Source organism: Centroberyx gerrardi, chromosome 7 (genome assembly GCF_048128805.1).
Source record: "Centroberyx gerrardi isolate f3 chromosome 7, fCenGer3.hap1.cur.20231027, whole genome shotgun sequence".
Taxonomy (NCBI): domain Eukaryota; kingdom Metazoa; phylum Chordata; class Actinopteri; order Beryciformes; family Berycidae; genus Centroberyx; species Centroberyx gerrardi.
Window position 1 is genome coordinate 7,764,679 of NC_136003.1, and position 140,552 is coordinate 7,905,230.

A 140,552-nucleotide genomic window follows, 5' to 3' on the forward strand; every position below is an offset into this window, starting at 1 on the left:
ACTGGAGTAATGGCAGGAGCTTCAGTTGCGAGGGTCAGAGGAACCAGAGGAGCTTCAGTAGAGAGGCTCGGAGGAACCAGAGGAGCTTCAGTTGGGAGGCTCAGAGGAACCAGAGGAGCTTCAGTTGGGAGGCTCAGAGGAACTAGAGGAGCTTCAGTAGGGAGGCTCAGAGGAACCAGAGGAGCTTCAGTAGGGAGGCTTAGAGGAACCAGAGGAGTTTCAGTTGGGAGGCTTAGGGGAACCAGAGGAGAGAGTATGGAGGCTCAGAGGAACCAGAGGAGCTTCAGTAGGGAGGCTCAGAGGAACCAGAGGAGCCTCAGTAGGGAGGCTCAGAGGAACCAGAGGAGCTTCAGTGGGGAGGCTCAGCGGAACCAGAGGAGCCTCAGTAGGGAGGCTCAGAGGAACCAGAGGAGCTTCAGTGGGGAGGCTCAGCGGAACCAGAGGAGGTTCAGTAGAGAGGCTCAGAGGAACCAGAGGAGTTTCATTTTGGAGGCTCAGAGGAACCAGAGGAGCTTCAGTAGGGATGCTCAGAGGATCACAGGACCTTCAGTAGGGAGGGTCAGAGGAACCACAGGAGCTTCAGTAGGGAGGCTCAGAGGAACCAGAGGAGCTTCAGTGGGGAGGATCAGAGGAACCAGAGGAGTTTCATTTTGGAGGCTCAGAGGAACCAGAGGAGCTTCAGTAGGGAGCGTCAGAGGAACCAGAGGAGCTTCAGTAGGGAGGCTCAGAGGAACCAGAGGATCTTCAGTTGGGAGGCTCAGAGGAACCAGAGGAGCTTCAGTAGGGAGGCTCAGAGGAACCACAGGAGCTTCAGTAGGGAGCGTCAGAGGAACCAGAGGAGCTTCAGTAGGGAGGCTCAGAGGAACCAGAGGACCTTCAGTAGGGAGGCTCAGGGGAACCAGAGGAGCTTCAGTAGGGAGGCTCAGAGGAACCAGAGGAGCTTCAGTAGGGAGGGTCAGAGGAACCACAGGACCTTCAGTAGGGAGGCTTGTGTCCTCTTCTAGGCTCAAATCTCCATCAAGGGGGGTGGAGTTCATGGCTCCATTCTCTACAGCTGGCTGAGTGGAATCATCTAGTTCCACCTGAAGCGGGAGAGAAACCGTTTTTTTACTCCACAGTATCTTATGCTGCTACTCCATCATACTTGTGCGCAGGTCTTCTTACCTCTGTGTGTTTCTGTGGCTCGAATATCACACAGATTTCCCCCACTGTGACGTCAACGATCCTGGTCAGCAGCTCAGTCTCAAAGCGGTTCAGCTCCTCCACCAGGAGGTCTGGTGTGAACTTCTCTCTCACTTTCTCCTGGATAGAAAAGACCTTCTCGTCACGGATGGAGCGGGAGAAGGCAGCCTGACGGTCCATGGAGGTCAAAGAGGCGGAGAGCTTGTCCTGAACGGCCTTGGTGAGTCCGACAGCCAGGTCGCTGAGCCCCAGTGAGGGCATGACACACAAGAGGCTCGCCGGATGAATCCAGAAGCCCTGCAGCACTTTGGGCACAACCAGCATTGCCACTTCCTCTGGGCCGAGGAGGCTGGAGCCGGGCCGCTGCTGCTGCTTCTCCATCAGGCTCCTGATGGCTTTGTCAGCCAGACGGATGATCTGAGGGTCTCTGTCGATGAGAGGCGCTCAAAATGAGTTCAAATACACATTTTCTTTAATCTATCTCATTACTATTGGCTGCTGCAAAGATCAAATTTCCCCACTGGAATCAGGTTCAAGTTTCATCTTATCTTATAAATGTGATTTACTGAAAACAAGGACTGTTGGCTTCAGGTGAGTTGAGCACCATTCGGGCTTCAAACTCAGTGTCTCTCATTTTCATGCTGATGTTCACCTCCCACACCTGAAACAAGAAATAGGATACACCATTAATATTTGACATATTTACAGGATCAATCTAGTGTTATGTGATCATTTACCTCAAACTCTCTGTCTTTTCATAATCATGGTCTTACCAACGTGAGGAGAGGCTGGACACTCTCATCAAAACCCTCCAGTTCAAACCTCCACAATCTTCAAATAGAAAGAAAACTGAAAAATCTTAACTGTTGCTCCTCATTAGAAACAGACTTAACATGAGCAGAGTTGATGATAGGTTCAGCAGTGGACTGTCTGTATATGTCTCAGTAAGTCTCACTGCCACCTGAGAGATTTCTTGCCCCGCTCCACCAGCCAGTCAGTCAAGTCCTCAGCTGTCAGCTTAGATGGGAGATGGTTTTGTCGCTGAAGCCTCAGCAACTGCACCTTTAGTTTTGTCTACAACAGAATGGACAACATCAAATGTCCTCATGTATAAGCATAAGAGACACTTTACCAGAACTTATCAGGTGTTTTGTTTTGTGTGGTCCTGAAACAAAAGTGGTTCTTATTTGTGACAGGTAATATTTCCTCTCCCAGCAGAGCTGTACAGTGTCTCTGTATATCGACAAATAGAACAATGCCTTCGAAGGAAATTAAACAATGTCACTCAAAAGCCTCTTATGCTACATTTCAATTACAGCTCAAAATCTTTACCATTTAACTGCAATAAATGCTCACATACCTTGATGGGTCTATAGATGACCCTTTCTCCTTCCATCCAGTCCATGGATATTTTGTTACTGGATGACAAATCAACAGTGGAGAAACAACAATCAAAGGTACAACCAAACTCACAACTACAGAACAGAGGTAAAAGTACTCAAACACAGTTGATACTGGCGGCTGAAATGAACTGAGGGTGTTCACTGTGTGTTTCTGTGGGAGATGGAATGGACTTATTGTTGAGTCACTGGGAGTAGAATTCAGCTCTTAATGACAGATTCTGTTTTGGTTCAGCTGTTAAGGCAGAGATGACCAGGAAAAATAAATGTCTGGTCAAATATGATGATCAATTATTAAAGATTAATTTGATTGATTAATAAAGCAGTTTCCTTAACGCACACTTAATCTCTTAATCACACAGGAAAATCTTTTTGCAAGGCAACACTTGAATAGATGTTACTCCTGTGTTTTCACTTGGTTAGTTGGTATTGGGAGTGTTGCCCATTGCCCAAAAAACCTCCAGGTGTATCAAGACCTTTATGACTGTGATACGCACACTGTGTAACATTTTGGTCAACACTGCAGGGTAACATACCCCAAGTAGATGGCTAAACACTCTCTCATTGTCTACATGGCAGCTTCTAATGCTATGGTATATTAGTCTCGCTTTAATTCCTGTTGACCGACACGTTGCCTTGTTCACAACCTTTAGGGCCAAGAGCCCTTTTATAATTTATTAACTATTTACACTGTATAGTAAAAATAAACTAGGACTGCAAGCAGTCATGGACGGGGCCGGCCAGATATAGCGAAAGTAACAACAAAGAACGCATGTTTATTCTGCAGCACCCATGATAAGATCTGTCCATCCATACAAAGGCAGATTTCAAAGTAAATATTCAGTTTTCAAGATAAAATTCTGAGACTTTGTGTACTTTATCTAGACAAAATAAAGATGTCTGTAATTTATTTTTACAAGGGTTGAATGCTCCATGAGTGAAAAACCGATGTTTAGAGATGCTCTATTTTCCATTGACTGCAATAGCTGACAGGAGGCCCCCCCCCCCATGTGAGTTTGATGCTAGTTTTAGCATCAAACTAACTTCTGTTTCAGAACAATGTCGCCTGCACAATCTTAAACGTGAGAGAGACAGAGTTGGTGGTGAATTGGCGGGGGCTGGGGGGGGGGGGGACGTTGATGACAATGAAAATATCTTTGTTCTAAGTGTCCTCGCGTGTCTCAGTGTTTGTGTAACGGAAGGAAGATCAGCTGGGCTAGCAGCCTATTTCTGGTCACACAGTGTCAGATATAAGTGTTTTCTACTGCATGCACACACACACACACACACACACACACACATTGGAGAGTTTCCAACTTCGAAGGCAAAAGAAAAAGCTAAACACTGTATTTCCTACGATACAAATGAATCAGTGTATCTGCTGTCTATGAATAGAACAGTATCTCTCATGAACAAACAAACACACACACACACACACACACACACGCACACACACAGCTGGTTCACACAGCTGGTTCAGGTGGCAAAGTGGGGATAATTTTTTTAATTTTTTTTATTAAAAATTATAAACGGGGAGGGAAACATTCCAGACTGTATGTTGGGTTGTGTTTTGGGAACATCTAATATTGCAGTATCAGTATAATATATTGTGAAATACATTATGTTTCCACCCAACTGTCAAGCCAAGTGTATGCAAACTTTTGAAGGCAAATTAATAGACGCTGGACAACTTTTCCCCCCAAAAAGGACGACCTGCACCAAACCCGAGACTTAAAGGATGCTTTCACACCAGCCTTGTTTAGTCCGTTTGAATCAAACTCGGGAGTGTTTAACCCCTTGGTTCGGATTGTTTGGTGAGGTGTGAACACCCTAATTGAACCCTGGTATGGACCAAAGAGCTGCTCTCTGGTCCGCCTCGAAGAGCTGGTCTCAGGCCGCTTCCAAGTGGACTCTGGGGCAGCTCATGTCTGGTGAGAACACCATTCGAATTGCAGAGGTGGGAAGTAACAAAGTACAAATACTTCGTTACTGTACTTAAGTAGATTTTTCAGGTATCTGTACTTTACTTAAGTATTTATTTTTCTGACGACTTTTTACTTTTACTCTCTACATTTTAACACAAATATCTGTACTTTCTACTTCTTACATTTTCAAAACAGGCTCGTTACTTTCGTTTTAATGCATTTGAGGTGAATTATCGATTATTTTTATTTTGCATCATTGCGCGCATGAAGACTGATTTCAAACTAAATGGATCGGACAAAAGACGACCCCTTGGTGTGCATATCATGTACAAACGTAAATAGACGAATGCGACGTAAAAGACACATCGAAACGAAATAGCTAGGCAGAGACGTTAAGGGAGAAAGGGCTAAAGGCGTCATGTCCATGACTGGGAGAAGAAGTAATGCTAATACCATCAGCGACATCGACATGACTGAAAGTCAAGTCATTACCGATGAAGACGATTCAACTGAGCAGCAAGAAGACATTCCCCACCTATGGCCTTATTTGAAGGAGATGTTCGAGGTTGTGGGCTCGAAAAACGATTCATGGCGAATGCGGTGTGTATTGCGCCAACCCAAGAACCACGAACTTCTGGCCTTCAAGAATTCTTACACACACAGAAAGAACACTTTTTTTTTTGTGCTTTTACTATAATCATTTTTGTGTGATTTGTTTAGGCCTATGTAGAGGCGAAGTCACCCATCTACAATGTAGGCGACAGCAAATAGAGCTTGTTTTTTCTATCTACTTTGTTTTTGTTCTTGTTCATGCTGAATACATTCAGAATGGCAGTAATAGAAGTTGAAATAAAGTTCCTATTCCCTTATATTATTATTATATGATATTTATATTATATTAATATGACGTGAGGTTCCGTTAGCTTTGCACAAAAACAGCCGATTTAAAAATTACTTTTTACTTTTTACTGTGAGTACTTTTCAGAGCCTGTACTTTTTTACTTTTACTTGAGTAAAAAGTTGAATCAGTACTTCTACTTTTATCAAAGTATTTTTTTACACAAGTATCTGTACTTCTACTTAAGTACAGAATGTGTGTACTTTTGCCACCTCTGTCGAATTGGTTAAAAACAACATCTTCACATCCTGTTGAATGGTGAAACTTTTTTTACATGTTACCTCACTGGTCCCGGTATGGAGAATGCAAACAAGTGGTGGTAGGATCTCATCAGAGCCAGCCTTCTTCTCTGATAAGATCATCTGATTGCAGACCGTCTTCCTCGAAATGCCTGTATTATCAAATGATTTAATAATCGCATTCTTGACATTCATATGCCTGCTGATCTGCCTCCAAATCAAGACCAACATGGACAAAACCTGATACTGCTCCATGATGTCAGATACAGTACAGGCAGAAATGATTAAATTACCTGCCAACTGTCTGACCAATAATCAAACGGCTTTGTTTACAAGTTCTGGATCGTTTCATTTTTGCCTTTGTGAAACCAATTGAAAAATGAAACAATTTTTCACTCTCTAATTATATCTGAACCAAGGAAGCAGACTATTAGAAGCACGCCACTGTAAGTAGTGGCTCACTTAAAAATAGCTGCCATTCATTTTTATCGTTGTCTGTAATTCTATTATTATTAATCCAGAAAATCTTGATATTGTGTTGATGGCAAATACACAAGTACATGATCAGATATACTTGGATGCACACACACACACACACACACACACACACATGCACACACACACACACACGCACATACCTGTCTGTGAGAACATCTTATCTTGATCATTAAATGTTGTATTTAGACAGCAAATAAAGGTTAGATGAATCAAACTGCATGTGCGTCTGTATGTGTGTTTGTGCATGTGTCTAAGTGTGTGTGTGTGAGAGTGTGTGCATGCATCAGCTAAGAGCGAAAGTGCTGATAAACCAGGGGGAGTGTGTAAATTGCAGATCTCTGTAATGGCGGCCTTCTTATCAGTGTAGCACTTGTTGCAGTGGTCATTTCCTTGTTGACTTATGGGGTTGGGGAGGCTCTACCGTGTGTGTGTGTGTGTGTGTGTGTGTGTGTGTGTGTGTGTGTGTATGTGTGTGAGAAACAAACACAAAGTGGTCTAATATGGCAGGGCTCTTGACCTAAATCTTAAGCCCCTTTCACACTGGACAAAAAACCCACTAACACCCACTAACATCTGGCTTTTGTCTTCAGTGTGAAAGGGTACAATCGGCATTCATTCCCAGGTCAAATGACTCTGCAGTAGTAACGGGTATTTATCGGCTCCAGCTCCGATCGGCAGTGATGGAAACATGACACCCGGGTGGACACGTTAATTTTCACCCCTTTTCCGGCGCGATGCTATGACGCGCGTTGAAGTTCCGGACGTTGGCGCGTAAATAGCCAGGCAGGAACATTATTTATTAGGGGATTAAGCCCTCACTACCATCGTAATATCACTGCTGCATGGAACGCTGCATAATTCCAACCAGGGAAGAGGGATTGTCGTAAATATCCGACCGCGAGGTCTGACAGCCAGCTTCCTCCGTTGCACCCGGGAAGGTCCGATGACGTCATTCTGCATAATAATTAGACATGTGCTTCTGTTTGTTTGAGAAACGATGGAAGATTTAGATTTAGATTCAACCAGAGGAAAGAGGGTGTGAAACATTAGGAGGCAGGGCCGACTGATTGCAGGCCATGAATCTTTCTAACTGCAGGAAGAGTGTGTATTTTCGGAGCAATGGGCATTTGTCTTTAGGATAACGGGCTGTCGGACAAATGGGCTTTCGGTCCAATGGGACATTTTTCGTACTATTGGGGTTTCGGAATAATGGGCCGTCAGAACAATGGCATGGCACCGTTCAGTCGGCGTTGAGTTTGAAAGAGAGACTGAAGTAAAAGATATAAAAAAGTAACCACCGTAACATTGTCACTGGCCTCCATGCTGCTTTCTACTGTTTGCTAACCCTGTTTTCCGGCGCGTTCGTGACGTCGAACGTGACACACCAGAAAAAAAACAGAAAGGCAAACTCGTCTACTGGCAATGGGAAAGGAGTCAATCATCTATTTTTAGCCGGGTTTACCCGCGTTTAAAAAACCCACATATACGCGCTAATTTTGGTGTAAAAAGGGTATTAGAGTCACTCCACCTTCTCTCACTTTCTCTCTCTCTCTCTCTCTCTCTCTCTCTCTCTCTGTCTCTCTCGGCCAGGTGTGCTTAAGCAAATGAATGAAAATCTGAGGATGCAAATGCGATGGAAAGTAGTGTGTGTGTGTGTGTGGATAGTAGAGACCTTTAATTTACCAGACTGGTTTGGCTACACACACTCGGTCTCTGGGCTTCACCGGAGGGGTGTGTGTGTGCGCGCGCGTGCTTTATTCTACAGCTACCTCTTCTTCTCTCTCTCTTCTCTTTCTCTCTGCCGTAAACAACAAAGTGTTTACGGCAACTTGTTTGGTTCAATAAGGGGTTAAGTATAAGTTTTGTCTTTTTTTCTCTCTACTCTTTCTACTCTTTCCATCTCTCTGAATCTTGGAAAGGAAAGGAAGGGAGGAGGGAGGAGAGAGGAGGGAAGAAGGGAGGAGAGAGGTGTGAAAAACAATTTAACCGCCAGCATTGTTCTGCAATCACATCTCTCTGGCTCTGTCACTATCTCTCTCTCTCTCTCTCTCTCTCTGATTTTCTGTCGCTCTATCACTCTTTCATGGTTTTTCTTCCCCACTAATTCCCTCTATCTTTCTCTCTCTCATATCTATGTGTAGTTTCCCTCCCCCCCCCCATGTCAGTTCAATCTACCTTCCACTGGTTGCCTGCAGTTAAATCTGCTCTCCTGTGTGGACACGGACACACACACACACACACACACGCACACACACACACACACACACACACACTCATGCACACACACATGCTGTGAGAAACAGGAACCGGGGAGGTGTGTAGGGGGGGAATGCTTCCTGTCTGGTTCTGGATCTGTGTGTGTGTGTGTTTTTCCCTGTGTGTGTGTGTGTGTGTGTGTGTGCGCGCATCTGGCATGCTTCCAGAGAGGTGAAGTGCTGGGGAAGGAGAGACGGCGGGATTTCGGGGGTTTTAATGGACACACAGTAGGCACCGCTGCAGATGAAAGAGCCCAGCAGCAGACGACATCAGCATGCTCCCATTACTGCTGCTATGGAGTTTCATAAACCCAAAAATCTGTGTTTGAAAATATAGTTTTAGACGTTGCAAGCATCTGGAGCCGCAGTCTGAAGAGCGATAAAGGTGCACATACTACATGCAAATAGATTTTTTCATGACTGAAACTTATTCATCCACTTTTACATGCAAGAGTGGCCACTTCAGAGCCATAAAGATTCACTTTATTTGTATATGTGGAGCACTTCAGTTAAAGTGGCTTGAATGGGTTTATGTTGTTGTATGTTTTCTTGTTTGTGTATATGCAACTTGTTTGTGTACTTGTACTTTTTGGAGTATTTTTTAAAGTCAGTACTTTTACTTTTACTTAAATATGTTTTTGCTGAAGTATTGTACATTTTAAATCACTTCCATTACAGAGAACAGATTTTGTGTTTCTCCATCAGCAACAGAAACTGGACAAACGTAAATTGTGAAGCGATTCACAGTGAGAAGAGAAATCTGGCTTTACTTTGTTTGTGCACTTTATTTTGAAATTTTCTGTTTTTCCAATTAAAAGAATCTAGTTTGAACTCTTTTAGAATCGCATGGGAAAGATCACATCTCTTTTCCAAAAAAGGAACTTTTACTCTAAGTTCATTTTAAATGACCTACTTTTTACTTTCACTTCAGTAGATTTTTACACCAGTACTTTCACTTCTACTTAAGTAAAATATCAGCAAAGTAACAATACTTCTACTTGAGTAGGACATTACTCTTTCCACCACTGTGCATATGTGTGTGTGTGTGTGTGTGTGTGTGTGTGTGTGTGTGTGTGAGTGTGTTGGGCCCCCTCTCCACACTCACTATGCAGTAGTCTTTGCCTCTGGGCCTTATACTCCAGAACTGAGAAAACAAGGCATGTTTCAAATATTGTGTTTCACACGGTGGGCTTGGTTTGTCCTATCTTGCATCTAAAACTGAGACTGTTCATGGCAACTGGTAAGTGAAAACAAGCCCGCTTCACCTAATTTGCCTCATTTTGAAAACATTTTCACATATCTCTAGCATCGCAAGGCAACATCCTGACTGCAACTTTGATGTTTTTCCCCCTTTTTTTTTTGCTTGTATTGGAACTTTACATGGTATTTTATGTCCGGACAAAGTTTCCTCACCCTGGGACCCATGAAAGTCATACAAAGTATAAATTCCCAAAAAATGTATGGTCGGTAAAGTTGTTTTTTTATGGGTTTTTTTAGGTTGCAGGGAATAATCATAGGCAAAAGAAACAGAATTTTGGGTGGTATTCCCCTCCCATTCACCTTGTTTGAAACGGAGAGAGACAAAGAGAGCAAGAAGAATATATGCTGAGTATTTGATATTTAGATATATGTTGATGAAGGATTATAGAGGCAAAGGAAGAGGCAAACTGACAAAAAACAGAGAGAGATTTTTTTTAACTTTTGTCTCTATTCAGCGTCCAAGGAATCTCTTAAAAGAGGCGACAGTGGAGATACATAGAATTCCATGAGGCAGCAGTGATGTGTTTCTGCCCCAGGTGGGATATACTGTACTAAAGAGGGTCATTAGGAGGGTTATTGGGTGGAGATATGTACTCCTTTTTGTTTCCATCTATAGGTTTATAACAATAGGAGGTAACTGATATGTGCAGTGTGTCTAAAGTGACGTACAGTGTCCTGTGTGTGTGTGTGTGTGTGTGTGTGTGTGTGTTTTTGCAGTGTCTGCCTGTGTGGTGGACATCTGACACTTGGCAAAAGAGGTTAAACCTGTTCCCATCATCCCTGTGTGTGTGTGTGTGTGTGTTTGTGTGTGTGAGTGTGTTTTGTTAATGGTGGTGGTGGGGGGTCGGAGCTGAGGATGATGGGATTGCTTTGTTGTTTAAACAGACATTTGTTGAGGACAGTGTGTGTGTGTGTGTGTGTGTGTGTGTGTGTGAGCTGTTATCTGGGGTGACGTGGTGTTGAAATGAACAACAGCCGTGCAGCAGGCTGACACAGAGGGGACTGACAAAATAAAAGACACGCCAACAACTGTTATGCATCAACATCAAGGGGGGAAATACACCGATATTCACTTTTAGGTCTCTAGTCTGCAAAAGTAGGCTGACTATGTTTACATGGACAGCAATAATTCGATATTAACCCAATTAAGACAACAGTCTGAATAAGAAATTGCCATATAAACAGCATTTTCTGAGTACCTTAACCCAAATAAGGTCATAGTGGGAGTGAACAGAATCGCATTAAGACATGTGCAGTATTCTGATTTTAGTCTCACTATTGAAGGACATTTGAAACTGTAAACACCTTAATCCAACTATGACTCTATCGGAGGATTAGTGGCTTTTTGTGACACCTACCCTCCAGCGAACCTTTTTTACGGAGGAAAAAGATGGCTGACAGCAGAAAGAAGAAGTCCCAACGTTTTCGGGGTGAGGCTGAAACTGTCAGCATGCTCAGGATTTTGAGGGAAATGGATATCATGACGTTTTCAATAAAGCCTTAAACTGTCCGTGTCTCCACTGATTCTCCTTTGTCCTTTTGTTAACCGGACTTTGCTCTGCAGCTTGTAAACAGGAATATGAATGAATAGTTCTATAAGCAACACATGGAAAGAAAGACAGACAGAGAGAGAGAGAGAGAGAGAGAGAGAGAGAGAGAGAATCTGCCCAATGCATACCTAACTGCATAATTAAGTCATACAATGTTGCATAGTCAGCACATACGGATTCCACCCATTCCGGCCCTGCCTGCATTAAGTAAGAGTTTGTGTGTGCAACCCCATGCATATGTGCTAATTCTTGAGAGTGTACATGCATGAGTGTGTGTGTGTGTGTACAAACAAAAGCCGTTTTAAAAACTATTTGCGGTCTAACGGGAATTTTTGCCCATGGTAACGACACTAGCAGTGCGTCCAGGGGCATTTTTAAAGAATCATAATAGCTTTCCTTTGAGTATATATGCTGCAAGAACACACTTACATGCCATACTCTTGGTGCATTCATATTTGAGAAAGTCATCCAATATGGGAGATCAACAGTTAATGAATCAGATGTCAAGATAATGTAATAAAATGGTCACAAAACTTGAAAATAAGCAAAAAAACAGAACTTCTCTCTCATTTTCTATTTGTTTTCCTAGCATTTGTGTCTTAAATTATCATTCTTATCGGATCTTATATTCTTATCTTCACTTTGAATGTGAAGATTTTACCATTTGATGTCAGTTTGTCTACGTCAACCTCATTGACTCCCATTCATTCCGGCGGTCTCATGCGGACAGCACCTTCTGCAGAAAACGCAAACAATTATGGGCCGCGTAACAGGCGCAGACAATGCCCCTATCAATTTAACGACCTCGTGCCCGCGTCCTAACCGCTTCCTTGTGACCTCACAAAAGAATCCCACCACTGTCCCCCCGTCCCCACGGCAACCTCGGAAACACCGGGCCGCTGCCGCCGCGTGTCACCGTGGCAACGCGCAGCCGGCATTGTGAGGTCATCATGGAAAGTTTTGTCCCGTATAAAACCGATCACAGTCAATTTTTGCAGTGTTGATTTTTCAGTTATCAATTATTGACAAGTTGACGTGTTGAGTGGAGAGTTGCTTGTCTACTCATAGAGCTGATATGGCTCTGAGGCAACACTAGCAGTTGTTACATTAACTCTGATGGGTGTGGACTTGTGTAAACACTGGCATGGTGTTCACTTTTACACTCGGAGTTGAATTAATACACATTATTTTGCTGTGACACTGGGAACAGTAAAAAATGACATTGAACCAATTCAGCTGGAATATTAATAAAAATATACTAGATATAATGATGATAGGATTGTATTGTTTGACTGTCCCAGGATAGGGGAAAAAGTGAAACCAAACACTGAATTGTATAGTCTGGCTTCGACATAACTGTGATGATTTGAGAGATTACCAAGACTACTTGAGAGGTCCCACCAAATATGCTCTCCTTCCCTCCCTCCCTCTCTCCCTCTGAGTGTGTGCCTGTGTGTCTCTATGGGTAACAATGATGGCAAAAACTGCTGTAAAAGAAATTTAGTGCAACAGCTGGGGAGGAATGAGAGAGAGAGGGAGGCGATCATAAAAGCAGAAAGTGAGGGGGAAAGGAGAGAGAGATATTTCATGAACCTATTTTTTTTAAATGGATGGATGTTGGTTCTTTATGCTATTAGCTTTGTCACCTGTTGTGAATAGATTAGAATAGGTTAGATGAAACTTTAATATAATAATCCACAACATTTTCATATAAGTAAATGTCTGTTTTGCTAGTCTCTTTCACCGATTGGTATAACGCAATATTGATTCCACCTATACCCAGTTCATGAAAGCTTTTACATTTGCTGTCCTAAACACCTGGTGTCTAGTAGGACTTTCCTGGGAAAAATCCTCTGGCGCACAGGAAATGATGCGTTTTACATTTCCAGCAACAGCAACAAGAATAACAAGAAGAATAATAAGAACTAGGTAGTTGCATGAGCAGTGATAGCCACCATGGCTGAACAGACAAAGAAAAGAGAAACTCAAACTGCATCAACAGAAAATCCAAGCCCCGCCCACACTGTTTGATTGACAGGTGATCTGTGGGAAGTGCAGTGCGGAAACACCACAGCAATGGGCGCTGAGCGTCAAAGATGGCGGCAAAATCAAGAAAACAAGGAACTCTAGGATTACCACTTTGATGAATGGGGAACTTGGGCCATTGCAGCAACAAGTAATAGAAGAATAGGATATAAAAAGGAATAGAGCAATGAAGGAATAGAGGTTATATGAACACAGGCAGCACTTGGATATATTAAGTTGAAATGAATGAATGAAAATGTGCAAATAAAGTATGGATTCCAACATTAATAGGATGTGCAAAATAGCACAAGTAGTGGCAGTAACAGTAGGAAACAGACAGTCTCATTGAGAAAGACAATGTGCAAATATAGGAAAGGTGACAAATTGTGAATTGAAAAATTATGAATTATTATATCTATATGCAATATAGCAATATATAACAATGTAGGGAATATAGGGTATACAGGATGTGCAAAAACTTGCTCCGATTCACCGGTATGTCAGTATGGCAATGGGAGAGAGAGAGAGAGAGAGAGAGAGAGAGAGAGAGAGAGAGAGGACAAGGGGTTTTCTCATTTCCTTTGTCAGTAAATCTCCCTTCCTGTTGCTGGCCCATCTCTCTCTCTCTCTCTCTCTCTCTCTCTCTCTCTTTCCATGTATTTTCCTTTTCCCCCTTTTATCCGTATCCTTCCCTCCCTCTCTCCTCTCCCCATTTCTCTTTATCCTCTCCATTCTTCCTCCCCCTCTCTCTTTTCCACTCTTCCACCCCCTTCATCCCCTTTTAATATCCTCACATCTCCTGTCCGTCTGACCTGCCTCCCCTCCCTCCTCGTCCTTTCCTGCCTCTCTCATCTCTCCTTCTTTTTGTCATTTGTTTTCTTTCTGTCTGCGTTGTAGGGGAAAAAAAAGAAAAGAAAGCAGAGATGAAAATACAGATATTATTAGCCAGTTTTTTAACTTCCCCTTTGACACCATAATACTTTTATAGACACTTTTTCCCGCCAAGCCCTAAACTCTCTCTCACACACACACACACACACACACACACACCCACACACACACAGAAAGGTACATACATACTCTCTCTCTCTCTCTCTCTCTCTCTCTCTCTCTCTCTCTCTCTCACACACACACACACACACACACACACACACCTCCCAGCATATTAAAAACCCGAAACCACACCCAGCTCCAGCCCACCCACGCGCGTTCACAGCAGCCGGAGCGCAGTGAGCGCGCATTTCCAACTAACTTTTTTTTTTGGACTACTAGTAGGATCCCAGGCTGCAGTTTTGTCACGTTTGGAAGCTACTTGCATCACTCTTTCACTCTTTTTTCCCCTCCTTTTCCCACTTTTTTTTTTACACACACAGGTCTGGGACGCCACACACAGCTTTGTGTTTCCTTCTCGGTTAAAAATCCGGTGAGTAGACTAATATTATTTACTTTGTATATCGTTTGAATCCTGCACAGAGCTTTCTATATGAACTTCATGTCACATTCAAACACTATAATATTCCTATAGAGACTTATGTGTTATGTATTTTTATCTCCTATGGTTATTCCTATAGTGATTCATGGTGTGTCTCAACCTTACTGCTGTGGTATTTAATATTCCTATAATATTCCTTAAGGATTTGTTGTGATATTTGTATAGTATCATTCAGATTTATGATGGGCTATATTATAGGATGATTGATCATACAGTAGGTTATTCTGCTGCCGTGTTTCCCCTCGTACAGCCTGTGGTTATTTTTACACAGATCATAACTTCTGCTGAGTGGCTCCAAGTTTCGGACGTTGGAAATGAAAGGGGCGTTGTCAGCCACCCGAGTGTACGTGTGTGTGCGTGTATGTGTGTGTGTGTGTGTGTGTGTGTGTGTGTGAGAGAGAGAGAGAGAGAGAGAGAGAGAGAGAGAGAGAGAGAGAGAGAGTTGCTGCGGACTGCTCTAATGAAAAATGACTATAATATTCCTATAGGCACTAATAGTGTGTCTATGGTACTCAATAATGATCTTATAGTACTTTATATGGCATCACTATGATATTCCTATGATATTCCTATAGTTCCTTATAATATGTCTGTGGTATTCAGTAGTGACCTTAGTACTTCATGGTACTTTATAGTACTTAATATAGTACTTTTTTATTTATTTTTTGGTTTTTCTCTCTTATAATATCGCTATAGTATTCCTATAGTAGAGACTTATACTTTTGCTGTTATATTTGTATAGTATAATTCTATAGTTCATTTTGTAAGGCTGTCATTGAACTGCACTTATAGGTTCAGACAGTGAGTGAAAGCTATATTGAGTTTACTATGTACTGGTGTAATACTGGGGCTGAATGTTATTGCTGCTGCCTTGCAATAGTCACAGACTAAATCTTTGCATGTTAGTTTCCTTGAAGCAGACACCAAATCTCCTGTTGCAGCCTCCTCTCACTAAGGACGCCCCCCTGTGTTTGAATATGGGATCAACTTGGTGCAGTGTCTGGTAACAGAGGATGGGGAATTGCCACCAGCTAGCCTGGTGTGGCTAGTATTTTTCAGACTGGGCTAGCCAGCCAGAGTGTGGAATGAATGGAGGCTGATGGAGAATGTTTTATCTTATTTTGGCATGAAAGCCCCCTATAGATGCTGACAGCAAACCACACACACACACACACACACACACGCACACACACACACACACACACACACATGCAGAGAGAAAATTGAGGAGAGACTCTGAAGGTCAGCACACACACCCCTCTCGTTTCATCATAACAGTTGTGAAACCAGAATAAATTTGGACCCTCCATGTTGCAACATCGTCTAGGAAACTGCTGCTGAACAGAAAAGTGCAAATTCAAGAAGAAATCCACCCAAAAAACAGAATTCACACACATTGCTCCTATGGTTTTTGTTGTCTAGATTTGTATGAGGAACTCTCCCAAAGCCAGAAAGGACACTTGCTTGCATGTAAAAGGTCAAACACATATTTTATTCCATTCACTGTTATAGTAATGGAGAGTTTCCAGAGAGTCTCTTGATGACATTACAGATATTCTTGGCTTTCTGCTTCTCTTCTCTTCTCTTCTCTTCTCTTCTCTTCTCTTCTCTTCTCTTCTCTTCTCTTCTCTTCTCCTCTGTCATTTCCAGTCTGTCCATGTGAGACAGCAATGGCATCTGTCTCCAATGAGAGAAGGAGCAGTAAGCAACAGTGTATGTTGTGTGTGAAAGGCTGTTTTGTGTGTGTGTGTGAGTGTGTATTATGTGTTTGTGATGAGTAGTGTGTGCATGTGTATCATGTTTGTTGTGTTTTGTATGTGTGTGTCTGTCTGTCTGTGTGTGTGTATGCACATTTATTGCGTGTGAATGAAGTACAGATGTGAGACACCGCAGGAAGCTGTTACTACTGTGGAGCGCGAGCACACACACACACACACACACACACACACACACACACTGACACCCCATTGACCAAAAAATTGACACCCACTCTTAAATAATTGGTGACATAAAAGTAGAAATGATTTTTGGCATATAAGCAAAACACATTGAACATCATCTTAAGACCTTTTCCTACAAGAAATGTTGTGTTTTTTCAAGAATCATTTATCTTTTTGAAATATTAAATGATGAATTTCAGGTTTCCCAAATTTCGTCAAAATGGACATATAGCATTTTGGAGCTAAAGTGAAATTAGATGTAATAGCAGCTACTCTTAAATTGAATTACCGACCATCTGGTCACCAGTTCGCTTTATTAGAGTTCAGAAGTTCTCATATTTTACTAATCTATTTTCCTCACTTTTACACACAACTCCAAACCCCTCAAACCCATTTCACCTCATGTTCTTCTCACTTCTTGCTCTTATTCCAGTCTTCCTATCTGATGGAGCTGTTCAGGAGAATCCCTGCATGGGACCTTGTCAGCTTATATATCTCCGCTGGGCTGGCTGGTGGTTTAAATGATTTCCCTTGGGTTCAGTGGTAGATTGTTGGTTCTGATTCAAATCCAGGATTATTTATGAAAAGTCCTGTAGGAGAACTGAGTTATTTTCATTTTTCAGGACATGAGAAAAAACTATACAATGGGTTTTGATGGGTTTCATCGAACATGCAAATATACTGTACATACATACAAAGGAACATGTGAACTTATAGTTAAAGCAAGTAGGCAGCTGAACGAATGCATGAAAATGTGAATTACCAGCACTTCAGTTACAAGTTCTGCACACAACACATATGCCATTTGTAGAAACTTCTATCCAAACTAGCTGACAGGTCCATCTGTTCATATGCTGTTTTAGCTTGAGTGGAACATGCAGTGGCTCCGTGGCGCAATGGATAGCGCATTGGACTTCTAGGCAGAGTGGAGAGATTCAAAGGTTGTGGGTTCGAGTCCCACCGGAGTCGAGTTTTTAGGGCGGGATTGTCCCATAGCTGAAAGGTCACAGGTTGGATCCATTCAATAGAACAGTCCCAGGCAGCAGGGATAGAGAGGTGTGTGATATCCAATAGGAAGAGGATCAGTCAGGGGGGGTTTAACAAGGCGCCGACAGATGAAAACTATCATGGAACAAGTGTGAAGTGATGGAGAGAGGTCTAGAAGATGGATGGATGGATGTGAGGATAGACAGATGCAGGGAAGGAGATGTAAGTGTGTTGAGAGATAAGTGGAAGGCTATCTCCTCTCTTTACCTCTCTGTGCGGTGTTCCCTCACTCCTCGCCGCCATGTGGGAGTCATTACTCAGCGCTGTCACCCGAGGAATGCGTGTGAAAACACACACACACACACACACACACACACACACACACACCTAAAAGCCACGGTAGCGTTCAACATGAAAGAATTCCTGTGTCCGAGGGAAGTCTTTAAACTCAGCAGGAAAAACGGCTGTGTGTGTGTGTCCATTTTTCAGGTCTCCACTGAAGGAAGTGTTTAGGCACACACACACACGCACACACACACACGTGCCATACCCCTATCCAAGAATGTAAGCTTCATCCTACAGAACAATGTCTGCAGTGTGAAGTCTCCATTCTCTCCTATAGGGCACAGCAAAACTCAACATACCTAAAATATTTCATTTGGAAGCCACAAGGCAGCCAGTCTTCTACAGCTTAATGTGAACATGTGCTGATGCCATCAGCAGTGGTGGTGGCACTGTTGGATTTACCGTAAATCTTCTAATAAATGCACCGGTGCCATCAGCAGCGGTGGTGGCACTGGAGGATTTTGGAGTTACCGTAAAACTTCTACTAATCGTACCGGTGCCATCAGCGGTGGTGGTGGCGCTGGTTGGTTTTGGAGTTACCGTAAAACTCCTAATAAAACCACCAGATCCAGCAGTGGTGGTGGCACTGGTGGATTTTGGAGTTACCGTAAAATTCCTAATAAATGCACCAGTGCCATCAGCAGAGGTTGTTGGATTTTATGTTGAAATAGACGACTTTGCCCAGATACCAATACAATATTTTACCATGTATTCATAGTCAGTATTATTAACATTTGCCATTTCCATTTAATGTACAGATCAAGTAATTGCTGGTCTGTCTGTTATAAACAGCTGAGCCCTTATTAGCTTGACAGTGCAAAGCTTGACAAAACAAAGGAGCAGCAACAATCTAAAAGGAACTGTGTGACAGTGATATAATAAGACAGTGGAAGCCCATATAAAATAGGTCATTTGCTCCAGTGAGACATAGTTATTACTTTATAATCGAATCAAGACATATCCATCATTATAAACAGTCCCACTGTTTTTTTTAGACAGGAGAGTGGACTTTTATTTGTAATTTAGAGACAAAATCGGGAAAGTCCAGGTGGGATCTGATCCTGGGTCAGTGGGTTCGGGATTTAATCACTGGACTGCCTCTGGACACCAAAACTCTTTTCTTACATAGTTGCTGCCCTGCTGCTGTACTACTGCCCCATTACTACACATAATACATCCTCATCTACACTAATGCCTGTGACTCTGCTTAATTGGGGCTGAAATCCTGCTGTGAATCGTTCCTCTGCATCAGTTTCCATGTTGGCTAATATTTCTTCTTCTCTTTCGGGTTAAGATGGTTTGACCCAGAGCATGAATTCACCAGAGGACGCTTTTTTTTTTTTTACGTACCATGGAATGCAGGGAGCTGTGTGTGTTATCTTTGAATTTTGGTAGCCAGCCAATTGGTGTTTTTGTCTGTAAGAACGGCTGCTGTGGATCCATACTGTAAAGGGATTCAGCCAGATGCTTTTTTAATTCTGAAACTGTCGGGTCATAGGTGGGGAACTCCGTGTTCACTGGGATGAGTGCTCAAACACTCGTGTGTGTGTGTGTGTGTGCTCTTTCCTAAACAAAGCTTTGTTTGGTCACTGGCGTCGCTCCAGGGAAGATCTGCCTTTTGTGTTTTCTCTAAAAATAAGCCTTCGATGGCTATTGTTGTTGTGTACACACACACACACACACACACACACACACACACACACTAGAAGCCTGGCGGATAGGGTGTAAGGTTTCTGCAGTGTTCTGATACTGTGGGTTTGGGGGATGGGGTTTGTTTTGGCAGTAACATGTTTAGAGGAGTTCTCCTGAACTTTGACTCAAACAAAAAAAGGACGTTTCCTTTTAAAATCATGTATCAGTATTTCATTGACTCAGTTCAGAGTGAATTCCAATGCGTATCCAAGAGAAAAGGTTCTGGGAAAAGAGGAAATGTCGCATTTCACTCTCAGCTGTTGGACCTAATAAGGGGCCAGAGGGCTCGACTGGAAGCTATCTTGCCTCTTCTCTTCCTCGATCCGTATTTTCCATGGAGAGAGAGAGAGAGACAGAGAGAGAGAGAAAGAGAGATGGGGAGACTGAGAGAGAGATGGAGAAAATGAGATTCAGAGGCCCAGTTAAGTCTGTGGCTTTGTGTTTTATGAAAAGGGTGAAAAAAAAGTACGACATTAAAAGTCAGCATTTTCCACCAGGCAAGGGAACTGGTCGGTGCACACGCACACGCACACACACACACACGCACACACACACACACACACACGCACACACACACACACACACACACTTGCACTGAGTCCCCCAGCCTCCTATTATAAGGCTGAGTGGAGAGGAGGAATGGCAGTGTTTCTGCCTGTTTGTCAGTCTGTGTGTCAGGCTAGGTAGCTGGAGTCTGGCAGAGACCAACACTGGATGTTGGGAAGAAAGGGAAGAAGCTGACTAGTATTAGAGTACTACACAATTGCAGCCGGTCTATACGTCTGCCTGTGTATCGGTCATCCACCCACCCCCGGTACTAAGTCATCAAAAATCCAAACCTTTGATGTCTGATGGCTTGGTCAGCTAGGAATGTGGAGTTTCATTCAAACAAATGGTGAATACATTCCCAAGACTGAATCTTGTCAGTGGTGGAAAAAGTACTCAAATCCTTACTTAAGTAAAAGCAGCAATACCATAATGGAAAAATACTTCATTAAAAGTAAAAGTCCTGCATTCAAAAATGTACTTAAGAAAAAGTAAAGTATTAGCAGTGTGTACTTAAGTATCAAAAGTAAAAGTCCTCATTCTTTCAGAGTGTTAAATTATTGAAGCATTAACTTGTAAGAAGTATTTTAATGTTGTCGGATCTAACTACTCCATATACTTCTTTGGAGTTTAAACTAACAATGCATCATGTTTTATTATGAGCTTATCGTATGTTTTGCATGTAAAACCTTATTCTGCAAAGTAACTAGTAACTCCAGCTGTCAGATAAATGCAGTGGAAGAAAAAGTACAATATTTCCCTCTGAAATGTAGTAGAAAGTCTCACAAATTGGAAATACTCAAGTAAAGTGCCAGTACCTCAAAATTGTACTTAAGGAATATCACACGAGAGGGAGTGCTGTTGTACTGTATATCAGCACGGCTGTGATTATCTGGTAAACTGTAAACTGGTAAACTGTTTCCCGACTGCAAGCTAGCTAGCTACTTTGAGGTTAGCACAGACGATTTCAGCTTACTTTCTTCCCAATCTTCCGCCTCGGCCGACTGTTCATAATTAAGGTCAAATGTATCCATATTTGTGCTGTCGCTAGGTGCGAATGAAGTTAGAGTTTTTTGTGGACGTGTACTGCTAGAAGTGCTAACCAGCTGGTTAGCTAGCCAGCTACTCAGTCAGATGACGTTGTGGTGATCCGCTTTTTATTTCTCCTCACAAGAAGCTCCAGGCAGAGCTTTCTCCACACAGAAAAACGCTATGTGTGAACGCAGCCTAATCAAGGTTACATTAGAACACCTGTGAAGCGGAGTGATACATACAGTACAGCGTCCCAGTGCTGTTATACTGTATATCAGCACTCATGGAATGCCTCTTGTCCAATCAAATTGCTCGACCGGAACTAACTGTTGTATAATTATAAGTACAGTACTTGAGTAAATGTACTTAGTTACTTTCCACCTCTGAATCTTGTCAGTTTCTTCATCCAAGACAGAGGCAACAACCAGTAGATGACTTTCGCTCGTGCTATTTTGCATCCCTAATTGAATTCAACCTGATGCTTAGAGGTGGGGATGCAAAATGGCAGTTGAACACAAAGGGAAACTGCGTCAAGGGAAAACAAAACGTACAATATTTTGCATATAGTGCCATGGCATGGAAGCATAGAGCTGCTGTCTTGGAAAAACCACACAACCTCAGTTTTGGTGATTTGAAAACTTTCCGTGGACATTTTAATGTGTTCAGTGTTGAAACCTGATAAAACCTGCATTGTATAGTTCCACAAAACATCAGCATCATTGAGAAAAATAACATCGTTTTTGCAGATACTGTAAGTTTTTTAGTAGACTGACTCCCATCTGTTGTTTACCCCACCATCATACCTACCAGTCCTACTGGTTTATCCACTATTTGCCAAGGTTGATTAGATGAGTGCAACTGTAATCCAGATTGTATTAGTTTATTAATGAGAGTGATGAATCATGAATATATGATTATCACTAACTGGGATGGTGAAGGCTATAGTTGCTTCTTTTATGATTGACACACCACAGCTGTCACCTAATGTGGGAGATACCCCTTGGTGTGTGTGTGTGTGTGCGCGCATATGTCTATTATAATAGATAAGGTGTGTGTATCTGTGAAATATCCGTGTTATGCATACCAGGCCAGCGGGGCTTATGTATATGCCATGCATGTGGTTATGATTGTGCTGTGTGTGTGTGTGTGTGTGTGTGTGTGTGTGTGTGCAGCTGTCGTCTGGTGTCAGAGGTGAGTATCAGTGATTTCACACTTCGCTATCAGCGCTGAGCGAAACTTCTGCAATGCAACACCGTTCCCAAGGTTCCCTGGGGAATACGGGGCGTCCACAATTAGGTTACTGTGCGTGTGTGTGTGTGTGTTGAGTCGGGGCGGGTGTGTGTGTGACAAAGAGAGAGCAGGGAGAGAGAGAGAGTGAATGAGACATAGAAAGAAAGAGAAAGAGAGAGAGAACATGAGAGCATTATCATTATGAAGAAGATTTCAAAACCTGCTGACAGTGTTTTGCTCTTTACTCCCAGTAAAGTAATGCATTACTCACACTTCAAAAGTATATTTATACCTTACTTACCATTACTGATCATATTACTTTTCCACTGCACCCCCAAAAATGACGATCACATCCTCTATGATCTTCAAGAATCGAGAAACTCAGATGCTTCTGTGTGAATGATGAGGGAATCCAAACTGCATTGATATTCAGTGTTCTTGTCATCTTTTTTATTGATAAAGTCAAAGTATGCTGTATACTTCCACTGGGAGAAAGTCAACTTTACTGCCATTTTTCATGCGTGAAATTCGTGTGCTTGTGTTAACTGAAAGAGGGAGATGATAAATCATGACGAAAATGAAAAAATGAATCAGATGATCATAGTTTTTTTGGGATAATTCTCCTTCTATCTGATATTTGGAGGTGGAGATAATAAAATTCATGATTTTTTTTACTGTTAACTGCAGTGTCAACACAACACACACATATGAAAACAAGTTATGGAACGGCTTGCCTGAGTATATTAGAAGGGTCTGTCACTGCAAAACATACTTTTTTTAAATCATTTTTTCCTAATTGTTCTATTCTCTCTCTCTGTTTATTGTTATTTCTTTACTTCTTTTTTATTTATTTTATGTCATTGTTTTAATCTTTTGGTGTTCAGCACGTTGTAACTTTGCTAAAAAAAGTGCTATATAAATAAAATTACTATTAAAATTATTATTACAAGCACAATGGGGCATGCATGCACTTACTGCACGCACACACACACGCGCGCGCGCACGCACACACACACACACACACACACACAGTACATATACTGTATGTATCTCTTCTATGTCAGTTACCATCAGGGTTTTATGTCTGCAGTCTGCATCGATTGGATGAAATATGTTTTCTCTCTCTCTCTGTCTCTCTCCCTCTCTCTCTCTCTCTCTTTACGTTTTAGCCCTCTGGTAGAGGTTTGTACTTTTTTTTCGTGAACACAGCGTTCTTTGGCAGGCTGGGAGGTGTGTATGTGTTTGTGTGTGTGTGTGTTTTTGTTTTTGTTTTTCTCTCCTCCTTCCTTTCCCTCCAGTGGGGTTCCCTTCTCTCTCTCTCCACCTCCGTCCCCTCCCTCGGTCCTCCCCTCCTCTTCTCTCGCCGAGACGAGGAGGCAGCTGCGGACGGAATCAGATCCAGCTGTGTGTGTGTGTGTGTGTGTGCGTGTGTGTGTGTGTGTCTGGGAGATTATTTACTTGGCTGCTCCAAAGAATGTTCCTACTGTATATAAAAGAGGTGGCTCTCCATAGATCTCCACAAATGTAAATTCAAAACGATGCATTACTGTTGCGTTACACACTAAAACGATTGTGCTACTTGTGTTCATTGGGCTAATATATTAGTATGTAGACTAAACCCACATTACCAGCAGAAGTCTAAATAACAACAGACACTAAATCTTTCTTTTAAGGTTTTTAATAAAGATAGAGCCTGCAGCATTGCATTCCGACTCTCTGGGTCGTATTTACTACTTTGTTTGCTCGTTCATGTGCGCTCTACTCGTAATCCTGATATTTCCGACGTGACTTGAAGGCATCTTTTGATAGATATTACACCAGTAAAGAGGTTAAGGAATGAAACGCAAGTAACAACCAATCTGTTAGATCAGTAACTCTGTGATTACTGAAACTTGAACAGTAATGCCTTACTTTACTCCGTCACAGAAAAAAGTAACATGACTGCAGGAATGCAGTTTTTATGAAATGTTATGATTGGCTGATTGGGTGGGATTTTACACAACTGTGAAGCTGCAACAGTCATACCTCCATCGTGCCGTTACCACCCCAAATAATAAGAGGTTTGTATCCCACATGTCCACTCCATGCAAAATGTCCTGGACACGCCACTGTATGTTCAAACACATTGTAACATCCCTATTGTATGAGTTGTATGTTGAGCTATAGGCCTGCATTATATTCTTTATGGTAATAACTTGTTTTTTGTGATATCAAATGCAGGCTTACACATAATGACCAATTTCAGCTGCACTTAAGCCATTTTCAAATTGTCTGTGTGTTTCAAATGGAAAATGCCACTTCATAGTTTAATGCAGCTTCTTTCTCAGATCACTAAGCTGGAAAGGCAGCTACTGTTTACTCTTCTATCTAAACCCCATGTATCATGAATCAAAGTGTATAGCTTACTTTTGATGTCTTCCCCCCCCTTTTCTATTCATCCCCCACCCCAGACAGGGGTTGGCCTATCCCCTGGCACACCCCACAGCCAAATGTTACACACACACACACACACACACACACACACAAAATCTGTGGGCTGCTTCCTGTCGGCGGGGAGAGGCTGTTTTTACTGTGACTCCATTTTGGCGGAGAGGGCTAATTCCTCTGCTGTCTGACTGCGTGTGTGTGTGTGTGTGTGTGTGTGTGTGTGTGTGTGTGTGTGTGTGTGTGTGTGTGTCTGCACACACGCATGCTTTTAAGCGTGTTTGTGTCTTTGCCTACTCAGCTTCTAAGTGTGCACATTGTTGAGAGTATAGGCATTCACAGTCACAGTCAGTGAAACCAGAATCGAGTGCGTCGTCTGTGTGTGTGTTTGCATGTGTGTGTGTGTGTGTGTGTGTGTGTGTATGCACACGTGCTCATGTGTGTTACCCTTCACATAGGGTGTTTAGGGTGAGTTTGAAGTGTGCAGTATGCACAGAGAACAGGGAGTAATAGTAGTATCAGAGTCGAGATATTCACTCAGCCTTTTAAATTTTGCTATAAAACACACACAAGTCTTTTGTTGCAAAGAATATTCTTGTTTACAGAATTCTGTCAGATGTGATCGTGGGTAACAGTATGAATGTGAAGCAGGATGGTGCTGACAAAGCGTCTCACATGCTGAGCAAAACCCTTTCCTGGATAAACAAAAAGTTAAAAGACAAAAAGAAGAGCGATTTCTGGCTGCGTTTGGTATTTTGCAACCATTTTCCCCCTCAAGACACTTCATGGTGGAAGATATAAACAAAGAAGAACAGAGAGAGACTCGCACACAAATGAAAAAAAGGGGGACTGTTTCAGAAGTTCATGATGTAGATAGACCCTTATGGGTTCATTTATAAAAATCTCATACAAAATGCATCCATGGGCCTTTTAAAAAGCTCTGCATGCATCATAACTTATATATATTTTTTTGCATATACAAAGGCTGACTCTCAGAGTACAGGTGGCCTCAAAGACATAAACAGTCAACTCTCTCATTCTCTCATTAAGTCTAGCCTCAGGCCTTCAATCGCTGTACAGTAAATACTACACTCCCACTTACTGTACACACACACACACACACACACACACACACACACACACACATATACAGTATACATATATATATATACAGGTATGTGTGGCATGAAGGCACACATAGACACAACACACACATCTTTAAATCCCAGTAGCGTTTTCAGTAATTTGAGGCATGAGTTTCATACTCTAAATATTTCTCAGGCTATATCATTATCCCAGCATTTTTTTCACAGTTGTTTGGACATATTTTTAGTAATTGGTTGCAGATGTAACAGATTAGTGCATGTGAACTCCACTTGAAATGCCGATACAGCATTTCCTCCCCCACCACCCACGGTTATTACACATCATTGCGGAGATAAAGTTTGCATTCCTAATAGAGAGGTTATGAAAAAACAAGACATGTCCAACCAACGCATGAAACCTTAAAATTAAAATTCTGATATTATGAAATTTGACATCAAGGGTGCACATTGGTAGCAATTGTCAAAGTCCTCCCATGCTGCATTTATCCTGCATTAGTAGCCTACTGCAGGATTTTTTAAACCATTTTGGGGCAATGGTGCAGCAGCAGTGCAGCCAAAATGTTAAAGTTTACGTGTGGTATTAAAGCATTACATCTATGTGCCGCTGCCAACAGATTCCTTTCATGTGAGAAACCTCGTTCCGCCCCTGACCATCAGCCTGCAAACCAGCCTGTCCGACGACCAGCCAGCCAGCCACACCACCGGTCATCCAGCAAGACGGTCAGCCAACAAAGCAGACTGACAGACAGCCATACAGCCAGACTGACAATCAGCCAGCCGGAGAGACAGACAGCCTGCGAGAGAGCTAACTGCCCCGACAACCAGCCAACAACCAGTCAGACTGACAGACCGACAGAAGGACAGCCATGTTGATCGTCTTAGCCTTCATCATCCTCTTCCACGTGGCTTCAGCCATCCTCCTCTTTGTTGCCACCATACACAATGTGAGTAAAACTCGTGGGACCAAGTAAGAATGAAATCTGCACATAGACAGACTCCACCCTGTAAAACTTAAGGTGGTTTTAGACTGCTGAAATGCTTTAGAACTAACTCACTTTAAAGCTCTATGTGATGACTTTTTTGTGGTAAAACATTTTGTTTCGGTAAAACGTTTGTCTTTCGAGGCTCCAATGAAACCATCAGCGTTAACATAAGAGGCTTCTAGCCAATTCTGAGCGTGGTGTTCTGGATAATATACCATAATACTACATCCTGGCCTGGGTCATAATCCTTTACAAGTGATGCGATTTACGCTACATCCGGTACTACGTTAGTAGACGCCAGAGGTGTGACCGAGTCAACTTCGCTCGAGTCCCAAGTCAGTCTCAAGTCTTGAGGCACAAGTCTCAAGTCAAGTCTCAAGTCTACATGTAGATTACTAAGTCAAGTCCAAGTCAAGTCCATGTCATTAATGTCAAGTCTCAAGTCTAAACAGCAAGTCAAGTCAGAACAAATCAAGAGTCCAGTATCAATTTAATATCTTAAAGAAAACGAAATATCTAGGACTTTTCAATGCAATATGGTTTTAATAGGATAAAAACTTGGTAAGAGCATCATGAGTTTGATTTCTATAATCATTTCAACTTCAATAAATTCAATCATTCCATACAAATTCAGAAAACAGAATTTAAATTCAGTCGTCTGCTGGAACAAATCTCATCACTTTCAATCTAAGTCATTTACACAAACACAAGATCTCAAGTCAAGACTTTAGAAACCTTTTCAAGTCATCAAAGTACAAGTCAGAGTCAAGTCCCAAGTCACCAGAACCCAAGTCAAGTCAAGTCTCAAGTCTTCTCTTCATGCTTCAAGTCAAGTCTCAAGCAATTAAAACTGTGACTTGAGTCTGACTCGAGTCCAAGTCATGTGACTCGAGTAACTAACGCTAACTACTGTGTCACGTTAGCATCGTAGCTGTATATTAGCCTGTTAGCTTTTGCGAGTATTCTACAGCGGCAGACACAGTGTTTTATCCCAAGTATCTTACAGTATTGTGAGTGTTTCTGTGTACAAACAGTTTTATCCCAAGCAACATACAGTGTCATGAGTTTTTACGTGATCAGTACGCACTTGTTTGTTGTCTGACGTCAAAAGTCAAAAAGTGCGACGGCAGTAAAATCGACAGAGTGCGGTTGCGAATTCTGACCAGAGTAGCCGCTGACGTGCCAAGTTATCACATAGAGCTTTAATTATTGAGGTAGTTTTGCCAGCTGCCTGTAGCCAACCGTCTGTCTTTCTGTCCCTGCTGTAGGCGTGGTGGGTGGTGACACCACCAGGAGGCATTGTCATCTACTCTGACCTGTGGTACTCCTGCAACGTCACCTGCTACCCTGTAGAGAGGAGCCATACTGCTGATGCAGGTATCACAGTGTCTGAGTATGTGTGTATGTCTGTGTGTGTGTGTGTGTGTGTGTGTGTGTGTGTAAGTATGCATAACGCTTCCTTCTCTCTCTCTCCCCAGCCTATCTGCAGGCGGTCCAGGCTACTATGATCCTGGCCACCATTTTGTGTTGCGTCGGCTTCTTTGTCTTCATCCTTCAGCTCTTCAGGCTGAAACAGGGAGAGAGATTTGTCTTCACCGCTATCATCCAGCTACTGTCCTGTGAGTACTACACACACACACACATACACACACACAATCTTGAGTCCTAGTCTAAGTGTTAAGCTGAAGCTATTTTTCTTCCCTTATCACAATACACCAGTAAGTCCTGGGCTAAAATTCTGTTGTCAACCCTGTCAACTTGGAGTTAACCAGGTTCCAGAGCAGGATCTGCTAGTCATGTGGCACTGCGACATCATTGGGCTAAAATCTCAGTTTAGTCCAAGGCTTCAAAAGGTCTAGAGCACAGCTGGTTGTGAGCCGTGAGAACTGCACTTATAGCTACATTAGGCAATTTCATACTTTAGCGACCCCAAGTGGCAGCATACGATAAGTGGTTGCATTTTTGAAAGTTTGAAGGACTTCATTACCCAGAAATCATGTAACATATGTCAGTAACCTGAGCATACCTTGGACCTAATTGTCTTCTTCTCAGTGCCTGGTGAGATGGTGGGATTTTGCAGCAGGTTCAGCCATGGTTGAGTCCAGTTTTCTCTGGACAGAGCGCTCGCTCCCTGCTGTTTAGGAGACATTGGTATTTTGCTTTTAAGTTTCGATTTGCTACTTTCTGTGGGTGGAGAAGATTTCCTGCCAATGATCATACCAGATACAAGAAAGCAATCTACTAATCTGTCTCTGTGTTGGCTGTTGTTGTTCTTTTACTCCACACTCCTCGTTCCTTCCTGACGTCTTTTCCCCTGTTTCTCTCTTTACCTTCGTCTTCATATCCATCTCCATCTTGCCCATGTGTAACCTCCCTCCTCCTCCTCTCTCCTCCTCCCCAGCTCTGTGCGTGATGGTGGCGGCGTCCATCTACACGGCTCAGAGGGACACCTTCCACGTGGACAGTATTAAGGCCGGCTCCTTCGGCTCCTCCTACATCCTGGCCTGGGTCAGCTTCCCCATGACTCTCGTCAGCGGCCTCATGTACCTGGTGCTCAGGAAACGCAAATAGACGGGACGGGGCTCCATGTAAACGTGCGCAGATATTCCCATATATGACTAGGCACACTTGGACACTCAAGCACGCGTACATGCATACACATAAGACACACACACGCATTCTCTCACACATGTACAATGCTGCCACCTAGTGCAAACGTAACGCAATTGCGTAACTGACGAAGCCAAATCGACCAGCCAATCCAAATCCATTATTTTTGAAGGTTGTTTTAGAGTTTAGAAACTATCCAGTAGATGAAGATGAGTGCTTACACCAAAAATCCACTAGTCTCAAATCTCAGGTTCAGAACCAGACAAAACGAAGCATTCAACACTTGCCCACCTTGCACACTCAAAACCCCGTTCACTGCAGTCCCGAACCGCCTCACCCTTCCTCTTAACCCCCTCAGCCACTACATGGGACATGAGCTCCGTTCCAACCAACTGATCTGTCTCCTCTCCTTGCCTCCATGTCCTAAATCATTGATCACAAAGGAAAGAGGTGAAGGAGGCAAGGCGGGGGGATGCGTCTTATTGGGACGCGGCCCCTGGACTTTCCGACGGGTCCATACGTTTTTTTTTGTGTGAAGCTATAGTCAAAGGAATTTATTTTGTACATATTCGCTTTGTATGTATAGTTCAGGTAAATGCCAAAAAAGCATATGTCTAAGACTGAAATACTAAAATGATTAAAAAATATACACAATCTTATGTTAACCGTAGCATACTGGAAGTGTAGTGAAGCAGTAGTGGAGATATGATATGTAGGAGTTTAACCCATTGTTTGTGTTTTTATCATGTTACTGACGCTCATGTTTCGACGGTGAAAAAGGAACCAATGCTGTGCTGTGACGTTTGGGATTTTAAAAGAAGACGTAGAACCGTGTAAACTTGAAATCAGAACGAAAAACACCTTTTTTTTCTTGTTATTATGATGATCATATTGTGTTCAAGGCCTCACTGAAAAGCGATGAAAGCTATTTATTGTTTGAAACCACTGTAGCGAAGTGCGTTTTTCTTAGAGTCCTATCGATTCTAAGGCTTTGTGTATGAAGTAGTTTTGAAGTTTTGCCGTACCTTTTCCCTTCTGTGGCCAAGCGACTGTTTCTTTGGTCCATTACTGAAACAACTCCAAAACCCTTTTGCACATGCGTTCCTGGATTTGACGGCAATGCATTTATCTTATTTCTAGAGTTATCTGCCACCAATTTGCAGAGTTACTTCTAAACTCTTGAGCTTTCTGCCTCAATTTGGAAGATCTGTTTGGGCTTCACAGCCACCTAGGACAGGGGAAACTATCAATGGTTTTTTTATGGGGGTTTTGAGGCTAAAACATTTTCTAGGTAACAAATAAGTGTAAGGAAGTCAAGTGTTCAGTTCAGCTATGCGCTTATAGCCAACAGTGTACTGGGTTGTTTTGTGATAGGAGTAGAGTCATGTTCGGCATTGGCAAGGGACCACAGAGCCGGTTAAATGATCCGCTTACCAATAAAAGATTTAGGGAAAAGAACATGGAAGTGAAGCTTTTGCTCCGCTATCTCAAGATGATACTTGAAAATGATCAAAACAACACATTGGAGGCCAAGGATGTGACCGTTGCTGAGAGATAGTCCCTCCGTTTTTGTGAAGTCGTCTTCTCAAGAGAGTTTCGCCAATTAAGAATCCTCGACTTTTTCGCATGTACACGATTTTGTCTTTCGACTTATCCCCTCGGCTTATATTGAGAACCTTAAGTAAACAGTTACAATAGGCAGGAGATATGTTGTTTATTATACATTTGTGTACAGTTTTGATGTATTTGGTTCCAATCAGACCAAAATTATATTTTTAACGCTTCACATCATTTCTGTACAAATTCTGTCGCAGAAATTAAACACTACACCAATCATTATTTGTAACGAGTTGACTTATTATTAGAGTAGACTGTTGACTTGAGTTGGAAATGTTTTGCATTATGGTTGTGATATTTTTTTCCCGTAGTGAAGGATTAGATAGTTTAGTTTATTGTAGACCTAAATAAATACCATGGGATCATACTGGCTCCTAACCATTCAAGCTAAAGCCAAACATGAATTTTTGAAGCCAAAACTGTATTTGTGGTGATTTGTTTTTTAAACTCATTTCTTGCCGTTGAAATGTTTGTAATGCTTAATGAAGTATTAATTGCATATCGATTGAGTGAGTCTCATTTTGCTTCAATGTTAAAGTGCTGAAGGTCGTCCGGAATAGGATCTATCTTTGTAAAGGAGTTATCCAAATGCTTTCTGTTAGTTTCACCGTTGGTTTTAAGTGTGTGTTCAATGTCAAATGGAAATGTTTCTGCTTGTCACAAACTCATTTGCTTCCACACTGCTAGACAGATTCAATTACAGGATGATGAACTAGAATACTATTTATTTTGATCTCACCTACATGACAGGCAGCTTCCGTTACCTGTTAGATTTTACTCTGTCTTTCCTTATTCACCTGGCCCAGCTAAAACATTGGACTGCTAGCGACATCTAGTGGAGACTACACCATCTGCAGTTTTTTTTTTTTGTTCTAGTTACAGGCTACAGAATAAGAGTTCTGTCAGGCACTCCATCAAATGATTGAACTTGTTTCTGGTTGGATGCATCTTGCTTTGATCTCAGAACCACAGATCATGTAAGTTCTAGAAGCGATTGTGGAACATCTAGCGTGGAACAATTGATTGACATTTCAGTTCTTTCCTGTTCACATGAATGGAAAGACGCCCCCGCCCACCTGTTGTTGATCTCAATAAATGTATTTTACAATAAACAATAAATATGGCTCCTTGTTTTTCATTGAGTAACACTGTTAATTCTGTACCCTTCTATAAATCAATCAATAAATAGATGCATTATACATATATAAAAGGAGGCTGTGAGGGCTTAGCAGTGAAGCACCTGCCCACATACATCTATGTCAGGGTGATGGATTCCCTCCACAGAGTCCTACTGTAACCACATCAACAATAATAACTAATAATAATAATGATAACAACAATCTTATTTTCTTTTGTATTGCGCTTTTCACTAGTCTCAAAGATATTTTACATAAAGTAGGCTATATGTAGCCTATAAGAAAATAATTAAAACATGACAAATAAGTAACACTACTTAGCCTACATGAAGATGCAAAATAAAAGAATATGTGTCATAGAGTTGATTTTAGATTCGGTATTGGTTAGAGAAAACGTTTGCTTTCACTGCTATGATTGCGTCTGCCTCAAATCTCATACGAAGACTACAAGGGCACTCGGAGAGCGCAGACCTCCGCCAAGGTTCGTGAGTCGGATCCGGATCAGCTCCAAAATTAGTGGAGTAGTTTTTAGTAATCCTGCTAACAGACAAACAAACAAACAAACGGCACCGAACACATAACCCCTTGGCGGAGGTAAAAAGACGCAAATCCAAACCAGGCAACGTCTCACGAGGTATTTTGTCCTGTTCTGCATTCCGTTCCTACAGTCATGGACAAACGTGTATGAATGTTTGATAACACGAAGAATGAATACTAGATAATTGATAATAGATAATTGTAGACGTTGAGTTTGTTGAGTTATTCGAGGTATGTATTGCAGTTGCGTTTCATTTTGTGTCTTTCAAACACCTGGGGCGGAATGGCAGCCTTCTCCTTTTGTAACTAGCTAGTACTGTTGTGCTAGTGTTGCTAACCGTTAGCTAACTAACTAGCTAGTTACTGAAGGCTACCCTGTCCGTAAATGCAGACAAATCCGACTGAACTTGTAGCGTTACACAACATGTTCACTAAGGTAGCCAACGTGTTAGTTAATGTTACAAACAATAAATTAGCTAGAGATAGTCTTGAGGAGTCTCGTTCTTAATGGTACTGTGGGAAATTTTGATTCACCTGAAGTTAAGTGAATGAATAATCAGTATGATATCCAACATGTGAATTTGTTAGTATCTGTGTTAAGCACATATTCATTTATTAAAGTTATTATTTGTTTTATCAACATAGTAGCACTGTAGGAAACTATGGTGTCCCACCTTAAGAATGTGGTCTGCTCAAAGCATGCATGTAAGGTCACGTTGATACCATTAGTTATGTTCAAAAGCATATCTGTAAGGGCAATGGATGAGGGAGTAGACACCATTAATTACGGTGAACGGTAGAAAGACCTTGTGACAGGTAAACAGTGGTGTATCGAGAAGAAGGAAAGTTTAGGGGAAAACCGGTAGGAGGTAACTTACCACTAAGACCCACAGTAGGAGGAGTGTGCAGAATAGCATAAAAAGGGATGCGTTGAGGAATTAAAGTTAGTTGCTCCATGGACCAGCTCGGTTTACATGTACTCTGTGTGATTTTGCAGTAAACCTATATCATATTGAACTCTACCGTATTTGTCTGGATTATTTGATTAATGATAGTTAAGAAGTGTGGTAGAGGACCTGAAGACATCTGGCCCAACTGAAGGTTTTTCTCCCACAGTACACACAAAATAACGTTCATTAGCTATGGACTCAGCACATTAGCTTGTTATCCTGTGTGCGTGTGTGTGTGCGTGCGTGTGTGTGTGTGTGTGTAAGAATAATGAAGAGGAGGATGTCCAACACCTCGCCTTCCAAAAGAGCCAGTGGTGAGAAGAAGATGATCTCCAAATCTGAAGTGAGAGACAGCATAACAAACTTTATGATTGTGGATTGTTTACAGACTGTGTACTTGCTTGAGTTTATGTGCATGTGAATACTATATAACCAACATTTGTGCAGTTACTGAGAGTGCAACTCTGCTGTGTGTGTCGGTATGTGTGTATCCACAGGTGCAGACACTGATCCAGCAGGAGGTTCACAGTGCAGTGAAACAGACCGAAACCAAGCTGGAGTGTTTGTTAGAAAGGGTTCAACAGATGGAGCGTGAGCTCAATTATGAAACCACCATCCACAAACTGGAGGTCTGTGTGTGTCCTTGCAATGGAATGAGTGACTGAGTCAGCAAGAAAGTGGTGTGTGCATGGGCATAGGTTGGGTTTTGATGATAATGTCACATTAGTGTTATATGCCTGCTCTTTTTAAAGCTGCACACAAACACATTCTTCATTGAATCGGTGTTCTTTCTTCAACTTTATCTTCCACTTAATGACTTCAATTATGCATTCAATATTACAGAGAGGTTACAGCACTGTAGATATGTTTGTCAAGTCAACTAGGATACTTTAACCCTAATGCATTTAACTATTCAAACCCCTACTTTTGTGTTGTTTCACACGAAGATTGAATTGAAAACTTGCCCTTCTGATATGGAAAATACATACTCATAATACACTCAGTCTTAACAAAATTTGACATGCGTAATTCTTAAGTCAAGGTCAGAATTGAGTCCTGCATGTATGTAATATAATCCATCTACCCATCCCTCCATCTTTCTCCCTCCCTCCTGTCTACATTTGACATCTGTTGGTAAATCGTTAAGCTTTTGCCATCCTTCATCTGTTTTCCATCCTTGCTTTATCCATTGTTCATGTCCTTTTCTACCTCATGTGTCTTTAACATAGACTAAATCCGCTTGAACTGTACACAGATGCACATTATCCAACCATTCACCTATTTATCCATGTTTTTATCCTCCTGCCCGTCCTCCTCTCCCTTAGAACCAAAAGAACCAAATGTGTCTGTGTGTGTGTATGTTAAGTGAATCAATAACAATAAGTACCATAAACCTTTACTAGAGGTCGACCGATAGTGGATTTTTAAAGGCCGATATAATAACGATAGTTTGGAGCAGGAAAAAGCCGATAGCCGATTAATCGGTCGATATCCCCCCGTTGGTAACAGAACATCCTGAAGTGTGATTTGGTGGATTACATCGTTGGAATATGTTCTACAATGGGCGATGCGCTGTTGTGTGGTTTATCACTGGCCAGGAAGGATTACTTCTGTTGCGCGTCCTGTTACATTGTTAAATGCCACTCTTACAAACCATTAATGTTTGTGCATGTTCCCGGGGTAAGGAGGAGGATCCTAAAGTGTGCGATTTCGTTTCATGAATGGATAGTTACGTGGCTGGATTATTTGGGAGAGAACGCCAAATTGGTAAGTAAAGTAAAAGTCGAATGGTTTCTTTTCCTCCCTGTCTGCCTGTCTTGTATCGTGAACAAGGAGCTGATAGTGTTGCGTTATATATTCGAGAGATAACTTTTGTGGGGAGAAATAAACTGAAAACGGGTCAGATATGACTTGAATGCCACTTGTCAGCCTTACTGTAAAATCAGCTGTTCCAACATTTACCCCGGGACCGCAAGGTTTAGCCCACATTTTCTAACCCTATCGCCAGAATAATGCGTTGAAGGTTTTTTCATGGAGTGGAGAATTTCTCTCTGAAAAAAATATCTCTGATGTAGTCTACATTGAAAAACGTAATTTAAAGTCTGTCGCGCATTTATGGCTGTCATGCTTTCGGCAGAGCAGCAGTTATCTTCAGTCTAATGCATTAATAATGCCATACTATAACCAACAACCTTATCATGCTCATAATTTACGAATAAAGCTGTCTTCAAGTTAACTTTCATTTAAATATAAATTATCTTAGGTACACAATGACATTACCTTGACTTCGTGTATGGAGCCTCCATGCAAAACGGTGATGTACGTCCCCGCGTGACCGGTGGAGGCTGCGCAGCCATCGGCCACTATCGGAACCAAGTTCCGCCGATAACGATAGTTTGTAAAACGTCCTATTGGCGCCGATTAATTGGCTAAACGATTAATCGGTCGACCTCTAACCTTTACAGAATCACGATAAAACCACCATAACATTAAAATCATCAATGTAAATAATCTCTCTCTCGCTCTGTCTTTCAGGCTCACATTAAGAAGGTCAAGAGGAGAGGAGATGCAGCTCTTGCCTACATCATGAAGATGGGGATCAACGGGACTCAAGACAACACACAGAAAAAGGTTGGACACGCACACACACATGCACACGTGAACAGTGTAGGGATTTGGGCATGCTCACAGTGTCAAAGCCCTCATGCGCGTGCACATACAGTTGTAGCTGCAGTTTAACAAAGTAATGATGAATACTTGATGGGCTTGATGGACTCAAATATGATCTTAAATGTTTGTCTTTCAGAGTCCGCTGCTGTCTCCTGTAGTTCCAGTCAAGTTGGAAATCTCTGGGTATGCGGAGCCAAGTTAGGCAGTGTTAGTCCTCAGAGAAAGTTGGGAAACCATTGCAGTGCACTGTACACTTGTCATTTAGAGTTGGTCAGCTTGACGCAATGTAATGTAATATTGTATTCTGCAGATCAGACACAGAGGATGAAGTCACGGAAACCATGTCACACAGTAAGGACCCTGCGAGGATGTGTGCACTCATGAGTGTTTGCATTTGTTAGTCACATGATGTATTATTAATGCAATGTGATGTTTTTTCAGTGGGCAAGAATACTATGGAAGTCAATGAAGAGCTCGTTGGAACAATGGTAAATGTATTCATTTATTCATTGTCGTTTCTCTCATTCACTCTAGCATACAGTGACGAGGGCAATTATATTTGATATGTAGTTTTTTGTCATCTTTTGAGTCACTGTCATACTTCATTATCACAACTTCCATGAAGGGCAGTGTAATATGGCAAATACTATAAAAAGGTTCAACATTCCTCCTTGTTTACACCTGTATTAGCACTTATTGAGTAGGGCTGTGCAAAAAAATCGATACAGCTGAGTATTGCAATATTTTTTTCCACGATACTGTATCGATTTTCCAGCCCCTCGTATCGATACGTTAAAAAAAAATAATTCATGTTTTAAACTGATTTAAAATGTCCTTAAATTTCCCTCAAATCCCTTTGAATTAAATGGTTTTGACTCAATTTGTCCGCTGAGTTATGAATATAATGTGATGTACGCAGGGCAGGAATTATACCACAGCCAAACGGCCAGTGCCGTTGATGCCCCGGAGTGTGGCCGTAATGCCCCTTCTAAAATTAACTATCCACACGGCCAGTTTGGCATGCCCTGTTTTCAACTGGCCGTTGTGCCCTTAAAAGAAAGTTGCGGATTTCCTCATTTAAAACTACATGCGACCCAGCAAATAAACAAACTCACGTTTCCCAGAGTCTCCGTCATCACGCTGGACATCAACAGTTGCGCGAGATTTCTCCCACTCCCGCAAATATGTGTAACGTTAACGTAAACATCAACAGCTAATTCTTAATTAAACTGAGAGGGAGAGAGAGAAGCCATCGCTAACTGCTAAGCTAAGTAACTAGCAGATCTGAAAAGCGTGTAAACAACTGTGGGATTAGCGAGAAAGTCACTAAAAGGAGAGAGCTATGAGTGCTTGAGCAGAACTAGTGTAAGTTTAAATGTACAGCGGGTAATTAGCCGCTGTAATGAAGAATATAGCAAAATTAACCGGGTTGAGAGCAGCAAAAACGCTATCAGTAGCGGTAGCTTGCATGAGGCGTTTAGGGAACATCGGTAAATTGTAGCGTCTACCGATAGTCTGCATGAGGCGTTGAGGGGACATCTGTAATTTGTAGTTACAGAAAATAACCTGGGTTACACTTACGTTATCGTGTGTTACTGGACATGCAACTAACTTTGCAGTATGAGCCATCTTACATATGTGCTGTATCACACTGCAGCACTTAATTTTTCTATTAGGATATTTATTTTGTTGAGGAAAAAGGATTTTAATAACCACTGGTTTTGGCCTTGGTGCCCTACATTTTGGCCGCAATGTCCCAATAAATTTGTATTTATCAAAGGCCAAAGTGGCTTTGCCCTAAAAATGACTTAATTCCAGGCCTTTTCAGCTCTATTTTTAAATTTTTGTTATATTTATGTAGAGTATTACAATGTATCGCAATATGTATCGTATCGCAATGTATCATGATACAATCGTATCGTGACCCATGTATCGTGATACATATCGTATCGTGAGGTCCTTGCCAATACCCAGCCTTATTATTGAGATTGGTGCTTTCCCTTTCCAGAAAGCCACGAAAAAGTCACTAAAGAAGATGCGAGCAGATAAAGAAGGTAGGATTTCATACACACCACAGAATGGTTGAATAGCTAAGTTTTGAGTATGTTTAATATCATCTGTCTGGTCTCTCTGTTTCCATTTCTGGTGACATTTTTGCCCTTGGCGGTAGGGAAAATTGACACGACAAGCTGTTATAATGCCATTAATGGAACAACATGAAGAGTCAATGCATGTTAGCGTCTACGTTGAAGTTCTTCTCTTCTTCTCCTCTTTCCTGTCCTTTCTTCTGTTGCTTGTTAATCTGCCTAATCCATGTTCAGCGTTGAAGGCTGCCATAGCAGATTTAAGCAAGGAGCCGCCGCCTCCAAGTCTTAGGCGCTGTGACTCTCCCGTCTCTCCTCCGTGCAAGGTAGGATGCTTCAGCATTTATTTGATATATTTATTGAGCTTAGAATCTTGGAAGATGCTCCATGCAGGATTTGATCATTAATATATTACTGTAAAATTGAAGACACATTCTCAAGCTGGCTAAAAATGTGCCGTGACATAGAATCCAGCTGAGTTTATAGAATATATCACAGATAGCCATTGTCAATAGTTTACATGGCTTACCTTTTTAAGCGATAGTCTTCCCATTACTCATAACGTCTCCCTTCCTTTCTTGTCTTTCTTTCCTGATCTGTCCTCTCCACCGCTTGGTTTGTTGTTTCATTCAGAGGCCATTCATGGTGATAGACCAAGAGTCAGCTGACCACCAGGAGGAGGTGGAGGAGCAGAAGGCTGACAGGGTGAAAGTGGAGCACCTCCCTGGTGACAGCAGCCCCAAACACACAGATTCAGAGAAGGTAATACACACACTCGGTGCAAGGAACCTTTGTTTGTTTATGGCCGACCGTGGCCGGTCAGTCCCGGAATTAACCAGCCACTTCCATTATTTTATCATTATTTTTAACTTGGTTTTTAGAATAGATTATGACCTCTAAATGATATTTGGCAACCGGAAAAAGTGGCATGTAGCGTAGAATGACATACCAGGGACAAACCCAATTGATGATTAATTTTGTGATTCCCCCCCTACTTTCTCTACCCCTAAGGACGGGCTCAAGTACCCTCCTCTCCCCTCCACCCCCTTCCCCTCCATCCTGAGCATGCAGGCGGCCTCCTACAACATCCCCCAGAGACTGACCCTGCAGCTGGCCCTCATCAGGAACCCCCCCGGCCTCTCCGTGTTCTGGAACGTGGAGGAGGAAGAGCCTTCGGCGCCCCCTATGGACAGCTACAGGTGAGAAACAGGGCAAGAAGGTGGCGCGGTGAATGGGGAGATCGGTTCGACGGTTCAGGCGCTTGAACCTCCGAAGTGTCCTACTGCCCTGCTGAAGTGTCCTTGAGCAAGATACTGACTCCCTACCAGCTCCGGGGATGCTGCTCTGTAGCGGAGCCTGACCTCTGTCCTCCCTGTGGGGTTGGGGCAAGTGAAAAGAGAATTTACCTACAGGGATGGATCAATAACGTATCACATTATTGTTGTTATTAAAGGCACATCCTGTTGTAGGGGCTTCATTGATGGTAACACATGAAGGTCTCTCCATGTAGGTTAAAGTTGCATCATGCAAGATTTTTTATGACAAATACAAAGATAAACATGATATGAAAATACGGTATGATAAATACACCCATCTTATCAGCCTAAATCACAAAATGGGGCTGCAACAAAGAAGAGCATCCCATCCGCTTAATTAAATTTTCAAAAACAATCGATCACAATAACATTTAATATACAGAAGAACAAACTTAGATTATGCATTTATCATAGGCTACTATAAAGCAAGGAATCTCTGTCTGTCTGTCTGTCTGTCTGTCTGTCCTTCGCATATCTCGAGAACCGTTCGTCCGATCTACTTCACACTTGGCGGGTGTATTGCTGGGGACCCAAGGACGTGCAGTGTCGGATTTGGTGCAATTTGGACACGCGACACGTTCAATATTAATAAACTTTGAATAAACAAGCGAACAGCGCTCTGTGCAGCAGTGGCGCGAACGGGCACTGCACTAGTAAGAGAGAAAAGATGAACAAACTGAGACACTGACCGTCCTAAACAGGCAAATATGAACGATGCAATTTTACAGAATTAGACAATTACAATTAAAATATGAACAAACCATTTACAAGAAATTAAATTGAACTCAATTGACCTGCTGTAGCCTAGCCTGAACTCAAACCTTCCTCCTGGTCCGCATGGACTTAAACTGGGTGCTCGCTTGAGCGTAATGAAACGCATCAAGGGAGATTGCTGCAGAGGCGGTTGTCATTAGGTTTTGCGTCTTTGCCTCGGACAGACGGCTTGTCATGGCTGTTTTAATTTTGTTCTGAAGGCTGAACCCGCGCTCTACTGCCACACTGGAGACTGGAATTGCCAGCGCCACTTCAGCCAGAGTTTTGAAGTCGGGGAACATTTCTCCCAGGGAAGTGATCAGAACTCGGCAAGACTCTCTGAACGTGGGATTTCCCGATCCTGCAAGCACTCGCTTCACCGGAAGGAAATCCCACAGCATGCGCTCCTTCTGCACCAGGGGCGCGGCTGCTGCACCCCTCTGTGACCACTACAGGTCACAGAGGGGGATCAAAGACAAGATGAGTAAAAAATAGCTAATTAATATGCACACTCGCCACCAACTGGACAGGGGGCTCTACTACAGGTGGTCTACATGTGGTTATTGACAGTGTTGCGTGTGAATTACTTAACGTTAGGGTAGATCGCCCTCAGTGTAATATGTCAAAATGACGGACGGCCTTCAGATTTTTCCAACATTGTTAAAAAAATTCCGTCAATGACGGAAAATATTCGGTTAACGCTATCCCTGGTACCCAGGTCAGTAGTCTGGTGTGAAAGGTGTAAGATGTGCAGCTTCAACAAATGTCCACCAGATGGAGGCAGCGTGCAGCCAGTTAGCGGCCTTCTTCCACCCTTTTCCCTGCAACTCCACAACGCATTTTTGTAGTTGCTCACTTGCTTTACTCTCTCCTTTCATCTCGTGTCTCCCTCTCCTTTACTCCTCTGACCCTCTTCACCCCCCCTCCACTCTCTCTCTCTCTCTCTCTCTCTCTCAAATTCAAAATGCTTTATTGGCATGAATGACAATGTCAGTGTTGCCGAAGCAAGGAGAAACATAAAACAATGTTATATGAGCAACAATACAATTTTGATTAAAATAATTACATATCCAGTGAAGAGTGTGTTTATGCAGAATTAAATAAGACACTTTACAAGCTTATGAAGTTCTTAATGATAAGAACTTATTAGACTCTCTCTCGCTCTCTCTCCCCCTCCCTCTCTCCCTCCTGCAGTATCTTCATGACGGTGGAGAAGGTTAAGGGTAGCGGCGTCTTCCCGGAGTGGAAAAGCCTCGGCGAGGTGACGGCCATCCCCCTGCCCATGTGCGTGATCATCAGCAAGTACGAGCCCGGGTACAAGGCGTGCTTCGCCGTGGTGGGTAAAGACAAGTTCGGCCGGTACGGACCCTACAGCAGAGTTGTCCCGGCCACCATACCCGACTAGTCGGGAGCAGGATTTGGGGTCCAGGGATGGAGGTGTTGCTGTTCCGCAAGAATCTTCCGCCTGTGGAGACTATTTTTCTTGCTGGGTTGTAAATCCGAGACGGGGGAAAATGTAAATGTAATGCCATACACTGAATAAGACTACATATACCTCATTCACCCAGTGGAATAATTGAATAATGAAAATAAAAGATTGGATTTGTAGATTACATTTTTAAAGAACGCGTCTTGTACCGACTACGAGATTGTCTACGACTCATACTATTGGATTTAGAAATAAATATACCTTTTTATATGATTTTCCAGTGATTACCTTCTAAGGCATGTTTTGACAGGTTTCAAAATGAGTGTATGTATATGGTGGGCGGTCACTTTAAAAGGAAGAAGACAGCAATACTTTTAATTCGCTCTCCCTGTGTTGTTTATGAGTTTACTGTGTGCACCGTGCAACTCCGACTTTGAAGATTTTCAAGTTTTTTACTTGAATCAAAGGCTTACACGGTTTTCTTATATGGATTAAGAGAGTTTTATGACCCTTGGAATCATGATAAGCCCTTTCAGAACCCATTGAATCATTTCAAAAATGCATGGCCGTCCATGTGAACATAAGACAGTTTTGTAATAATTCCTGAAAAGCTGACATTTACGAGAAGTTTGTACCCAACCTCAGCTCCATTGCTATCCTCCCTTTTGTTTAAAGCAGCAGCAGCGATGTGTCCCATTCAAGTGTCTTTATGCAAGACATTGAACAACTCTTGTGCATATGTTTTTAATATAGTTTTTTTTTTTTTAACTTTTCTTATTCTACGAGGTGTTCTTTTATTTGTACTGTTACTGTTTGCGGGACATAAAAAAATACTTTTTCTCCGTCTCATTGATTGTCAGAGCTCTTGATACAGTATAAAGCAGTTGATGTTTTGAGTTCAATTTTGTGAAAGTTTATAAACTTTATAAAATGTGAAATATGTAAAATAGACTGTTTTGATGGGTTAATAAAGTTGCCAAAAGGTTAAAGTTAATAAGTCAGTCTCTTCCAACAGTCTTTATGGACTAATATGGATAAAAACAAATCTTGGGTTAGTGCTTTTAAGCTGTGCGCTCTATATGATTTTTCTAGCTGTGAGTCTTTTGGTAAACAAATGAAAACTTCTATTCCAAAATGCCATAAGTCCACGTTAGAAAAAAAATGTGAAGTTCATTGTTGGGTGTTTCTAAAATATGAAAGTCTGTAAAGGGTAATTTTGTAAACCAAAGAGTTAAGTTACCTTTAAACCATAATTTAAATCATTTTATTCAAGTAGGTATAACTTTTTCAAATGCTAAAGATCTCATTTTGGGACAAAACAGTTCAAATATAAAGAAGTTTAAATGATGCAATAATGACTAATGTGTTGTTTTTTTTTTTTTTCATCAAACAACTTGCCTGTGAGCATGATTGCCGTCATGCATACCTCTAGCCTTGTTGTTTGCCTAATTAACATATAGATAAAGGCATTTCCGTTCCATCCTGCAGGTGTCAAGAGAGCTAAAGGATAGAGAAATCTAAAGGGCATGAGAAAGAGGGTATTATTTGTTATTCGTGACACTGTAGCCTCAGTCTCTCCGGTGTTATAACAGGCGAGCAGCTAACAGAGAGGCCTGAGGCGAACGGTCCACGCTGTTTAGACCTGCACCCAACCATTGCCCCCCTGGAGAAATAGAGGGATGGAATTATAAATGGGGAGAGCGAGAAGGAAAGAGGGAGAGATTGAGAGGGATGGAGGAGGAATATTTATTTTTAGATTCATCCTTCATTGAAATACTTGCCAATTAAGAACAAATGAGATTTCTGTTAGTATCAGTGTCACTTTTTCAAATGTTTGAATCGCGTGTTGGAACCAAACTCTTCAAATGCCTATTTGCAATGATGCTACAATAAAAGAGGGTATATAACAAAATACCTAGCATTAGTGGCATGTTAGGTGCATAGCAGTCATCAAAGCAAAGGAGGACCTTGCACAAGTTGCGTTCATGACTACCAGGATGAGACCAAATACCAAAAAAAAAAAACACTGAAGAAATACAGGCAAAAGTCAGGTTTCTATGGATGGGGAAAAAGAAATATACTATGACTCCATCTCACTGGAAGTGCGAGAGGAAAGAAAAACAGAGGAAGACAAAGATGGAGAGAGGGAGGGAAAGGATGGATGGGAGATAGTTTTATAGCTTTTATAGTCTGTAATTGGCTGCCTTTGAGAAGGGCTTGTCGCGGGTGCTTGACATTTGTGACTTTGCGGGAGAAATAGGCGCGGCGTGGAATGAAAGCAGAGCAGCCTAATTGAGTTGTCGAATGGTTTCATTAAATGCGGAGGAAAGCGAAACGCCTCAGGCCTATTTTCCACCCACACACACACACGCGCACGCACACACTTTCTACTGATGCTGCTGTTTCTGCACTTAAACTGAGGCGAGAAGAATATCAGCCAAATTGCTCCAGTATTGTGCGTGTGCTGACTTGCGTATGCGGCATGTTTGTGTGGCTCTGGCTGTAAGGTTGGATAGGAGGAGGTTTGTAGATACACACAGAGGTGGGCAGTATTTCTGTTACTTGTATTTGAAATATGTATTTCAATTACTGAGTATTGAGTATTTTGTAATTGGTATTTGACAGGGCTGAAAAAATTCAAATGTAATTTGTAACAAGATACTTTAGAGTAATTTTGTATTTTCAAAATACTCAAAATACTTTCTCCATGATTCATAAAACAAAAAAAAATTCATGTAAATACATCTTAAAATGAAGAACAATACACTTAGACACACTCACACACAGTGATTTTGTAAGCCCACACTAACAGTATTTCCGTAATTAAGTTCATCTTCTGTGAAGTTCGCCTTTATTGGAAGCAGACTTATATTAGAGACAGGCCTTTATTTCTAATTCCCTCTGTTTGATAAGTATATTTGCTCATATTTTAGTATGAAGCCTCCTTGTTTTCTGATCTGCTTCTGTTGGGGTACGTTAGGTAGACGTTTTTTTGTTACTGCAATGCATTACAATAATTACGGTAATCGATGACGGCATGCTCCAGAGACTTCCGCCGGCCGAGCCATCTTGTGGCACTTGTACATTACTACAAACTACAGTTACAAACAGGCAGCAGGAGTTTACCGGTATCCACCGTTGTTTGCATGTAAGCTGAAGCTAACTGAAGCTAAAGTGGAATCTATACAATTATATCATATCGCCGTTTATTTCGATGCATATGCGCGAGCTCAGTCCACCTGACAGCCCTCTGTTCTGTCGGCGGAGAGAGAGACACAGACAAGCATGGAGGTTCCGGCCAGTGCCGATAGCTGGGCGTCGATTTGTTCCCGGTGATCCGGCTGAGATTTCAGCGGGTGCCCGGGGCTTGGATCGGGAGGATCAATGCGGGCCGTGGGCGCGGTGGAGAGGACAGCGGCGGAGAGAGGAGACGGACACAGTCCAGCCATATACTAGGTTTTGACCTAGTCTTGTTTCCTTTGTTTTTTCCCCCGGCCTGTATTTGAGGCCGGCCTTTATTTGTTCGTGTCGACGACGGCCCCGGCCATTATCGGCTTTTAATTGACTACAGGCCACTATTAGAGGATTTACGGTATGCATAAACAGTAGCATTCTACTTCCTGTTCTTCCTTCCTGTATGGTTCAAACTCTCACCAGAGCCTTGTGTACATTATAAAAATCTTAATGTTCTGCCATTTTGTACAAATTCTGAATGCCCAATGTTACAAATGTATTTTCCTGTATTTTGAAAATACAAAATACATGTATTTTATCTTGATACATTTATTGAGGGGTATTTTGTATTTTGTAACAAGATACATTTTGATGTATCTTTGCCCATCTCTGGATACACATAGGCTACTGAGAAGCAGGGCTAAGCAGGAAAAACCCCAGCAGCAGTGTACACACTCATCTTCTCCAAGTACATACCTGTCCAAACCATTATTTGTACATTGTCTGAACCAAATCTTAGCAACAATCTTTACATTTTCGATGTTAGCCATGTTGACTCAATAAGCTACATTTTCTGACCACTAGAGGGTGACAGAAACTGCAACACATTTGTAAATAACACACAGCAAAGCCACTGCACTACAGAGGCCTACCAAGGACAAACATTGCAAAGCACCGTGCATAAAGGCTAATAGCTAATCTAAACGTACCTACGGAGAAGTCTCACCAGTTACCAGTCTCACTTTGACAGAACTTTCTCCTGCTGAAGGTTACGTGTCCCACAATGACAAGTGAAGTAGCAAGTTTACTACTTAAGTTTACGCGCTCGCTTCATCGATTCCACCATTATGAGAACATTTTCAGGAATGGGAGGGGGTGATTGCCGTTTTTAAACAGCGAGGGAGGAGCCAAGCTAGTTTTTAAAAAAATGAAAAGCTACTGAATGTACTGGGAGGAGCTTCGTTCAGGAGCAGAATTTGACAAAAAGCTTTAGAAAAGAGGTGATAACAGCAACACAGCTGCTGCTGTGTGGATATTGGTTTATATCATTATGTCTCAATGAAGTCTCCATCTGGTTATAAGGTCTGATATCGCTTATTGCAGGTTAAAGAACTTTATAATGCAAAGAGGCATTAAGAGAGCGACTGGAAGCTATACCTAGCATATCAGCTGTACCCCAAAAGTACCCAGTATCCAGTGCAAGTCTCATTAATGAAATAGCTCTTTCCAGTTCAACTCAGTTCAGACTTTGGTATCACTTTTACATCAATATTGCGTTAGTTGTGTCTTGACTGTTTCCTGGAGGCCCAGCACAAAGCGCTAGATCAACCCTCACATGTATTATCTAGCCTACCTGTGATACAACAGTATAGGATACCAGATATAAGGCTGATGGTGAGGGAACTCCTCTAGCTTCTCACTACCTTCTCCCTAATGTCTTCCCCCACTACCTCCCCAACCCCACCTTCAGTGGCCTGTGTAAAGCATACAGCTTGATCTTGAACTCAAGAACTATTCTCAACTTCTCCGAGTCTGTATCAGATAAGGCAGCCTCAGTATGGTTGCTGTGTGCAGGTCTGGAGGGAATCACTGTCTCTGAATTCCCTGACCTGGAGAATCGCTCTCCCTTTAAATACCTTCTCCTTCCTCCAATAACTGGATTGCAACGCTCTTAATTACAGAGACAAGATTCGATTACAACATCGCTGGCATCATGTGTTTGATTACAATGGCAAAATGGTGCTGTCTGACTTTGTATCAAAATTGAGTTATTTGCATATTCATGATTGTTGATTGTTGATTGTTACTTTATGCTATGGTTTTGAAAAAGAACTTTTTGGGGTTAAATGTTTAAAAAGATAGATAAGTACACAGTTTTGCCAGCTGGTATATCAAATCTTTGATGCTCAATATCTTAGAACTGCACTCCCAGATAGAACCTTATAATTCCACAGAACCCGATATGTATATTGCTTGTGTTGCTGACAGTTGTGTTGCTGACAGTTGTTTGCAAAAGACACTTAAGAATGCACCACAGTTACCAAATTCCACATTACCCAAGCTGTTGGGAAAGTCCCTTATATTTCAGATGCACACACTTCAGCTAGGGTGGCCTTGGGATCATTCTCTTGCTACTTAACTTCACCTGTGCAGTGCTCTTGGAGTTGTTCCTCATTTCCTGCTCCAGATGTTTCCTGTTGTGCTTTGGGTCACGGAGTGTAGGCGTTTCTCCACTCCTCTCCTACCAGGAAGTAACTTGGAGGAGACATGGGGAGGAATTGGAGTGGAGGAGAGGAGGGAGCGTGGGAAAGTGGAGGCCATTTGGGACAGTTTATTTGTTACTCCATCATCAAAAATGGACATCTGCTAGTGATGAAGTGGCCCTATCAGAACTGACGTAGCCTGAGCCCACTATACGCCTCATAGCCAATCAACGTTTTATGGACACCCTTTGCATTGCTTGGCCTGTGCTGCCGATGTTCTTTTTATAATTAACATGGGCTACAGTATACAGGTAAATGCAGTCTTGAAACACATTCATGGACAAACCTTTTTCCTAGATTGGTGTATACGTTTTCTTGATGGGCCCAATTCCAACAAATCTGACTCTTGCAGCATTGCTTGTGTGAGATATTGGAATTAAAATATGCCCATCCTACATATCAAAATCCTGTATGCTCTTATGTTTTGTCTTAAGTTTTGTCAGTGATGTTATATTCTGGGCGTGGTCACAGGAAGACTTCCTGGGCAGGACACACCTGAGCATCCTCCACCTAGATCCTCCAGGATTGACTTCTCCTATCTCCTCCACTATTGGGACAGCAAGCAATGTGTAGCACAAACATACATTTCCGGGTCATGGAAGAACGGAGGAGTGATTTTTAGAGCTTTGGGATGCACCCCTAACAGTGAAGCTACACCAGAGGGAGTGTGTTGTGTTTGCCATCAGAATTGACCAGTACCACCACAGTCTTGGAGCAGTCCTGGAGCAGTTGGGGTGCCTTGCTCAGAGCGTTATTCACCTTTCATACCCGCATTTTCTCAGCCAGTTGTATGGAACCAGGCTGCTTTCTCATCTTTGACAGAGAGGCCAAACATTGCACTGCGAACCATTTGTCTGCCCAACATCTCACCTATACTGTGTCTGCCTGATAACTAAGTCAAGTCAAGTCAAGTCAAAATTTATTTGTATAGCACATTTAAAACAACCACAGTTGACCAAAGTGCTGAACAGGCTTAAAATACCAAAATAAATAATATAAAAGTAAATAACACATAAGAATAAAAGAAAACAATAAACATAAGTAAGTAAGTAACTTTATTTATATAGCACCTTTCTAGAGCAGAAACGTCACAAAGTGCTTCACAGAGGAAATAAAACACAATAAAAACAGACATAAAACACAGTAAAAACAGACAAAAAAACACAATAAAAACAAAAGTAAATGAAAAAGTCTAAACAAATGGGTCTTGAGCTGCTTTTTAAAGGTGTCCACAGTGTCCACAGATCTTAAGTCCAGAGGGAGAGAGTTCCAAAGTTTAGGAGCCACAACCTCAAAAGCTCCTCCTCTAGCTCTCCTTTAGTTTTTAGCCTAGATCGAGGAACAATCAGCAAACCCTGATCAGAGGACCTTAGAGACCTGCTGGTGACATAGGGCTGTAGCAGATCTCTGATGTAGGCAGGTGCCTGACTATGCAGAGCTCTATAGGTGATCACAAGGACTTTCAATTGGATTCTGAATTTGATGGGGAGCCAGTGAAGAGCAATCAGAAACGGTGTCACATGAGACCTTTTGGAGGACCTGGTCAAGAGTTTAGCAGCAGCATTTTGGACCACTTGTAAACGATCCAGGGATGTTTTGCTGAGGCAGGTGAAAAGGGAGTTACAATAATCTAGATGGGACGATATAAAAGCATGAATTAACATTTCCATCTCTGTCTGAGACACAATGGGCCTGAGCTTTGCAATGTTTCTCAGCTGGAAAAAACAAGAGCGAATCAGACACTTGACATGGTCATGGTCATGACATGGTCCAGAGTCAGAGCCTGGTCCATAGTGACACCTAGATTTCTTATGGAGGGTTTAACCGACAAGGTAAGAGACCCAAGACCATCCCTTATCTTAGGGACAATACTAGGAGGGGCAGCAATAAGGATTTCTGTTTTGTCTGCATTTAGCTGTAAGAAATTATCTGCCATCCAGTTTTTTATAGCGTTTAGGCAGTTATTTAAAACTGACAATTTAGCTATGTTTCGAGGTTTAAATGAGACATATAATTGAATATCATCAGCATAGCAGTGATAGGAGATACCTTTAAAGTGCCTTATTATCTGTCCAAGGGGAAGCATATACAAGGCAGAATAGGACCAAGGACTGAACCTTGGGGCACACCACAGAGTTTCAGATGAGGATGCGAAGCTGCCAACAGAAACTGCGAAACTCCTATCAGAGAGGTAGGAGGAGAACCAGTGCAGGGCTGACCCAGAGATACCCACCCACTGCCCAAGTCTCTCAACCAAGATACGGTGGTCCACAGTATCAAAACCTGCACTAAGATCCAACAGCACCAACACCGAACATTCTCCTGCGTCACCATGCATCAAGATGTCATTCGAGACTCTGAGAAGAGCTGTTTCTGTTGAGTGCAACCGGCGGAAGCCAGACTGAAACTTATCAAAGATATTATGCTCATCTATTGCAGTTGTGAGCTGCTTAGCAAACACTTTTTCTAAAAAATTTGGCTACAAAAGGCAACTTAGAGATGGGCCTATAATTTTGGGGTAGAGAAGGATCAAGGTTTGATTTTTTGAGAAGTGGTTGAATAACAGCTTGTTTGAATTGAGCAGGGATACGACCAGATAACAGAGAGTTGTTGATTATGGAGAGCACAGCAGGACCAATAGAGCCAATGACATTTTTAAACAGAGATGTTGGTAAGATGTCAAGGGGGCAAGAGGAAGTTTTCATATGGTTAACCAAGTTAGTAAGATCTTGGAGTGTTATTGGAGAAAAACTCTCCAGGATTGTAGGCCGAGAGGAGCACGAGATAGGGGGGGAAGGTGAGGGGAAAATGTTCGATCTGATGTCATTAATCTTGCCCACAAAAAAATAAAGAAATTTGTTACATTCCTCACTTGAAAAAATCGGAACAGCAGGTGATGCAGGAGTAACAATATTACTAATAGTATCAAATAAAACTTTGGGATTTTGCCGATTAGAGAAATAGGTAGCTCTGGCATCCTTTACCACATTATTGAAAGACATTAAATGTTTTTTTAAATAAAGATAGTGGGCGTGCAGTCGAGTGGATTTCCATAGGCGTTCGACTCTCCTACAGTCTCTCTTTAGAGAGCGAATATTGTCATTTATCCATGGGGAGGACTTGATCAAAGGAGCCGATCTAGTTTTAATAGGGGCCACTTTATCCAGTGCTGAAAGGCAGTGTTCATTAAAAGATTGCACCAAGTAGTCAACATCACTGTGCATAACAGAGTTAAAATGGAATGTGGCAGAAAACTTTGCAGCAGAAAGGTGGTTAAGGATGCGAGAGCTAATGATACGCCGGCAGGGTAAGACATCTAGATTAAACATCAAATAAAATACAGTTGTGGTCAGTAATAAAAAGATCCTCGGAGAATAATGAATCAATATTCAAACCAAGAGTAAAAACAAGGTCCAGAGTATGCCCTCTGTTGTGTGTAGGGCCTGATACATGTTGAGTGAGATTAAAAGACTCTGTGATATTAATAAAACTAGAGGCAAAACTGTCAGAAACATCATCAACATGAATGTTAAAATCACCGACAATGATAAACCTGGATAGCTTAAGGACAGAGGACAAAAAGTCAGTAAATTCAGTTAAAAATGATCTGTTCGGGCCAGGTGGACGGTAGATTAAAATACAGTAAAAAGGATTAGTACGTCCAACTTTAATCATTTGAAGTTCAAAAGCAGAGAACGACCCAGTGCTCACCAAAACCGGCTCCTGAAAACCGCAGCAAGTCCTCCACCGCAGCCAGAAAGTCTGGGCGAGCTGATAAAAGAGTAATCATAATAATAAAAGAATTGCGGCACAATAGAAGATGAGGTCAAGGTGTCAAGCTCAACTCGAATTAAAAGCCAACGAGAAGAGGTGGGTCTTAAGCAGAGACTTAAAGGTTTCTAGGGTCTGAGCAGTTCTTATATGAATAGGTAAGCTGTTCCAGAGATTAGGGGCAGCCACCGCAAAGGCTCGGTTGCCTCTGTTTTTGTGCCTAGATCTCGGAACATCCAAGAGCATCTGGTTGGTCGACCTCAGTGCTCTAACTGGAGTATGATGATGCAAGAGTTCTATTAGATAAGGTGGCGCCAGCCCATTTAAAACCTTAAAAACAAGCAATAAAATCTTAAAATCAATCCTGAAACGGACAGGAAGCCAGTGGAGGGAGGCCAATGCTGGTGTTATGTGATCACGCTTTCTTTTTCCAGTTAGAAGACGAGCGGCTGCATTTTGTACTAACTGCAGACGACAAAGAGACGACTGATCTACACCCACATACAAAGAATTACAATAGTCTATCCGAGAGGTAATAAAAGCATGAATAACTCTCTCGAAATCCTTGGGAGAGAGATAGGCCTTTACCTTGGCTAAAAGTCTTAACTGAAAAAAGCTAGTTTTGACAACTGAACTAATCTGCTTATCAAATTTGAAGGAGCTGTCAAAAATCACACCAAGATTCTTAACAAAAGATCGATTGTAAGAAGCTAAAGGGCCAAGAGTACCAACAGAGTCATCCAATAGTTCAGGTCGTCCAAACATAACGATCTCAGTCTTATTTTCATTAATTCATTAATTTCATCCAAGTTTTGATAGTTCAGCAAAGGCTGCATTGAATCTTTACTTTTTGTTTTTATAGGCAGATAGATTTGTATATCATCAGCAAAACAATGAAAAGAAATATTATGTTTCTTAAAAATGGACCCCAAGGGCAGCATATACAATGAAAACAGGATAGGGCCCAAAATGGAGCCTTGAGGGACCCCACAAGTAAGTGGGGCCGCAGTCGAAGAATATTCGCCTAGGTGAACCGAGAAACTCCTGTCAGGTAGGACTGAAACCATTTGAGGGCAGTACCTTTGATGCCTACGCACTGTTCAAGACGTGATAAAAGGATCTTATGATCCACAGTGTCAAAGGCAGCAGTCAGATCTAAAAGCACCAGAATAGCAGAGTTCCCTGAATCAACAGTTAAGAGAAGATCATTAAAAACTCTTAAAAGAGCTGTTTCAGTACTATGGCGTGGTTTAAAACCAGACTGAAACTTTTCATAAATGCCATGGTTATCTAAAAATGTTTGCAATTGAATAAAGACTACTCTCTCCAAAACTTTAGACAGAAAAGGTAGCTTAGAAATTGTCCTGAAGTTAGAGAGAACAGAAGGGTCCAGATTTTTCTTTTTGATAAGAGGCTGCACTACAGCATGTTTAAAAGCAGCTGGAACACACCCTGAAATAAGAGAGGTATTTATCAAAACAAGAATACTTGACCCAACAGTATTAAAAACTTCTTTTAGTAGACGAGAGGGAATACTATAGGGGGCGATTTGTAGGCCGCAGATGATGAACTACCTCTGATAATAAGGAGAATGATACAGGCTCAAACTGATCGAAGACAACAGGGCACATAGGAGGAACAGAAGGGTCTAAGGCAAAGGAAGTGGGTGAAGACCTAAGAGCAGAAATCTTGTCGATAAAGAATTTAAGAAAGTTATCACATAATGTAGGTGTTGGCACAATATGGGCTGTATCACAAGGATTTATAAGAGAGTTGAAAGCATTGAAAAGAACCTGAGGCCTATGACTGTTATTGGAGACAAGGTTAGATATAAACTCTGTCTTAGCAGTTTTAACGGCTCTCTGGTATTTTGATAAGCAGTCCCGTAAAATTCCTAAGGAGACTTGGAGCTTATCCTTCATCCACTTTCTCTCAGCTCGTCTACATGCACGTCTGAGAGCGCGGGTAGTATCATTCAGCCACGGCTCTGAAAGTGGTTTAGTGCGTTTAGTCCTAAATGGAACAACAGAGTCCAAAATATCAGTGCAAGTGGAGTCAAAAAGGGTGGTAAGCTCCTCAGCACTGAGATCACAACAGCCATCCAGGGTATAAAGCATAGAGTCTTTAAAAACAATAGAGAACTGCGACATAGTTAGAGGGTTAATCGCACGCAGGCGGCATGCAGGAGCACAAGTTGTAACCCTAGAACAAGGGACTGTAGCAGTAAATAAAACAGGCAGATGATCTGATATACATTAGGGATGCACCGATCCGATACTGATATCGGATATCGGTCCGATACTGATTCAAATAGCTGGATCGGGTATCGGTGACAATGGGGCCGATCTATTGAAATCAATTCTATGTTTATGTCTACGTGCGCATACTACGTCATGCGTCAGCAGCGCGCCGGTAGACCCGGCCATTTGCCTTCGGTCCGTCCGGTGGCTCCTCCGGTCCAGCACATGGATGTATTAAACTAGGTCCAGCAGCTCCGGAGGATCCCGCCTGCCGCGCGCAGCGTCTCGCGCACTGAATTCTCGCTCATGGGGCGCGAGCCTCCCGCAGCTAGCATCCAGGCTAACAAGCTAACCTGGCGCCCAACCCTCATAACAGAGCCGGGGTCGGGGTGAGCTGACCGGGGGTCGGTGCTGATGCTCGGTAGTTAAAAACACACCTGCATGAATACTTTGTCTCGGTTATATGTTTAAACTCTCCCGGGTACCGCGCGGCCGAGCAGGCTGCCATTTAACCTGCGAGGTAAAGTAGTTTTCCACCAATTATACAATCGGCGCGTCCAGCCAGACTCCATTCATAAATCCAAGGTTTACGGGGACTCGGCTGTAGGTCAACGTTGTTTCCTGCCACAACACGATTTAAAGTGTTTTCCGTGTTCGTCAGGTACTGCTGCTCCATTCGGCCGACACATAGTCAGACTAACATACCTTGATTTTTTTTCTGAGGGCTGTTTCATAAAGCAAGATTACCAGTTAAGCCAGAGTTATTTCAGTAATTTAGGCTTATTCTGCATATTTTGAATGTTTTGTTTTTACCAAGTTACTTGTTTATACTACTTGTGTGAATTGTGATTTAATTTATCAAGTTTGTTTGCACTAGTTTGTGACTTAATTGTGATTTAATGTTTACATTTTGTTCTCATTTGATGCAGTTGTATTGTTTTATACTGGAATTTTAATTCCTGACCAATTTGTTGCTGCATTTAAAAGGTTTACACTTGAATTGTAATTCCTGTTAATTTTGAAGATGTTTTACCAAGTTGCTGGAGCACGATTATTTATTATTTTAATAACAATTGAGTACATTTATATCTATGTATTTATTTGTTACATTTTGTTTTACAAATTAGTTAGTTAGGAAAGCAATGTTAAAGTCAAGCCTGATGTTGCTTTACACATAAAAGAATGATCCCAGTCTCTTCCACACAGTGAGGCATAGCCTACAGTTTATTAATTAAACACTGGTATTGGATCGGTACTCGGTATCGGCCGATACCCAAAGCCCAGTTATCGGTATCGGTATCTGGACTGAAAAAGTCGGATCGGTGCATCCCTAATATACATGTCGCAAATTTCAGTGATACATAAACCATAAGACAGCACAAGGTCCAGTGTGTGTCCCTTTTCATGTGTCGGGCCAGTCACCGACTGAGTGAGATTAAGAGAGTCAATAAGATTCAAAAAGTCTTTGACCAGAGGTCTGGTTGTATATTGTATATATGTATATTAAAATCACCAACAATTAAAAAACGATCATATTTTAACATAACCCCCACCAAGAAGTCTGCAAAATCCTGTATAAAATCCTTATTGAACTTTGTGGACGGTACACCACCGCGCACAGCATGGGTAAAGGAAAGTTTACCTCAAATAGCTACAGCTCAAAGCTGAAGTAGGTGTCAGATGGAGTCTGCCGACAGTGGAAGGTGGATTTGAATACAGACACTAGCCCTCCACCCATGCCGGTGGTCCGAGGGGAGCTGAAAAATGCACATTCAGGAGGAAGAAGTTCAGAAAAAGGGTAAATTCACCAGCATGAAGCCAGGTTTCCGTCAGAAACATAAAATCCAACTCGCGAGAGGTGAAGAAGTCGTTAAGCAAGAAAGTCTTGTTTGCTAGCGATCTAGCATCAGGAGGCTCCGTCGGCCAGTGAGCGCCGGACAACAGGAGAATAGTAACATCCACCGCAAAAGAGACGAGGATCAGACACACAAGAGGATGTCAGGTAAGCTTTAAATCTCACCAGTACCCCTCCCCGCTTTCCCTGTCTTCTAAAACGTTTCTTACGGGGAAAGGCGTAAGGTAGGCGGCGCAGGCATGCAGGTATATCTGATATATCCAGATGTTAAGAAGTGCTTGGCGAACCTAAACGAGTAAAGCAGAGGCATCTCGACAACATACACAGAAAAACAAAGCAGCAGCAAACAATAGGCCGAGCAGACGCGACAGACGGCTCGCCGTACACACTGGCGCCACCTTGCCACACGCCACAGTCAGTATGTGTGTGTGTGTGTGTGTGTGGCTACATAATCTGTGGTGTGCTAATGAAGACTTCTGTTGTACCCCTCCTATGCAACATTAACATTACAGACAGATTTGTGTGTGTGTTTTTGTCTACTCCCCTGACGCCTCTGCTGTGGCGGCCTAATGCTCACACACACACACACACACACACACACACACACACACACACGTCTGATGCATTATCATAGCCGCTGTTAACAGCCCTGCACCTGCACCTCCACATCAGTATCACACAGACCGTTACTGTTGTCTGCTGCCTAATTTGGAATTTGTCAGGGGACTCGAGTATTTAGTTTATTAATTGGGGGGCATGTTGACATCACATCCAATTTATAACCCCAGATAATAACCCTGCTCTTATCCCAACTATCATGTACACCTTATCTTGTTTACTGTTGGGTTTTGCGGTCTGTATAAGCTCAGTTTCTGTTTTAGTATTTAAAATATCCAGCTTATTTGTGTGAACAGGGATATGCATGAGCAGGGTATGAAGAGGCTCATACAGTAAACAGCTTATACAGTATAAATGGGATATGAAGATGCATGTAAACAACTTAAATACTGACTATAACCAGTAATTTATTTGTTTATACAGATTGTGTACATGTAAATGCAGTCAATGAGCTATAGTTTTCAGAATCAGTTTTATTTACAAAGAGCAATAAATGTACTGTAATTTGCATTGCTGTGTCTGCAGACACGTCAGTAAATTAAAGTACTTTAAATAAATGTAACTTAAAGTACTTGTCACATGTCACCAGTGGCAACAGACTGTAGGTTTGTGAGATTAACACCAACCTAAAACCAGAGGCACTTTGATCCTGAGGAACTGACACCAAAACCATCCGGTTTTGGCGTCAGTTCCTCAGAATCAAAGAGCGAGGGCTTCTGTCTAGACTCACTATTTTGCACCAGCATTCAACGATCATATAGGGAGAAATCCATCGTGGAAGAAGAAGAGATACCAATTTCTCCACCGACAGCAGCCTCAATAGATCAGAATGTAGTCATGTTGCGTTTTGAGTAAGGGGTGCGAGTCACTTTTTCTCGACTGGAGAAACTCGCTCTCTTGCTTTTACTATCGCTGTCAGTCACCCTCTCCACCTGCACACATAACCCACAGCTGAATTGAACACTTTCAGGCATGTTCGTTGGGGGTTGTTGAAAGGCATTCTGGGAAATGTAGTAAATCACTGAAGTAGAAGTAGACGAGGCAGGTTGAAGGAAAGTGGATACACCAAATAAGTAAATTACAACACTTAATCGCTGCAGTGAACATGATAAATTGCTGATATATAGTTGGAAGAGTAGAGGTTGGATTTTTCCTTTAAAACTCTCCTATGCTCACAGGAGCTGAGTTGCAGTTACACATTATAGATCCATGTGTACATGTACAGTATGTGGTTTTGTACATGCTTGATAATGTATGCGCGCTTGTCTTGAGTATGTACCAGTTTTCAAAAATGTCTGTGTATCATGTGAGTGCTCGCTTATTCTCAGCATGTGTGGTTGTACGATCTTAAATTATTCACCCACCCTTACATCCGTCATCATTTTCAGTACTACCCCCTCTTTGGCATGCTTCAGAGAGGAAGGACGGAGAGAGCGTGAAGAGAGAGATGGGTGACAGTGAAAGAAGAGGAGGAACCGTGCTCGGGGATGTTGTTTGGTTAAGTGGTTCAGCGGGGCGTCCAGAGCCAACGCAGCGAGTGTTTGAGAGGTCACATGTCTCCTGTGTGTGCAGGCTATAGTTGGCCAGATGGTACTTAACCGGTATTCTTAAAGTGTCTCTCTCTACCACACACACACACACTCTAACACGGTGCACTATACATTATCCTGACAGTGTCGGTATAAATGTGGACTTCACATAGACTTTCCTATACAGGCTGACACATAAGCCACTATAAGTCACACTGGGATGTACTGTATATGATGCTGAAATGAAAAATGCGGTTTTAGCTCATTCTATCAGACCATACACCTATACGAAAAAATAAATAAATAAATAAAATTTAAAATCTCATTACTTTTACTTCCTGGAAAATGGAAAATCTTTAGTGGTAAAAATTTTGAACTGTCCCGCCCCTCCGCCATTCCCATCAAATCTTTCTCTCCCTAACTGATCTCCCATTGGTTTACACTTTTGAATGATCCCTCCCTGCGTTATGTCCCGCCCCCAACATCCTGTTTCAACAGGAAATACATCACATTAAGGAAGCAGGATGCTCTCAGAATGCGGTTTCATTTTAACTTTAACACTAATGACAGGTAGTCTATGTGCATGTGTGTCTGAATTTGTGTGCAATATATACAAATATATACATACATACAATACATATATGATGCATATACAGTATTTTTAATGAAATGACATTCTTATTTATACAGTACATATGACATAATTCAATTCCACTTGAAATAGTTCCAATAATAAACCACAGCTTGCATCAGCTATATTGAATTAATAACATTTCACTTTTTTTTTTTAAATTTAGGAATATATAGGCCATATAATAAAAACTAAAAACTTCTTATTACTAAAAGGTAAGTCTTCTTACTTGGATAATGGATAATGGATAATGCTAGTCGCCTACTATCACTCAACATAGCGTATGCTAAAATGTTAGCATGGAGCGCTGGAGTGAATGATCTACCGGGGACACATGTATGATTTTGGTGTCTCTGTTCTCATCACTTAACAGCTAAGTTGACCAACAGGCCAATCTCCCAAAAACTTGGTGTATTCCTTGTTCCCTTTCAAAATAATATACATGCATAGATGGCAGTATTTGGAAACATTTAGGTTTACAGGTTCCAAGGAAGGGCTGCTCCTCCGTACTTGTGCTGTTGGTGAGGGACAGTTTGATATTATGCTGTGTAGGAAGGAGTGGGAGAGTAACTGTAAAGGGAGTCATTAGACCCACATTGACGGTCTGTTTCCAGCATCAGCAATTGTCTGTGTGTGAGTGTGTGTGTGTCTCCTGTCGACCAACAGGACCCAGTGGAGAAGCATAGCAGAACGATGGGCCTCCCAAGACCACTTAAAACACACACACACACACACACACACACACAGGGGCCTAATTAGAGCTGACAGCGGAGGAGATAGAGGTTATGAAAAAAAAAGGGTGAGGAAGAGGAAAAAAACGGTGCAGAGAAACCAGAGAGAAAAAGCACAGGTGGAGCAGAGGGAGCAGAGAGAGTGATTAGGGAGCAAATGTGTTCTTTAAAGTTTTAAAGTGAAGTGTTGGCAGAACGGCGTCCTGTTCCCTCCATCCCTTCCCTCCTATAAGATGGATGATGTCAGACAACAGGATGAGAGATGAGGGGCAGTGAGGGGTGAGGGGGTGGCATTAAATGTGTGTACCTTCGTATCAATCGTTTTACTCATTTTTGCATTTGAGTTGACACCACAGAAAAGGAAAGAGCGATGTGCATTTTTTCACTTTTTGCTTTTAGTTAGTCAGTCCAGAAGAGAAGTAAGCACTGCAGAGGCGTGAACAGGACAGCTGTGACTTCCGGACAGGACGGAGCTCCATTTCAGAGTAAAAGCCTTACATTTACCGGTCTTAACTTTTTTGTCTGACCGGTTTGAATAAGCTATGTTATAACGTTTTTTAAGCTTCACAGCTTGCTTTCTAACATAAAGTAGCTCTAGCTATTGTTATCCTAGACAGGTAACAAGCTAGTGGTAGTTATATTAAGACCAGACATCAAGGAGCGTGCCAAGCACAACAAACTGGAATAGGTTAGACCAGAGGTTCCCAAACTGGGGGGCGCGCCCCTTAGGGGGGGAACAGAGGAACTACAGGGGGGGGGGGGGGCGCGACATAATTTTCCGCTCAAAATGCCATTACTTCCTATGGAAGGGAGCGGATTCCGCACTCACCGCCGTCTCCACGGCAGATCGCGGATTTTTCCGCCGCAGATGGTCACGCAAAGAGTTGAAAATAGTTCAACTTGAGCGGATAAGTTCCGCGCGGAATGCAACCTTACAGTCCAGTGCTTCTTTGGTTGCCTGGCAACAAACTGAGCGCAGATGTCAGGCAGAAACTGCTCTGCAATGTGAACGCAGCTGACAACGCGACCACGACAGATAAAAATGTTCCTATCATAAAAGGGGGGCCTGACAGAAAAAGTTTGGGAACCACTGGGTTAGACAATGATGGCTTTGATTCACATCATTTTTAACCAACACTGAATAAATTACATTGACGCTCCATGATCAGTGATGTCTTCGTTTGTAGGACATTGAAGATTAATTTCATTGTATTGATGGCAGGGTCTGTAAAAATTATATTTAGCCTATCTTATTTTCACTTTTCTGGAGGATGACAAGTAACTGAGTGGAAACCACAACTCAGCAAGTCAAGGTCAACAGGAGAAACCAGAACACCAAGCTGTTTAAACAGTAACATATAGGACTAGGTATATTTTGTTTTACTCTTGTTTATCTGTTACAGAATGTTATAATCTTTATTTGCAGAGATCTGCCAGTTAAAACACTGAGCCAGTAACTTGGCTTTGTGTGGTTGGACTATCATTTTGTTATTTGTAAAAAAAAAAAAAGTATTTGTTATTTATGTGGTATCCCTATCCTAAAATAGAGGGGACACCTTAAAATAATAATGCAAAATAAATCAACCATTCAACAAAAAAACGGTTGCTTTCTGGTCCGCTGAGTCTCTCTCAGCAGTTACAGCTGACTGGGCAGCAGCATTAGAAAACTTCAGCCTGTTCCTGTTAATCAGAAGTGTAAAAAGTGAATGAATGGGAATATAACTGTTTGTTGAGGCTCTATGTCAGTAAATACACATCTGAACTGAATTGATTCAGTCTGACATACTGTGGTAAGATAACTAATAATCCACTTAATAAACTGGAGGGGACACGTCCAAGTGCACATGATTATGAGCCAGTTACGTGGCTGAATTGTTTTCAGAGCACTGGAGAAATTTAAAAAAATAAAAATAAATACATGAAAAAAAACCAACTTTATTCTGATTTAACCGTGGTCTCGCAAGTAGGCTACATTTTACATTTACGTTGAAAAGCAAGCCATGAAGCTTAAAAAAACACTTAACAGCATAGCTTTAACGTTACTTATTCAAACCTATGGGCCGACAGATTTAACTGCCTCCCTCGTCTCTGTCATGCTCTGTTCAGACAGGAAGAAAGATGTTAATTACAGATTAACAACTTGGTTCAAACGGACAAACACTAAGGCTTTTACTCTGAAATGGAGCTCCGTCCTGTCTGGAAGTCACATTGGTCCTGTCCACTCCTCCGCAACACTTTACTCCTTTTCTGTATTGACAAACTAAAGCAAAAAGGAAAAATGCACATTGCTCTTTCCTTTTCTGTGGTGTCAACTCAAATGCAAAAAGCAGTAAAATCGCTTTTTTATTTATTGCACTTAAATGAGTAAAACGATTGATACGAAGGTACACGCATTGTATATGAACTTTCGTGATTCAATTCAGAATGTTTACTAACTCTGTGTCTGTAACTCTTTTTCAGAGGTCCACCTCCATCCACATGAAGGAGATGGAGGAAGAGAAGAGAAGAACGGGTCAATGAGCCTCCTTCCTACTCCGCTCCCTCTTCTTCCTCTTACCCTCAGTCCTCCTCTGCCTCTGGTACCATCAAGGAGAGGATGAGCTTGGACAGCATGCGGCTTCTGGAGGATGTTGTAAATAAAGTATGGGACAGAATTCTGTGTGGCCAGAGCATACCAGACAATGTGATGCACATTGTGATGGAGAGCCACCACCTGTCCACTTCGAACATCATCAGAGTCGCCCCAGCTTCTTCCACAGACAGCAATGACAGTGACAGGGAGGGCGGAAGGATGGACCTTACGGAGAACCTGACCGTTTATGATGTGGTCATGAAACTGGTCACTGCTCTGTTTGAGAAGGTGACTTTGTTCTACTGCTCGTCAGTCCTGTTAGGCATGGTGGCCATATACCTGGTGTTGGGCGTTGTGGAAGAATTGTGTATATATATGCTGTGCACCGCCAGACCTGTAGGTGTCACTGCAGGCTGGTTGTATGTAAGATTCTACTTCCTCTATAAGCTCCACCCCCCGAGCAAGTATAAATACTGATTGGTGTCTAGTGTTCGGTGAGAGAGATTCATTTGATTGCCACGGCAATGGTCTTCTCCCGTGCACGTAAATAAAGCATAATCAACAGCAGTCCACTGAGTGGTTCTTGAAGGGTTCCACGACAGCGTTCTGATGGACATCTCAGGTGAAAAGCAGGTGGGACCTGCCCTGGAGATGCCCTCACGAACATCAAAATATTGCAAATGCTGAAATCCGTGTCTGACCAGCTGCAGAACCAGGACGCTCTCAAGATGCTGACCGACTTGAAGCGCTACAGAAAGAAGGTTATTGCCGCCATCACGTCCGCCGTGTCCAGCCAGGTGAATGATTCCTTGCGGGGCTTGGATTCCAGTGAAAGCTACAGCATGAAGGAGATGAGGACACAAGGATGGTTTGATGAGCCTCCTTCCTCCTCCGCTTCCTCTTCTACCATCAAGGAGGTGATGAGTGTGATAAGCACGGACCTTGTGGAGGGTATTTTAAATGCGATTGACAAGAGCATCCCAGACCACAAGATACAAGACATTGCACATATAATGCATCTTGTGAAGGAGAAATACAGCCTGTCCACTCCAACCATAGTCAGAATGGCCCAAGCATGGACACAATGACTGTGACATAGTGGCCGGCCTGCGCTCAGCGGTGGACGGTACGGAGAACCTGACCGTTTACGATGCGGTCTTGAAACTGGTCACTTCTCTGATTAAGGAGGTGGACTGCCCGTCGGCCCTGTTCCACATGGTGGCCAGGCAAAAAGCAGGTGGGACCTGCCCTGGAGAAGATGGCCAAGTGCCGCCTGCAGCCCTCGGAAATCACAGCATTGCTAACGCTGAAATGCGTGTCCGACCACCTGCAGCAGCAGGACACTCTCAAGATGCTGAGGACCGACCTGAAGTGCTCCAGAAGCAAGGTTACCACCAACCTCAGGGCTGACATACGCAGACTGCTGCAGACGCTCCTCATTAACATGATGGGCTTGGATTTTGCTCTGTGTGCGGAGGTCGTTTATGCCCGTCTGAATGTTTCTCCCAGCAACAACAAAAGTGTGAAGGAGAATTTGCATAAGGGGTGGATGGAATACATTTCATTTGTTTTTTCCATTACTTTCTATACTGTTTCTATTATCGCTATTGTGGCAGAATTGATATGGATCTTTCATCCATGGAGCCATTAAGTCGCGGGCTGGTTGTCATGACTCTGCTAAACTATAGATATGATCAGTGATTAGCAAGAAGGCATTTGACTCCATACACCGGGGGAAAATGCTGAAAATCCTGAAGTCCTATGGAATCCCCCCTCGTCTCCTAGGAGCCATCGAGGCCACCTACACCAACGAGTAGTCTCCCCAGATGGTGAGACAGAGGTCTTCGAGGTGCTCCTGCAAGGTGACACTCTTGCCCCCTTTGTCTTCGTCCTTGACTATGCCCTCCGGCATGCTGTCAAGGATCATGAAGACCTGGGCTTCACCGTTCGGCGGACACCCGGTGACGTATCGGCGTCAGGACCCCCACCGAAATCTCGGCCGGATCACCGCAAACAAATCGACGCCCAGCTATCGGCACTGGCCAGAACCGTGCCCCCGGGAAACTCCGGGAAGCGTCGGCAGTAAGCCCTCGGCGCACCGAAACCTCCATGCTTGTCTGTGTCTCTCTCTCTGCCGACAGAACAGAGGGCTGTCAGGTGGACTGAGCTCGCGCATATGCATCGAAATAAACGGCGATATGATATAATTGCATAGATTCCACTTTAGCTTCAGTTAGCTTCAGCTTACATGCAAACAACGGTGGATACCGGTAAACTCCTGCTGCCTGTTATATAATGTAACTGTAGTTTGTAGTAACGTACAAGTGCCACAAGATGGCAGCATGCCGTCGTCAATTACCGTAAGTATCGGTAATGCATTGCAGTAACAAAAAAACAAATGGGCTAAAAAAGCAGATCAGAAAACAAGGAGGCTTCGTACTAAAATATGAGCAAATATACTTATCAAACAGAGGGAATTGGAAATAAAGGCCTGTCTCTAATATAAGTCTGCTTCCAATAAAGGCCTGGTACCCTCTGCAGTTGAGGTAAATAAAGGCCCGGGCAAATCACACCATAGAGAGAATACTCAGAAACCACAGCACATCTGTGCCCTCTGTAGCTAGCTAGCTTGCTGGCTCACTCACTTCTTTAGCCACCGGGCCACATGTATCGATTGTTTTTATCTTTAGCCTTTACCTATGGCGTTCAACATGTATACATTCTAAAAAGTAAGATATATTTTATATAGTTATTGCAGTTCAGATAAAATGTTTACCTTGACGGACAGTCCACTGCACTGGTTGAGGCAGGAAGCATGTGCTGGCTTGCTGGGGGGGGACTTCACAGAAGAAGAACTTGATTACGGAAATACTGTGAGTAGTGTGGGCTTACAAAATTACTGTGTGAGTGTGTCTAAGTGTATTGTTCTTCATTTTAAGATATATTTACATGAATTTTTTTATGTTTTATGAATCATGCAGAAAGCATTTTGAGTACAAATACAAAATGACTCCACTAAAGTATCTTGTTACAAATTACATTTGAATTTTTTCAGCCCTGTCAAATACCAATTACAAAATACTCAAAAGTAACTGAAATACGTATTTCAAATACAAGTAACAGAAATACTGCCCATCTCTGCTTGTCCTGAACCTGCCTGTCCCTGAGCCGGCTAGCCCACTACCTACCTGTCCTGAACCTGCCTGTGCTTAGCCGGCTAGCCCGCTATCTGCCTGTCCTGATCCTGCCTGTCCTGATCCGGCATTCCCTGAACTCCAGGAGTCTTTTACGGAACAGCTGAGGAGCTGCCGTGACGCCCAGCGGTCACCCTTTGAAGGGACTCGCCTTTTCACGGGGTACCGTGGAGTCTCCAAAAGGAGGCGTGGTCCCCATGGCTCCCGACGCCACTGGCTCTCTCAGCGGCCCAGCGCCACAGAGACTCCGCTGCCCAGCGCCACAACTGAGGTCCAGCCTGCTCCGGGGCTGCAGCAGTCTCCTGTCCCTGCTGAGCTGCAGCAATCCGCTGAGCCTGAGTTGCAGCAGTCCTCAGTTCCTGTTCTGCTGCAGTCTCCGGTGGCTGTGCTTCTGCAGCCTCCTGTTTCTCTGGCTCCACCGGCCATACCTGCCGTCGTTCTGCCAGACCCCCAACCCTCTTGTGTCCCGGCAGTGGAAGAAAGCTCCGGGGGGTTTCAGCCCCTTTCCCTGCCCGCTTGTCTGTGTAACCCATATGAAACATAGGGCTACTAAAACTCTATGTTATTTAGAGGTGTAGTTGCATGTTGTTCCCTAAGGGGGGCGCAATACACTGTCTGTGCATCTAAAGTGGTAGAGAGCGCTATGTGCGGTCTTCACGCCACTTCTGCTGGAGATCTCTTCCTGAAAACGTCTTGCAAACGTGCTGCGAACCGACTAAACAACTCTTGGTATGAAACGCCACAGAATAGTCTTAAAACTTTGATTATTTCCATATATCAACGCTAATAAGCTGTTCTTTTATCAGAATGCCAACTGTGAATGTGAGGGGGACAGCTCCTGTCAAGTTGTTAGTGTTTGAAACTCCGGTGAGTTGAAGCACACGTTTTCTTTGCTAGTCTGTTGCTAGCCACTGTGAGGAGAGAATACACCATACTCAGGGGCTAAAGTGGGATTTGGCAGGTGGGGGAACCCTGTTTCCGGGGGGACTTAATCCAACCTCTTGGATTAAGTCAAGAAACAGCAACCCTGTATAATGTTAACCAAAAATGTTAAATTATGTTATATTACTAGATTTCAGCATTGAGGTGCTTACATTCATGATTTTGCATAGGCATACTAACCTGACACAGAGCCTGACAGACACAGAGCATCCCCGTAACCATAGTAACTCACTCTCACTGCTGCCTGCGTGCGCACGGCGTGAGAGGAGAGGGAGAGACGCAGAAGAGCCGCTGACTGAGATTACTCTGAGCACCATGCATGGGAATACCGTATTTCCTCTAATATTGGCCCGGTACCAGGCCTTTATTGGAAGCAGGCTTATATTAGAGACAGGCCTTTATTTCTAATTCCCTCTGTTTGATAAGTATATTTGCTCATATTTTAGTACGAAGCCTCCTTGTTTTCTGATCTGCTTCTGTTGGGGTACGTTAGGTAGACGTTTTTTTGTTACTGCAATGCATTACGATAATTACGGTAATCGATGACGGCATGCTCCAGAGACTTCCACCGGCTGAGCCATCTTGTGGCACTTGTACGTTACTACAAACTACAGTTACAAACAGGCAGCAGGAGTTTACCGGTATCCACCGTTGTTTGCATGTAAGCTGAAGCTAACTGAAGCTAACTGAACCTGGGCACCGATGTGTTCCCGGTGATCCGGCCGAGATTTCGGCGGGGGTCCGGTGCTTGGATCGGGAGGATCAATGCGGTCCGTGGGCACGGTGGAGAGGACAGCGGCGGAGAGAAGAGACGGACACGGTCCAGCCATATACTAGGTTTTTACCTAGTCTTTTTCCTTTGTTTTTTCCCCCGGCCTGTATTTGAGGCCGGCCTTTATTTGTTCGTGTCGACGACGGCCCCGGCCATTATCGGAGACCCGGCTTTTAATTGACTACAGGTCACTATTAGAGGAAATACGGTAAATTACAATATAATAGATTTGTGTTGTGTTGTGATTTCTCGCTATTCAGATGGTCTGAATAACTCTCTGCTGCACGGTGCTGCTCTGTCTTGTCTGTCCGTGCGCTGTCAGTGTCTCTTTTCGCGCCGCGACGTTATCAGTTATGAATTTGTTTTTCACTGAGTGAGAAAATGGACTTGTGGTGTGAGAGCGTGTGAAAAATGTCAATTGCGTGAGTCTCACGGTCAATGCGTGAGAGATGGCAGCCCTGTGAACTCGCTTGACATTATTATGTATGAAACTGCCAATCAGATTTATTTACTTATTAATCGAAGGTGCCGGAACACCGTTCCGGATCGTTCCAGCCCACTTTAACCCCTGACCATACTTGCTGTTCAAGTTCAGATACTTTTCATAAAAAACCAATCGGAGTTATGAGAATGTTGTCTAATGTTTCAACGTACTTTGGTGCATATTGTATCATTGTATTAATGTTCTAAAAAGATCGCTAACGCTAATAGCTAACGCTAATCGCTAAGCTAATTGCTAGCTTTGGTTAGTGGTGTATCATTGTATTAATGTAACACTAATAGCTAGCTAACGCTAATCGTTAAGCTAAATGCTAGCTTTGGTTGGTGAAACAGCTGATAGCATGGTGAAGTATTAAAGGTGCATTGCACTTATTCTGTTGACATTAAAGCCATTCGGTTTTAGTGGGGTTAACTCACTTTAATGGTTTGTAGTACAACTACATTGTGATTGAACTGATTTTGGTTATTAAAATATACATGTTAAGTAAATTAGTAGTGATAATTCAATTCATATTCATGTTTAAAGTGAAATATATTAAAATGATGTATAAAAAGGGTTAAAAAGGGATATGTTACAGGTAAAAAGTGGTTGAAAAAGGATAAATAATTCATTTGTTAATGCTAAAATACCAATTGTTGTTGTGATACATGGTAATTCATCTCATTGTAATCGAAGTATATCCTTAGTTATTGGTTATACATTATAAGATATTCTAAATGAAGAAAAGAAGTTAATGAGGTCTCATGTTAGAAACAGAAAGAGAACAGAACAACTTACTATTCTGCACTATTTGCAGGCCCGCACGGAATCTGCGCCCATGAGAACTCTACAGAAATTCCGCGGAATTAGAATGCAAACCGCCACTACTCACTTTAATTTAATGGGCCTCATTCACGAAACGTGCGTACGGTCAGATTTGATCGTAAAACGAACAGCAGTGTGGGCCTGCGCCTTGACCAGGGTGCTGCTGGAGACGCATGGCTCATTGGTAAGTTGTTTTTCTCACTGACTAAATGGAAATTCAATTTACAGGATCTCATGGCTAACTACTTTATCTCTCACCTACCTGTAGGTGATAGAGGTTATGCCCTGAACACATGGCTAATGACACCCCTGACCAACCCCCAGACCCCTCAGGAGCGGTCATATAACTATCGCCATGCGCGCACTCGCTCCGTCATAGAGCGCACCATAGGCATGCTGAAAGACCGCTGGATGTGCTTGGACACGGCAGGTGGAAAGCTCCTGTATAAACCTGACAAAGTATGAAATAGCCTACACATTCCCGTTTAGGCAAAGACCTGAAAGCAGTATGCTATAATATTACCCAATTCATGTTTTGTGCAGTCTGAGATGAAGCTATTCATTCCCATGTCCTGCATAACATCGCTAATAAAGGCGGTGTACCTGTTCCACTTCTGCCACCTCCACTGGACATGCCGCAGGACCCGCCTATTGGCAACAGGCCTGCTGTTCAACTTCGCCAACGACTAATTGCTCATTTTTGAAGTAAGGATGCATAACTGGGCATATACACATGAGGCAATTTCAAACAGATTTTTATTTATTTTTACTTTTAGCATTCAGAGCTGAACTTATGTCCTTCAGCGTGTTTGACATTTCTGCCAGCGTGTTTGACATTTCTGCCAGTGTGGCTGCAATTTGGTCAATAGTTTGCAATATCATTTCTTGATTCTGTAGGACAGTGGCAGACACCACCTCTGCCCGTGGTGGTGCAGTGGTGGTTGAGGGTCTCCTCCGGCTAGCAGTGGCAGAGTCCAGTGGAGCCTGTGACAGAGGCACACCCACAGCGGCCGACGACGATTGTGCCTGACCTGTAATAAATTGCTTCAGAATTATTTGAGGTCTTTGTCAAGATTATCCAAAAATACTGCAAATACTGTTTTCTTATTTTCTAATACTGTTTTATTTTTTAAATAATATTTTATTTCTAAATACTGTTTTTATTTCTTACTATGGAAAGTTGAGTTGGCTCTGAGACCAAGAATTTCGTTACTGGTAATGATGTACATTGTTATCTAGTACATGACAATAAACTTGAACTTGAACTTGTAGTGGGTTGATCACATGAACGCCATACAAATACAATTTATAGTCTTACCATCTGATGAAGATGCAGCCTGGATTATATCTGTGTCCATTTCCAATTCCGACAGGACACCTGATATTGAGGTCTCTCCAATTATGCTGCTTATCCTCTGATCCATTTCGGATAGCGTTCCAGTGCCCTGACCTCCTCCCGTGGCTGATAAATTGCGCCTACTCGTTGTGATCCTTTTTTTACAGTCCAGTTTCATGTCAAACCACTTTTTTTTAACCTCAGCAATGGTGCGTTCTTCTGCAGAAACAGCATTGACCGTGTTGGTAATATCCTGCCATGCTTTAGTTTTATCAGTTCCCGTGACGCCGCTGCTTACGCTTTGGAAATTAATATTTTTATTCTCATCCACACATGAGAGCAATACTTCGATTTCGCTCTCCGCAAAGTTTCTCTTTTTCGCTCTTCTTTGGCCATGGTTTACTTGCACACGACCCTTCAGTCTGCACACCTTTTATGGTGTTGAACGGGGCGTTTAACTATGCAAATTGATTGGCACAGGTACGCGCATCCAATTTACGAACGATTGGCATTCATCATTTGATACACCTGTGGTCCGCACAAATCGAGGTTGTCCGCACGTTTCATGAATCCGACGTTGGTCTTTTCTTACGAACAGAAATACGCAAAATATACGAGGAATTTACGAAAAGATTTGTGAATGAGGCCCAATGTTTTTTCTGGTGCTACAGGAGAATGAGGAGGCAGCATACGCGTGACAGCAACACACAGAAGACGCGGGTGCGCGCACACACACGAACACGCACACACACACGCGGGAGGGAGTGAGACAGGTTACCGTTACAGAGCCATCCTTTGAAAGGTAACACACTGCTGTCACCATGGTGAAAATAATTATCATGAGTCAGCAGACCGTCTAAAGCCCCTGTGTTGAATTTATATGTTTTTAAATCGTCCTCCAATTCTTCACCTAATGTTTCTAGGTAACACTGACGCTACCATCTTGCTGCTTTTAGAATTCGACTTTCGCGCGTCTGGCGCGCACACACAGACACACACACATAGGAGAGGGAGACAGAGAGAGGCCAGAAGACGGAGAAAACATAACCAAGTCAAAGAAAAATATGTCAAAGACCAGATTTACACCCAAGGAGCTGAGGAAGAGGCATTTGGCAACTAAAATAACAGCCAAGGACAGGGCCGATGAATTCACTGGTGAGATGTATGAGGATGGAGGGGTTCTGTTCTGTAAGGTGTGTCAGCACTCTGTGGACTACCTGAGGAGGCAAACTGTGTTGGAGCATCTCAGATCTCTGAGACACAAAAACAGAAAGGCCAGTGGGCTGGGTAAGCAGCACTTTTATTTACATTCTTAACTTACTTAGATTTTGTTTGATTTTGTTGTTAATTTTGTGAGTGAATAGTGGCTGTACAGTAGGCCTAACTGAAGTATTTGACACGCTTGGATGGAAAGCTAGCTCTGTCACAGGATGGTGCTGGGTTTTGTCATTTTCAATCTATCCTATGACAGGGCTAGGTGGAAAGTGTGTGGTGTGGATGGGAAAGGGGGGTGGGGGGAGTGAGTGTGTGTGTATGTTTGTGTGTGTGTGCGCCAGGTCATGTACCGTAAATCCTCTAGTGGCCTGTCGTCAATTAAAAGCCGGGTCTCCGATAATGGCCGGGGCCGTGGTCGACACGAACAAATAAAGGCCGGCCTCAAATACAGGCCGGGGGAAAAAATAAAGGAAACAAGACTAACGTTAGGTCAAAACCTAGTATATGGCTGGACCGTGTCCGTCTCCTCTCTCCGCCGCTGCCTCTCCACCGCGCTCCTGGTTGGTGATCCGGCCGAAATCTCGGCCAGATCACCGGGAACACATCGACACCCAGGTCCATGCCGTCGTCGATTACTGTAATTATCATAATGCATTGCAGTAACAAAAAAACGTCTACCTAACGTACCCCAACAGAAGCAGATCAGAAAAGCAGATCAGAAATAAAGGAGGCTTCGTACTAAAATATGAGCAAATATACTTATCAAACAGAGGGAATTAGAAATAAAGGCCTGTCTCTAATATAAGCCTGCTTCCAATAAAGGCCTGGTACCCTCTGCAGTTGAGGTAAATAAAGGCCCGGGCCAATATTAGAGGATTTACGGTAGGCCGAGGGATACTGAAGTAACAAAAATAATAAATTAAACACTTAATCAAATTAAATGGTGGGTTGAATAAAATGTCATCGTATTAAATGTTGTATAAAATAAAACCAATAAAATTAAATGTTGAATCAAATAAAATGCAATTAAATTAAATATTTAAGTATTAAAACACTACCAAATTAAATGATTGCACAGTAATGAAATTTAAACATCACTTTATTTGATTCAGTAGTGGTTTCACCATGTATCATTCAAACTGTCTCGATCATCACCATCTCCTACCATGGTCCTTGCAAGTGATTTTGATGTAGGTGCTGAAAGCAGCACTGAATTAAACATGGTAGTGAAAGCAGCAATTCATTATAAGAAGCAGTGGTGACTGGAAATGCAGTACATTGAATTGTTTAAATTGCTTGTGAATAAATAAATGTCAAGGTGATCAAATACAATGATAAATTGATTTAATTTCCTCACGTTCAAGTTCAAGTTCTTTTATTGTCATATGCACAGAGAAAAACAAGTTGCCCTGGACAATTCAATTCTTAGTTTGCTGTCCTCTCTGATGCCAAGAAAAACTAAATAGAAGTAAGACAATAAAAATAGAAAGTAAGACAATAACAATTTTATATATATACATATAGTATATACACTCACCGGCCAACTTAATTAGGTACACTTGCTCATTAACACAAATAGCCTGTTTCTCAAAACAGCGAATCTTGTGGCAGCAACTCAATATATGAAGCATGCAGACTTGGTGAAGTGGTTTAGTGTTTTTGTTTTTAGATCAAACATTAGAATGTGCAAGATGCGTGTTCTAAGCGACTTTGACCGTAGTCTGATTGTTGGTGCCAGACGTGGCGGTTCCAGCATCTCAGAAACAGCTGTTCTCCTAGGATTTTCATGCACAACAGTCTCTAGAGTTTACTGAGAATGGTGTGATAAACAGAAAACATCCAGTGAACACCATGTTAATGAGAGAGGTCAGAGGAGAATGGGCAGACTTGTTCAAGCTAACAGAAAGGCCACAAATGCTCCAATAACAGCTCGTTACAACAGTGGTGTGCAGAAGGGCATCTCACAACACACAAGTTGTTGGCCCTTATGATAAATGGACTATAGCAACAGATGACCAGCCGGCACTAGATAGGTGTACCTAATAAAGCGGCCAGTGAGTGTATATATATATATATATATATATATATGTACACTAGCACATCATGCAATCATTTAATTTGGTAGGTTTTAACACTATTTAATTTAATTGCATTTTATTTGATGCAACATTTAATATAACATTTTATTCAATCCACCATTGAATTTGATAGCTATTAAATCGATTCAGTGTTTCATTTATTGTTACTTCCAACCCTCATATCTAAACTGTTGCACTCAAAATATAAATAAATGTTTCAAGTTTAACCTTTATTCCTATTCCCATCTTTTCTCTTGCTTTCAGTCCAATCTAGGACACAACCCCTGGCCTCATGTCTCTCCAAGGTCCCATCTACTGTGGAGAGGAAGAACTTTGTGCTGGACTTCACCAGAACCCTTATAGAGGCAGATGTCCCCCTAGAGAAAGCTTCCAAGTTTGCTGGTTTCCTGAAAAGGCACTGTAAGCAGGGAGGGTCCATTCCAGCGGCATCCCATCTTCGTTCAGACTACCTCCCGGAGCTCTTCCCACAGTACCTACAGGACATTAAGGATGCTGTTCAGGGACAGGCAGTCTATGTCATTGTAGATGAGACTACAGATGCGTGTGGTCAGTGTGTCTTGGCCATCCTCCTCCAGCCCGTAGGAAAGCAACCTGTGGCAGCAGACCTGGTCTTTTTAGACACTGTAAATTACAGCAGAGTGTCACAGGCCGTCATCTCCTGCCTTAATAATAATAATGTTGCTTTCAGTGACGTCTGGGCATTTGTCACAGACTCAGCCAGTTACATGAAGAAGGCCTACAACACCATCCTTCTGGGTCTCTTCCCCAACTCCAGGCATGTCACCTGCCTTGCTCACCTCCTCAACCTGGTATTGGAGGTCTTTCCAGATAACTTTGGAGATGTCAACCAGCTGTGTGCTCTGGTGAAGAGGGTTTTCTGCCAGGCACCTGTAACGACGGGTCGCCGTTACTGGTTCCCCGAGTGAATAGTAAATGCTATTGCTAGATTAAATAGGTTAATTGATGCACAGATTTGCAGATATTGGTACACAGGTTAAATAAACACACGTGGTATGGTAATAAATGTACTTATTTATTGATTGTTTGTGTATTGCAGCTCGCATGAGTCGCGTGTTTCACAGCAGGGACGCTGGGCTGTTCCGCCTCGTCGTTCGCCTGTGAACATAAAATAAGGCGCATTGATTTGCAATTCAATTGTAGCGAGATATTTAAGGAGTATAATGTGACTCATGCGATGCTAAATAACAGTACAATGAAATGTATGGTCATGCACAAACTTACCTCTGCCTGTTCTCCTTCTCCCAGGGTGTTTGGGCAAAAGAATTCCCCGGGGACCCACGCACCTATTATTAGTTCCGGGAGGGTTACAGCAAGCGGGAAAAGGGTAGAGGGGAGTTTCTTGTACTGTTTGAATGTATTTATTGCTGTAGGTTATTTATTGGTATTTTTCGTATCTATTTTTGGGGATGTAAATATTTATTATAAATGTAAATATGTGTGGTAAGAGTTTTATGTAAATATTTATTGTCATTCGTGTGTAGATATTTATGTGGGTTTAGATATCCCTGTGAATGGTATGTGCCAGCTCATTAGTAGAGCCAACACCCTTTATAAGGGAAGTAGTCTGTATGTGTCTGGTGGGCTGGAAGGTGTATGCTGGCAGGTGTTGGGCAAGTGTGTCATTCACGGTGCAAGAAAAATAAATGTTTTTTGTTGGAACGCCAAACCTGGTTTGATGCTCTCTTCATTTGCCTTCTTGACCGCTCGGGCAAACCTCACAGCACCTCAGCGTTGCCTTGAGCTGAGAGCCTTCATAGAGCAGCAGGGTCTTTCTCCTGTAATGCCTGTTTTTGCTGTGCAGACCAGGTGGGGCTCCTGGATCAGAGCGGTACAGTATCTGGCAGAGCACATAGATGTCTTAAGTGACTTCACTGCCACCTTGCCACTCTCCTCCAAGGCAGTACGGGACCTGAAGTTGCTGCTGGAGAAGAAGAGAGCTCAACTGAAGACCAAAGCTGTCTTCATTGTGGAGCACAGCACAGAGATCCTGGCCACTCTCACCAGACTGGAGGAGACTTCTACTCCCTCTGCCACCACCATCTTCAGCCAGCTGGAGGACCTGCAGATGCTGTTGGAGTATGGGCGCAGTGCAGAAGCTGAGGACTGGCATCCTGGCACCAGGGAGATGCTGAGCACACTGGAAGAGGAAGAGCGGCTCTCCTGCTCAGTGCTCTTCCAGGAGGCCATGGCCAGCTGCTCCACCAAGCTGCAAGCAGTACTGGAGAGGCACCCCAGCATGGACCTCTTCAAAGTGCTCCCAGTTTTTGACACAACCACGGTAGCTGGTGGCAGGAACAATATCAAGGACTATGTGGAGGTCATCCCTGTTCTCAGCCAGGTATCAGCGGAGGAATGGCACCGCTACATTCACATGGACAAATCGGATGCAGATGAAGTCAGCGCTGCTGAGTGGTGGGCTGCGAGGGAGGACAGGATGCCAACTTTGGCCCCACTCGCTGCAATTTTCTTACACCTCCCTACTACCTCAGTGGATGTTGAGAGGCTGTTCTCACATTATACCAAGCTTCTCACTCAGTACAGAAGGAGCCTGACAGAAAATAATGTCAAGATGCTGCTCATTGCCAAATTCAACAGCACCCAGTAGCACTGAGATCCACCCATCTCCCCCCCATTCTCCTCGCTCTTTCTCTCCCCCACACATAACTGCGCACACATACACACTCAAGCCATGACATGCAGCTTTAACTTGGTTTAATGGATCGTTATGGTAAACATTTCTTTGTTGTTGTCTTTCATATATACCCTTGTTGCACTTTGTAATCTACTTTTTCATGTATTCGTATGTGTTTTAAATTCAGTGTTCATTTTACACTCCAAGACATTTCCCATCCAACTTTTGCTATATTTAAATTATTTATATTATATTTATAATATATTTATTGTATTTACACTTTAAAGAGAGTTTCTTAAATAATATTGACAATAAAAATTGTAAACTTCATGGCTATTGTGCTGTCTCTCTCAATTTTCACAAATACTGAAGTATTCCCATCTTGATTTAACACATTTTAAGTGGCCAGAATTTCTAAAACACATTTTTTATGTTACGATATGGGGGCGATCACACCGAGACGCGTCGCTAGAAACGTGTCGCCAGCAAAACCATTGTTTTCCTATGGTACGGCACGCCTGGCGTGCGCTCCTCTCTTGCACCGCGCGTCGCGTTTTTCTAGCGGTTTTTAGACGCGCATAAAAGTTAAAATATTCTCAACTTTTCAGCGCAAGGCGCAGAGTCGCACCGCTCGTCAATGTCACATTTGGCACAGGCAGCCAATCAAATCAAGCAAGAGGCGGGCTTTACTACTTTACCACTTCCTTCCTGTTTTGATTCCAGTAGATGTGGTAGGAATGGTGGGACAATGGCAAATGGAGACGAAAGGTTGATATTAGCTGTATTTAATTACGATGAACTATATAATTCAAGGTCACCCCATTATTCAAATACTAATCGGCGAACGCATGCATGGAGTTGCGTGAGCAGCCAGGTGAATCTCTCTGGTGAGTATAATGCCGTTGACTATGCCAGGAAAGGAGAGAGGAGAGAACCAAAAAAAGTGGAGCGGAGGGTTGCAGAAAGAGTAGGTGGAAGTACATGGGAATCCTCTCTTTTATGGAACCTCATGTGCAAGAGAGGACCACTACTTCCAACATGGAAAATCAGGATGAGAATGAGACAGAAGTAGGGATTTGTTGGTCATTTATCAATTCACACATCTATTCACTGCAATTTTATTAAACAAACTGTTTTTTGTCTTGCCATGGAACTTTTTAACAGATAATTCTTGATCTCATTCCTGTTGACCCTGAAAAGGAGCTGACACAATTACCTCAGGTAACTGACACCAGACAGTAAATAGACTTAACATAAATGGAAGGGTGGGGAGTTGTATTCATAAAACTTGACACCATGGTTAATTTTGATTGTGTTTACTTGCATGTTGTGTTTACTTACCTGCATTTGAGCCTTGTATGCAATGAGCTAAGATAACTGATTACAAGTTTTTACACACTATATGTCAAACAGGAGCTGCTCCCTGAAACCATGGGGACTGAAATAGAAGAGGAGATGCCGGGACCCCCGACCCTGAACCAGCACACCACTCAAGCAGTCCAAGAGGTCACCGCAGGGACTGAAGTGCAGGCAATCCCCACCCACGCACCCAAGAGACCCCATCCCCATACACGAAAGGCCTCAACCTCCACTGCTGCAGCGAACAAAAGGATGGCCACTGTCCCACCCCAGTTAACTGAATACCAGCAGCACATCCTTGGTGTCTTAAACAAGCCTAACAATGAGGATGAACAGAGAGGCTGGACAACAAATCTAAGTCTAAAGTCCGCATGGGCTTTCAGAAACTCCTGCATGAAGCAGAATTTGGTGACTTATAAGTCTTGTGTCTGCGTTCCAAAGACTAGCTAGATAGGAAGACCTATGAATGTTTTAATGTTTTAAGAGTTTTTGAGTTTAAAGCATTTTTATTTTATTTATATATAAAATTTATATTTTATGAAAAAGGTTGAAATGATGAAATTAGCCTTGTGCCATTGTTCCAATTATTGTCCAGTGGACAATAAGACAAAGTGTAAGTTTGGACGGAAACTTTGTATGTTAGGTGAATGTAATTAAAGTAAATAAAAGTATTTCAAAGATGCATTTAGATTGTATGTATGTTTTTTTTTTATTATTTTAAGTTGAGTACAGTATATGTATGTTGGGTAAATCAGAAAAAATAAAAAATAGGAATGGCAATTTAATTTCTCAATATGAATAATATCCTCATCAACAATAGAAAACAGTAATAATTTGATTGCACAGTATGATTTTTTTTTTTCAGAATGAACATAGATGTGAATTTGAGATGATTTAAAAAAACAAAAAAAGAAAACAGGAGTCTCACTTTAAAGCTCATGAGTAATGTTTAAATGATGTCTTGCCAATGGAGAGCACCAGCTGGAGAGGAGAAATAGGTTGTAACGGTCTCCCTCACAGCCTGGGCTTCTCTCGAAGCATTGTTGCTGCCAACACGTTCCAGGTGCTGAACAGCACGCTGTTCAACAGCGGAGAAGGTGGCATGGTCATGGTCTTCCTTCGTCTCCCAGTGCAGAAAGTTATGGAGGATGCAGGTAGCTTTCACCACCCTCTCTGCAACCTGTGGAGACACCCCCAGAACTCTCCGGTAGAGACGCCACTGTGTCGCAAGAATGCCAAATGTGCATTCCACCATTCTCCTGGCCTGGGACAGCCGGTAGTTGAACACCCTCCTCTCTCTTGTGTTGTTCTGTCCCGGGTTGGGTCTCATCAGCTCCGTGCGCAGAGGAAACGCCTCATCTGCCACAAACACATGGGGGACTGGGCTCTGATCCTCAGCACCAGGGAGAGGGACATCTGTGGGGAGCTGAAGGGTCTGGGAATACAAGGCCTTCCCAAAGGCAGACGCAGCCAGGGTCCCACCATCGCTGCTTTTCCCATAAGCCCCGACATCAATCACTCGGAAGCGGTAGTGCGCATCCACTACAGCCAACAGCACAACAGAAAAGTGTCCCTTGTAGTTGTAAAAAAGGGATCCTGTGTTGGCTGGGGCTTGGATTTGCACGTTTACCGTTGATTGCGCCGAGGCAATTTGGGAAGTCCCAGAGATGATGGAAGTCTTCTGCAATCTCCTTCCATTCTCTCACAGTTGGTACTGGCATGTACTCAGCGACCAGACAGTCCCAGATGGCTGTGACCACTGAATGTACAATGCCAACCACAGTGGAGAAGCCAACACGATAGCTGAAGCCCAGGCTTCTGAAGGAGTCTCCAGAGGCAAGATATCTGCAAGTCATAAAACAATGCTCATTTATACTTACTGAATGCATACGTTTTGTAGCTTAGTTTCCTACAGATTTGATGTTGATAGTGTAGTGGCCCACCACAAAAAAGTCTATGTATGGGAAACTATGTGTGTGTGTGTGTGTGGGAGAGAGATAAAGTGCACAGACTGATAATCCATCCAAAATTATATTTTAACAATTTCTATACTATACTATACTGTACTATACTATACTATATTATACTATATATTTTTAGTTATTGGAAGAAACTCACCTGAGACAAATACTCAGCCTTTCTGTTGGGCTGATTGTCTCTCGCCAGTTGGTCTCCTGCTTTGCGATGCTTGGCCCCACTATTTGCAGAAGATGTTCAAACTGACACCTGCTCAACCGAAAGTAGGACTGGAAGCGCTCGTCATCCAGACACAACTCGCGGAAGAGATGGTGGTATTCATCATACTGTTTCCTTTTTTTCAGTATGTCGTGAACCCAAAACCTCCGCTTTTTATGGCCTTTTTTTCCCTCCTCATCCAACAGCACAGCAACGGCAAGAGCTCGACGTCTGCTCCATCCATTTTTTTCCGTTAATCACATTCGATCACCCGGTTGCGCACGCAGCCCCGCTCCACAGGCGCACCACGCTGTTTGCCCGACGTGCTTTGCCAAGGCGTTTTTGAAGCGGCCGCGCCTGTAGTGACGCGTCTCGGTGTGATTGCCCCCTATGGCTGTTGTACACCTAAGCAGCAAAAAATTCCACTCCGCAGAATTCCACAGATTTTAAAAAACAATAGGCGCAGAAAATGCAAAAAAAAAGCCGCAGATTCGGTTTGGGTCTAAATTTGTGTAGGTTGGTTTTTTGAACTACCAGATGGAGGATGAATCTGGAGGATTCAGTGATGGCGAGCCCAGCCCAGTGAGACTGTGGATGGTCGTGGAAGCGGTGTGGCCTACCGTAGAATGTGTCCACAGAAGACGTCTGACTAGCTCGATTCATTCATTCAGACACCAGATAAGAACACGTACACACTATTAGCTCTACCCGGGTAGTAGTAGTATTCAATACACACACTCACAAGGACAAGGAACTGGGGCCGGTTCCACAAAACATCTTAAGTTAAGATTTTCCGTAAAGTCCGAGTTAAGGTTTCCTTAAAATAAAATCGGTTGCACAAAACACCCTTAAGTCTTCTCCTTAGGGTTTCCTTAAAATGTTCACTTAAGTATTTAAGGTTTTCTCCTTATCTTGGTCTTATACTTAAGGAGTCCCTTAAAGTTAGATAAACCGTTGCACAAAAAACCTTAGCAACCAAAGTAAGGAAAAAAACGTAAGGTACCTCTGACTCTATCTTAACCGCAACATGGCCAAGTTTATGGCGATAAATGAAGAAAATGAACGCATCCCGAGAAGAGTGTTCCGCGACCGGGAGAACCCAATGGATACGCTTAACGATGAGCAATTGATTTTACACTATAGATTTGACCGGCAGTCAATTCATGATTTGTCCGACCGTCTCGAGTTGGATCACTCTACTTTCCGCAGCTGTGCTCTTCCAGCCCCTTTGCAATTAATGATTGCTCTACGTTTTATGCTACGGGATCTTTCCAGTCAGTAATAGGCGAGGTATTTCATGTCCACAGGTCAACGGTGTGCCGTGTCATTCACCGAGTTTCAAACGCCCTTACCCGTCTGCTGAACACCGTGGTGAAGTTCCCGTCAAAACAAGAGGAGGATGAGATAGCGGCGCACTTCTTTAATGTTGCCAGCTTCCCAAAAGTGTGCGGGGTGATAGACGGGACCCACATCAGGATTCAAGCGCCCGTACAATATGAAGATCAATTTGTTAACAGAAAAAATCAACATTCAATCAATGTCCAGTTAGTTTGCAATCATGAAAATAAAATAATCAACGTTGTAGCACAATGGCCTGGCAGTACCCATGACGCTCGGATACTGGATGAGAGCATCCTCACAAGGGAGTTTGAGGAGGGGAGGCATAAAGGCATCCTTCTTGGGGACAGTGGCTATCCATGTCGTTCATGGCTAATGACACCATTCAGAAATCCTGCCAACAGATCTCAGGCAAGTGGTCTAATTGTATCCAAATTGTAACATACAGTAGGCCTACCTTGTTCAGCTGCATGCTTGACCTCAATTTATAATTGATAGGGGTGTCACGATTCTCCAAATCCACGATTTGATTTGACTTTCGATGTTAAGGTCACGATTCGATTCGATTTTCGATTTAAACATTTTTTTTCAGCACTGATGGCTATGCCATTGTTAGACTATCGAGTCTTGATTTGTAAAGATCAACAGATCATTGGTTTTATGCCCTGACAACTGTCATTTACATTTTTAAATTCTTCTTTAAAAAGATGGTATCAAGTGTGATATAACTGCCATATTTTTTTTTTTGGAATGTACCACACTAAGGCCATATGGTCAAATTTTTTCAAACTTTTTCCATTTAATAAAAAACACAACTTTCCCTTTAATTTGGTACCAAATACATGGCAAGGTGATGCAGGGCGTCCTTACTTCAGTGCCAACATTCACAGCATGACAACAAAACAGATCCTTCCTATCTTGGCTAATGATAAGCTTTAAAAATACATACAAAACCTCCAGCGCTTCAGCCCACACAGTAATAAGATCAGACAATAATAGTCACCAAACAAATATGGAAAAAGTCGCCAAACTTATATGGATAAAAGTCGCTGCAACCCGGCCAGTCCTCCTACTGACTCTTCGCCGCACTGCCTCCCGGAGAACAGCGTCCGTCTCCAGCTGTGAGAGCAGGTAGGTCCCGCTGTTTAGTGAAGGTGATCTTGTGTCTTGTTTTATTGAGCAAGATCAAGCGATTTCGATCAAAAGACTTCAACTCACAATGTCTTTGTAACTTTCCACTACATACGGCGGGTCAGATTCTGTCTCACAGCACAATCTGACAGCTTCCAGAAGGTTTTAAAAGTGTGACGCTTAGTGTCACCAGATATACAGTATTTTCCGGTTCCGGTTCATCGATGACAACTTGAAGTATATATAAAACTTCCAACTTGATTTTCAGTTTTTCTCTCTAGCAGCTACGCTGTGTCATCATTGAAATGTTTTTTTTTTTTTTCTTCAGACACGTGCAAGTAGGCAGGGGTGGAGAGAAAAAAAATACTGGGAGAATCGCGAACCTGCTTGTGATTTCGAAGGTCGAAATCGAACGCTCATTCCGATCGATTTTTGATTTAGAATCGAAATCGTGACACCCCTAATAATTGATTAAATGTAATTGATAATAATTGATAGTACCATGCGGTCCCCTCTCTCTCTCTGTCTCCCCACACAACAGGAGAACTACAACTTCAGTTTATGCAAGACACGGGCAATTATCGAGCGGGTCAACGGGCAGTTGAAACGTCGCTTCCACTGCCTGCATGCTGAGCTTCGTGTGGATCCGGGAAGAGCAGGCAAGATCATTCTTGCATGTGTAGTGCTGTTCAACTTATTGAAGGACGAATTATTGTAATTAAGTAATTTTATTTGTTATTGAAACGTATATGCCCAGACAGGAATGATTATAAATATTTAATGATTAATATTTAATTTAGGCCTATTAAATTATTTGTTATGAAGTGGCTACATGGCCTATCTATTCTTAGTTTAGTTAGTTTAGTTTGGTTTATTTCGGTCATTTTTCAACTTATAGACAACTCAAATACAAATACAACTCAAATACACATGTAAAAAAATAATAAATAAATAATATACATCTTTCCTTTGCATTTGTTCTAATCTTTGTTTTTGTAGCCTAAACCTCTTCAAGATCAGCCACAGTAAATGTGATTGTTTCTTCAGAGAGCTTTTAAGTCTTCAAAAGTGGCCTTGGGTCAGAGTTCAAAGGGAAATATTGCAGTCAAGGGACTCACCTATGTTCTTCATATTGACATATGTTACTCTCCAGGTGAAGGCCTTTCCAAAAATGTCTTTAATGTTGTCCTACAACCAAGGGCGTAGGTTTGATTTTGACATTGGTAGGGACACAAATGGGGGAGGTCCGGAGGGGATGTAACCCCCACTGGAAGCTGAGGCATTTTACATTTATGATAGACTTCTGACCGCCATTTCATGTCATCTAGATAAGTGATTCTCAACCTTTTTCATATCGAGGACCCCTAGTTTAGTCCACATTAGAGCCATGGACCCCCATTTGATGAGATTTTGTCTCTCGGACCCAAATCTGAGAATACTTTTATTGTTAGATATGATTTTGATCCAGAATCCCATGACTGTCTGTATTGTAGGTAGAGAGATAACAGTGAAACTAAGATCAAAACAGCCATTCTTCTACATTCTGTAACTGTGTTAACTATTTGTAAATTAAATAATGCTGAAGTTTAACAATTCATCAATTTGCTGGGGACCCCCTGGAACCCCCTCAAGGACCGCTGGGGACCCCCTGGAACCCCCTCAAGGACCGCTGGTGGTCCCCGGACCCCACGTTGAGAACCACTGATCTAGATAGTTATGGTAGCCAATACACTCATTAACAGACACACAGACACAGGGGTGTAGCACATTAATGAATCATTTACTCAAATTTGCCAGCTGAATGGGACTTTGAAGAGCACATTTTGTTTTAAGGCAGGTACTGTAGTACTGTTGCCTATTCAAACCAACGATCTGTGTTTACATTTAAAATAATAATAATAATAATAAGATATTGTAAACTATATCCAAACCCTACATACAAACAGCTGAGCCAAACACATGCCTACGCCTGTCATTAACAGAGATGAACTGTTGGCATATTTGTTTTACATCAGTGTTGTCCAGTGTGGCAACATCAGCATTGTTCAGTCTCACTTGTGACATGTAGGCTACTTACAGTCGTCACTCGTCACAGACGCACGCGACACGGTACTTAAATAAACTAACTTTAATGGCTAAACACAACTGTTACTAATATAAAATAGGATGGAGTCTTCAGGTCTTCACTCGCATGCTCGCCGGTAGGCGGAGCTTTGGCTCTTCTTGCCCACAGCATTTCATACGTTAGCAAGAAATGGCAAAGCCAATCAGCGATTTTTTTGGGGGGGTTAGGGAGGCGGTGTCACGCCAATTTTTATCCGGGTGACGCAATAACATTCTAAAACAGCTGTTATACTAAAGTTTCGTTACAGCGTCCGTTGCTATGCCGACACGGGACACCGATGCACTACACCAATGCAGCGGGACTCGTAGTAGAGAACGCGATCTGTTAACATTGACTAGACACTGACGGACAAAACAACGTTTATTGTCAATCAAAATAATTGCTAGGGACATTTCAGAGTCGCTTGATATTGGTAGGGACACGTCCCTACCGTCCCTACCCAATTCTACGCCCTTGCCTACAACAAAGCTTACTTTTAACCTCTGTCCAGCAGCCTCTTTCAGGCGTAGTTTCTGAGACCCTTTGAGACTCCAGCCTGGATATAATCAAGTCTTTAGTTTTTTGGGTTCATCATTCAACATATCAATGTTTTCTTTAATCAGTCATACTTTTGGATTTGGGCTAGTGTAGACCTAATTTTACCTACCAAATACAAAAAATTAAAAATTAAACTTTAAAGTTTAATTTTCATCTGTTTTTTTTTTGGCAAAACTCCTTCAATGTATTTATGTTTTCCCTAATCACAGTCCTACTTTCGGATTTGGGCTAGTGTAGACCTAATTTTACATATCCTTATGTAAGGATACCAAGATAACCATGCGGATAAGCCACAAATCAGCTATGGAGAGTGCCACCCACAAGGCCATAACGGTCGTTTTAAGAGTTATATGTAGGAAACGTCATTTGTAAACAGAGGGGTATTGAGGCTACAACATACTATAATCCTGACCATGTAGGGCCACTCAAGAGGTTTGGAGGAGGGGATAATGTTCTTCAAAAACAGCAATGTTATCCAATATGATTTTTCCTATGACAATCCAGATGTATTCGGTAGAGCCCGACCGATTTATCGGTCGGCCGATTTTAGCGGCCGATATGGGCCTATCACAGATATATCTGTATCGGCGTATATGTTTTCCGATATGCGCCGATATTAAAACTTTTTTTACAGAACATATAATGCAGAAAACGATGTTTGGGTGATTTAGAAATGGTGTCATCACGTAGTTTGTCCAGCAGAGTGCGCTCCGACTCCATTGTTTACACTCTCAGCACTGTCTGCAGCACATGTAGCAGAGTACACATCACAGCTGAGCAGATGGTGGTGCGGACTCGGAGTCAAGTGGTGTCTTCACGGTAAGTTGCTAACTAGTTTGTGAAGTACATACTGGAAAGTTAATAAACAATGACCCCATCATTTTCCCTTTTCAATATAACTCTAATATAACGTTACCCCTGTCCCTGACAACGGAGGGCGTACCAAACTGCGAGTCCTGAACAAAACAGTTTAGTGTGAATACATGCTCACACATTAGCTTCCACTCAGCTGACAAGGTATGAAAGTAGCTAACGCTACGTGGTTAGCTAGTTAGCTAATGTAACAAACGAGTATGATAAGCTCGTTGTCACGGAGAGTAAAAGATGGGGACGTTGTTTATTTACTTTACAGCATTGCGTCTCACCAACTAGGTAACAACGTAGCGTGAAATCAACACTCAACAGACTCAATCCACCACCGCACCTTCTGCTGAGCTGCAGAAAGTTGCTCTGATGCTTAGCTGTTAACATTACCTTTCAATCTGCTACGTTACTGACTGTACTGACAAACTATAGCTGGCTATGTGATAAGCATGAGTGACATGGCGGTACCGAACAATTCCAGTCGTTGCATTTACAAAAGTTGAAATAACGGTTTTCTACCGTTGAAAGTTTCCCCTGAACGTGTATAGAGAGCCTAAGTCCCTCCCCTTCCGCTGTCCCCCATGGGACCTTATTTCGGAAAAAATATGTACGGTAGTCAACGGCGAGAGACAAATAATTGTTTGATCCCGTTTGAATTGTGCCATGACTTACACATATGATGTTTTGTCAATTTAAAAGATAATTTTGCAAGTCAAGAAAGTCGCAGTTTGTCGTAAAACAGTACAGTAACGTTTAGTTTTGTGTGAAACCGCTCAGTGAACTACATCTCTCGTCTCGCACAATATACGTCACCAACACCAACATGGAACGAAACATAGGAAACACACACAGGCATCGCGTTAACGTTAGCGCCCACTGTACTAAAACTATCCTAAACCAGTTTAAATCCATTCTTACTGTCTACCTTCCAGGTTGTGTATAATACTCCTGCTATCTGAGAGGGACTTAGCTTCAGCGGCTCTGGGTAGCTTGTGGAGAGAGGAAGTTACGTCACTTGCGCGACTTTTGGGTGTGTAGTCTTTCTAATTACGTATTTTTACAGTCTTATAGTTCAACAGTTTTACCACAAACTGCGACTTTCTTGACTTGCAAAATTATCATTTAAATTGACAAAACATCATATGTGTAATTCATGGCACAATTCAAACGGGATCAAACAATTATTTGTCTCTCGCCGTTGACTACCGTACATATTTTTTCCGAAATAAGGTCCCATGGTGGTCCACCGGAAGGGGAGGGACTTAGGCTCTCTATAGCAGAATACGGCGTCGAGCCACGTCAAGCTGCACAGAGCAGATCGAGCTGGGCAGGAAGTCAGACACAGGAACGGCATAGAGCATCCGGTCAATTTTCAAAATAAAACACCCTGTGCAGACTCCCGATCGTATATCACATCACATCACAGAAGAAATGCAAGTGTTCTCCTCCTGCTAACAGGCACTGTATGTGAAGTATAGATACGAAATAATTATGAGGATGAATGTATTTTTAACAACTAAAACACAACCACAAATCTTTGATCCATGTCGTTCATAACTGGACTTAACTGTATTAACTTTGTAGGAAAATAGGAAAAGTAAGAAAAGTAAGTAAGAAGAGAAAGTAGGAAATATTCTTTATTTTCTCAGTGTTCATTTCTAGAATTGGTTGACAATGTATAATAATGTTAAATATTCTTTAATAAAGTTATTTGTTTAAGAAAGCAGCCTTCTGAGTACCTTTGCATAGTCATATCGGTGCAAAATCGGTGCACAGTCCACATAGAAAAGGTTTATTTTCATTCCAGCTCAAAAATTCACTATATCAGCCGCCATATTGGTAATCGGTGAATTTTTCCCCTCTAAAATCAGTATCGGTATCGGTCTCAAAAATCCCATATCGGTCGGGCTCTAGTATTTGGTAGGTAAAATTAGGTCTACACTAGCCCAAATCCAAAAGTATGACTGTGATTAGAGAAAACATTGATATGTTGAATGATGAACCCAAAAAACTAAAGACTTGATTATATCCAGGCTGGAGTCTCAAAGGGTCTCAGAAACTACGCCTGAAAGAGGCTGCTGGACAGAGGTTAAAAGTAAACTTTGTTGTAGGACAACATTAAAGACATTTTTGGAAAGGCCTTCACCTGGAGAGTAACATATGTCAATATGAAGAACATGGGTGGTTCCTGCACTGCAATATTTCCCTTTGAACTCTGACCCAAGGCCACTTTTGAAGGCTTATTATGCAGCAACAGAATGGGCTAGACTAGAGACATATGGGGTCAACGTTTCTAGAAAGCCTTGAGCTAGAGAGCTGAGAGAGAGAGTGGATATTATATATTTTCAAATTCAAATGTGGCAGGAATTGTACTCTTATGCATAGAGTCTGGACTCGTAAGCGCAAATAATAGGCTAAATATTTTTTCAGTTTTCTTCTGTTTCTGTGTTTAACTGAATTACACACAGACACAGACACACACACACATACATCTATCTATAATCATATATAAACACATTGAAGAAAATATAGAAAATATAATACCTTTGAAAAAATATTTCTATAATTCATATCCAGACCATAAATTTACCGCGTACAATTCCCGCCACATTTGAATTTGAAAAGTGAAATGCGATTGGTTGTGTTGTCTGCACCGTGGCAGTCATTGGCTCTGCACTGTGGCAACCAACATCACTTTTTAGCCCGAACGCAGTCAGACCGCAGTCAAGATGCCGTTCACATCGAAGTCTGCAGAAACTGCTTTGGATGGAAGGGGCTGAAATAAAAAAATAAATTTGAACAAGAACAACAGTAGGTCCAGATCTAGGTCTAGATCTGAAACGACTCCATGGACACACCGGGGCAGCAGCACAAGCTTGGAGTCTGCTGGCCGGCGGACACCTCCGAGGATCCGGGAGTTCGGCGCGGTGAGCCGAGATGACATTTGGAGGTAAGATGTGGTTGGCTCAAGATTACCTTACATTATAATGTGTTTTGGAATTTTTTTTTTTTTTTTTAACGTAGAAACATCTTATAATCCAGTAAACACGCTTAATCGGTCCAAGTTCGGCTAACGCCTAGTACACAGTTCATCCGCCAGTATTGACGGAGTCAATAGGTGATTCTCAATACCAAGTACGCCAAGTTCGGACTTGCGTACTTGGAAGTTCGGACTTGGCAAGTTCGACTCGGGAGTACAAACTCCCGAGGACGGGAGGACGCAGTACCGTCGTTCTGCAATTGGAACAGCACGTCCTTGATGACGTCACCATCTCAGCTCGTCTTGGCAATACGTGTCTACTCCGGTTATCTTCACTGTAATGTATATTTACAATAAAACGAAATATGATATAAAACATAACCCTGCCTCTTTTCGTTTAATTTAAAAAATATTTAAAAAAATATTTTAAAAAAATATATATATTAAAAAAAATATATTGATATGTATATATTTTGAGTGTTCCAAGATATAAAAAGCCAGTGGCGGGAAAAAGGTTGTGGAAGGTTGTTGTTGTGGATGTCGGTGAGTAGATAAATGAGGAGAAACAAAATTAGATATCAGACATTAGAAAATTAGACAAAAAACATCAAAATGGATCAGACCCTGATTGCTGTTGCTGTCTGTATGCTTTATAAAGAAACGGAAGAGGAGGCTGCCCAACTGAGGAGGCGAATCCGGGAAAGAAGAGCCAGGATGCGGTGGAGGATGGAGAGGAGACGTGCCATATTAGCATGTCTCTCTAGCTTTGTATGTTTGTCTAATCATTATGCTTTTTTGTTAACCTGTCTACCCATTTATATGTAGACTTGACAGTTTACTTGGTACACCTAGATAAGAACTAATGCAGTTGAATATACATTAATGCAAGAAGTACCTGTACCTCATCTGTGTCACGTACATCATTAGTCATTAACCAGGACAGACTTCAACACAAACAGGACATTTCATGTCTATGATACAGTAATCATGTAGGCTACAGTAACTTTTTGACTCAGAACCTGGGAAGATAGGTGTGCTCTTACACTGCCTATCAAGCAAGATGAAAGAAATAGAAACCTTCTCAAACAGGTCAGATGTTAGAGGGAAATTTAATTCTGGTAGACTTCAACAATTCATATCAGACAATTCATATTTAGAATACAGTTGAATAAATATTAAATACATAAATAAGCAATAAATATAACAACAATTAATAAACAATGTTAAAAAATTATCCAGGCTATCCAGGAACAGCATCAACATGCTGGTCCAGATGCTGCCCTGGCAAAAAGCCCATGGATGGAGCCATGAAATTGAGGTGCTGGTCACGCTGTACTGGCTTGCCTGTGGAGCCTCCTACAGGGTAACTGCAGACATCTTTGCCATGCCACTAGCCACAGTTTGCAGGACCGTCCACAACGTCGTGGAGGAAATGACGACCATCCTCCACAGAGCTGTTCATTTCCCCAAACCAGAGGAGATGGAGGAGGTGGGGGCCGGCTTTGTTCGCCTTGCTGGCCATGAGGCATTCCGCTGTGCTGCCGGTGCCATCGATGGGTGCCACATCAGGATTCTTCCTCCTGCAGAGCCACAGAAGAAATGATATATCAACAGAAAACTTTTCCCCTCAGTGCTACTGCAGGGCCTCTATGATGCCAAGGGCGCATTTCTGGATGTGTACATTGGCAATCCAGGATCTGTACATGATGCGCTGGTCCTACGGAGATCACCCATGTACCAACAGGCCCTGTATCCACCAGCTGGGTACTTTCTATTAGGAGATGGAGGATACCCGTGCCTGCAGCGTCCTGTTGCTATCATGACACCATACCGCCAGCCTGTAGCAAGTAAGAACACTCTCTCTGTCTCATTAAACACACACACACACAGCAAATTGTTACTTTGGTGACTTTGAAATACACCATACATTTTCTACGTGAATTTTGATTAACAGGCCAAGTTGAAGCCCGGTACAACAGGCATCACGCGAGAGGAAGGAACATTATTGAGCGCACCTTTGGGATCTTGAAAACGCGCTGGCGCTCCATCTTCTTGAGGGCCCTGGAGATCCGGCCTCTGTTCGCCCCGAAGGTGATTGGTGCCTGCTGCATCCTCCACAACATTTGTGTGGCAGCAGGTGATATCCTGGAGGAGGAGGAAGGCCCGGGCCAAGATGACAGCAAGGATGACACGGGCAACGCAGAAGTCGTCGAGAGGGACCTGTCGGGGAACGGTGTCCGAGGAAGGCTTGCTGCCCAGCTTTCTGCTCCTGAGGAACTGCCAGCATGTCTGGATGAACATGACTACATCTAGACAGTAAACCTCTCTAGATGTAGTCATGTTCACTCGAAGTTAAAACATTTAGATGGTACTGAGAGAGAGAGAGAGAGAGAGATAGATAGATAGATAGATAGATATGTGTGTATATATGTTGTATATGTTCATTTGTTGCAATGTTTTTCTTGTTGGCTAATTTAAATTTAACTGCATGACTAAATAATTGTATATAACTGTAAAATATAGGACTTTGTAATTTTGTTTTGTTTTGTTGTAAATATACACAATACACCATTGCTTTCAAGAATGAATTGCCTGGGTTGAATTTCAAACTGAACAACATTTATTTAGAATTTATTAACAAGTTTTTCGAACAGAGACAGATAACGCTCTGCTCGTGCTGTGGCTGCCCTTTCCCGCTCCTCTTCTCTTGCCACTGCCTCTCTCTCCCTATCCTCTTCCCTCTCTGCCTGCTCTCTCAGGAAGTCCAGAAGACCCTCACTGCCCCTGGGCCTCTTCCTGTTTGGCTGGCTGGCCCTGGCTTCTTCTGCAGAAGGGGCAGAGGCCGGTGTGCTGACCGCGCCACCTGTAGTGGCAGTCAGGTTTGCTGCAACAACCAGGGGCGGACTAATCGAGTGCTGCCCCTGGAGTGCAGCATCCATTACACTGTACCACTGCCAGGTGGCAGCAGTCACACTACCGGCCTCTACCCCTTTGCCTGTGGGTGGGTCCCTAAGCTCCTGAAAATAGGGTATTAATTACTACACTGTGAAACTGATTGTTTGAATGTATTCACAGTCCCAAAGTACACTTTATTTCAAGGGCCACTGCATCTGTGTTGTTGTCTGTGTTAGGTTTCATATATGGCTTGGCAAACTAAAGCTAAGTAGTTTCTTTAAAAGGAATCTCAGGAAGGCTCTCGCAGTATATAATACAAAGCAGAGAAACAGGCAGACTACCTTGTATTTGTCTTTTAAGTTGTTCCACTTCTTTTTGGCCTGTTTGGCAGTTATTGCCAGGCCAGAAGTGGTAACAAAGTCCCTGGGCAAAACAAAAACATAAACATAAAGAGTGACACACTGCCACTTCAATAAGATATTAATCATTATGGATGGAGACTGCCCAAATCTGGCTCCAACCTTTCCCCAGACATACAGGCAATGATACAAGCACTCAAAATCAATACTCACTCCCATCCAGTTTTGGAGGAATTTCGCCTGCTGGTGAAAAGGCTCTCGTTGGCCGCCCGCCAGTCAATGAGGGCCCGGGTTTCCTCAGTTGTCCCTTGATTAAAATATTGCTTAAATGTTAGTTTTAATGCACAATAATAGCCATTATAACAAGTATAACAAGTTTGTACAATAGGCAATAAAGACAAGCAAACAATTCGGTCAAAAGCACAAAGACAGCGCTCTAGTACAACGTTAAGTTAAGTTAAGTTATGAACTTTAACTTTGCCCTCAGGCAACCCGATTTGCCCGGGAACAAATAATAGATTTAGACTCTGAGACCAAAGATTGCCTGTTAGATATACCCAAAACGAATTATATCTCATGTTTAACCACTACAGAGACATCAGAGGCAGCGGCAAATTTCAAAAGGACTTGCTGAGATAAGGCCATCTCGGCGGGGGTACCATGACCGCTGACCGCCCGGTCATCTTGATAGCTAACGTTAGCTAGCGGGACCTCACATCTCCGAAAACGTCGGAGCAAATTTTCAAGTAGGCTCTATCTTGATAAATCGACCACAGATTTGAAGTTTATACAACTACATTACCGCCTAAAAAAATCTTAAAACTACATTCCGTGACACAACAACAGTAGTATTTCGAAAATTATAACTTACAGTTGTGAGTTTTCTCCTCCGCCATTGCCGATGATTTTGCCGCTGGTTGGTGCGAAATGCATTCTGGGATACTTGGCTGTCCCAAGTCCACACAAGTCACCTCCCGATGCATCCTCGATAAAACGGGCGGCGCAAGAACACATCCGGGCATTTGGACTGTACTTGGCTGTACTGTACTTTTGAATTGGAACAGTACTTGGGCTGCGACTGATGACGTTTCACAAGTCCACAAGAACACAAGTACAGACAAGTACGCATATTGAGAAAGGCCCAATATCAATTGCTGTAGCTTGCTCCAAAAAGTCTGAAAAGGTTTCTTGTGAAATAAACAGTATTTGTTATATACCCGTAAAACTTCAATTAAAAGCCGAGTCCCAATTAAACGCCGAGCCCCTTTTACTGGCCGGGTGTGGCTACACGTTTTGACGAATAAAGGCCGGTCTCAATTAGAAGCTGGTAGCCATTGACGCTGAGAAGCAGTTTTTTTTTTTTTTTGCTGATCGCCATGGCGGCACAGTAGGTAGGTAGGCTACTGGTATTTAGATACAGGGCTCTCTCTCTCTCTCTTTGATATGTTTGATATGTTATTCGATAGCCTAATTTTTATACAAGTAATATTCATACGGTACTGGTTTAAATAAACAATTTGATAGTATTTCCCATCTTTGCTGAGCAAGAGTTTTGTGCTAAAGGAATTAAAGGCCTGTCCCATATAGACGCCTGTCCCAAATATAGGCCGGTTGAGTTCAGTGTTTGAAGCATATAAAAGCCCGGGCTATTAATTGAAGTTTTACGGTATTATAAACTAATGGTGTGGTAACTTCTGCTTTGGAAAAGACCACTCGACAACTTATTGTCCTCAGATCAACTTTATCTAGGACTGGCAAAATACATATTCTCATACTCAGAGGCTTACACTGCTCCTGTCGTAGAGCGGAGGAGAACACACACCAGGGGAGGCGGAAGCATAAAACCCCTGTTCCCAGAAACCCCTGAGAACAGCATCTCTTTACAAACAGCTACCCCTAGCGGAAGCATGGCTATTTTACCATTATCCTAGTTAGTATTAACCCATTAATATAATGCTCACATTACAACAAATGGAGTGTTGGGTATTTTATCTGGAAAATCAACAGTACATTATAGATGGTTGCATCTAGCATAAAAGTTAATAGTAAAGCTAAATAGTAACCCTAACCCTATTTTTCAGTTTTTAGAGAAATACGATTGCTGAATGAGAAAGTTGATGACATTTCCAAAAAGATCAACGCAAAATTGGATCTGCTGATGGAGAAGATGGAGAAGATGGCGAAGATGGATTCGAAGACTCGTAACTCCAAAATTCCACTTGAGCTGTCGGTATGTATTTGGTTTTTCTTTTCTTTCACCATCCCTCTTCACACTACAGTGAAGCCTCACTGTAAGCGATTCCGATTCATTTTGACTGAGAAGCATGGAACGACTTGCGTGGAGTATGAAGGGATAGCAGGCGGCGTGGGGCAAGCAGTGTGTAGTGGGGAAAGTTGAAATCAGTGAACTTAAAACCTGAGGCGAGATAAAATCGTGGCAAGGAGGCCAATCACATTTGATCCTAAAATATAAATTCTCCACCTTGCCAAATGTTACTTCCTAGTCCCACATTCTTATTATGGAAGAGAAGGTAATAATCGCTACAAACACAGACAGTGGTATATCCTACACCTCCTATAATTGGCCACTTGGCTGTATTACATGCTGCTTGTTTTTCGATGGGATAGCATTAAGTCGAAAACGTAGGTAAAATACTTTTTCAAAATTATTATTTGCCATAGATTAATGGAGGAATATTTGTGCTGTTTCTGTAGCCGTTCATCTACGGAGATACCTTGTTTGCAGTAATTATTAGCTTGTACATGATGAGAATGTTCAACTAGGAACTAATACGACAAGGAGGGGAATTTACACAGTATATCTTTTGCTCAGATCTTATTGGGTACCACGCCCCGATTTTCTGCAGCCTTGGAGTTAAAGTTCATTGATTTCAAATTTTCCCGCCATCCGCTTGCTCTGCGCTGTCAGCCATCATGCCATCATGCTCTGCGCAAGCGTTGTGCCACTTGTCATTGAAAATGAATGGAGGCGGTGTGGCCGCTTGCAGTGTGGCTTTATGCTTAGGGTTTCCCCTATCATTGTCACTGGTAGGCACACCAGACCTAGAGAATGAGTATGCGGTATCTGCAGAACCACAGTAATCATAGGCACAGGCCCCTGTAGCTAGAGGACCCAGAGTAGGCCTACTGGGCATGCTCAATAACTTATTGGCACCCACAGCGAGAGGAGCTGGTGTGTTATTCAAAGGAGCTTTTATCACCATCTGCTGTTTTTTCCTATGTAATTAGTAAGTAAGTAAGTAAAGTTTATTTAGTATAGCACCTTTCACAGTGCAAGGTCACAAAGTGCTTCACAAGAGTAAAATTGTAAAAAAAATAATAAAAATAAGACCATAAATACAGTAAAAAGAAACAAACAATAAAACCTAACACACAAAATACAAACACTAGACAGCACGAGGCGAGACAAAGGCCAGTTTGAATAAATGAGTCTTCAGCTGCTTTTTAAAGGCATCAACAGAGACCTCAGATCGTATGTCTATAGGAAGAGGAAGATCACCTTTTGTTTTCAGTCGGGCGCGAGGGACAGCCAGTAAGCCCTGGTCAGAGGACCTAAGTGACCTACTGGTGATGAAGGATGGAGCAGGTCAGAAATTTACACAGGTGCATGACCATGCAGGGCTCTATATGTGAAAACAAGAACCTTAAAATGAATCCTGAACTTGATGGGAAGCCAATGTAATGAAACTAAGATGGGTGTGATGTGAGTCATCCTGCTGGACCTGGTCAACAGCCTTGCAGCAGCATTTTGGACCATTTGTAGACAGTCCAGAGACGACTTGCTGAGGCAGGTGAAAAGGGAATTGCAGTAGTCTAGCCGGGATGATATAAAAGCGTGAATGGTCATCTCTAGCTCGGGTTGTGATACAACTGACCTGAGTTTGGCAATGTTTCTTAAATGGAAGAAGCATGTACGGGTCAATGATTTGATATGCTGATCAAAGTACATAGACTGATCAAATATAACACAGAGATTTCTAAGATTAGACTGTACAGCTGAAGAAAGGGACCCAATACACTGAGCAACCTTGGAAGCTATGCTATCTGAAGCAATGATAAGGACCTCAGTCTTATCAGCGTTCAGCTGTAAAAGGTTGTTCGCCATCCAGTCCTTAATGGCAGTCAGACAATCGTGTAAAACAGTCAGTTTGTCAGTCTCATCAGGCTTAAAAGAGACATACAGCTGGATATCATCAGCATTACATTTTTTCTAAATTCTACAAAGATGAAGATTCCATCATCACTGATAATGTTTTCTTTTTCAGTTTGCTTTTTAAACCTTATATGTTGGTATGTTCCATAAACCAATTTTATTATAGTTATTAATATGTATGTCCAAGCATCCAAGTATAATTAACATATTCTCTGCCCTCCACGGCACATGATTGGACACCACTGACTTAAAGTATAAATGTCCTTACAGGCCTTGGTCCGTCAAACCCATAGAGGCCTGGGATGGGGCTAGAGGGGAACAAGGAAGTAATCAAGAGGCGGAAGGTCCTCACAAGTAGGCGAGATCGGGTGAGTTGTTGCCCTGCTCAGCTATGGCTATTGCATTTGATTAATCATGTGAACACTGGCCTTGATTCAGACTTAAAGTGCTGTTGAATGTTGGTAGTACCTTGGGTTGTGTAGCTTCCTGGCCATGACATAACCCCCATAATTACTGTGTGGTCACATCAAAAGCGTCATGAGCTACAAAAGCAGCCAGCAGTCATCATTTTCAATGGAAGCTGGCGACGAGGGGCTGCCGTTGCCATGGCAGCAGCGAGGAGTGTGATGCCTGCGTCAAGTTGACATTGAGCTGAGGTTAACTTTATGCAAATTAGCAGTGATGCGCTGAAGCAGCAACCAATTGCAGAGATGGATTCGGTTTTCTCCCTCCTGTAACATCTTGCTATGTACTGTCATATCAGATATTTGTTCCATATTGACAAGGAGATGAAACTCATCGTTGCTGTCTCTGGTTTTCCAGAGCTTTATGATCCATCATTGTTTGTTTGTTGCATTGTGTACTGAGAGCAAAGAACCAGGTCAGATTCCTTGTGTGTGGAAACAGACTTCGCCAACAAAGTGATTCTTATTCAGTTACAATGTGCACAATAGCTGAAAGTAAAACGCCATTTTAAAATAAACAAGTGTTGTTTGGAACAAGGTACATTTTGCTTGCTAAATAATAAACGGGAAATTGTTAATTCAATAAAGCTTGTCACAGTTAATGTCCATGTCGCTGCCCGATCTAAGTCAACCGTAGATGTGAGTCGCGCAAGCGTAAACGGTTTACGCCACAGACCCCCCTTTAAATTTCGGCCATTAGCTGTGTCACTACCACAGATTAATGTGTATCTTCAATTGGAAAGACAAATGTAATCGTCTCACACTTGAATAGCATTAAGGTTGATGCGGACTCACTAGCCAGCTATAGCTTTTATGTTGCCATGGCCATTTTATATTAATCGCTAATGTTACCGAGTTGGCTAGTTAACTGATGTCGCAAACAAGCCCATCATGTTTCACATCACATCAGCCAAAGTGGTGATAAATAACACTTCATTTTCTGTGTGAAGCTAACGTTAACATTAGCTAATACAAATACATAAAAGTGTCCATAAACGTTAAAGCCTTTGGGCAAAGTGTCGTGGGTTCATGATGAGTCCCGTCCCTGCGCGACTCACATCTACGGTTGACTTAGATCGGGCAGCGACAGCGCGCATGCGCGATTCAGATCGGGTAGTGACAGTCCGGCATGTCGAGTAGCTCTGCTACAAACTTGATATTGGGCACAAACAAACTTGATATCTCCAGTGCCGTTTGAACGACCTGCCCCCCGGCGATGGGCTGGCAGCAAGCAGCCAGCGACCAGAGCGCCTAGCGCTGCTCACAAAGCTTTTGGTGTGAGCGCACAGTTAGCCTTAACTCTGCAACTAAATATCTGATGTAAAAGCTACTGAGCTAAAGGAACTGGAAACATGTGTCATGTAACTTTGCAGTGTGGGTTGGACCAGGATGACTGAAAAATGTCAAACCTGGATGGATCCCTCATTAGGAACTTCTGCCATTGTGATGTGTACTCATAATTTATACCTGACCTTGAATAAATGCCTCAGCTGGACCAGAATAAACCTTACTTAATTGAAATGTTAAAATTATTTTTTTTTTCATGCATAAAAATGTTTGATGGAATTCATTTTATTTTTTTTTAGATTCTAGTTGGGATTTAGGTTTGGAAAGGGCTGAAATTAACTTGTTTGTAATGTAATGTTTTGTTGATCGCTTTTTAAGACCCCCTCTTCCCCTGTGTTACAGCTCTTCAAAAAGCAGGTCAAGGTTGGGGAGAAACTGCTCACAACAGATGACCTGGCTTACTTAAATGGCGCTGACGCCAACTTCGTCAGTGATGAAGAAAGTGACGAAGACAAGACGGTGTACAAGTTCGCATCCCCAAAGTGGCAGGCAACGCGGCTGACTAGGGTCATGTCTGCCTGCCAAAAGGCCCTTGACGAAAACCGCAAGAAGGCAGTGGAGCCCAGGTCCACCCACATATGGACTAATGCAGGACACTTCTCAAAACGAAAACCCCCTGCTGCAGAGGGCAGACGTTTGTACGTCAAAGAGAAAGAGAGCAGTGAGGAGGAGGAGGAAGCGGAGGAGACAGGAAAAATGTAAGGCCTTTTAGCAGTTTTAGTTATTTTAGTTCTGTAGCTGGGCATTTGGCCATAGTGTTAGTCAGATTCCTTAAATCTTGTTTTTTTTAGTGCCCACTGCCTTGATTTATTTTGTGCAAAATTCTTCACTAATTTATTGGCTCTTTTTGGTTAGCCTTTGCACATTTTCTGTTTTGTACCTTTTTTCCATTCCATTTACTACAATAAAAGTGGCTTATTTGCAGTCAAGTGGTTTTCTATATGTCATTTTTAGCTGAATATTCTTTGGATATCTTCAAAACAGAACACATGTTGGTCTTTTTCTATAGTTATCAGACAAGACCAGTGAATCCTGTCTAAAAAATTCAGAAAACAAATCTGATTGGTCTTAAAATATGATTACTGGTCATATCTATACAATATCCTGACATGGGACGTGACTGGTATATCCTCATCAGATATCATCAGATATGACTTAAAATCACTTTGGTAATATATGGAAATATCCAGACAGCAGAAATCACTCGTGTTCGGACTTCCAACATGGTTACTGGTCATATACAATATCTTGACATGGGACATGACTGGTATATCCTCATCAGATATCATCAGATATGACTTAAAATCACTTTGGTAATATATTGAAATATCCAGACAGCAGAAATCACTCATGTTCGGACTTCAAACATAATTACTGGTCATATCTATACAATATCCTGACATGGGACATGACTGGTATATCCTCATCAGATATCATCAGATATGACTTAAAATCACTTTGGTAATATATTGAAATATCCAGACAGCAGAAATCACTCATGTTCGGACTTCAAACATGGTTACTGGTCATATCTATACAATATCCTGACATGGGACATGACTGGTATATCCTCATCAGATATCATCAGATATGACTTAAAATCACTTTGGTAATATTTTAAAATATCCAGACAGCAGAAATCACTCGTGTTCGGACTTCAAACATGGTTACTGGTCATATCTATACAATATCCTGACATTGGACATGACTAGTGAATCTTCTGCAGATATGACAGCTGTCCATTTCTGACTAGATATTTTCCGAATATGAGATGGTTTTATTGCATATCTATCTACAGTATCTGGGATGACATGAACTCCAGATTCTAGCAGTATAAAAGTGGTCCCATTCTGGAGTTGGATATGCTCCAAACATGAAATCTGTGACTCTCATGATCGGAGAGTATCCACTATGTATATCATCATATTTGGATCATATCTTGGAATATTCGGGCAATAATATCTCTGGATTCTTGGGGTTTTTGCGCAGTGCAAAGTGCAGCAAGTGATACCTGCTCAAGGGAGAGTCCTTCTTGAGGGCTATGTCAAAGCTAATTGTGCGCAATTGTCGAACAGCCAACAACATCTGCCTTGCCTGGTGGAATCTTTGTGGAGTGCTGTCTTGTCACTTTACCTAAGCAGTGTCCTCACAAATTACCTGTGTGGGTTAGAAATGAAACTGAGCATGATATAACGCTCCCCTCAAGCTGTCATTGCCGAGCTTCATACTCCCGAGAAAATCTATGACAACTTACCAGCTTCAAACAAAAATGCTGACACTGTGAAATGTTGTACTGTCACTTCTCAGCCAGTCAATGAACTTACCAAGTCAGATCTAACATTTGACTTCGGTGATTCCCCTCTCCCAAAAGAGTGGAAGGATAGGGTAACCCAGAGTCTAAATGCTTATGCTGATGTTTTCACCCAACATGACCTGGATTTTGGACATGCACCTAAAGTGAAACATCATATAAACCTAAAAGACGAAACACCCTTCAAGCAAAAGTCCAAACCAATCCACCCAAACGATTATGAAGCGGTGAGGAAACATCTGCAAACACTCCTTGATGCAGGAGTGATTCGCGAATCAGAGTCCCCTTACTCTTCACCAATCGTGGTGGTTCGAAAAAAAAAGGGGGAGAAGTCCGTCTTTGCATCGATTATTGTAAGCTTAATGCGCTGACAATACGAGATGTATATGCACTTCCCAACCTTGAAGAGGCTTTCTCGGCCCTTGCCGGATCCAAATGGTTTTCGGTAATGGATCTCAAGTCGGGTTATTATCAGATTGAGATGGAGGAACGTGATAAGCCTAAGACCGCTTTCGTGTGTCCCTTGGGGTTTTACGAGTTTCATTGCATGCCCCAGGGCATCACCAACGCTCCCAGTACTTTCCAACGATTAATGGAGAGATGTATGGGCAGTCTTAATCTGAAGGAAGTGCTGGTGTTCTGGGATGACATCATTGTATTTTCAAGTACATTAGAGGAACACGAAACCAGGCTTTTACATGTCCTCCAGCAATTGAGAGAAAATGGCTTGAAACTTTCCCCAACAAAATGTCGCTTCTTCCATAGCTCAGTGTGCTATTTAGGGCACATTGTTTCCAGCAAACGGGTAGAGACCGACCCTGAGAAGGTCAGTGCTCTCCGCACCTGGCCAAGACCTCAAACTCTCAGCGAGCTTAAGTCTTTCCTAGGCTTTGCAGGATATTACCGCCGGTTCGTAAGGGACTATTACAAAATAGTCAAACCCTTGAATGACCTTACAGGAGGCTACCCACCTTACAGGAAGGATATAAAAGCAACCCCAAAGAACCCTTTACCGACCGGTGGACACCTGCTTGCCAAGAAGCTTTTGAGGCAATCACAGAAAAACTCACTTCCGCACCGGTACTCGGATTCGCTAATCCAAAATTACCGTATGTTCTCCACACAGACGGGAGCACTTCTGGTTTAGGGGCTGCCCTGTACCAAGAACAGGATGGTGAAATGCGAGTTATCGCCTATGCTAGCAGAGGGCTTTCACTCAGTGAAAAGCGGTATCCAGCCCATAAGCTGAAATTTCTAGCTTTGAAGTGGTCCCTTGTGGAGAAATTTCAAGACTATCTCTACGGAAACACATTCACGGTTGTAACGGATAACAACCCATTGACATACATTCTGAAGTCAGCTAAACTTGATGCTGCTAGTTATCGCTGGCTGGCTGCTCTTTCCACCTTCGACTTTAACATTAAGTATCGTGCTGGAAAAAGCAACCAAGACGCAGACGGCCTTTTCAGACGGCCTCATGACACTCTGAGGAAAGAGAGCGAATGAAACAATTCCCTTCTCACCATCTGTCTTCATCTCCCGACCAACAAGACCTACCAGCTGACACAGTTAATGTCTTGTGTCACCGCCTTCTCTTAGGTGAAGCCGACAACAACCTACCTTCTATCACCTTGGTGGAATTCTTTGCTCTTCACGCTGATACGGTGCCAGACATCTATGGAGATGAGGAAGCACTAGGTTGTTCTACCATACCTACCTACAGTGAGGCAGGACTCCAACAACATCAGAGGTCTGACCCAGTCATTGGACATGTTGTCAACGTGTGGGAGGCTGGAGATGAAGCCAATCCCAACCTCATTCTCGACTCTTTGGAGCTTAAGTTAATGCTCAAGGAATGGAAACGGTTGGAATTGAGAAATGGTCTTCTCTACAGAACTCGCCAATCAGAAGACGACATCACTTACCAGTTTGTAGTCCCCAAGTCTCTAAGGTCCACCATTCTCACGTGCCTCCACAAGGATATGGGGCATATGGGTTTGGAAAGAACTCTTGACTTAGGTCAAGATTTTATTGGCCTAAGATGGCTGCGGATGTAGAGAAAAAGATCAAGTCATGTGGACGTTGTGTTAGAAGGAAAATACCACCTGAAAAATCAGCACCTCTTGTGAATATCCAAACAACTTGTCCCATGGAACTGGTATGTATGGATTATTTATCCTTGGAGCCCGAAAGTCACAATACCAAAGACATCTTGGTTATAACAGATCATTTTACCAAGTACGCTGTTGCCATACCAACAAAAGATCAGAAGGCTACAACAGTTGCAAAGTGTCTTTGGGAACAGTATTTGGTGCATTATGGGTTTCCAGAGCGTCTGCTTAGTGATCAGGGCAGGGATTTCGAGTCTCAACTCATCAAAGAGCTCTGCGCCCTAGCTGGTATCACCAAAGTCCACACAAGTCCCTATCACCCAAGGGGAAACCCGGTTGAGCGGTTCAATCGAACCCTTCTTGGCATGTTAGGAACCTTAAGAGAAAAAGAGAAAAGTCACTGGCGTGACTATGTAAAACCAATAACCCATGCCTATAACTGCACAAAGAACAAGGTCACCGGATTCAGCCCGTATGAGTTGATGTTTGGGCGCCAGCCTAGGCTACCAGTGGATATTGCGTTCTGCTTGCCTGTTAAAGATGGTGCTCCTAAATCTCACTCCCAGTATGTGAGAAATCTGAAGGCACATCTTGAGGAGAGTTATCAGATCGCCACCAGGAATTCACAAAAGGTTGCTGAACGAAACAAACGCCGCTTTGACAAAGCAGTAAGAGAGTCAACACTAGAGGAAGGTGATCAAGTGTTAGTAAGAAACTTGCGGTTGCGGAACAAACACAAGCTTGCGGATAAGTGGGAGTCCACTATATACAAAGTTCTGAAAAAGATGGGAGACCTACCTGTGTACACAGTACAGCCCATGAATGGAGATGGTCCCATCCAAACCCTACATAGGGATCTCTTACTCCCTTGTGGTGACCTATGCGAAGCAGAGGAAATTGAACAGGCCGAGCCAAAGGTCCACCGGCCAAGAACCAGGCGTAGTCAACCTCAGCTCCTTGAGGAGCACTCGGAGTTTGAGGATGACTCACCTTTCTGTCCTACCCGGTTGTCTGTCATTCCTGAGGAAAGGTTCGTTCAAGTGTGTGAAATTCCAAGGAGACAGCAACCCAGTGTAACTCCAGCAGTGAAGGGCAAATGCTTACCAGCCATGCCAATGACCTCCTTGACCTCCCAGCCTCAGGATGAGCCTTATATGGTCAGTTCTCCTGTGTTGCCTGCAGAACCTGTTGGAACACCTCCTGAGATGGTTGAAGGAGAGGAGCCAGAGATTATGGTTGAGCAACTCCCTACTGGAGAGGATGTAACTTCACCGGACGTGACAAATGAAATTCCTAAGCCTTCCTAACCTTACATGAGTAGCCCACCGGTATTTAATATGTACAGATAAGAACAGATCACCGAAAACGGAGGTTTGGGATTAGGTGTGTTTTCTGTGCTTGTTCATGACATGGATCTATAGACAGCAAGCTAACTATATTAGCCTTGTTTTTAGCCTACTTGACATGTATTCCACGGGTCTGTCTGGCGAACTCAACTAGTCTGACATTACATTCATCATTTTTGTATTTCGTTGTAAATTAACTTTATGTTCTTTTCATTTTTTAAATAAACCATTTAAAATAACTTACCCTGTATGCTATTTCGAATTCAATTTCATGACAGAATTGTGTGGTGCTGTGTGCTTAACCTGCTTGCATGGTAGTGACTGAGTCTAGCTGCCAGTCAGAGTTACAGTTTCTAAAAGCGTTTGTGGCTGCTGTGTACCAGGTGAACCAGGTCGATTTAGCAGACTCCTGATAAACTGACTGTATGACGACATCTTGTCAAACTACTACAGCAAATTACTGTAAATGCTTGTACAAGGATACAAGGCCAACTCATGATTTTCATTACCTGGTTCTGCTAAGTAACTCAAATAAAATAGCAAGGAACTAAAGCTGCATTTCAGAATGTAAAGTCAAATTCGATTGCATTAATTCAGAGTAGGCCTGTTTGATAACAGCTCCATCTTGTTCATAACTTTCTAAATCCTCTTACAAAAGTTGAATAGGCTATTTACAGTTAAAAAATTAAATGAGAAAAAAATCTAGATCTACATGTTGACACTGAATGAATATTAAGTACTGAGGGGCGAATGTGAATTTTAGGAGATTCCTTCTCTCTCTGCTCTGCTCACACAGCCGCCCCTCCCCCACCAAACTGTCCGTTCCCACGCTCCCATCTGCAGCTCGCTTGCTCCCGACCTGCTCACTTGATGACGAGAGTGTGGCTGGGCTCGCTCGTGGGTGCGTTACTCCTGGCGGGAGTACGTAAGCAGACACTACTGCGCAAGCACCGTGGGCCGCACAACACGGAAGCAAACCAGGAAGAAAAAAACGTTTTTGCCGTATGCGCTGGGTGAGCAGCTTGCGTTCAAATGAATGGGCGGCCATTTGTCCGTTCATCCTCCAGTTAATAGAACCTCCTTGGGTGGAGAAAGAGAATATGACGCCGCTGTCAGTGGCGGTTTATTAAGATCTTATGGATAAATTGATGCCTCTGGTTACTGATGTCAAACTGAAAATACAGGCAATGGTAGCCGCCATATTGGTCTGAAGTAGGGTTGTCACGATAGAATTTCTAACTTCGATACAACACCCAGGAAAACATCGATATTCGATACCATTTTCGATACCACGGAGAAAAAAAGATGACAACACATTAAGAGGCATACAACTTGATTTTTAATATTATATTTTAACATGAAAACAATATTTTAGAGTTGTCTGAGATCAAGCAACACATTTTTGATTGACAGGTGTCGATTGCCGTCATGATTTGCTCTTTTTTGTTGAGGGGAGTGAGCTCAACTGTACAAACATGTTAAACACTATTGTCTCCTGGCCTCTGCAGCATAGACTGTAAGCAACTAAGCAAAAAACACAGACACTGAGATCCAAACTAGTCCCTTAATATCCGACAACAGGGGGAAATCCCGGCGCAAATGAGAGAGATGGACGGACGGACGGACGGACAGACGCACACACGCTTCTCCATAACATAGGTCCGATAAAACTCATTCAAAACTTTGCACTACAGCAGATTACCCTGCTCTAGTCATCAGCCTATCAGAACACTTTTAGCTTGTTGAAGCAACAGGAAAAATCAGCAGGGCTGATCTCAAACTGGACAGTCCGGTCGAAAACCGCTAGCTCTTTGTAGCTAACGTTTGATTAGCTAGCTAAACTAAAACGGCTAATGTGCCGGGTACGTTATTGTTTATGATAAATGTTTAATGCTTCAGTGATGTTGAAACGGGAGCTTTCGCTAACCTCGAAATTCTTTATATAGACCGGCGTGTCGGTCCTGAAGGTGCTTCACCAAGTTTGACGTGTTACCCCCCTTCGTCGGCACCACTCTGTAGCATTGTTTGCTGACTGAGGCAACAACCCAGCTGACTGCTAGTGAGAGGAGGGGCTGTGGGCAGCGGTGTGGTGTGTGTGTGTGTCCGTGTGTGTGGCTAGTGGAGGCGGAGAAATAAAATGTTTGATTTTTCATTAAGAGAAAGCACTGCTGGTATCGATGCTGTTGGAGTATTGGATCCATTTAAAACATTTTGTATCGATACTTATCGAAGTACTTTACTCCGCTCTGCTCCAGTGTGTACCAGACATGTGCAAATTCACTCTCATTCATAAATTCGGTTGTCACTTCCGAATTCTGGCAGTGTGTATACGTAGCCAATGAAATTGCCACATAGCACACATTAGTTTCAGGATTAGTTATAAGGTCTGATATCACTTATTGCAGGTTTAAACCTCATTGGGTGGAGCCAAAGAACCACCGTGTTTTGTTTTGGGGTTTTTTTGGAGCGCAAGTTAGCTAACTGACAAAAAAGGAAAATATAAATGGAAATTACTTCTTTTTTTTAATGTATTCATGACCATGACATTCATGCTCCTGGAAGGTCAGCAGCTAGCAGAACTGTGTCCTGAGCTGGACACTTTTTTGCTAACATTATATACTATTATTCTATTCTATTAACTACTGTTATAAATGATCATGTAATGTTTCTAACTAGTTTAATGGTGTAAAAGTCAAGTATAACTTCTTACCTTTCTAACCATATATCGTTTTAATCATTTACTTTAGATTTGTCTTTACCAGAGTCGGAAAAAGGACGCTATCGCCGGTCATTTAGCTGTGCGCTAGGCTTGTCCTGATGACACCCCTCCATGTATTCATATGAAATTTGACATGTAGATTCTTAGATATGTATAAATTAATTCCACTTACACTAGGTGGCGATCGCTGAAATGAAATCCCCCACGAAAAGACCGGAATGTGCGTCAGAGTGCATCAGACCGGATGCAGCGGAGGGTGTCCGAATGAGGACACACTAACGTTAGCTAACTAGCTTAGATAGCTATAGGCTAGTATGGCTAATTTGAATTTGGACGGTCAGCTAGGCTAACTAGCTAACCTAGATAACATGGTATGGCTAGACTGCTTTTTTTTTTTAGAAGCAAGCACGCTACTTCATAGTTATACCCCTTGTCTTTTTCACGGGGCTTCAGTCTTAGCCAGAAAAAATTTGGTTGTTGGCTCACCATTGCCAATGACATTATTTCTGCCTCCAGAGCAGCTCTGCCTCTGCCTGTCTGTACCGTAAAACTTCAATTAAAAGCCGAGTCCCAATTAGATGCCGGTCCCTCTTACTGGCCGGGTGTGGCTACACGTTTTGACAAATAAAGGCCGGTCTCAATTAGAAGCCGGTTGCCAGTTTATTTTTTTTTACTTGCATTCAAACGTCAGTTACATTTGCTGATCGCCATGGCGGCACAGAGAAAAAAGTACGACCTGAAATTCAAGCTGTCAGTTGTCAAATTTGCTGAACAAAACTCAGATGCAGCAGCAAGACATTTCTCCGCTGATCCCAAGAGAGTGAGAGAATGGCGAAAAAATAAAGTTGAACTTCAACGTCTGCCTGAGGAAGACGGTAAAAGGGCTTTCTAAGGTAGGCTACCGGTATTTTGATATGTCTCTCTCTCTCTCACACAGTGCCTGAGGTTGGCCTAGATGCGCTGTCTCTCGGAGCGAGATCAAATGAATGATTCGTAATTGATATGTTATTCGATAGCCTAATTTTTATACAAGTAATATTCATACTGGTTTACCAGTAAATAAACAATTTGATAGTATTTCCCACCTTTGCTGAGCAAGAGTTTTAGGAATTAAAGGCCTGTCCCATATAGACGCCTGTCCCAAATATAGGCCGGTTGAGTTCAGTGTTTGAAGCAAATAAAAGCCCGGGCTATTAATTGAAGTTTTACGGTATATCTAAAACTCCAGTCTGCGGTTGCGGTGGAGCCATGAGAGATGAGGAGGAGGAGGAGGAAGAGTGAGGGGACTAAGGGGCAGAAGAGGTGTGGAGAGGGGTGTGAGGAAGAGGAGGGATGAAGAGGAGAGGACGAAGGAGTGTTAGATGGACGAGAAGGGGGGTGAGGAGTGCATAGAATAAGGAACGGGGAACAATAGGAGGAGTGGTGCATTGAAGAACACAGAGGAAATACTGGCGGTAGTGGTGTGGGGTGTTTTCTCTTCCATCTCACTTATTTCTCTTCACACAGGATATACAGTGTAAAGGGCAGTGACTTATTTCATGAAACTGCATGAAAAAAACAAAACAAAAAACACGTGTGTGTGTGGGGGGGGTTCCTATGCAATATGTATTTTATGTATTTTATGCGTTTCTGCATAATGTTCTTTACTGTGAAGCACATTGAGCTTCCCTGTGTGTGAAATGCGCTGCATAAATAGAGATTGACTTGACTATGCAAATAAAAATGTTTATTTTCCCACCAACATGTTTGGCTATAAATATTCTGTTGTTGAAGAAAGTCGGCCATCATGGAACACTCATCTCTTTCTCACTGCTCCTTCAGTGGAATAGATCAATGTTATTTCCTCTGTTTTTTATTAAGTACTATATGAATGTTATGTCCACAAAAGTCAAAAAATAAAAAATGACAATGCCTCTTTATTATGGATATCACTGAATGAAGCTTAAAAATGAATTAAACAATAAAGATAAAATAGTCCCAGAGAAACTGAATGTTCCCTCAGCAAGAACACTGACCGCTAGAGAGTTAAGTATTTCTTTTGGCATGTGAACTTATTTGCTGGTTCAGTGCCATGCCTAGAAAATAAACACCAAATGGGAGGAGCATCAACTTTGGCTCTAATACAAATATGATCAGAGTGTGTAGTTTCTCACCGTAACACTTACTGCAACAATTTTAATACTGAGCCTTCCTTATTTCCTGTTTGTGAGGCTTGGGAATCCAAAAATAAACTGCAATGTGAAGAATTTTATCGTGTGGGTTTATTTATATTCCCTTCTTTACACAAGTCAGTCTCCCATTGCCTGACTGTGAGCAACAGATCCATACCAAACATCAGGGAGGTGGAGGAGGAGTAACTGTACCTCAGACAGCAAGAAAGCTGATCCCTGGAGAGGAGGAACGAAGGGGGCGAGTAAAGCTGTGGAACACTGTGGAAACAAACTGTGGAAAGTCATCAAAATACATTTAGAAACATCAGGGCTTGACACTGATGCTGGCTAATGATTGTTAGTGGCCCGCTTGGCCAGTGATCGAAAACATATATTTTGTCGGTTGTGAAATGATATGACGGAACGACTATGCTGACGAGAAATGCTTATCACTTCACGATCAAGCATGCAAAACGCCGACAACGTGGATTATATAACACCGCCTCGCTCTGTGAGCGTGTTCACAGGAGCTCCATACAGACAAACAGCAACATTCACTGCTCTGTCAGTGAGTCAGGACAGCATAAACTGTGTGTGTGTGTGTGTGTGTGTGTGTGTGTGCTAACAGAACATAGTATCTCAACGTGGCAGCGTCAAAACATACTGATATGCAAACGGCCCAGTAGTGTGAGTGTTTTGGCCAATAACTTCGAAAAACTTGATTTGAATGTCAACCCCTGACAATGATAGTACTAGCTACATAAGTACCACATACACATAACTCTGTTTTTAGGTACATTCTGACCCACCTGAAAGGATAACACAAAAATCATAACACCAAAGCAGCTGGCTGCTTTTGGCTAATCATCAACTAAGGAGAGCTGCCAAAAGTCTGGCTCTAGTTGTTTGGTTCCCTGCCAGACGACAGGGAAAACCTGGCATGGCTTTTCAGACAGGAAGACACACTCACACAGTGCAAGCAGAATGGACTTGGAGGCCGCCGGACTCAACCCTGAAACTGGCACAGACAGGCTGGGAGTATGCCAACAAATATGAGTATCGATCTGAAAAAAGTGATGCATGATGTGGAATGCATGATGTCAATAAAGTCAAAGTAACAAACAGAAAATTGAATCAAGATTACACTAATCGTCTACAAAAAGTGTGTTTAGAAAGGAGCTTCTGTGCAGCTATGTAGAAACCACACACACGCACACATACACACACACACACACACACACACACCCCACCCCCTCCCCTTCCTTACCCCGGGTCCACCCACAAATTCTGGCTTCCTGTCTGGTATCTTTCCTGTATTGTTCAGTATCGTTTATAAGTTGATCCACTGCACACGCACACAGGCTTTCAAACTGCAACACTTTCTCATCTGTTGCTGTAGTCGTACCACAGGATCACAGGCACAAAGGTAAAAAAGCATGTTTGCATGGATGTGTGTGTGTGTGTGTTTGTGTAGAAAGAGAGATTTAAACATCTTAAAAATGTTGATTACTAGTTAAGTCAAATTAATTACAAGGTACTTTATTAAAAAATTACTATAACGAGAAAAAGAGATTCTTTACTTTCAAAGACAGAGAGCTCTAACTTTTCTAACGGTGTAACATGTATGATCTTGCAGCAGCATAATTCATAAACAACACTGCATGGAGAGAGTCACATATTTTTTCATCATAACAGTCGATTGTGAAATCTTGTCAACTGCTTCACTATAGAGCTTCTTAGGTCTTGCTTGCCTGCATGTGTGCTCAGGTCTCTAGTACAGTACTCTCTAGTACAATGGACACTGTCAAAGTCAACCTCAAAAGCACCGAAAGCATGTCTTTTTCAACACATTGGTTGCTGTTTATTCGTTGTGTAAAGTAGTGCAAAATACATAGTGAAAGGTCATGGATCAACTGAAAATTAAATATATGTATGTATGTCAGAGTGAGTGAATTACAGAGTGAGTATTTCAGTATGTTGAAAAAGACTAGCTTTGGATGCTGTTAGGATTATTTTTTAAGTATTTTCCAAACTATTTAGAAGACAAACTGAAAAGCACATAGTACTGTGGTGTAACTGCTTTCTGCTGATGCCTGGATTTCTCAGAAAATGACATACCACTGCAACGCAGGCCATCTGGATCTCATGATAGTACAGTCTGTTGATAGCGGAGAAGCAAAGCTCAACATGACTAACAAAAATACAAAATCGATGTTTACAGTAACTGTGGGGTTAACGCCATTCTAACTTCAACCAGCTCACCTACATGATTGAATGGGAATCTATGAGTGTGTACCCGATTAGCCAGCCAAACTGCCATTTACTTGATAACTTGTTATTGCTTGCATTATGGTAGAGCAGGTTTGTTAATTAGTTAGGAGTCCTGTATGGTTTCTGATTTTTGCTGAGTGGGTTAATTGGACTTAATGAAGCCAGCAGTCTTCCTTGATTGTCTGTTAATGCCGTTTTATTGCTGGTTTATTTTACAGCACTTCATAACTTTGTTAAGAAAAAGTGCTATAAATTATTATTATTATTATTATTATTATTATTATTATCATCATTATTAGGGATTCAAGCCTGTAGGGTTAAAACCCTATTGTTTTTGTTAGGATTCTTCTTCTTCTTCTTCTTTTTCTGCCCCATAACAATCTGTACCTCAAAGACCGTAAATTCTAGGGCAACCACATTTGCTGATTAGGTTTCAAATCTCCCCCAGTACTCAGGCAAGAAAATACACCGATTGGCCAGATGGTGGTGCTATAACAAGCAAAATTTACATTTTGGCCAATGAGTCCAGAACTAAACTATTTCCCCCAGACTCCTTCGCTCATGCCAATCCATTGCACCTACGGACTCTGGGTTATAGATTACGTCTATAACCCAGAGTTTTGAAAATCCAAACCGTTTGGGTGTGGTGCACGGATGAAGTGGAAGGTGAAGACAATGCAAACAGGAAGTGAGTCACATGCTAGAGCAACCAAACTTCAGATACACATACAAGTGTGACAGAACACATTTGGTCACGCTTCAAGGCAAAGACCCAAATAGACAATAAACAGTGTGAATGTCTTTCCAAATGTAAAAAATAATTTTAAGAAAATAATTTCTCAGGGATCAACAGAGATATAGATCTGTCTGCAGGAGCTCTGTACTAAATTCTTCAACATCCAACCAATTAAGGCACAGAATTTTGAGTAATCAATCCATAAAAGTTTGAGGATTACACAGGTCTAATCCTTTAAATCAGTGATCTTCACTATTTTTTCCATGAGAGCCACACTGGCAGGACAAAGTCAATAGGAGAGCCACTTTTACAACACCAAAAGCCACCCCAACCATTAAGCATAATCTGCCTACTAATTTGTCATCCCACAACATACAATATGTAATGCAGCCAATACAATCCTAATTAAAAACAGGCTTACCTTAATACTGGGATGAGCTGAAACAGGCATGCATTTCCTTGACTTTCTTCATGTTATATTTGTAGTTTGTTGTTGCAATCCTTGTGAGGCATTCAAGGTGTGCATTGGTGAGCTGGTTTCTCTGTTTCCTCTTCCTCCAAGTTGCTTCGCTTGAAACTGGATCGGGGTTGTTTGCATATTAAACACAAAGGGTTGGATCCGTGGAGGACAAATAAAAATTTGTCTGTCCATTTTTCTTGAAATTTCCTATGCTCATCTTGTATGGCTCGTATCTTTCTTTTTTTACCCGGAACACCTGCTGTCTGCCCGCTAGTCCCCTCTCTGGCGTCTTCGTATTGATTTTCGGTTGCTGCATGCTCCAAGTCTTCATTTTCCTCGTTTGTCACACCACTTTGTGTCTGTCCATCTGGTTTGCGACTTTGTTTGATTAGAAATCGATCCATTTTTACTGTCCGTGCACATCACGCTAGCTAGCATGAGATGCTGCAATAGCCAAACTAACGCTACTACACAAGTGTGCACTGTTGCCAGATTGGTGACAGTTTCCACCCCTTTAACAATATAAATTAACTTTAGTAAAAGCCCAAATATTATGTGAAAAGGTTGCATGCTTATAGTGCAGTGTACTGTATATATATATAACATATTTTTTAATCACCCCAAATTATCCTACACCAGCCCACTATTTATTTACCCGTCCAACAGTGCTATCGTCATTGTGGTGCTGAGAGGGCCTCCAAAACTGGCAACACCGCAGTGAATTAGTGTAGGTCTGAGCAGGTTTTGACAGTTCCATGTTTGTAGCCTATACTGCCATCTTGTGTATGAATAGCATAGCTGTTTGAGTATTTTTATGAATTATGTGAATTGGCTGCATTATCATATAATTATTAGCTGCCATGCGAGCCACCAATTAAAGCTTGGCGAGCCGCATGAGGCTCGCGAGCCGCGCAATGAGTAACAGTGCTTTAAATTGTTTGTAGTGCTGGGGAGAAAATAAATTAAGGTGGACCACGTGGAGACGTATCTTTTAACATTTTTATGTAGGTGGGAGAAAGTTGAGTAAACATCATGTCCAAGACCAAAATAGGCAGAAGACTGAGAAAAGTCTGAGATGGCAGAAAAGTGGTCCCTGCCTGCACCTTACCCATTGTGGGAGTCTAGTATGGGTATAGAACTTGTGCAATGGAATAGCTCTCTGACTTTATGTAAATTCTCTCTGACAGATTCACTTAACTGGAGCTGAAGAGCTAACACCATGGGGAGCCAATGCTCCACACTCAGGAGGGGTAAACAAAGAGAAGAGGAGTGTTACAAAGTTCCAACCACAGTTCATGTAGAAAATGAGTCTCCTCTCTTCCAAAGAAGGCCATCTCTGAAGAAGGAGGGGGAAGCTGTAGAGGGGAGAAAAGAGGAGGAGACTTCATGGAGGAGAGAAGATGGAACCTCAGGTGAAAAAAATAAAAAAGAAAGAGTAGAAGAAGGAAAATGTTGGAGTGAGGAGAGCAGCACTCTGAAAGATGAGCACACTGCTTTTAAATCTAACAACCTAAGGTGAGACAACTCATTGCAACTTTTGGAATTATAAATGTTTCATGTTTCATGCTGTGACTCGCTTTTACAAGTTTTAATTGTGGGTCCTAAACTAAGTTGATCATATCAACATTGTCTGCCTATATACTTGGTATTAGTCTGAATATAACTCTTTATATAGAGATACAAATGAATGCAGCAATGTTGCTATCTGAACTATTAACTAACTGCTTTTTCTCACTTGTCAGTCCTTGCCACTCTGAAACATGTGCGGCTGCTTCAGCCACGACAGAGGAGAAAGGTGAGTTAAAGCAAATCATTTGATGAAAAAAGCTTTCATGCAGTGTCTTTTCATTTTTTAATTCAAACGTTACCTTAAATTGCCAGCTAATTAAGAGCTAATTATGTACATGTGCACATGCTGTGGATGTAGCCATCATTGAAGCCCCTCATTTCCTTGCATGCTTGCCATGTTATTTCGCACTATTGTTCCAGTCCCAATAGGAATCATATGGAAAATTCGAATTTGATCTTTTCAGCCATCAGAAGATGCAAGAAATGATTTTGTAATGAGTTCATTAATGGACAAGAACTCTGTCTTACATTATACCTATTGAGGTCTATTTTATTACATTCAAGAAAGAGCCAGCTGTAGCTGATGATTAATGCAGGACAGATACAGGATATGGGACTTATACAATGGCTACCACTGTACGAAATGTGATGCTGTAATAATGATTATATGCCACCGTGTGTTATCTCCTTGAAGAAGCTGACTGGGTGGACGAGAACAGAGCTCAGCTCATTCAAAGCGTCACGTCAGTGATGCCCATTGCGGATGAGCTGCTCCAGAGGCGTGTTATCCATTATGAGTTGTACTGCAATATCAAGGCTATCAGGACCAGCCAGGACCAGATGAGGGACCTGTACAAGGCCCTCACATCTACAGGAGCCAAATCTGCCTTCTATAGGATTCTACAGCAAATCCAACCAGAGATTTGTGAAAGTAAATGATTTCTCTTTGAATCCTAATTTTGATGGTTAGTGGAGGAGTAAACTAAGATTAGCATAGTTCTTTGTTGAAGATATTAGAATAGTATAATGTTAGTAATTTTCTGAAACAAATCAGATATGGCAAAACATGCATGCCGTTTGATGCAATAAGTGATTATTAACCAAATTCTTTCTACTCTATTCTATATTTTATTGCATAGTGGTTCAATGCGTGTCGTAACATTATCAAGAGGACCAAGCATTCCCCACGTTAATGATTTATGCTGTTTTCCACAACTCAAGCAGCCATGATCATGTTTTGACATCATTTTTCTCACTCTTTCAATGCAGCAGAAGAGGTCATCAAAGAACTCATCAAGATGCATAAAGCATGTCAGAGGGAAAAGTTTAGATATCTATTTGAAGGCACAGCAGATAATCCTGAGGATGAAAAATCATTAGACAAAATTTACACCGAGCTCCACATTATACAGGGAGAGAGTGAACAGGTCAATGAAGAACATGAGATATGGGAGATTGAAGAGAGGTCGAGGACTCAAACAACTGAGAGCACTAAAATCAACTGCAACGACATCTTCAACACTGCACCTGGGCAAGACGGAAGAGAAGGGAGAACCATCAGAACTGTGATGACAAAGGGAATTGCTGGCATTGGAAAAACTGTCTCTGTGAAGAAGTTCATCCTTGACTGGGCAGAAGGGAGAGCCAATCAGGACTTGGACTTCATCATTGTGCTACCATTCAGGGAGCTAAATCTGGTCAAAGATGATCCGTTTAGTCTTCAAGCACTTCTGAGAGACTTCCACCCAGAACTGTCAAACATCGCAGTTGCACAAATGTTTGCTAACCACAAAGTTTTGTTCATTTTTGATGGTCTGGATGAAAGCCAACTGGAATTGGATTTCAGTAAAACCAAAAGGTTGACAGAAGTCACCAAGGAATCATCGGTGGACATTCTGCTGACAAACCTCATCCGGAAGAATCTGCTTCCCTCTGCTCTAGTCTGGATAACTTCAAGACCAGGAGCGGTTCACCGCATCCCTCGAATATATATAAACCAGTGGACCGAGGTCCGAGGATTCAATGATCCACAGAAGGAAGAGTACTTCAGGAAGAGAGTTGAGGACAAGAAAGTTGCAGAGAGAATCATTAAGCACATTACAATGTCACGGAGCTTATACATTATGTGTCACATACCTGTCTTCTGTTGGATTGCAGCCAAAGTTCTTGAACACTTGTTGCCTAAAAGTGACAACTCTCTAGAGAAAAGTGGCAACAAAGAAATACCCACAACTCTTACTGAGATGTACACACACTTTCTTCTTATTCAAACACAGGTAGCTGATGAGAAGTACCAGAATAACCACCAGAATCAGTCAGATATAGAGAGGATCTTAATGTCAAGCAAAGAATTCATTCTGAAATTAGGTCGAATGGCGTTTGAACATCTGGAAAGAAGCAGTGTCATGTTCTATGAAGGTGATCTGAGCAAATATGACATTGACATACGCAAAGCTGGGGTTTACTGTGGGTTGTGCACAGAAATATTCAAAGAAGAGTCTGTGCTCTACAAGAAGAAGGTGTACTGCTTTGTACATCTGACCATTCAGGAGTTTTTTGCTGCTCTCTTTGTGTACCACAGTTATGCAAGTAAGAAAATTGATTCTCTAAGTCTCAAGACTTTCCTGCTGGAAGGATCTGAGGAAGAGCTTAAGTCTATCCTGGATGTAGATCCAGTTCATCTTCCCTTAGAAGAGCTGATGGAAATTTCAATAGCTAATTCAACTCTGAGAAAGACTGGAGAACTGGACATGTTCCTCAGGTTCCTTATTGGAATGTCTCTAGCATCAACACAGAAGCTGCTTCAAGGCCTGATTCAGCAGACAGAGGACAACTCAGAAGTTGTTGAGGAAATCAAAACAAGTCTAAAAGAGATCGATTTAGCTGACTGCTCACCTGAAAGGTGTCTGAACCTTGTTCACTGCCTGATTGAACTGAAAGACAGTTCTCTACACGATGCCATTCAGGACTATCTGAAGCCAAATCATGGTGCAGAAACAGAGCTCTCCCCTGTTCACTGCTCAGCTTTGGCCGACACAATTCTGATGTCAAATACACCACTAGATGAATTTAACCTGAGGAAATACAGGCCATCACATAATGGTGTTTTTAGGCTTCTCCCAGCTGTGAGGAACTGCAGAAAAGCAGTGTGAGTTGGTTTTTATTGTACTGTACTATATCTGCACTGACTGCTTTTCTTGCCACTCAATTTGCTGTAAAAATTTATTTCAGCAAGCTTTGAAAAACTATAGTAGTCTTATTTATCATATCCTCAATTCACATCGACCAAAATAAATACAAAATAACATGAGAGGCATTCCAAGAGTGATGCTATCCAGTGCAACATCAGGGGTCCCTTATAACTAAAACTAGCACAAAGTGCCCTTCGGGCGTTTCTAACTTTTCCCCCTAACTCACCCCTGACCTCTTCCCCCTGATCCTTCCGGCCTTGTGCCGGTGTTCGGGCGGACGGTTCCTCCGGCTTGTGGGTTCGCCTCTATGGCGCGGAGGGCATGCGTGGAGGGCGTCCTCCACGTTCCTCCGTCACCGACCTGCCAGTAGCGAGACCGAGATGCCTTGTCTGCCCCAGTAGTCCTACCATGGAGCCTGTCGCGGGGTCCCTCACCCACCCCGGTTCTGGACGCCTCCCCCCCGTATAGCTGCGGCGGGCTTTCCCGGCAAACACGTTGTTTCTCTTACCCTCTACCGAGCCCGCCCCTGGGCTCACCACGGCCGTTTCTTCAGGGAAAACCCAAGCGACGCGTCGGACCCCCCTATCACTAAGCCTCACTCCGCCGCCCCCGGTAGCCATTGGCCCCGGTCCACGGCGGGGCCCAGATGCGTGGTCTGTGCGGGTGTCGGAGTGCTCGGTCCCGGCAGCCAAAGGGAAGAGGCTACCTGGTTGATCCTGCCAGTAGCATATGCTTGTCTCAAAGATTAAGCCATGCAAGTCTAAGTACACACGGTTGGTACAGTGAAACTACGAATGGCTCATTAAATCAGTTATGGTTCCTTTGAACGCTGTAACATTACTTGGATAACTGTGACAATTCTAGAGCTCCCTCTCCCTCCCTCCATCCACTCACACACAACGTTGCTAGCTAATTTGTGTGTAAATGTTAGGCTACGTTAGCAAGGTGAAAACATTATGTTCTTACATTTAAATTTTGTCCCGGTTGGGGTTTAGAATTCTTACCTGACTCGTCTGGAGTTTCGCTAGCTCGAGCCAATTTTTTGCGCATGGCCTTGCGATCCGAGAGTGATGGTCGCTTCTATTTGGGCATTTTAGGACTTTGTTCTTTGTCCTGGCTCGCGCTGATATTCATACATTTGATCTTCAGTCATGTAAACCAATAGGAGCAGAGCTCTCCTATGGGGCGGACCGTCATTGGTGCTGCTTCGGCAGCGGGGTAAATCAATAGGAGCAGAAAAACCTCCACGAAATAGAACTACAGTACAGTATAGTCAGTGCCTAGGTTAGAAATCTGCAACATTTTTTTTTTTTTGGTGCGACCAAACTTATGCCAGACCCCTGAACAGTGTTTTAGCAAATTTTGGAGGCGATCGGAGCAATGGTGTGCCTTGCAACTCCGGACAGACAGACAGACGCACCTCCAATTATAGCAGTAGGATAGGATAAATGTATTCATACATTACTTATAAAGCATGCTGTTTTTGTCTAGAGTAATAATTGAATTGCTGCAATTGACGGTTGTTGTAAAATTACAAAGAAACATAAATACTGATAACAACTGAATGATTGTTACAGTAAGCAGTTGTGCAATAGCCTGACAGTCAAAAACCAAATATGTATTTTTCAAAATAATTCACACATTTGCAAAGTTGCTAACTTGCTGATGTCAGTCCATGTTAAGTGAATGAGCTTCAGGTAGCACCAACTTAAAGAAAATTTGGATTTCATTTTGCAAGCTAGACTGTGTATTATCACAGTATACACTGTAGGTGCTGTAGGTGATAGTGTTGGTCATTTGTGACATATTAATTGGCAAATGCTTACTGAAGCAGTAATGAACTTTGAAGTCAGACAGATTTTATGACCATATGTGCTATAACTCAGTGGGATTATAGTACATATTTAGAATTTGCCATCATAGTAGTCTGTCTTTTAATGTATTTAAATCTTTACTAAATCTTGGATGTATTTCTTAATTTCTGCAGAATCTCAGGAGTGTGGCTGAATGTTTGGTTAAGTGAAACAATCTCCTCAGCTCTTCGAATGCCCAACTCAGTGCTGACAGAACTGCACCTGACAAATAATACCTTTCTAGATAAAGGTACACAGATCCTAACTGATGGACTGAGAAACCCTGACTGTAAACTGGAGGCTCTGAGGTTAGTGGATCTAATTGTTTTTACTTTTTTCTTCTTTCTTTACCATCTTCCAGTTATGCATTTGTGTGAGCAATTAAATGAATGAAAATTATATAGGAGTAGGCGTGTGGGGAGTCTTGTGTGGATGAGAAAAACAAATATACACTTGATTTGCTAAAGTGGTGTTTTCTAAATGTAGTCTACCTTTGAAAAGGCCATATGCCATATTGGCATTTTTTTTTTACTTTTCTGTGTAATGTGACATGACTAAATATGATCTATTTGGGTTGTTGGACCATATTTGGCTATCTTGTTTTTGTTTCGAAAAAGATATTTTAAATAAACAAAATAAATCAATCAATCAATCAATAAATCCATTTCAACACAACAACCCCATAATGTACACTTAAGACTAAATGGACTGTAAGACCAATATTTCCTCAATACTGCTGAATTTAATCTATAATTTGACTGTGTAAGTGCCTATTGAAAGTAACCGTTGTATTGATGCTTCAGGGCAGTATTTTTATACACATTTTTATACACGCTGCATCACTTGAACATATAAAGTGTGAAGAGACAGTTTTAACCTAATTTTGTCTTCTGCATTTATAGTCTCTGTGGGGACGGACACTCATTCAGTGCATGTCAAAGTTTGGCGTCAGCTCTCAAGTCAATCATCTCAAATCTAAGAGAACTGGAGCTGAGTGGGAACATACTGAAGGACTCATTACAGTCTGTGCTTTCAGCTGGGCTAGGCAGCCCTAAACTGGAGAAACTGAGGTCAGTCTCAGCCACATTCCTCATTATATTAAACCTGAAATTTGCGATATCAGACCTTATAACTAATCCTGAAACTAACGTGTGCTATGTGAAGATTTTGAGACATAATGATATGAACCAATATCCACACAGCAGCCAGCTGTGTTGCTGTTTTCACCTCTTTTCTAAATTTTGTGGTCGAATTCCGCTCCGGAGCGAAGGTCCTTCAGTAGTTTTCATTTTTTTAAAACTAGCTTGTGTCCTCCCTCGCTGTTTAAAAGCGGCACTCTCCCCCTCCCATTCCTGAAAAAAATTCTCGTAATGGTGGAATCGATGAAGCGAGCGAGTAAACTTGTTAAACTAGTAAACTTGCTGCCTACCTCTTCACTTGTCATTGTGGGACATGTAACCTTCAACAGGAGAAAGTGCTGTCAAAGCGAGACTGGTAACAGTGACATTTCTCCGTAGGTACGTTTAGCTTAGCTATTAGCCTAATGCACTTGCTAGGTTTGTTCTTAGTAGGCCTCCGTAGTGCAGTGGCTTTGCTGTGCTTGGTTTCTGTCACCCTCTAGCGGTCAGAAAAATCGCTTATTGCAGCTTAAAGCATTAAGTGTTTTTATGAAAAAAGCTTTAAAACTGGTATTGGTATATGCATATTAATTCAATTCTTGCAATTTAATGAGACTTTAATTTGAAGTTTGAATATATGATGGCTTGACTATGGCTTGTATTCTGTAGCATTAAATTCAGTGAAAAACAGATACATTATACAAAAAATAAAACATATACTCAAACACACATACGCAAATTCATGAGCGTAAAAAAAATCAAGATATTACTTGCACCCAAGTAAATTTCCTTTTCCACAAAATCTTTATTCAGTAATTTCAATAATTTCTGGGACTGATAAGCTTCTAAACAAGTAGAGAGGGGAACTGCAGCATCCCTAATAGGAAACAGGTTAACAACAAATGGAAATACTGCAGTAGTAATGATTGTATTTTTTTGTTAACTACTAGAATTATACTGTGACATTTAAAAATCCCACACCTTTAATCTAGAGCCTAGGACTTGGTTCCCCCAAGTCATATTGTACTTATCTAAACAGTAATTGTTTGACCTGAAATTAATTATCATGCTTTGCAAAATAAGAATTGTGTCATGTTGTCCTCTGATTTGCGTATTCCCAAGGCTGAATCGGAATGATGACACCACAAAAATCTGTCAGGAGTTGGTGTCAGGATTCACATCCAACTCTTCTCACCTTCGAGAGCTGGACCTGAGCTACAGCAATTTATACAACTCAGAGATGAAGATCCTCTCTGCTGGGCTGATGAGCACAAACTGTAGACTGGAGGCACTGGGGTAAAAGACCGCACTTCTAATAGTCAATTGCAGATGCACCAAGAAGTTTAAAAATAATTTGAAATACAGAAGCTTTGAATACGGCTGTATTGGAGTTGTTACACTAATGCTAGACTCACTCACTCAGTTTGGGCCATTCTCCACTCCTGTATTGACCATATTCACATGGCGGCCAATTTGAACACTTGGGGTGGGAAACTATACCCGGAACATTGGCATACTGTATATAAAATTAGTGTTAGCCTACTTCAACACTAATCTCGCATAGCCAGACCTTTGTGTAAAACAAAGGGAGGTCTGGAAAACCGGAGAACACTCAGAAAGTGTTGCTTCTGTTTTATCAGAAGTTGCTCTCAACATCAAAGTGAGTCGATGACGCCTTACAGCTTCTTAGCTCCAAAACAGGGATGTATTGGCGCACTTACCAACAGGGTACGGTGAAGGTTTCATTTATCAAACCTGCCCAACAGCCTGTGGTGGGAGATGGGAGAAAGAAATTTGTAGTTTTAGGCCCTATCACGTCAATATTGGTGGGACAGGTAGCCATTCTAAAGGCCAAAGGGACTGACACTAATGGTGTTCTAGAGGAAGACGTGAAAATACTGGGGAATGTTCTTTATTGGTTTGAAGCATGACCACAGCTCCGCCCTTTTTTAACCAACTGTTCTGCTTGAATCTCTCCAAGATTACTTAAGCACACAAGTGAGGACTTGACTTCAGACAGACCTAACAGTTATCAAATTAGCTAGCAATCTCGGGAAAAACAACCACGACTGCTTGAATTTAGCAGGGAAGTTAGTTAGCTAGCATGCTAGCTAGACTCTGGTAGCTAGCCATAGCAGGCCAAATAAAAATGTGAGTTCCATTCATTTTATAATAGATTTTTCAGTGAGGAATCTGTGAAATGATATGACACATCTTGGTACACAACAGTAGGACAGAGCTGGGCTGGACTTGCTCTTCCAGGTAGAGTTTCCCACCCTGAGTGTTTAAAATGGCTGCCATATGAATAAAGTCATTGTTTCAGGGGTTTCACATGGACTAGATAAGGAGCTCCAACTATGACATGTATTTGGGCTGTACAGGAGTACAATTTACTTAAAGTCCAAAGGGAGTGGTAAAGCAATAGCAAAAAATATGTTCAGATTAATAGTACATGTTCAGTAACACTGGTGTCTTTCTCTCTCTTTCACATGATCATATAATTGATTTTCCACTAGAAAAGGTGCTTTTTAGTATGTAGATATTCTTCAAACACTTTGTATAATGTTTAGCAGAGAGATGACATTCCTGCATCTGTCATTCAGGCTCAGTCACAACAACCTCAATGAAGAAGGTTGTGAGAAGTTGGCCTCAGTACTCAGCTCCAACCCTTCTCACTTGAGAGAACTGGACCTGAGTTACAATGACCTGCAGGACTCAGGGGTGAAGCTGCTCTGTACAGGGCTGATGAGTCCACACTGTCAATTGAAAACACTAAGGTCAGTGCAACAAAGTAGCTCTTTCCCTTCAACTGTACTGTTCTGATTCTGGAGATACATAAATTAAATGCTTTCTCTACATGAATTGTTCCCTCAAATTCGGGGCTAACGGGGCTCATGTCATGTTAAAGTGTCCTTAAGGAACACCTACTTCCTCACTCAGTGTAAATTGTTTGATAAAAGCACCAACTGCATGCCTAAAGTGTAAATGATGTGATTTCTGTAGGCTGTCATTCTGTAAGGTCACAGCAGATGGATGTGCCTCCCTGGCCTCGGCTCTGAGGTCTGACCTCTGCAGCCTGAGAGAGCTGGACCTGAGCTTTAATCACCCAGCAGACCAAGGAGTCAAGCTGCTGACTGAAAGACTGGAGGATTCAAGCTGCAGTCTGGACAAACTCAAGTTAGTATGATTAGTGTAACAGTCACTGTTCCATGATTAATCCAAAATTATTTTGCAAGATGCATTTGGTTTATTTGATATGAAGGCAAAGTTGAACATTATTTGTTGTTGTTGGGGAGGTGTGGAGTTTTCACCTTCTGTCCCTCTGCTTCCCTCATACAGTGTGGACCATAATGAAGAGTGCTGGTTTGACTTGAAACTACTGAGGCAATGTAAAAATGCAACTACTTCTAATGAAATGCTTTGATTTTATAATAATACACTAACTTTATTCGTATGTAATTTCTTCACAACACACATTCAGAGAAAAATTAAGTGATGACCACATACTCTGACTGATTTATTTACATTTTTAACAACAAATCCCTTTTTTTTCATATCAGTTAACATCACAATAAAGGCGTTTCTTCATGGATTTATCATAATCAGCAAGCACTTGGATCATATCATTTTATTTGGGATAAAATGAAGCGAAGCCTGCAAAGCTAGTTCAGGCAGACAACTCGAGTCGCGCTGCAGTCACGTGATACACACACTACTCATACAACTCTTATCAAGCGCCCCCCTCTCAATAAGGCGGTCTATTTAAGTTTCCTGCACCTGCTAACACACTTTCGCATTGCCATGCTGCTGCTACGCTGCTCAGACTGCTGGTTACTGCTGCTCAGTATCGCCGCAGCTAACCATACATCATTTCATCATCATCTCGTTAAGTCGGTTTAGTTCATCTACATTTTATTAGCTTACCTCCTGGCTCGTGTACTGACAAACTGCTACTCTGCTGCTGTCGTCTGCTGTCAGGAGGTTTGCTGCTTTGTTTTGTTTTGCTGTGTTTGCTCACGCTCAAGATGTCGCCATCGGAGGTCTCCTCTGGCAATAAGTCCGCTCATACCGCTTCAGAGGCTTGTGAAGAAAGACTGTGTTTGCGCTGTTTCAACCGCCGACACTGCCGCATCTCCCAGCTCTGATAACCTGGAGCCGACGGCCTTTCAGGATATCAGGCCTCACTCGGTCATGCATGCCCGCAGTTAACCACGCTCCTCTGCCGCACCTGCGCTCATCAGACACTAGGGCCTTCCTTTACAGGGATTCCGCCGCACTTTGACGTCACGTCACCGCTCCCACCGGCACCCGGGTCCTGCTGCCGCTTCAATGAGTATTTAACATTTGATATTGGCTCTTATGGTGTTGCAAGCTTATCCATTTACAATTATTGCATTCATACTAATATGAATCATTATGGATTGTTGGCCGAGGTCAATTTTCATCTAGGTTATTCTGTATTACCCACTGAGCGATTTTATGTCGATAGCCATGTAAGACGTCTGAATGGTTGGATGGCTGAAATGAAGCTACATACATATGTACATATGGACTAGGTGCATTTTTGATATTACAGCATTCATGCATTGCTATTATGCTTTATGTTATGTTCTGCATGGTCAAAACTGGGGTACAGATGATCCCGGGCTATATGAGAGCTAAGCATAGACAATGTTGATGATGTCTAGTGCTTAGTGGGTAGAGAGCATATCTTGGCATATGCATGAAATGCTGTCATGCTGCTGGCTGCAACTAAGTGAAGCATGCCTTCGGGCTAGGTCATTAAGTGTCGTAGATATTTCCCTTATTCAGATATTGCAAGCATATCTTGCCATATGTCATCAGAGGGCGCTCTGCAGCTACTGATTCACACGCTTCAGTGAGAAGGCAGTGGTCACTTTCTCTCATAGATAGATGGACAGATAGAGAGGTAGGTAGGTAGGTAAGCCATTGGCCAAGCTGTCCCAGGCTCCCAAAACAAGGCGGTTCTTCTGTTCCATATGGATCACAGTTGCATTACTTACGTGCCGAGGATTGTCTCATAATTGCAGTATATTCATTTCGGTGGCTAGGTCTGCTGCTTTGGGGGGTTATGCGCTCCCTGAATAAGTCCAATGCATATGCAGCAGTGAGCTATGAAGCAGATCTATTCTGCTACTATTGTTCCCAACTATTTACGAATATTATGATATCTATGTGAGTTGTCCTGACCGATGGGCTGTTGATCTTCTGCAGCTTACCTTTGGTCTGCTGCTGCATATCAGGTGGATCGCTGGTTAAGCAGACTGTATCCCACTGGAAGCTGCCATTAGAGGGGTGGCACACATACTGGTGTTCACTAGATAGTATATTGCCTTGGATGGTCAATAGTGCCTGATGGGGAATGGCCACACGGCGACTGGTGCCCATTGAAGTTGGCTGGTGGCACATTGAAGTTCACCAAAAGGTTCACTAGACAGTATATTCCCCTCGATGGTCAATGGTGCCTAGTAGGGGAATGGCCACACGGCGGCTGGTACCCGGCCCACACATTGGAAGTTCACTAGATAGTGTATTCCCCTCGATGGTCAATGGTGCCTGATGGGGGAATGGCCACACAGCGGCTGGTGCCCGGCCCACACATTGGAAGTTCACTAGAAGTTTCACTAGATAGTATATTCCTCTTGATGGTCAATGGTGCCTAATAGGCGAATGGCCACACGGCGGCTGGTGCCCGGCCCGCACATTGAAGTTCACTAGATAGTATATTCTCCTCAATGGCCATGGCGCCTAGTAGGGGAATGGCCACACGACGGCTGGTGCCCGGCCCACACATTGAAGGTTCCACATAATGTTAGAATGAACTTGCTTGATCCTAAGATGCATAGCTTGCATCTGGGATATCGGCAAGGCCACATGGTGGGTGCTCCACTGGAAATTACTAGCTGGTGTCTGGCTCTGTATCTGACACGGCTTTGGGGGGGAAGTTCCCTATTGTCACTCCCTGCTCTCTTAGGCTAGCTAGGTGCACGCTCGCAGGGGGTGACAGGATCAGAGCCTAGACGGTATACTAAGCTCTGTATATATATTTACATTCATTCTCCATAATCTGTTTATGTGAGTTGGCAGACTGAAATGAAGCGAAGCCTGCTGAGCTAGTTCAGGCAGACAACTCGAGTCACGCTGCAGTCACATGATACACACACTACTCATACAACTCTTATCAAGCGCCCCCCTCTCAATAAGGCGGTCTATTTAAGCTTCCTGCACCTGCTAACACACTTTCGCATTGCCATGCTGCTGCTACGCTGAGTGCTGGTTACTTCTGCTCGTATTGCTGCTGCTTACCATACATCATTTCATCATCCCCACCTCCACCCCAGCATCCACCCATAGGCTCTGATTCTAGGTTTCCCCCAGAGGGGGGAAACCCCTAGCTAGGTAGGTGTACGCTCACAGGGAGTGACAGGAGCCATACTAAACTTTGTGTATATAAATTTGCATTCGTTCTCAGTAATCTGTTTACGTGAGTTGGCAGACTGAACTAAACTAATATCATGGTTACCTATAAAGATTGAGGAATCACACACACACACACACACAGACTGCTAATTGTTCTTCTGTCTCTTGATTACAGATGCCTGTGATCTGACACTGGACCCCAACACAGCAGGCACAAAACTCATTTTGTCTGAAGAGAACAAGAAGGCAGAATGTGTTAGAGAGAAGCAGCCATATCCTGATCATCCAGACAGATTTGATGATCAACAAGTCTTGTGTAAAGAGGGTCTGACAGGTCGCCATTACTGGGAAGCTGAATATTTTGCAGCTGGTAAAATTGGAGTGGCATACAAAAGCATTGCCAGGACGGGAGACAATAGTGAGGAATATAATTTGGGACAGAATGAAAAGTCTTGGTGCTGGACTGTTAAAGACATACACAGAGGGAGTTTTTATCACAATGGCTCAAGGATCAAATTTTGCCGTGCCAGTAGCCTCGAGCACAAAATAGGAGTGTATCTGGACTGGCCAGCTGGTATTTTGTCCTTCTACGAGGTTTCTTCTGACACACTGACCCACCTCTACTCCTTCCATACAATTTTCACTGAACCGCTCCACCCTGGTTTCAGTTTGGAGTCAGATGGACCAATGAACCTCTGTAAAATAAAGCAGCCTGAAACCTTAGAGAGAACTTGATATGTATAGCCATGAAGACCTGGCCCTTGCTGGTAAATACAGTATGTAAGGACTTATAAACCAGCAGCCTCCAGTGGATGGCTACATACAAAGTGCAAGATAGTGATTAAATACAGAAGAAGGTTATGAAGTTCAAGCTGGGTTTTTACCAGAGTCTAAGATAAGGGAAACTGTTGTAGCAGCAAACAGTAAAAGGGATACAGCAAAGTAAATTGAATATAAATAAGAATAAAGCAAATCAGGGGATTTAAACATAGCTATTACACAATGAATTTACAATGTGTAACAAATGAGAAAAATAAGAATATGCTAAATTATGATGTATATTTATTTACAGCATATAGTGCAAAATGTGCATCTGATATAGAGACCAGGATGAAAGACTCAAACCAAACAAGTTTATTTAATGTTTACTTAATATTTACTGTAAAATACATTTATTGAGATCAACAATAGATGGGTGGGAGTGTTTTATTTCCATTTATGTGAACAGGAATAAACAGCAATAATCAATAAAAATGATATGTTCTCCCCCATATATGTGATATCGATGATGACATAGTGATGTGTGTGTGTTTGTGTTGTAGCCAGGTTGTGTGGAGATGAACCATAAATTAACCTTCGTAATATCTGAATTGTGTAAATTTAACACACACACACACACACACACAAACTACACGGTGTCAAAGATATGGAGGGGCTAGTCTCAAAGGATCTTAGAAACTACGCCTGAAAGAGGCTTTAGCTGGACAGAGGTGAAAATTTAACTTGGTCGTAGGACAACATTAAAGACATTTTTGGAAAGGCCTTGACCTGGAGAGTAACATACCGGTATGTCAGTATGAAGAACATAGGTGGTTCCTGTACTGCAATATTGCCCTTTGAACTCTGACCCCGGGCTACTTTTGAAGGATTATTATGCAGCAACACAAGGGGCTAGAGACATGGGGTCAACTTCTCTAGAAAGCTATTGAGCTGTACTTTCATGGGAGTGGGGTTACTGATGGCAGGCGGCACTGAGTTGGGTTGAAATACAATATTTTCTGAAATTCTCCTGCTTCCCATTAAGATGGCTGAAATCTGACAAAAGATTTGTTTTTTCCCACCCTCAAATACCCGAGTATCAATGTCAATTCCATGTTTACAACGTCAACTAAGGGAGAAACAACAAAACAACAAAACCCACGGAGCAGGGCTTTTATTGTGTACTGTGTGACGGCCCCAGGGCCTCTGCCAGGACTTGTGTGTTGCTGTGTTGTGTGTTGTCTTTCAGTGTGCTGGTTCCTGGTTGGTTGGAGCTGGAGGTCATCAAGGAATTGGAGGCAGCTGGCCACTGTCTCCAGATTGAATAAAACCCGCCCCATCCTGGTAGTCTGGCGGCTCCCTTTTCCCTGGCACCACGTCGTGTTATGTTGGAGTCCATTTGATTTTCTGTATAGTTTACTAGGCATTATCTTAGTTAACCTGGCAGCATGTTTTCCCTGCCAGTTTCATTTGTTAAAAACAATATTTTGTTAGATTTGTTAAGTTAAATTAACCTTTGTTAAATAAAATTCCTTTCTTTTAGTTAATCCCTCACGCGTGCTTCCCTTATGTGCTATGGTCTCAGAGCTGGACCATAACATAAAAAAAAACTATAAAAAAAGGCTAATATTCCGGCAGCTGGGGCGCCAAAAAAATACTGTAAAATAACGGAAATTAACTAACTCATAAAAATACAGTAATTTTCCATAATTAAAATACAGTTTGTAGCTTTAATTTTACATGAGATCTTGTGTACTTTTTGGCTTTTTTAATGTTTAATGAATGATATTTACAACTGTAAAACCAATGAAATTACCTATAAACATGGTCGAACACTGCTATAATACAAATAATCAGGCTTAAAATTGCAGAAGAGTGCAGTTATTAGTTGGGTTTTATTATATAATTTTATGTAAAAAATCTTGTATATTTAATCAATATTCAATGTAATAAAATTATATACCACCCATAAAACATTTGATTTACCTTTTAAAAAATGCCAAAACACTGTTGTAAAACTGGTAATCAGGTTTATAATTCCAACAATATACTGTTTTAGATCATATCAAGTGTAATATGAGTTTTTACATGTAACTTTACATAAAAATCTTGTATATTTAATAGATCTTTAATGTTAAAAAAAAGTATGCCCACCTATTAAAACAATGGATTTACCTTTAAAAAAAAGTCCACACACCGTTATTAAACAAATAATTATGATTATAATTACAACAATATACTGTTAATTTTAGATCATATCAAGTGTAATATGAGTTTTTACATGTAACTTTACATAAAAAATCTTGTATATTTAATAATTTTAATGTTGCATCTTTAATGTTAAAAAAAAAGCATGCCCACCTATAAAAACAATGGATTTACCTTTAAAAAAATGTCCAGACACCGTGACACCATGATAGCGGTAGCTGTGTAGCCAACTCGCTCGTCGAGAAACCCTCTTTAAACCAGCCATATATAAAATAGATATCGAGGCATACGCTACTTTTCAAGTATTAACGATTAACTGAACATAATGAGCCGACATAGAGTAAATGAACACGGAGAAAAGGGAAAGAGCGACGAACAAAAGCAGATAGAGAAACCACCCCACCATTCCCCCCAAGATGGCGATGAGTCTGACAAGGAAGAATCGCTAATTCTCTCCAAGATTCGTGAACTGAGAAAAAAGGCCTCAGAAGATACTAAACGGAGGCTAACGAGAGTGGAGGATAATATGAAAGATTTAACTGCTCGAATTGAAAAGCTGGAGGGGAAATCGAAGGAAATGGAGGACAGAGTGAGCTCAACAGAGGACGGGAATGCGACACGAGAGGACTATCAAGTACCTGCTACACAGAGAGGCTAAGCTAGCGGAGAAATGCTCGGACTTGGAAAACAGAGCGAGGCGTAAGAACCTGCGGATTTACGGAGTTGCAGAGGGAAAAGAAAAAAATGTGACTGAACTCTTAAAGGAATCTCTAGAACTGCCAGAAGACTTAACTATCCGCATAGAGAGAGCACACCGGTCCCTCGCAGACAAACTGAGAGCGGAGCAAGCCCCACCACGATCTATCATAGTCAGATTCTTAGACTATTACACGAAAGATGTCGTGTTGCAGCAGGCTTGGAAACAACAGCAGATAACATATGAGGGGGACAGAGTGTATTTTAACCAAGATTACTCTCCAGAAATCCAGAGAAAACGCAAGGAGGTACGACAGGTGATTAAACAACTGCGAGAGAAAAACATCAAAGCCAAGTCTCCATTCCCAGCACAGATCAGGATTTTTCTAGACTCTGGAGTCAAGGCTTTCTAGACACTGACCGAGGCAGCGCCCACACTGGAGAAGATAGGGATCCCCATCAGAACGGATTCCAGAGAAAAGCTGAATAGAGAACTGCTACAGGATCACTGGTCAGTTGTCAACAGAGGAGCCAGGGGGCAGAGTGGACTGCCAACTCTGTCAGAGGAAGATCTTCGTGCTTTCCTTGGCACCACAGGAGAAGGACTATAGACAGGTTTGAAACAAATACAGAAACGAGGGTCTAATGGAAAATGATAACAAAAGGTTATTGTCATTATTGAGCAGATAAGGAAAAGATATGTATATATATCTCGGTTTGTTGTCTTAAAGAAGGTTAGCTATGCCATGTTTAACAATACATATTGAGGCTGTTTTTGTATTTTATTTTATTTCTCTACTTTATTTAAAAGCAATATCTAAGAGAGGGACAGGAGAGGGTTCTCTCAGAGTAGGGGGTTATACCTGACATTTATCTCCTAACTGTTAGGATTCCCAAAGAGGGATTTAGAGCAACCTTATTTAGTTGCAACCACACATTAAGTGGGCTCAACCAGGAGGGATCTAGTCACATCCCTTCTCCTTTTCACAAGGAGCTGGCACACCAATTGGCTCTGGGTGTCCAGCAGGGTCGGTTAGGTAGGAAGTATCCTTTTTTTTTTCTTGCAAAGTTCTAGTGTTCGTTCATTTGTTTGTTCTGCAAATGTTTTCTTATGCATGGAGCAGTATCACAGCAACGCAGTCCTACAAATCTTTTCCGAGGTATGGCAGACATATATAGGCCAACCAAAATATGAAACAAAAATGGTACATAAAGCAAATCTTAGATTACACAATGTCGGATAATGACTAATTTAAAGATAGTAAGCTATAATGTCCATGGGATAAATCACCCAATAAAGAGGAGAAAAATTCTTAGCCAACTTAAAAAGTTTGGATGTAGAGTGGCATTGATACAGGAAACCCATTTGGTGGAAATTGAGCACAAAAAGCTTGAGAGAGTGGGTGGGCCAGGTATTCAGTGCCTCCTATGGGAAAAGGAGAGGGGTGGCCATCTTATTCAATAGGAATGTGGTCTTTTCTGCAGAAAAAGTGCTCCAAGACACAATGGGGAGATATGTCATGGTAATCGGTACAATAAGTGCAAAAAAAAAAAAAATGTCCAAACATTGTTATTAAATAAATAATTATGATTATAATTACAACAATATACTGTTAATTTTAGATCGTATCAAGTATAAATTAAATGTTTACATGTGATTTCACATAAAATCATGTGTATTTAATGGATATTTAAAAAAATATCCATTAAATACACCTATTAAAATATTAGCTTTACTTTTTAAAAAATGTCATAACACTGCTGTAATACAGATAACCACATTTATATTTACAATATTCTACTGTTAATTTGAGATCATATGAAGTATAACGTGTGGGGTTTGTATGTATTTTTACATAAAATCTTGCAAATTTAATTGCCCATCTTGAAAAAAATAAATCAAAAATCAAGCAATAAAATTAAAAAGTCCGCCTGGTGCTGCAGACACCTCAAAAAACTGGCCACTTGTGGACAGATAAATTATGTTTCAATCCAGATGCAGTTTAATGCTTGCTTCCACTGTTGTTGCAGTTAGGATTCACAGTGAAATGAGAACCGTGAATCTAAATAAAGCTTTATTTCAGCAGTAAAATAATGGACTACAGTTAACAGTGATTTGATTAGTTTTTTAGTTATATTTGAACTTTACTACTCACTGGTAGTGTTATGGATGTATGGACACTAGCTCGGGTTACAGATCCTGTGGTCATAGACATCCCAGTGAGCTAGCAGCTTGCCAGACAGAAATGAACATGAATAACTTGAATGAATGAATGAATGAATAACTGAAGTTACTGAAGTAACTTAAAGTAGTAACTTTGTCCGGTAGTGTGAACCTACTATATACTTAAAATATGGTTAGAGTTTGTATATAGTATGCATCTGGGTCACAGTGGTGCTATCTGACAACACTTAACGCACACTCAAACTCAAGAATACAGTGGGCAAGAGTGAGTGTTTTGGAAAAGTCTATGTGAGACTGACATGAATTACTGTGCATGTGAAAGAAGGAGGGAGATTGGACTCCAATGTTTTCTCTTCTGAAAAAAAAATCTTTTTAATCCCTCCATTCGTAGTCCGCAATTTTTGTTATCAGGGAACCTTTGGACTGACCGCCAGCTGCTTTCTGGAAGAGACTTTCGATCCCTTGTCTGGATTTATCTTGAAGAGGCATCTGTCGAATGAAATACAAAAACAACTTCATTAATAAAACGTGGCCTCTACTGTAATATACTCTTTTCATATATTAGCAATAAAAGTAGCAGAATAGTGGGAATTTGCACAGAGCATGTTTGTGGTGGGAGTTTGTATGTTCTCCCTGTACCAGAGTACCTTGTATGTCCAAAGAGGTTAGGTTAACTGGTGACTCTAAATTGCCCATACTACTTTTAGGGAACAGAAAGTAACTTGACGATTGGCTACTCAAAGGTTTCTTGGGTAGTTGAGTTTTGTTTCATCATTATTTCATAAACAAACCTTAGCAAAAGCTCTGAAGTTGATGTTAGGTGTGACATTTGCATTTGGAGCCTGTTACTGCATCTTGACATGAGGATGAATCAGGAATAAATCAGAGACATAGCCAAAACATACGTGTGTCAAAATCAACAGTTGGGTGCATTATTAAGAAGCAACAATGTATTGGTACACTCAGCTGTTGCCAACAACCTGGTAGTCCTCTGATGACCAGTGTAGTGAATGACAGACAGTTGGAATGGTGATGAAAAACCCCTTTACAACTGTCCAACAGATCAAGAACACTCTCCAGGACGTAGGCGCATGTGTGTCAAAGACGACCATAAGGAGCAACTATCTTTTTTTTTTTTTATTGTAGATTGTTTTTTCAATTAATTGTTTTGTCTACAAAATGTAAGATAATTGTGAAAAATGCCCTTCACAATTTACTAGAGACTAAGGTGAAGTCTTCAAATGTGTTGTTTTATTAGTTAGTCAGTTTTGTCAGTCAGTCTGAAACCCAAAGATATTTCATTTACAGTGATATAAAACAAAGAAAAGTAGGAAATCCTCACAATTGAAAATCTGGAACCAGAAAATGTTTGTGATTTTTGCTGAATAAATAACTTAAAAGATTGATTATTCGCGATTATCTATTTGTCGATCTATTAATCTACTAATAATTTCAGCACTTGAGCACTGCTCAATGGAGTGGATGGACTCTGTGTTTGTGGGGGGGTGAGTCCCACTTCCTCACGTCCCACTTTGGTTTACAGGCCTGTGTACTACAGCTTACTGCAAATGAAAATAAATATCAATAAACATTACTATAATATCATATGATATTTTTATAAAAGGTAACCAGGAATTGTTCATTTTAAGGAGACCTGGCCAAGTTCATTTCACTCATATTTACTCTTGCTCTTAAATTAAACATGCAAAAGTATTCTTACCTGATTACTCGACTAATAGTCATAATAATTGGTAGAATACTTGATTAGCACGGTGGCACAGTGGTAGCGCTGTCGCCTCACAGCAAGAAGGTCCTGGGTTCGATTCCCGCATGGGTAGCTGTTGGCACTGGGGGTATGTTCTCACCATGCCCTCGGTGCCTAGTGCCCAGGTGGGTTATCTCGTAAAAAGGGCCTTTCTGTGTGGAGTTTGCATGTTCTCCCCGTGCTCACTTGGGGTTTCTTCCAGATAACATTGATAAGAACCCCCAACTAAAAACATGTACTCCTGGCCTGCCCCGCAGAGAAAGGACGGGCCAAGATGGGAAAAATGCGGAGAACAAATTTCATGGCGCCATTAACAGGACGGACAAACCCCGTCTTTATTGGTCACATGCAACTATTTACAACACATGCACACGGCGGCTGGCACACACACGCATTTGTGTGTGTGCCAGCCGCCGTGTGCATGTGTTGTAAATAGTTGCATGTGACCAATAAAGACGGGGTTTGTCCGTCCTGTTTCATCTTCATTATGAATTAACATTAACGGGTTGGGTGTGGTCTTTGAAGGTTTGGGGCGGGAACAGGTTTTTAAAACTGGAACTGTGCAGGACTCCAACCTGAGCACCTGGAGGAAGCCTTTGCGAACACAGCAAGAACATGTAACCTCCATGTAAAGCCCCAGTCTTTCAGTCATATGAAAATGTAGGTGGACAATATTAGAAAGACCTTTGAATATAATGCAATCCAATTAAACACCAGCACAAACTGCAGTGTTCAAAATTGCAAATTGAATCAACATCTCTCTGACATAGTCTGATAGGTAGGTAGGGTTTATTGCAAGGCTGTTGTATTGGATTGCATTAGATTATAGAGGGGTAACTATTTTTCTGGTTATTCTATATCTGTTTTGTTGTATAAAATTGACTTCTGCTTTCTTACCTCTGCAAGAACTCCAATGTTCTGGTCTGGTCCACAGATAACATGAAGTACTCTGCTGCCAAAGGAGAACTTCCTGTTGAACATATATACAAGAGAGGGGATCAGTAACTTTTTGTGACAAACTGTGCCAAAAGACCATAAAGTCCAGCAATTATTAAATATAATTTGACTTTACAAACTGATTGAACTGTATATCAAAAAACTCATCATCCGCATCATCAGCATTATAGTCCAATATATAATAACCCTTCTAAGGAATAGTTTGGATTTTTTGACATATGGTGGTATGAGTTATTGTTAGTAATATCGATGTATAAACATAGTTCGGGATACAGATGCTGTGGATGGAGACATCCCAGGGAGGCAGTAGCTAGTCAGACAGAAATGAGCAGCATATTAATCATTAATAATTAATTGATCAAATTACCGACATTATAAATCTCTTACCAGCTTACATTTATTCAAACACATTTTCAATGTGTTCAACCAAAGTTCAACCAACCAATCAGACCACAGTCCAGCCCATTAGTCCAAATCCAAATCTTTAACTGGCCATACTGTAAAGAGAGATCCTACACTGATGTATTAAAATAAACAGTTTTTGTATTTATTGTTATCACGGTATTGATTGTTATCACAATATAGTTTTTAGGTCTTATTGTTCACCACCAGAGCAGCAGCAAATGACCCACGACAAATTTAACCCACAACACTCCACTCAAAAGACAATTTTAACCAAATACCATTTCCAATGTGTCATTCTACTCTGACGTCTCTCGGAATTATTTTGTTTGTTGAATAGCTCTATGATACAGACGGTCTGAGAGGAAACTCAAGCATTGGTAATACACCAAAAGATACTGCATTTTGTTGTCCATGATTAAAACTTTTTTTATGAGTTCTGTGTTGTGTTTTAAAATGTTTTCATTTGCTGCTGTCTGACAAGCTGCTGGCTCAGAGATATCTTATCTGCATGACTGTAGCCTGCGCTAATGTCCATACATTCATTTTGCTACCAGTCAATAACTCATGCCATCATATGTCAGAGCATAAGAACTACCCCTTTAAAGACCAATAGTATACTATAATAATAGTATAATAACAGTAACTAGGACAGAAAAAGAAAAATATTCAAACGTACCACACACAACATTGCATGGCGTACTTGGAAGTTCAGCACAGTCCACTTCAGAGGGCAGGGTTGTTTGATCCACTTTATGGAACATCTGGTCCTCTTCCTTGTTGAAAAACATAAGAAGTAGTTGAAGAAACCCGGCAGCGTTGACATCTACAACATTCTTGCTTGATGTTTCCATTTGTGGAAAGAGTGGAAAGATCAGCCAAGAATACGGGTTCGTAACTTCAGACGTGCACGCGAACAAGCACACACACACACACACACACACACACACACACACTGGACTGAATGTTAATTTTCCTACACCATGTTGATGTCAACACTTCCAAAGAAAGGGCTAAAAATAACCCATGTAAACATATGCAGCCTAAGAAATAAAGTTCAGGATATAGATAACCTGTTAACATCTGACAAAATTCATATTCTAGCCATTTCTGAAACTCATTTAGATATTACATTTGATGATGCTACAGTGGAGATACAGGGATAAAGCATTTATAGAAAGGACAGGGACATCTATGGGGGAGGAGTTGCTATGTACATTCAGAGCCACATCCCTGTTAAGCTCAGAGGGGATCTGATGTCATGTGATGTTGAAATGCTATGGTTACAGGTTCACCTACCCCACCTAAAACCTATATTGCTGGGATGCTGTTATAGGCCACCAAGCTCTAACAATCAGTATCTTGAGAATCTGTGTGAAATGTTTGAGCATGCGATGAAAATAGAGAAATTTATGTCCTGGGAGACCTAAACATAAATGTTCTTGCATCAAGCTGTCCTCTGAAAAAGAAAGTTTTTACTATACCTAGTGCCTGTAATCTGGTTCAGGTCATTAACCAACCTACCAGGGTGTATACTAACAAGACAGGAACTGTATCATCCACATGTATTGATCACATTTACACAAATGCTGCTGAACTCTGCTCTAAAGCCGTATCTGTTCCCATTAGCTTTAGTGATCATAATTTAGTGGGCATATCTAGGAAGACTAAAGTTCCAAAGGCTGGGCCAAAAATTGTATATAAAAGATCGTACAAGGGTTTCTGTTGTGATTCATTCAGTCAATAAACAGAGAGACCCAGATTCTGCACTTAATGTTTTCACTGAACTGTTGGTTCCAGTTATGGATAAGCATGCACCTGTCAAGAAGCTGACTGTTAGAGCTGTTAGGGCTCCTTGGGTTGACGATGAATTAAAAGAATGCATGGTTCAAAGAGGTGATGCAAAAGGAGTGGCAAATAGGTGTGGCTGCACATCTGATTGGCAAATATATTGTAAACTGAGGAACTATGTCACTAAATTGAACAAAAAGAAGAAGAAATTGTATTATGAATCTAGGATTAATGACATAAAACATGATGGAAAGAAGCTCTGGAGCACCTTAAATGACATCATGGGCAGAAAGAGTAACTCTACTCCATCTTTCATTGAAGCGGAAGGGTCTTTTATAACTAAACCTGTAGATATTGCCAATTATTTTAACAATCATTGTATTGGCAAAGTTTGTAAACTCAGGCAGGAAATGCCAACACCACACTGTGAGCAATTGTATTCACGTATACAAGACAAAATAATGAAAGATAAGAACTGCTCTTTTGAATTCTGTAAAGTGACTATAGAAGAAGTGGAAAAACTATTATTGTCTATCAATAATGAGAAACCACCTGGTATTGATAACCTGGATGGAAAGTTATTGAGGATGGTAGCGGACCACATTGCCACTCCCATATGCCACATCTTCAATCTTAGTCTTGACAGTAATATGTGCCCACAAACCTGGAAAGAGGCTAAGGTAATCCCTCTACCTAAAAATGCTCGTGCTGCCTTTACTGGCTATAACAGCCAACCAAACAGCTTGTTACCTGTTATAAGCAAATTGTTGGAAAAAATTGTATTTGACCAGATACAATGCTATTTCTCTAGGAACAACTTGACAAGCAACTACCAGCACGCCTATAGGACTCAACCTGCACAGCACTCACACAAATGACAGATGATTGGTTAAAAGATATTGATCAACAGAATATTGTAGGAGCAGTACTATTAGACTTTAGTGCTGCTTTTGATGTCATTGATCATAGCTTGCTGTTAAGGAAACTTAAGTGTTATGGCTTTACTCCATCTGCCTTAGCATGGATAGAAAGCTACCTAACTAATAGAACACAGAAGGTTTTCTTTAACGGAAGCTTCTCAAATGCAAGACATATATAGTCAGGGCTCTTAACTAACTTTTTTCACCATCCTCCCGAAATACAATCTAAGCCGTCCCGAAATGACTGTGGGCCATCCCGAAATGACTGTGGGCCATCCCGAATTTAAAATCTTACGTTTGGTGTAATCATCGATAAAAAGTAATCATATGGATCACTGGCACTTCACACTCTCTCTCTGTGGGCCTGATCTAGGATGTCGGTAATCAAAAGGAGTCTCCTCCCCTCAGAGCTCTTCCTCACCGCCTCAGTGGCTACCAGCTTGCCTGTCACCTCCCGCCGGCCGCCACTCCCTCCGTTCAGCCCCTTTGCCGACCGGGCCAATCCTGTCTTTATCCGCTTAATTTTCCCCGTCATCATTAAACATTTCCTCCAATTCAACAAAAAGTCTCCCTCAGCCTCAGCCATTTTTCTCATATCGTAAGTTGCTTGTTCATATCGTAAGTTGCTAGTTAGCTTCGTGAGTTTAGCTTTGTCATGTCCGTTACATTACATTACATTAATACTAGCAAGCTTAACGCTGCCTACCTCATTGACTTGGGTTGAATTCCCCGTTGCAGCTGCGGCTGTTGTGAGGACAGAGGTTGGCGGTTCAGGGTCTGGCTCTGCTGTGCGTTTTCCTGATGTTTGCTTTCTTTATGTAACGTTAACGTTAAAAAATTGCAGTATCCCACTACGGGACGCCATTGCCATTGTGTATCACTCTGACAGTCAATACCGGCGGTGACAGGCGTCTGACAGGATTTCGCGGGTCTAGATAACGTTACTTAGTAACGTTTGTGCGCGTGTGTGTGTGTGTGTGTGTGTATGTTGTCAAGGAGGTTTAATAAGAACTGTGTGTGCTACACAAAACGTGCAGTCAGTTTCATTTTCATCGCCGTTCATTGTAACGTAACGTAACGTTAGCAGTTTTTTTTTTTTCAACTCTTGTCCCAAATTCGTCCCAAAATTAATTTACATCCTCCCCGATCCTATTTTTATCGGCCCCGGGACGACGGGAGGTCCTTAAGCTCGAGCCCTGATAGTGTGGGATTCCGCAGGGCTCTTCACTTGGACCACGGCTCTTCTCGATCTTTACAAATGATCTCCCACTTGCTTGTAAAAAAGCCTGTGTGTATATGTATGTGTAACGGAGTTAGTGATTCCACTTGCCATTACTAACCGTCTTGCTATTATTGAATGTGCACTGAATTTCATTTATTATTGGTCACCTGCCTGTTTTAATATTATGTTATTTACTGTTTTATTTTGTTACTCTTATTATAATTTGTAAGTTACCACGGAGACTTATTTTCTTGTGTGTACTTGAACGCCCCTCTAACGGGCCCCTGCAGACTTGATGAGTGCGCCCCATGTTCAGCCACCAGTTTGCTGTGTCTGGCCTCCGTGGTAGGTTGATTTGTACTAAGCTCCGTTAATATCTTTTATAACTTTGTTTTTATGGGTAAAAGTGTGTTTTATTTGCCTTATATGTTGAGATAAGTTCCTGATAACCACAACAGATGTTGTGTGATGATGTTGGGTGGTTGTAATGTGTGTGGAGCAAGTTATTGCGCAGGTTATCGGTGATCTTGCTAGCTCAATGTTAGCTCGTAGCTAATCCTCGTGGTGCAGCTGGCTAACCGGCAGCGAGTCTAATTAATTCTGTTTTGTTTCATTGTATTTTCTGCAACTGTTGTTGTGAGAGCTGGCTGTGGAGAGCTAATACCACTGTGTTTGTAACCAGGTACATGTAATATTTTTCATTTAGCATTTTATTTTGCTTGTATGTAAAAATTACACCAGTTTGCTGTGTCCGGTCTCCGTCTGTATTTTCTGCAACTGTTGCTGTGAGAGCTGGCTGTGGAGAGCTAATACCACTGTGTTTGTAACCAGAATAAATGCGGATTGGAGCCGAAAAGTAACAGTGTGCGTGTCATCCTTAACACAACGCAAGAGAGAGAGTGGGACAGACGACTCTTCGCGCTACTCCACTTGTGTTTGAATCAGCTTTCCCACGGTGCCGTGAGTCGCAATTGTGGCTTGTAGCCTACTATGTATTACTTTTATGGACTGCATTTTGTGTATGGTGGACTTAAGTGACGCGAACAAAAAAAGACACTAAGTTGAATCTTACACTAAGATGTTAATGGGGGACTTTGTGTACAAAGGTACACAAGGTACACAAAGGTACCTATTGGTACGTGTAATTGTAACCTGTGGAGGTAAATTTTGTTTGGACATTTTTTTTTTTTTTCTCCTCTTCTCTCTCTGGGGGTAATCATTTAGTGTGTAGGCTGAGCATTAGCATCATGATAGTTATGAGCCACACCCTTTCAGGGGGGACAACACTGACAGACTTTCAGTCTCTGAGTGGGAGGAATCTATTAGGATTCATCTGGGTAGGAGGGGCATTGAGTTATGTGACCAGGTAGAGGCAAGCTACGGGGGAGAGCTCGGGATGTTGTGACGGTTGGGCTACGTAGCGAACCCTCTTTAGACTTAGTCAGGCCCACAACCTGTGTTTGACATACTCAAACAGCACTTCAGTGACTCTGTGACCTCTTTTATGCCTCTTGCCGACTTTTATGACACAAAGCACCACCCCACTGAGACTGCTGTTGACTATTGGATTCGGCTTAACAAAGCCATTGACATTGCTATGGAAGGACTAAAGAGACAAGGCAAGACTCTTGACAACCCTTCTCGTGAAGTGACAGTCATGTTCATCACTCATTGTCCCGATCCTGAACTGTCACTACTCTTCAGCTGCAAGCCGCTAGAGGAGTGGACTGCCACTGATGTTCAAGTGCGGCTGGATGAGCACCACCGTAAAAGGCGTCTCCAGCAGCGTCAGTCCACATGCCCAGCTGACAGCTTGCAATCCACCCAGGCTGCGAGAGTTTTGCACAGCCATGTTCAGACTACGGAGAGCCCTCCCGCCCCTCAAGCAAATGCAGCCAGTAGGACATTTCCAAATGAAGATCAGTCACTGGCACATGTTATCACTCTTGTGGAGCGCTTACTGCATCGGGAGGCCTCTCAGCGTCCCAGGCCGCCTAGATCAGGAACTGGCAGCCGCTCCAGGTCCTGGGGCCCATGTGTCGTTTGTGGGAGTGATAACCATGACACGGTGTCCCACTGTAGGAGTGAACGTCTTTGTTTCTGCTGCCATGCTGCTGGACATCAATCAAAACTTCTTGAGCCTCCTGTGTTACCTGGATGACATCCTCGTATTTGCTCCCATTGAACAGCTAGCACTGTAGAGGCTAGAGATGGTGTTCGAGAGGTTAAAGGCACACAACCTGAAGCTAGCTCCTAAAAAGTGCCATTTCATGAGACCTTCTGTGAAGTTTCTGGGGCACGTCGTGAGGAAGGATGGCATCTCTACCGATC

General features: G+C 42.1%; 3 protein-coding genes and 1 non-coding gene across 7 annotated transcripts; all 4 read left to right on the plus strand.

Moving 5' to 3' along the window:
* The first annotated feature begins 14,558 nt into the window (after positions 1-14,558).
* On the plus strand, positions 14,559-29,773 carry emp2 (epithelial membrane protein 2). The gene is made up of 5 exons (XM_071916391.2): positions 14,559-14,655; positions 26,641-26,970; positions 28,278-28,386; positions 28,488-28,628; positions 29,411-29,773. The coding sequence occupies exons 2-5, from the start codon at positions 26,893-26,895 to the stop codon at positions 29,578-29,580; spliced, it is 498 nt and encodes a 165-aa protein (XP_071772492.1). The 5' UTR covers positions 14,559-14,655; positions 26,641-26,892; the 3' UTR covers positions 29,581-29,773.
* Positions 17,547-17,633, plus strand: trnar-ucu (transfer RNA arginine (anticodon UCU)). The gene is given in 2 exon segments: positions 17,547-17,583; positions 17,598-17,633. It is a non-coding gene; the product is annotated as a tRNA-Arg (tRNA).
* A 3,093-nt stretch (positions 29,774-32,866) lies between the features above and the next one.
* atf7ip2 (activating transcription factor 7 interacting protein 2) lies at positions 32,867-42,957 on the plus strand. 2 transcript variants are annotated; one of them, XM_078284705.1, is made up of 12 exons: positions 33,067-33,140; positions 34,124-34,202; positions 34,357-34,488; positions 36,395-36,490; positions 36,666-36,712; positions 36,840-36,880; positions 36,971-37,017; positions 38,538-38,583; positions 38,851-38,939; positions 39,247-39,375; positions 39,625-39,812; positions 41,877-42,957. In XM_078284705.1, the coding sequence occupies exons 2-12, from the start codon at positions 34,128-34,130 to the stop codon at positions 42,085-42,087; spliced, it is 1,101 nt and encodes a 366-aa protein (XP_078140831.1). In that variant the 5' UTR covers positions 33,067-33,140; positions 34,124-34,127; the 3' UTR covers positions 42,088-42,957. The 2 variants fall into 2 exon arrangements, with proteins under 2 accessions (XP_078140832.1, XP_078140831.1); XM_078284706.1 differs by lacking the exons at positions 33,067-33,140; positions 34,124-34,202; positions 34,357-34,488 and adding an exon at positions 32,867-33,006.
* Positions 42,958-109,012: 66,055 nt separating this feature from the next.
* Positions 109,013-127,617, plus strand: LOC139907795 (NACHT, LRR and PYD domains-containing protein 3-like). Of its 3 annotated transcripts, none has more exons than XM_078284699.1 (12): positions 109,013-109,103; positions 112,332-112,659; positions 112,887-112,939; positions 113,408-113,644; positions 113,983-115,861; positions 117,892-118,065; positions 118,660-118,827; positions 119,959-120,171; positions 121,479-121,652; positions 121,879-122,052; positions 122,215-122,264; positions 125,492-127,617. In XM_078284699.1, exons 2-12 carry the CDS (start codon positions 112,364-112,366, stop codon positions 126,049-126,051), a joined length of 3,978 nt encoding a protein of 1,325 aa, XP_078140825.1. In that variant the 5' UTR covers positions 109,013-109,103; positions 112,332-112,363; the 3' UTR covers positions 126,052-127,617. The 3 variants fall into 3 exon arrangements, with proteins under 3 accessions (XP_078140825.1, XP_071750384.2, XP_078140826.1); XM_071894283.2 differs by having other exon boundaries at positions 119,998-120,171; XM_078284700.1 differs by having other exon boundaries at positions 113,986-115,861.
* The last annotated feature ends 12,935 nt before the right edge of the window (positions 127,618-140,552 follow it).

Bases quoted from the DNA above. Each gene is read 5' to 3' on its own strand.
- LOC139907795 (XM_078284699.1), top strand. From the start codon at position 112,364: ATGGGGAGCCAATGCTCCACACTCAGGAGGGGTAAACAAAGAGAAGAG. The intron at 115,862-117,891 runs GTGAGTTGGTTT...TAATTTCTGCAG, and splicing joins AGGAACTGCAGAAAAGCAGT to AATCTCAGGAGTGTGGCTGA. The intron at 118,066-118,659 runs GTTAGTGGATCT...CTGCATTTATAG, and splicing joins TGTAAACTGGAGGCTCTGAG to TCTCTGTGGGGACGGACACT.
- atf7ip2 (XM_078284705.1), top strand. From the start codon at position 34,128: ATGAAGAGGAGGATGTCCAACACCTCGCCTTCCAAAAGAGCCAGTGGT. The intron at 36,491-36,665 runs GTTGGACACGCA...TTTGTCTTTCAG, and splicing joins AAGACAACACACAGAAAAAG to AGTCCGCTGCTGTCTCCTGT. The intron at 38,584-38,850 runs GTAGGATTTCAT...ATCCATGTTCAG, and splicing joins GATGCGAGCAGATAAAGAAG to CGTTGAAGGCTGCCATAGCA.
- emp2 (XM_071916391.2), top strand. From the start codon at position 26,893: ATGTTGATCGTCTTAGCCTTCATCATCCTCTTCCACGTGGCTTCAGCC. The intron at 26,971-28,277 runs GTGAGTAAAACT...TCCCTGCTGTAG, and splicing joins TTGTTGCCACCATACACAAT to GCGTGGTGGGTGGTGACACC. The intron at 28,387-28,487 runs GTATCACAGTGT...CTCTCTCCCCAG, and splicing joins GAGCCATACTGCTGATGCAG to CCTATCTGCAGGCGGTCCAG.